Source organism: Eleutherodactylus coqui, chromosome 11 (genome assembly GCF_035609145.1).
Source record: "Eleutherodactylus coqui strain aEleCoq1 chromosome 11, aEleCoq1.hap1, whole genome shotgun sequence".
Taxonomy (NCBI): Eukaryota; Metazoa; Chordata; class Amphibia; order Anura; family Eleutherodactylidae; genus Eleutherodactylus; species Eleutherodactylus coqui.
Genome location: NC_089847.1, coordinates 11,868,449 through 12,012,261, shown reverse-complemented (window position 1 = coordinate 12,012,261; position 143,813 = coordinate 11,868,449). Strand labels below are relative to the sequence as shown.

Here is a 143,813-nt window from a genome sequence, read left to right as displayed (position 1 = left end):
AGTCCCATGTGGATGAGATTTCTAAGACATCTCATCCACATGGCTGGCTTATCCTGGGATCAGCAGCCGCAGGCGGACGTGCCGCGGCGAAATTCCGGACGGAATTTCCATGGCAAATCTGCCCTGTGTGAACCCAGCCCTAAGGTGCTTTCACATGTAGCAGAAAAGTCTACAAAACCCGCATGTCTGAGGCCTGTGTCACACGAACGGATTTGCGCAGCACCAGGATCGAGCGCATGTCTGTGAGGCCCTATTGAAATTAATGGGGGCGTTATACCGCGGCACTTTGAATGCCGTGGTCATTGCTACAAATGCATCTGTAAGAGAGCCCTTAGGGAGCGGGAAGACTAGAATAGCCTCAGCGATATTGATTGTGTAGTATCTGCAAGTCATTCACAGGTATACATTATTCTAAACTCTCAGAACTGCTGCAATTCCTCGTGGGGTCTCATCAGAGGACCCCTGGTCCAACCAGAAATCATTCCCCCATTAGTCCTTCTCCACCAGCTTGACGGGAAGGGGTCAGCAATTCATGCTGCTTGCGCCAAATTCTGACCTCCCATCAGCACGGGGCAACAGAAATCTGGATCCATCTGATCAGGAGATGTTTTTCCGCTGCTCAGTGATACAAGTTTTGTCCTCTTTTGCCCCCCTGGAGTCTCATCTTTCTGTTTCTCTTAGACACAATGGCACTGGGACTGGTCGTCTGCTGTTATAGCCCATCCGTGTAAGGAACGTCGAGTTGTGGGCTTGGACACGTTAGTTGGAGCACCAATGTTGTATTCAGCTGACTGTGCAGCCTGTTGGTCAGAACGATTCCTGACATCCTCCTCCGACCCCTTTCAGTGATGATTTCTTTCTGTTCACATGATCCGCTTTCACTGGAGGATTTTTCTCAATCACGCCATTCTCAGTATATTCTGCACATCGTTACATGAGAGAACCCAACGCGGTTGGCAGTGCGGCCCGGCTAATCTAGTACTGATGACGGCTCCTAGTTGGAGGTCACTCGGATCTCTGGATTTTCCATCTAATGTGGATTCACACTGAAACTGATCCGCGGAAAACTTGTCACGTGACTTTATTCTGCGTTTCTCAGCGCCAATTGTGAGAGAGGGCTGGGGCTGTAATAAAGGGGCCACTCAGTGTATATTTGTCACTTATATATACATATAGAACAAGAGTTAGATGGGAGCACCACGCTGAATCTGTGCCCCGGTGAAATAAAGCCTCGTCTCCTAATCACAGCTCTTCTTGGCCACAGGTCAGGTAATTCCCAATTGTTTTTTCCCCCTCTTTTTGGGGTCCGCTGAGGACATGAATGCTAATCTCTTTCCCATGAAGCGTCTGTGTTGTCACTTCTGCAGACCTCTGAGCTCTGGAATAAATCATAAAGCCTCTATACATAGCCTCACGTTCCTCATCCCCACCCACCGCTGAGCTATTTTTTGCTGCTGAAGCGGTAAGTAATAAGAAATTTATCGCTGAACACGATCAAAACACAGAATGGCGTCACCTGTCACAGCCGCTGCGCCGGCACGTGAGCGAATGTATAATTACCCATTATATTATACAACCCCAATTCTAAAAAAGTTGAGTCGCTGTATGGAAAAGTAAAGAAAAAAAGAATGCAGTGATTTGTAAATCTCATCTAACTATATTTTATTCACAATAGAACACATTAAAAGAACTCATTTAGAAATTGATGGCAGCCACACATCTCAAAAACGTTGGGACCGGGGTAACAAAAGGCTGGAAAAGTAAGTAGTACTAATGAAATACAGCTGGAGGGTCAATTTCCTACTAAGTCACATGACTGTGTATAAAAAGAGCATGTTAGAGAGGCCGAGTCTCTCAGAAGCAAAGATGGTCACCAATCTGGGAAAAACTGTGGAACAATTTTGGAAAGGTGTTCCACAACGTAAAGTTGTGAAGACTTTGAATATCCCACCATCTACAGTACAGAATATCATCAGAAGAGTCAGAGAATCTGGAGAAAATCATGAGACGAGAGACAAGGCCGACGGTCAATATTTGATGCTGGAGATCTACAGGCCCTCAGGCGTCACTGCATTAAATACAGGCATGATTCTGTAATGCCAATCACTTCCAGAAATCATTGTCTGTGAACACAGTTCTCCCTGCGATCCATAAATACAAGTTTAAGCTGTATCATGCAAAGAAGAAGCCACATATCAACACAACCCAGAAACACCGGCGTCTTCTCTGAGCCAAAGATCATTTAAAATGGACTGCATTCATCACAACAGCATGGCTGCACAGAAAAAGTCTGGGGCTGAACTGGCCGCCTGCAGCCCGGAGCTTTCACTAATAGAGAACATTTTGCGCATTAAGAAACAATCCCGCAAAGAAGACCGTGGACTGCTGAGCAGCTGGAATCCTACCGTATATACCGGCGTATAAGACGACTTTTGAACCCCGAAAAATCTGCTCTGCAGTCGGGGGTCGTCTTATGCGCCGGTAATACAAAAAAAAAAAAAGTGTAAAAAAAAAAAATTCATTACTCACCTCCCCCGGCGTCCTGTCGCGCTCCGGCAGGATGTCGCTCGCTCCTCGTCCCCGGCGCAGCATTGCTTTCTGAATGCGGGGCTTGAAATCCCCGCTTCCAGAAAGCTAGTACACACGCCGGCAGCCATGACAGCATTGAATGGCTGTGATTGGCTGAAGGCGCACGTGTTAGCAATCACACCCATTCAATGATGTCATTGAATAGTGTGATTGGCTGAAGCCACGTGTGTTTTAGCCAATCACAGCCATTCAATGATGTCATGGCTGACGGCGTGTGTATTAGCTTTCTGGAAGCGGGGATTTCAAGCCCCGCATTCAGAAAGCAATGCTGCGCCGGGGACGAGGAGCGAGCGACATCCTGCCGGAGCGCGACAGAACGCCGGGGGAGGTGAGTAATGATTTTTTTTTTTTCTCCACTGTAATACCGGCGTATAAGGTGACAGTTGGGGGGTCGTCTTATACGCCCCGTCGCCTTATACGCCGGTATATACGGTACATCAGACAAGAATGGGACAACATGCTTCTCCCAAAACTCCAGCAGTTGGTCTCCTCACCAGATATTTACAGACTGTTGTAAAAGAAGAGGGGATGCTACACAACGGTAGACACGGCTCCAGCCAGCTTTTGTGAGATGTGTTGCTGCCATCAATTTCTAAATCAGTCAAATTTTTAGATGAAATGGAACAATGTCTCCCCTCCCCCCTCCGATATGTTCTACTGTGAATAGAAGGACACGTGTCTATACTACGTATTTGCACAGGAAACTGGATGCTATGAAGCAAACCAGAAACAAACATTTTGAGAGTCATTGGATGCTCTGTAGGTTCCACCATGCTTAAAGGGGTGGACATGAAGGTCCTCATTTCCATGGAGGAGCAGAAGCCTTCTTTTTTTCATTGCTTTCTCTTGCCATGTAATGTCTCTGAAAATCTTTAGCAAGTTCCGAGTCCTAGCAAGGCCATGTGCAACCCACACATTGTTTTATATGCATAGTCCGACACTCTTCCTGACACTTTCTGTTGGAGTTAGCTTTCATTTTTTTCCCTGTACTTTTAGGAGTTGTGAATGTATTGAATAACCTTTTATGCAGTAGTGTTGTGTGCATAATATCTACACCCTGTGCATAGCAAGAAATATCGGAGTAAAAGATGCATTTCAGTTAAAATTTACTAACAGGGTCCCAGACGCTGATCATGCCGCTTTGTCATAATCAACCTTTATAATGCTTTACTAAGAGAGAAGTATCACACATGCTGTAGACTGTGAATTGTTGACTGTGGTGGAAGCCAAAGTATAAAACCTCATGCATTGTAACAATGTAACAGAATATCCTGGAAACATCACCTGAGTGTTTCTCATTGTTCTCTTCTCTAATGCATCAATAAATAATGAGGTATACCTGATTGATAAGGCTACGATACCCCAAGAGTATCACTGAAATTAAGTTGTGAAGATCAGTTGGAGGACCGCAAGGGACCAGTTCCGGAGGTAATACACCTCCTAGCCGTGGAGTGATGCCGCTGCCCGCACAAAGTGTTCCTATGAGTATTACAACATTCTTCTGTTTCTGTGGTAGACGCGGCCCCGTAAGAATTTTACATCTCTGTAGTGATTTTCCGTGTTTATATTGTCATTTTTAACCCATTCCCGCTCCAGGGCGTAAGTTTACGTCCTGGGAGCGGGGTACTTCCCGCAAGAGGGCGTAAACTTACGTCCTGGGGATAGCGCAAGATCACATATGATCCTGCGCTATCCCGCAGCGGGAGCCGGCTGTCAGTCACAGATGGTGTCCCGCTGTTAACCCCTTCCTTGCCGCGATCTATGTAGATGTTATCGCGAGAGCCCGGCATGTCGCCATGGCAACAGGACGTCAGACACTGGCGTCTGACACTGGCGTCCTGTGTTGCCAGTGCATGAGATCGCTGTATAAGCGATAAGGCATGGCAGGGCGGTAGCTCGTCTCGCAAAAAATAAGCCCTCATAGAGCTCCATACATCAAAAAATAAAAAAGTTACAGGACTTTGAATGCAGCGTTTTGGAAAAAATAAAGATTTCCAAAAAAAACGTTTTTTATTGCAGAAAAGTGGAAAAACCTAAAAAAAAAAGTAGGAATTTTGGTATCGTTGTAACCGTACCGACCCGCAGAAAAAATGGATCTTCTCATTTATGCTGCATGATTAACGCTGTAAAAAAAAAATCTATGGCAGAATTGATGCGTTTTCTCTCCCTGCTATCAAAAAAAAAAATAAAAAAGTTTTACAATATAATCAATGTACCCAAAAATGACGCCGATAAAAACTACAGTTAGCTAGCGACTGTGGTCCAATCAGAGTACGAACCATTTATTACCACCCTCTGCTTTCTATCGTTGAGCCAATTTTTTACCCACTTACACACGTTTTCGCCCAGTCCGAGCTGCCTCATTTTGTATATTAGCCTATTATGTGGCACGGTGTCAAAGGCTTTAGAGAAGTCCAGATATACAAGATCAATAGATTCTCCCTGGTCCAGCTTAGAGCTTACTTCATCGTAGAAACTGATCAGATTTGTCTGACATGAGCGACCCTTCATGAATCCATGCTGGTGAGGAGTTATTCCCTTAATCTCCTTGAGGTACTCATCGATGGCGTCTCTCAGAATCCCCTCGAAAATTTTTCCCGTTACTGAAGTGAGACTTACTGGCCTGTAGTTACCAGGCTCACTTTTGGTCCAGGCGGGACCATTGTGTACCTTCATGTGTCCTATAAATTACCACAGAATCCCAAATTTTACAAACAAATGCAAACTTTATTTTGTCTTTTGATAAAAAAGTTTGGTTAAGTTTAGCTATTGTAAATTGTCAACTTTTGGGGCAGTAATCCTACAGCGGTCCCGTTGTGAGCCTCTGTATGTTTACTGACAATACAGACAAGCTAACACATGGTTGCTGCAGGCTGTTATGTTGCTTTCGTACAGGGTGAGCCCATTTTGCACTCCACACTGTATAAAAGCAATAGTGCCCATGCAAACAGTAGGGCGGCAGTAACGAGACTCTGGTTTGCGTGGTGTTCAATTTGGTATTGCTGTGGATTACACACTTATTCCATATCAAAGCGCTGGGAAATCCACACAGGCATTACAATAGATCTACTGCCGCAGATATAGTCAGCAGCAAACAAAAAATGACAAGTTGTGAATCCACACAAATTTTGCCCCGCTTTTTCCTGCACAGCGTGGATGACAGTTCAACTAATCTCATTCCCCGGGCTTGTACTGCAGATTTTCCGTGTGGAATCCGCAGCCTTTAGGAAGATACCCTAAAAAGAAACCAAAAACACATCTTCCAAAGTCAACTGATCACTAGGTGGCGCTCTTCGGATGTGATTTATGGCTTGTATATCATTTTCATGGGCCAAGCCCATCACATGGCAGCTAATCAGCATCCTCTAATTGTCACCACGATGTTATTAATGTGTCACTCTCGATTTTTCAGAAGCTGCAGATATTTCCTCGGGATCACGGCAGGCAAAAACTCAGCAGAAAAAAGTTCTAAATTGGATTGTAAACCATCTTTGCCTTGTCAAAGTGAATATTGACATACTGGCAGAAAGCAATGGAATTAATGGGTGTTCTGGACCACTGGAGCCCGGGCTGGTCCAAGAAGGATGATGTACTTACGATAAAGAACCCGTGCCCAAGCTGAAATATCTGTCACCGGGGGTCTCTGTCCAGCAGAATCCCATCATGACTCTTTAATGTGCCGGACAACAACTTGAGTGCCAAGTTGTGACTCAGTGTAGATCACGAAATGAATAGTAATACAAGTAAAGGAGCTAAATTACAGCAATTTTTGCTTTAGTGGAACTGTCATCAAAAAGTATCAAAAAAGCAGTGCATCAAGTCAATACGGAGGACAGCCAATGTGGCCACCATGACAACTCCAATGGGAAGGTCTCCTGATTCATCAATCTGAGTGGTTATGCAGTAACCTATCACTTGCCTACTTTGGCTCTATTCACACGGGTGCGTTTTAGATCCAACTTCTAGCCTCTTTTATGGACAGAACTCGGGCTCATTAACACCGACACGGCTTTTCAGTCCAGCAATTTTTTTTCCAAGGACGAATGTCCTATTCTGGTCCGATTCAAGGACGAGAGTAGGACCTGCAATATCCAGACTCCTGATGGGGTGTCCATCCACTGTCCAGGACTTCAGGCACATCTCACACGCGGTCTTAGGGTTCTTCCCCGCTGGCCATAGACTTCCCTGCGATGCAAGAGTGGGTGAAAATGTATGATAATGAAACCAATGGTTTCATTCACATTCGCAATGTGTTCACTCAAGCCTCGAAGCGATAAAAAAAAACCTGCAGCAGCGTCGGCCCCATTAAAATCAATAGGAAAAGATCGTGAAGCAGCCTAGGAAACCTCCATAGAGAGGAGGGAGGGGCGGAGCAACAGGGGATCTCTTACACATCTCACCATATTTGGAGAGATAGGGGGCGGGGCTGGAGAGCTTTTCCAGGGATTCCCTGAGAGCGGGGAGTGGGGCTAAAGGGGTTATCATAGTGATCCCTCTCTAGCCAAGTGAGGGGGGCGGGGCTAGCGGGATACACCTTCTAGCCCTACCCTCACTCTTACCTAAAGAAGAATCACTAGAACGCCTCTAGCCCACTCTCTCTCAAGTTCCACCCCCTCACCACTTGTTCTCGGGGAAGCCCCGGGAAAGCCCCACAGCCCCACCCCCTATCTCTCCAAATATGGGGGAATATGTAAGAGATTCCCTGTAGCTCCCCTCTGTCCTCTCTATGGGGGATTCCTAGGCTGCTTCGCGATCTTATCCTATTGATTTCAATGGGGCCAGCGCTGCTGCCGCCGGCCCCATTGAGTACAATGGGCGATATCACAGATTTTTCTAATCGCTGCGAGGCTTAAGTGAACACATCGCGAATGAGAATGAAACCACTGGAAATCATTGGTTCCATAATCATGCGTTTTCACTCCCTCTCGCATTGCAGGGAAGTCTATGGCCAGTGGGGAAGAGGCCTTACTGTTACATACAGCCTGTAGGGATCAAATCAGTTTAACAGCATCTGCAGACGGTTGTTGTACGGGGATGCTGAGGGTTGTAGTCTCGCAGTCACTGGTTTCCGGACACGACTACACGGCGTTTCTCAGACAGGGCTGAAGGCAAAGAGTTCTGTGTGCAACGTGTAAGTTTTCCGCCAGACGTGAACAAACTACCTAGCATGGAATTAAAGTTGAATGACGTGACCTCAGCCATTTATATACGTGCAGACAGCATAATAGAGCGTCGTGACCGGAGAAACGCGTCATCCGCTGCCGAGCTTTCATAAAATAAAGTGCTTTACTTCTGACAGAAATGCTTAACTGCCGCATTAGGAGGTCAGGAAAATATCTAACGTGATTCCCATAAATAGAGAACATTGCACGGATTAAAGTGGTCCTGTCATTCCCTTCACTGCTATACTGTCAGCCGGTGCAATGATGGGCAGCTGGTCATGGCTGCTGTGGAACTACAAGTGATAACAATCCCTTCCCAACAGCCCCTAATGGGCCTCATCATCCTAACTTTCATGAAAAAAGAGGCATCAAGTCCATGTTGAGAAGGGGTGTGTCTTCCTATAGCAGGATTGTGTCTTCCTTGAGCAGGGGTGTGCCTTCCTTGAGCAGGGGTGTGTCTTCCTTGAGCAGGGGTGTGTCTTCCTTGAGCAGGGATGTGCCTTCCTAGAGCAATGATGTGAAAGATGAAGATATAGGAATGCGCCACAAGGTATTGGCTTGAGAAAGGTGTTTTGCAAACACCGAAACGCGTTGCCGTTTGCTCTTCTGATTATCTGCGGACCAGTTTATTAAAAAGAACCTTGGATTACATCCTGGGGACCGGTTCGTTATTAACCTTTCGCTTGGAGTGGACACTTCAAGGAGGGGGCTTCTGGACATCCCATACCCCCCTCCTACCCAGTAAGTGTCTCTTCCTTTATTTTGGCATCCTAGATTTACAGCTTTCACATAATATTGTGCAGCGCAGTGATGTATTTTTCTAATAGACCTTCATCTAGAGCAGGGATGTGTCTTCCTAGAGCAGGGGTGTGTTTCCTTATAGCAGGGGTGTGTCTTGTTAGAGAAGGGATGTGTCTTCCTTGAGCAGGGGTGCGTCTTCCTAGAGCATGGGGTGTGTCTTCCTTTAGCAGGGGGGTGTCTTACTAGAGCAGGGGTGTGTCTTCCTTGAGCAGGGGTGTGTCTTCATAGGAAATGGTATGTCTTTCTTGGGCAAAGATGGAAGGGAATAAGCAATACCTTAGAATTGGATCCCTTTGAAATATAACTTTTATTAAATAACACAAAGATTGCACATAGAAACGACAATATCTAAAAGCCCAGTATATGCTGCAGACATATATAGGCCTCCTTCACACGAGCGAATGCGCTTATTTCCATAAATAAATTTTCACCACGATTGACTCCCAATCACAATTGGCGTATTTAAAGCTATTCACACGGGACGCTGCTGCGTTATGTAGAAAAACACGCTGAAGCGATGACAAGCAACGATCGGAATAAAATGTGCGGACTGACAATATCTAATTAAGGCAAGCTGCTATCTTTCCCCCGCGTTGTCCGCAGGGTAACTCCCTCCCCCTCTCTTTTTTCCAGCTGCCATAGAAGTCTATGGGATTTTGCTGCATAACATCACGCGGTGTGTAAAAAAGACGGACGAAAAGATCGAGTCGGTCCTAATTTTTCTCGCAGAAAAATTTTGTCCAGAAAAAAATTTTTTCTGAATGAAGCGAATGAAATCCAACGCATCGCGTGGTCACGTTTTAGCACTGCGAAGTGGGCGCCATCACGGGCTACTGTGCGTGTATCCGCGCATTCTGCTGTTGTTTTCTGCACTGCTGCGTCTTTTCACATAGGGGCAGCACACACCCTGCTGTGATTGAACCGGCTGTGCAGCCAAATTCGCCCTCGGTGTTATTGATTAACACTGCAAAATTGCGCAATTCGCTGCATGACTTAGTGTGGAGAGGGTGTGCAAATAGTCCCTTGGGTGCGCAAATGTATACAAAAATAGAGCATGCCACATATATTTTCGCACACGGCAAAATGGAGCGCAAAACCGCAGAACGCTGAACTCAATGGGTTCCATTCCCTACTTTTTGCGTGAGCGATTTTGCGCACAAAATCACCTATTCGTAGAGTCCCTAAATAAATGGGGGGGGGGGGGTTTCTCGGCTGCATAACCGGACAAAGTGAAACCACTGATTTCAATGGTTTCATTTTTCATCAGCAGTATTCTCACACGTTAATACCGCGTGCGAGAAAGTTAGGGCAGGACCTTAACTTACCGCTTTTTTTTTTTCAAACTTGAGCCCAATAGTGCAGAGTTTCGATAGTTCGGGAAAAAAAACCCAAAACCCTGGTCCATGTGCTACTACGCTCAGTAGCGGCAAGCAGAGTTGCGCATATGCCCATCCGTTTAAGTCCTAAGAGTGAAGATGAGGAGATTCCAAAGACTTCGTATACCAGCATGGCCAGCAGCTAACGGATTAAGGCCCCCTTCATACGAGCGTAAGCACATTTGCGCGCGCCTGAGCGCACAGCGGCGTACTTTACTATACTTTTTGTGCCCGCAAGGTATGTTACTCTGCGCACGGCAAACAAAGACTAATCGGTCTCAGGAATTGCAGAAGTGTTCTTTTTATTGCGCAATGACGCAGTGTGTCACGCATGGCTTAGCGTACTGTGCGTGCATTTACGTATGCCCACTGACTTCCATGGTGATTTTGGGTGCACGAATGTGCAGAAAAATAAAGTATGATTTGGCGTTTTTTTGGCGCGTCATAAATGCACAAGAAAAATACGTGCATGCAAACTAACCGATGGAAATCAATGGGTTAAATTCTCTGCGTATTGCCCGCGCAAATTTTGCCTAGGCAAGTACTCTTCTGTTAGGGCTTTTACCCACTGGCGTTTTTTTTTAATGCTGCGATATCGCAACTTTTTTTTTTCAATGGGACTTTCTAATGTTAAAATTGCTTCGCACAAAAATCGCAAGTTTGTGCTTTTGGGATTTTTGTGCGATTTTGACATTAGAAAGTCGCATTTTAAAAAAACGCAGCGATATCGCAGCATTAAAAAAAACTGCTAGTGGGTAAAAGCCCTTAAGGGGGCCTAAGACTAAGGATAGAAGCACACAGAAAAAAATTGGTTCAGTACATCGGACAGCACACAGAAGGATGTTCCATGCGGGTTGTGCCTTAGGATCTCGCCCGTGTGCAGGTACCCTCAGAGAATCCACATCTTCGGTACATAATTGCATCAGAATGGCATACAAGTCCACAGAGTTACAAATCATCTCTTCTACTGTTGTTCCTGAGTACATGTCAGTGTTCACTGCAGTTCTGCATTCTATTCGAGAACCAGCACATGGGGTTGTGGGTCCTCTTGGAATCTTTTACGTTTGCCATATCTGAATGGCAGCGCCCCCACCGCATCGTGTAATGGGATATTAATGGACTCTACATGCTTAGGTCTTTCCGGCTTTCTTATCTGAACTCGTTAATGTAAAGTGGTGACTGTCGGACAAAAGAGCGAGTATGTTAATAATCTGCCTCCTTATAATGGCTCTTGGCTACTTGCACACGGGCTGTTTTTCTGTTTGATTTTCGGACTGAGTATCAGACAGAGACAGCCACCATTAGTTTGAATGTGTGTACACTCAGGCTTCTTGTACTTTGACAGTCCGAGTAAAAAGAAAAATCGCAGCATGTCCTGTTCTTGTTCGTTCTCAGCAAGAGTAACCAAGTAATCCTGTAGATATGATACCTTTTAATGGCTAACCAAAATACATGATGTAATAGCGAGCTTCTGAACCAACGCAGGGTTCTTCTTCAGGTTTAAATGAAATAGATCAAAAGAGGCATGCATATATACACACATGCTTATGACAAGGCACAGACATGATGTGATTAATTTACACTTAAAAGAATAGTGCAACAGAAATACAAACATCTTTAAATAGTCACTGATGAAGATGTGAAGGTTTTATGGTCCATGAATTAGTGTTAGGGGGTCACCAGGCCAAGGTGTTATCTGTGCTATAGATGTCTCATACTTCTCAGTCATGCAAGAACCCTCTTGAACAATATAATCCTCTGTTGAATGTGTCAAAAGTTGTTATAAATTTATATTCCCAAATTCTTCTGTGGTTTTGTGATTTGAAACCCCCCTTCAATATCAAAACTTTCATATCTCCTATGTTGTGTCCATGACCAGAGAAATGCTCAGCCGCGGGTAATTCTGTCTTTCTCTGTTTAATTGTGTGGTGATGAGATCTCATCCTCGCTTTCAGTTATTGTTCTGTTTCCCCAACATAAAGGCCCCCAACAGGACATTCACTGCCCCGGATCAGGTACACAACATTGGTCGTGGAACATGTGAATGTCCCCGGGATCTTATAGTCCTGCTGTGTGTTGGGGATCCGTATCCTGCCCGCAGTCAGTACATGTCAGCAGGTCTTACAGCTCCTTACATTACAGGGATAAGTTCCTTTTTGTGTGTCGGAGGACAATGCACACCTGATTATAAAGTTCCTCAAATTAGGAGGTTGCCTGTAACACAGAAGGGAATGGTTCGGGAATATGGTGGTCCGGCGGTCATCCTTGTGTAGGTATGATGGAGTTCCTTTACGGTTTTCCTCAGTATCTCTAGTTCCGGATTGTAGGTCACTACTAGAGGTACATGATTGTTTCTTTCTCTGTGTACCGCAGTGGTTGATTCCTGGGTATCCTGGTGGCTCTGGTGATTTGGTCATCCATTGAGGTGGGATGGTGGGCCTGATTTATAAATGTCCTTTTAAGATGGTATAGATGGTCCTCTCTGCCTGTTGGGTTGGAGCAGACCCAATTGTATCAGGACCATAAGATCCCGGGGACATTCACAGAAGGTTCATGCATGACTGGGAAGTATGAGACATCTATAATACAGATAACACTGCTGACCTGGTGACCACCTAACACTAATTCAGGGACCATAAAACCTTCACATCTTCATCAGTGACTATTTAAAGATGTTTGTATTTCTGTGGTAGTATTCTTTTAAGTGCAAATTAATCACATCCATGTCTGTGCCTTGTCATAAGTGTGTGTATATAAATATGCATGCCTCTTCGAATCTATTTCATTTAATCCTGAGGAGGAACTCTGAGTAGGTTGGAAAGCTCGCTATAACATCATGTATTTTTGTTAGCCATTAAAATGTATCATATCTACAAGATTACGTGGTTTCTCCTGCTAGTAACAATCATGTTTTGCTCTACTGGCAACACTGGACCAAACTTTTTTCACTATTCAGCACTGAGAAGAGGAGAAGCGGCTCTCTGAAGACCAGGAGGAGCTATGTATATGGATTTCAGGCGGGCTCTTTTAGTACTGGAGCTACTGTGGGGGCCACTGTTACTACTGGGGCTACTGTGGGGGATATTATTACTACTGAGGGCTACTGCTGGGGCCACTGTGGGGGACATTATTACTGCTGGGGCCACTGTGGGGGATATTATTACTGCTGGGGCCACTGTGGGGGATATTATTACTGCTGAGGGCTACTGTGGGGGACATTATTACTGCTGGGGCCACTGTGGGGGTCAGTATTACTACTGGGGCTACTGTGGGGGATATTATTACTACTGAGGGCTACTGTGGGGGACATTATTACTGCTGGGGCCACTGTGGGGGTCAGTATTACTACTGGGGCTACTGTGGGGGATATTATTACTACTGAGGGCTACTGTGGGGGACACTGTGGGGGCCATTATTACTGCTGGGGCCACTGTGGGGGCCACTATTACTAGCACTCTGCAGGTGGCAGCACACCTCTAGATGACACGGGGGATTTTATACGCGGCGAACGTGCTGCAGAATGTCCACAGCGAAGGTTTCCGCAGCATTTCCACATCCAAAAACAGCCGTAATCTGTACCATTGCTGCGGATTGACTGGAAATGAGCCACAAATCCGCATCTGATGTCATACTATGCGGCGCTCCCCCTCACCTCCTCCGTAGGCTTCCCGCTGTCAGCGCTCCCTGGCTTCCAGATCCCAGCGACCTGTAGTGACCGCACCGCTGCGAACCGGACGCTGGGGAGCGCTGACATGATAAGCCACACCCCTTTGTTTTTCCGTTGACCGTTATGGTTTTGCGACAAAGGCGGTAACTATAAACAACAGGCACTGTGGGTATAATGTTCTAGCCACCTCTGCTTGCTGTCAGTGAGTGGGAACAACAGGTCACCCGCAGGGCACACAGTACTGCCGGCCTCCTCACTCGGGAACTTCCCACTACAATCGCCCCCATCAGCATTTCTCAGTGATTCCCTTTTCTCTGAACTGTTTGTTTCCATTGCACGCCCTACACTACAGAGGAACTCGGTCTCCATGGAAACCGGATGACGTATAAGGTCTGCGCCGGCCCGCTGACGTCACACGCCAGGAGCCGGAAGTGAGTGCGGAGCGGCTGCCCACGTGACTCGCAGACATGACCCGTAAGTTTCTGCTACGAGACGGTTATTTATGAGGCTGCAGTAACGGGGGTCTCGGTGTGTGGGCTGGGGGGACCTTGTAGGGATTATAACTCCCAACATCTCGGGGCTTTGCCTGCTGAGGCTTGTACTGGATGTAGCGGCCCCTTTAAGGCGCCATTGTTACATACCTGGTGCATGAAAACTGCAATAATATGTAGCTAAAGAGAGAAACCTCTGCTTCCATGCACTGCTGGGAGTTGTAGTTCTCCTGGGAAAGCTTGTAGTGCAGGAGATAGGACTCCTGGGAGTTGTACTTGCATTATGCTGGGACCTGTAGTTCTGCAGTCTCTTTCACTATTTATGGGGTAATTGAGGAGGCACCCCCAAAGCCCCGTGTACGACTTTTGCGCATGTAATCACACCCTTAGGCTGGCCGCACACGAGCGGCTATTAACTCCCGATTCCACGCTCGACGGCCGCGCGGAGGATCCGCAGCAAATGCCGCTCGAAACGTACTACGGAAAACCGCTTCTTCCTTAACCCTCGCGGAAACGAATTGCGATTTCTACGAATGGAGGAAGAATGGCAGTATTTTCTATTCTGCTGCGGACTTCGCTCGGACGGCTTCCATTTAAGTCAATGGAAGCCGTCCGACCCACAGCCAATCCGCAATTGACATGGCAGATAGGACGCGGATGCCCATATCGTTGCCAAGCGATGGCGCGGGAAAAACAGATATTTACAAAAAAAATATCTGTACTGCGCGTGACTGATGGCGAGCGTCTGCGGGCATCCGTGTTACAGAAGAGACAAAGGGACGCATGATTTTTTTTTAATGCGCCTAAAAAAAAATCGGAGCGCAATAGATAGAACATAAACGCGTTAATTCAACGCAGAAATTTCTTTTGCGCCAAAAGATGGGCAAAACGATGGCGGTGCCATACACTAGGCGAAAAGAAAAATAAATGTGCGCCGTCCCACATGTCGGGCAGTAAACACATGAGGGTGCGCGCTGGACGACGCGAGTTGCGCCAAAGAACTTTTTAACTTGTTCATATGAGTAAACCTACTGTAAAGAAGCGGACTAGGACAGCTGGATCCACTATTGCTATCTGTTATCAGCCATTTAATGACAGCGAGATCCCAACTGTGGTTCTTGTAGCTCGCATGGCTCGCCCTGTGACATCAGCTGCTCTGCTTCTACCACTCCTGCCCACGTCATGCGCCGCTCTTGCCTGCACGTAGGGGGCGCTGTTATCCTTGTCTGTAAGTGAGGGGTCTGCTGTGACTGGAAGGATGGAACAATAATCTTGTCTTCTTCTCCCCCTCCAGATATTGTATACAAGAAGATCCCTTATAAAGAGTCGTCGGAGATGGGGCTGGCGGTGAGACAGAGCATCTTATATCATCCTTATCAACTCTGAGGAAGCTGGGATGTGTGGGGGTCCGTCATCTGGGACCCCTGATCATCAGCTATAGGGACCATTCATTGTTTACATTACAGGTTGTATGTACTCAGAACATTCACTTCAATGGGACCGGCCTGCAGTACTCAGAACGGCCACTGAGACATGTGGGGTGCTAAGTGCGAGCAGGATCCCACTTGGACGAGCACGGAGATCCCGGGGGGCAGTTTCTACAACCCGGATAAATAACTACCAGCCATTGGGTAGAGGTGGGGAGGCAGGGGTATTGTGGGGTTTTTTTTCCCCACACACTCCTTTCAGGGACTTAACCTGCTCACTTCTTCTACAATATACAGCAGTACTTCAGTATTGCAGTATGTTGTAATTTTCACGCTCCCATATTAAAGGGGTTGTCCCGCGGCAGCAAGTGGGTCTATACACTTCTGTATGGCCATATTAATGCACTTTGTAATGTACATTGTGCATTAATTATGAGCCATACAGAAGTTATCAAAAGTTTTTCACTTACCTGCTCCGTTGCTGGCGTCCTCGTCTCCATCGGCCTCCGATGGCCAAATTAGCCGCGCTTGCGCAGTCCGGGTCTTCTGCTTTCTTCAATGGAGCCTCTCGTGCAGGATGCCGGCTCCGTGTAGCTCCGCCCCGTCACGTGCCGATTCCAGCCAATCAGGAGGCTGGAATCGGCAATGGACCGCACAGAAGAGCTGCGGTCCACGGAGGAAGAAGATCCCGGCGGCCATCTTCACCGGTAAGTATAGAAGTCACCGGAGCGCGGGGATTCAGGTAAGCGCTGTGCTGTTTTTTTTTTTAAGTCCCTGCATCGGGGTTGTCTCGTGCCGAACGGGGGGGGGGTTGAAAAAACAAAAAACACGTTTCGGCGCGGGACAACCCCTTTAAGCCCTGCCGTAGTCAGGGATTCATAGGGTGGACTATATGTTAGCCAGGAAGCCTTCACTAGCCCCAGCGTTATCACGGCAACAATCGGCAGGACTCATTGTGAGTGGAGGGACCCCCACACCCCCATTTCTCTCTTATATCAAGCTGATATCTTATATGGTGTGATCAGGATTTAAAGTGCAAGTAAGCTGTCAAACAGCCATGTTTGGAGCTTCAAACAGCCGCTGTATGCAGCTTACTCGGCTCCCGATCGCGGCTCGTACCCAACCCGCACCCCTTTATATTAAACGAAAAGAAAATGTCTCCGTTTTGTCCCTGGGTGATATGTCTGCCGCTCACGTAAGAGTCCCGCCGAACTCTTCTAGACCCCTACATGGCGCGTCCGCCTTGTTACTCTCCATCACAGCTCACTCTCGCCTATTGCTGTAGGATTAGAACAGCCGGTCAGGGTTACAGGAGAGCTGAATGATGATTCGGGTGGCCACGTTTGTCGCCCAGATAACCGTTATATGATATGTGGACGGATTATAGCGCAGATTCCTCGAACAAAGCGATGATCGATCCTTCATTCTTGCAGTTGAAAAGTGTCCAGAGATCGGAGGCGTTCATGAACACCTTTTTCGAGCGCTGCATCCAGAGCAAAAAGTTGTCAAGCGCAGGGGAGTTCCTGGACAAGAAGGCGCTGGTGATGGGGTTCGACCTTCCCAAGAGGAAGCGGAAGAAACACAAGGCGAAGGGTTTCACAGCCAAGAAACGAAGGGAGCTGAAACTCTTCAAGCTTAACCCAGATCTGCAAAGGTGGAGTGTGTGAGTGTGTGAGTGTGTGAGTGTGTGAGTGTGTGAGTGTGTGAGTGTGTGAGTGTGTCCTGTGCCAGGGTTGTTGCATCACCATGCCCGCTGACTACGATCCGCTGCCCTCCTCCCATACAGGTATGACACGTCCCTCCCGCTGCATGAGCTCTGGAAGCAATATATCCGGGACCTGTGCCAAGGACTACGACCAGATGCGTGAGTATGGCGCAGGAAATGCCAGCCCCGAGCTTGTTGTCCTAACTTTCCCCGACTCCTGACTGGCCAGTCTAGCGACGTCGTCGTACATTTCTACCTCTGTCCTTGTTGTAGACCTTGTGTCGGCCGTGTTCTTCTCACCTCCATTATTAATTTTGCTGCTTTAGGCAACCGCAAATGATCCAGAACAAAATGCTGAAGGCGGATCTGCATGGAGCGTTGGTTACAGGTGAGCCTGAACACGCCATTGTCATGTGTGATACCGCAGAGCTGCTGTATCTAAAGGCCCTCATACACATTATTCAAAAGCCGTCCAAAGCGGGTATGTAGGGCTCTCCTCCGACAGTTTGGGGCTGTTAACTCTTTAAATGCCATTCAATTCTGACAGCGTATAGCCCCCCCCCCCCCCCCCCCCCCCCCCCGTGATGAGATCCAGGGCTGTCTGGCAGATTGCTGTCCCTGTGGGGTGGCTTGATAGAATGCCTGCCTGATGGCAGTATGATGTTAATGCTATGGCATTGCATCATACTGCAGGAATGATCAAGGCGTCGTAAGTTGTTGTCCCCTCCTTGCCACATTTATAATATAATCCAAATCCTAAACCAAAGATTCATATTTGGTATCACCGCGTCCATTCTATCAAAGTAATGCATTATTTACCCCGGACAATGAACATCGTCGGGGGGGATGGGCGGGGTGGAATAACAGAAGAAATGCGCTTCTTTTGTCACCCGTTCACCTAGAAAAATGCAATAAAAAGCGATCAAAAAGTTTAATGTATTCCAAAATGGTACCAACGCAAACTACAGGACGTTCCGCAAAAGGAGAGCACTCGCACAACTAAGTCGGCGGAAAAATAAAAGTTATTGCGCACAGAAAATGGCGGCAGAAAACAACTTAAAAAAATTAAATGTCTTTGAAAAAATGTAAGTACGGCTAAAAAAAAACAAAACGATATGTTTAGTATGGGGGATACCGAGCAGCAGACCCCCACAGCCACTAATCGACTATTGCTATAGGTAGTCCTTTCTATAAGTCCTGGACGGCGGCTGGGTGCACCAAAGTGTTGATGTGAAATCAAGTAGAAAAATGTTGCCCCAACACCGTTCAGGCCGGGATCGTGGCTCAGCTATCGGTGTGCGATGCAGGGCTTACAGGGTCAACCTTTACTTGCATAGTAAGCAAGGCAAATGTCTGACATAACGGCGGCGTGTGATGTCGCTTGCAGCGATGTCTCAGGCTGCAGCATGAATCTTTACACAAGCCGGTACGGATGTCACAAGGTGTTTGCCTGAAGACTTCTATCGTAAAAACATGTATAGTTAGTAGTATTATGTATGGAGAGACGTTTGCCCCGTACCGGCGCCTGTGAGCGGCACAGAGAACCTGGAATCAAAGCAGAAAAATTATGTTTGGGCAAATCTTGCACTGCAGTACCCGGGTAATACCCGCGCTCCGGGGAGTACGAGCCGTAGATCTCCAAGAACCCCTGTAATGCCAAAGCCATTAAATGATGGGGAGTAACTGTGTACAAAGAGGTGGCATCAGCTGTAATCCACATGAACCCACTCAGTGCTCGGTATCCTGTATGTATCCCGGTAATGAGGGAATCAAGGGTTAGAGCAGACCGGCAACCCACTGACCCTACACCCGCCGGGAAGGAGAATGAACCCATCTGTTTGTGGGCTGCCGGTCTGCTCTAACCCTTGATTCCCAAGCATGTACTAAGGGCACCAGCTGAAGTGCCGTGGCAGGGTGGGTTAATTCAGTGGGCCAGTAGAAGTACACTTTGTTATTCCCTGTAGGGGACATAAACTTCAGATCGTTTGATCACTTAAACAATATAATGCAATACCCTGTTATTGCGTAATACTATATCTTAACATCTAAAGATACGCCATAGGTACGTACATCTTTAACAGGCAAACAATCCTGGCAGCCTATTTGATATCCAGAAGTCAACCCCATGATCTTACCGCAGTGCAGCCATTCAGGACGCTTCAATTCTGATCAGGATATTTAAATGCTGCTGTCGGAACAGACAGCGCTGCTTACATGGTTAACCGCTCTAATCATGGCTGTCGTGGGCAGGTGTCGGCTGTCAGACAGCCAATACCCCCATGTACAGTGGAGGTTCAGCTCCCAAGCCCGTTCCCTGCATGGCCTGTGCCGTGGACCGCTATTTACGTCCCAACTTCGTGCAGTATGTGCTTTTAGGGTGTAAATAGTCCTATAGGTGTCACGAAGGGGTTAAGGTTACACCCTGTACGATATGCCCTTAATGACCCGTTCTCAGAATGCGGCAGTGTTTCCTCTTGTTGTGAGGAGGTGGAGGTACAGACCGTCCTTCCCACCTCGTTATTCTCTGTGCCGGTAAATCTGTTGTGTCGGTGAGTTCTCAGGAAGGCTACATGAAGGGGTGACTTCTTATTACATGTATGTTCCTCCGTTACAGCGCAGTCTCCTGTCTTGGGAAAGAGGAAGTAACAAACCAGTTGAGGAAGTAGCCGGCCATCCAACCTCACAAGACTATTTTTGGCGGTTGGTTTGGTGTATAGGTCATACATGAGGTGGTGGTTATTTTACCTCCTCTGAGTCATCTAAGACGGCCACTTCAAGACGTATGGGGTGTGGGAAAGCCGTATCCTGTAAGGCTGTCTGGGGACACCTCGGCTGGCCTGCCAGATAAGATACATCGTCTATATATCTGCGCCGCTCTCTTGTGTTCCCGACCGTGCTGCAGCCTGAAAGTAATGCCACTGCATATGTCTAACATGTCATTGGGAAGTGTATTGCCTACAGTGGAAGGCTGACTTACTTTTGTTAAAGGGGTTGTCAAAGTTGTACCCTCTCTGTTCGACCCCCTTCCCCATGTACTAACACCAATTGTCTATACTCTCCTCTTCCCACTGTGACCGTGCTCGGCCCACCCACTCCGATCTCTGTTGATGGCTGCACTCCCACCCGGTTTACGGGACGTCACAGGGGTTGCAGCCAATAACGGAGCTCAGCAAGCATGGCGACGGAGCAGTCACAGGAGCGGGGAGATGCGAGTATGACTGTTTTAGTGGAAGGGATTGTCCAGAGATGGCACAACTCGGACAACCCCTTTAAATGTATGTAAGCCTGTCCTGTTAAACTGATGTATCTAAACCTTTCACATGTGATACGCCTCAGCACTACATTCCCCATCATTTTATGCCTGGCGGTAGTAGAGTCAGAAGTCGCTTTGGATCCGTCAGTCTTTGTTCCTTTTTCTGTCCACAGTGTTTAAGTCGAAATGTCCGTCGTATGTCGGACTCACCGGAATCGTCCTGCAAGAATCGAAACACGTCCTTAAAATCATCACCAAAGACGATAAGTTAAAAGGTATGAAGACTATAAATGGAAAATTCCCAGTGACCATCGAATGTTCGCCCCTGGCATGCTGTCTAAGGGGGGGGGGGGGGGGGGGGTCTGGTCTGAAGTCTGTATAGGTAAGGGGGGTCTGGTTGGTGCCCTGCATAGAAGGGGAAGGTCTGTGTAGAGGAGTGGGAAGGGCTCGGGCCTGGGGCCTATCTTGTCTTTTTGTGTGAAGGGGTCTGTATAAAAAGGGTCCCGTTTATGATTCAAATACTGCAGGTTAGTGGGTTGGCCTAAGTTTTAATGGGCAGGGCATAAGGAAACAATGTTCCCTTTTTCGGAATGTCCTTGATGTCTCATCTCAAAGTTGGCTGGTATGTTTCTTATGCAGCCAAGTGGTCCCGGCAATCATTTGGGGTCTTGACTTCAGTACTCTGAACCAATGATACCTGGTGCAATAACGTGTTTGAAAATACGTGTCCCCCCCCCCCCCCCCCCCTTCCTTCACTAATTACAACCCCCTGTAGACTGAATGATGGCCACGGTGCGTATAACCCCCAATGTTACAGTTCCCATAGATTGCGGTTTTTCGGGTTCTACTTCATTACTAGGAGTCTCTTTAAACCCTCTCACTATTGAAAATTGATATTCGCCCATTAAATCAGCGGCGTTTTATCCGCGGCCGGAGTAAGAGGCTACGATAATGTTACCTTGAAGACAACCGCAGCCGAGACGTTTCTCACAATGATCGCTGCAATATCTCCGAAGACACTTTAACTGGGGTCTCGTTTCCCATCTCCTAATTTACGGGCCGCTCGCTGCTACCTTTTTTTCTTTCCCTTCTGCCTGACAGTTGTTCCCAAGTTGAACTGCGTCTTCAGCGTGGAAATTGACGGATTTATCTCCTACATCTACGGGAGCAAGCTGCAGATGAGAGCCAGCGAGCGATCCGCCAAGAAGTTCAAAGCAAAAGGAAGCATAGACTTGTAACGGCGTCATAAACACAAGGTGGCGCACTTCTCGTATTTGCAAACCGGTTTCACTTTCTCCTTTTTTTTTCTCTCTCGTTATCTTTTATTTTTAGATAATTTCTTTCTTTTTTTTTCTTGTGGCTTTTCTTTTTACTCATATACTACTTTTTGTTACCTTTTTTCCTGTACATATATTCTATTTCTATTCATTTAGCGTTTATAGGGCTATTTCAGACGATCGTATATCGGCTCGGTTTTCACGCCGAGCCGATATACGGTGTCCTTGTCTGCAGGGGGAGGAGGATGGAAGAGCCAGGAGCAGGAACTGAGCTCCCGCCCCCCTCTCTGCCCCTCTCCACTATTTGCAATAGGAGGGGGTGAGATGGGGGCGGAGGTAAGTACCAGCGCTTAGCTCCGCCCCGTCCTGCTCCTCCCATTGCAAATAGGGGCGGGGAAGGGGCGGGAGCTCAGTTCCTGCTCCTGGCTCTTCCATCCTTCTCCCACCTGTAGACAAGGACACCGTATATCTGCTCTGAGTGAAAACCGAGCCGATATACAGTCGTCTACATAAGCCCTTAGATATATATATTTTTTTAAATTTCTATATAACTTTATATTTAGCATTTTGCCCCGTAGAATAAGTTTGGCGCTATACGTATAAAGATGATTTTATTTTACAATTTTTATTTTTTTTCTTTTTTGTACATATATTCTGTTTCTATTCACTTTGCATAAATATATTATATATATATTTTTTTTTTATTTCCTATATATTTTTAGTTTTCTATATAACTTATATTTTGGAATAAGTTGGTGCTATACAAATAAAGAGGAGTGTGGTGTTTTTTGTTTGTTTTTTTTGTTTTTTTTCCTCACTTTAATAATTTTTTCTATTTATGATATTTGTGTGTTTTTGTTAATCTAACTTTTTTTTTACTTTTTATCGTCTGTTTATCTTAACATAGATGCACAGAAAACTCCCGGCTGGAATCTCGCCGAGCCGTAGACGAGGGTAATATAGTAGATATTGCGGCTTCTGGATGCGTTTCAAGGGCTGCTGGAATTGAGTAATGATTGAACTCTCGTATAACTAATAACTCCCCCGAAAGTAAACCATTTTTATTTCCTCGGAGATGACACATAATATCCTGTGCCATTAAACCGCCGCCTTGCTTTACGATGTCCTAAAATGGTTGGAATGTAAGAATTTTCAGTCTTCCTAATAAGATGGCAAAGAGCGAAAATTTAAAGGGCTGCAGCTCGTCGTCTGCTAATGAGAGGAACAAGGAGGGGGTGGATCTGGGGAAGCAATTAACGACCGCCGGAGATTTAGTGCCGCATGAATGAAATTAAACATTAACAGGAGAAGATCGGAGGAGGTTTTTTTTTTTCTCGAGCTTTGAGTGAGGGGTTTTTTTTGTTTTTTTTGTTTTTTTCTTCCTGTGAATATGTATAAAAAAATATTTAATAAATGACTTATTGGATTTTCTAAAAAAAAAAAAAAAAAATTTTATCTGCAGTATGTGATTATGACGGGTTTTCCTCGGCAGCCCCAATAATTACTTATTTCTGCAGAACAGGGGAGGTTGTGTCTGAAATGATGCAATAGATGCATTCTGCATAGCTCATCGTATATTACCGCCACTCCTGCTCCCTGGTACTCGGCGACTGTTACATGTTTTGTAAGCCCTCTCTGACAGTCCTAGTGATTACCGTGATATGTCTGCTGTCTGTATCGGTGCAGGAGTTTTTGAGAAACTTTATCAGTAGCAGCACACAGAGGATTACAATAAGTAGTCCTAGAGAACAGGGCAGATCCAGACATGGGACTCGCGGCATGGAGGCCTCGTGGAAACTCAGGCTTTTGAAGTAGACGTCTCACATGGCTCTGTAAGCGATAAATCTGGTGACCGGGCGGCAACGGAAGTCTTAACAGGTAATGGGGGACACTGTGGGTGTCAGTGGCTGTACATGTAATGGGGGCCGTAAGACCAAATGTCCTTCAGCCAAGAGCCTGGAAATGGTTGCTTTTTTTTTTTGACAGAGTGTATCTCTCACTGATGATCAAACATAATAAGTATGTAATAAATAGAGATGAGCGAACCTACTCGCTTCGAGTAATTACTTGATCGAGCACCGCGATTTTCGAGTACTTCCGTACTCAAGTGAAAAGATGCAGGGGGGAGGTGTGTGGGGGGGGGGGGGGGTAGCAGCGGGGAACAGGGGGGAGACCTCCCCTCCCCCTTCCCCCACGGCGCCCCCGACTCTTTTCGCCCGAGTACGGAAGTACTCGAAAATCACGGCGCTCGGGCGAAAAAGGGGCGTGGCCGAGTACGCTCGCTCATCTCTAGTAATAAACCAAATCTTCAAATTGTATTTTGAGTGAATACCAAATCCTATATGTTAAGTACGCACTCCTTTTTAGAGGGTCAATCAATTCTCACTCCCAGCAAAAGTGAGACACTAATGAGATATCCGACTATGATAATAGTCGTATGACGGCAAAGTCCGTCCTCAATAAGTGACCACATCACATCGGATATGTCTCAGCATATGAGCCACCCGTACCAAGGGCAATCAATCAATAATTGGCAGCTATATAGCTCTGTTCTATTAGGACAGAGCCTGGGATCTGTGACCATTAATTTGCTACAGTGCCTGATCTGAAGTAGTCCAGGACACACCCCTTGTCTCATCATTGGTTCAGGCTCCTGAGGGTGGGAGGGGGCTGTCCTATCTCAGACTACTGATTGGACACTGTTGCTGAGGGCGGTTTTACATCTGCATCAGCACCTCCAGCCGGAGGTCCCGTCGCAGATCCGGCTGCAAAAACTGGAAGAAGAGGTGCTGCATGTAGTCCCAGATCACAGCTCTGTCCTAACAGAGCCCAGCTACAAAGCAGCCAATCGGAGAGATCGGGGCTCCTTCACAATGGCGGTCGCAGTATCACCGTGACAAAATCATGTTTTGGTTCATGCAATGCCTGAGCAGCAGCGAAAATTGGAAGTTTGCGCATTGCGATGTGATAACAGCGAGGCTCCACAGGGCAACCCAGGCGATTAGGAAACAAAGCGCAAAAAGATGGGGCAGGCAGCAATGTCTAAATCTGGCAGCATCACATGACGGGAAACATGGCAGTTGGGAATGGGGGTCATTGAAAAGCATGGGGATCATAATTCTGCGTGTTCTCGCGCATCGCACCATTTTACAGAAATAGTTTAGCTTTCATGTTTTTTTATGGAGAGGCGGGGGTTAATCTAAAGTGATACGATGGATACATTTTATGTAGTTTATTGTAATGTAACTGTTGTTTAGTCTTACTTCAGAAAGACAATCCCAGACTAGCCCCAACCATAGTCTCATCGGTACTGCATCTAGCTGCTGCTCGCCGTCTGTACTCAGACCAGCGACAGAGGAAGAAGTCTCCAGATTGCTCTCCTCTGCTCGCCCCACCACCTGCGCTAGCGACCCTCTCCCCTACTGTCTCCATCAGCTGATTACTCGGTCCAGGTCCCTCCCGCTGCTCTCCACAGCTCCAACGCGCTTCCCACAGCCCTGGGCCATTAAAGGGGTTGTCCCGCGGCAGCAAGTGGGGTATACACTTCTGTATGGCCATATTAATGCACTTTGTAATGTACATTGTGCATTAATTATGAGCCATACAGAAGTTATCAAAAGTTTTTCACTTACCTGTTCCGTTGCTGGCGTCCTCGTCTCCATGGTTGCCGTCTAATTTTCACCGTCTAATGGCCAAATTAGCCGCGCTTGCGCAGTCCGGGTCTTCTGCTGTCTTCAATGGGGCCACTCGTGCAGAAGGCCGGCTCCGTGTAGCTCCGCCCCGTCACGTGCCGATTCCAGCCAATCAGGAGGCTGGAATCGGCAATGGACCGCACAGAAGCCCTGCGGTCCACAGAGAGAGAGGATCCCGGCGGCCATCTTCAGCAGGTGAGTATGAAGACGCCGGACCGCCGGGATTCGGGTAAGTACTACCCGGTTTGTTTTTTTAACCCCTGCATCGGGGTTGTTTCGCGCCGAAGGGGGTTAAAAAAAAACAAAAAAAAACCTGTTTCGGCGCGGGACAACCCCTTTAATACAACATCACTTCCTGGTTACGGGGTTCATAAATCCCACCTCCAGAAAGCGATGGCTGTGATTGGCTGAGCAGCAGTCTAAGAACCAATCAATGCAGCACTGGATGAACCAATATAATGGCTGTGATTGGTTCATCCAGCTCTGGATTAATTGCCTGCAGCGGTCGAAGAACCAATCACAGCCGTTGCTTCTTGAAGGTGGGATTTATGAACCCCATAACCAGGAAGTGATGTTGTACAAGCAGCCCAGGATTGCGGGAACCATGACAAACCTCTAGAGAGCAGCAGGAGGGACCTGGACCAAGCCTGCTAGGTAATGTTGTTTTTTTTTTTTTTTTTTGTGTAGTGTAACTAGGGCTTATTTTTGGGGTAGGGCTTATATTTCAAGCCTCCCCAGAAATTATGCCAGGGCTTATTTTCAGGGTCTTATCTTTGGTGAAATGGGGTACATGTAACCATGGTTTTTGTACTTTTGTCTTTCTCTATCCCCCTGTTTTTGTAAGCTCTGTGGAATATGTTGGCGCTATACAAAGATTATTATTAGTTTATTAATGTACTGGTATAGTTTACTGTATCTTAATGTAACCATGACTCCCACATACGTTAATGGGAGGTACGGAAACGGTGTAGCCTGGTCACACTTGGTTGTTTCTGCCCTCTTGTCATACAGCAGTGTTCCCCATATACTGTACTAACGAAGTAAATAAAGTCCTTCAGTTAATCAAGTTGTTAAAAATTCAGTTCAGCTCTTTTTGGGAAAGCTGGGTGGGCAAATACTATGGCCAGCACTGCACATAACACAGCTTTCCCCAACTCAGGATCTGCCTTTTGTAGACTGCATTATGAGGTTAACGTGCATTCAAATATTCCTGTGTCCTGCCAGCGTGCGGAGGAAGAACACCCCATTATTGTGCTGCTGTGGGACGCTAGTGCTCTGATACGGCCCCCCACAGGGGAAGGTCTGGGTGCTGCACCATGTTATAGAGCAGGTGGAGTCTATAGGGTGGAGCCTTCCTTGTGAGTTATAGCTGTCAATCATTCTCTGACTCCGCCCCCTGAACATTCACTGACTCCGCCCAGAGTTAGTAGGGATCTGCTATATCCATCTCCTGTGCTGCAGATGGCGTGTAATGTAGCAGGTTTATTCCAGGACCTCCACACGTGATTGGTGTGCCATATAGTAGTAATTGGACCAACGTTCTCAGGACTAGTGGCCGTCCCAGTGGTCTAAACCTCAAGGGGCTCACTATGACTATGCAGGTTTTACCAGGAGGCCACTTTACACAAGTAACACAATGGAAATCCATAGGACCCTTGTAGACTATCACTATAGGTGTTGGTGCTGCCATTGGTTTTGGGTATGAGCAGGAACACAACCGATCCATCGCTTGTCCACCATTATTATGGGCTCCAGCCACAGGGGAGAATGAGAGAACCTCCACTTGTGGTTTTAGGATTACATGACCCTATCTCTGCTACAGTAGTAGAAAGAATTGTGCTTTCTCAGCTTTTCTGACCACAAGTAAGGAAGGAAGCACAAGACTTACCACAGGCAGTCCTGGAACCTGCAGGCAATCGGCACGCTAACTTTCTACTATTGATTCACAAACTGGTATGAAGAAACCTGTCGCCATCCAAGGAGGATTCTGATTACTTGCAAGATTTACATTATTGCTTCTATATTCTTAAAGGGCCACTGACCTCAATGCAGCTGAGCTGCAGTACCAGACATAGCCCATGGACGGGTGTGGCGCTGTTTCTAGAAGAAAGCAGACATGTTTTTCCAATCTTGGACAACCCCTTTAACTCCCTGTGGATATCAGACATATATGTACATAAGAGCCCACTCTATATACAGGACAGTTGGCTGTCTTTGACACCTAACACACAGCTTCCTCCCCCCACCCATGTCAGGAGATTGCTGTTCTGGTGTCATGGAAGCCAGGAGCCTTGTGAAAGCCCCCAGGGCTCCCATGAATGTTTGCCTATTAAGATGTTCCTATGACACATCTTAATAGAATGCCTAACAAAATATACTGTAGTATAATGCAATACTATGGTATTGCAGCATATTGTATAAGTGATCAAACAATCGCAAGTTCAAATCCCCTATGTAGTGTTCAAACGAGAAATTGTTCAGTCATTCACATTCGCTGTATATGTGAATAAGAGCTACTGAATGATCCGTATATAAACCGAATGATTAGTAAACGAGCCGAATACGAGTGAACAACGCATGAAAAGTGAACGATTTGTAATTGGATGCGTTTCGACTGAACGATTATCACTAATTTGAACGAATTTTGAACGATAACCGTTCCGTGTAAAAGGGCCTTTACATCCGTTGACGTGACTAACCAAAAAAAAATCCCTCATATACAAATACAGCAAAGAAAGTCATGGAGGGAGTGGACCAGTTTATAACCACTGACGCCTTCTCCTTTCCAGGCTACATAGCACTCATTGAGCGCTATGTACTGAAGAGTGAAAGCGGAACTGCTACTTCCGCTATGCAACCTGGTGATCACGTGACCGCGGGGTGCCCTGACACAGCAGAGCTGCAGGGTCCTGGTGGACCCTGATCAGCTCTGATAATGACTACTGTCTCTATAGGGGGATGTTTCCCCTATAACTGGGGCACCTGTGCATGCGGCTCCTATGGACGCCCCGACTATAGTGGAAAAGTATGAAATTCAAAAAAAAGAAATATAATATGAATGACCCCACGGGGCTTATATGACGTCATGGGGGACAAAGATGATAAAAAATATATATATATATATATACACACACACACACAAAAAAATGATCCAACGCTGTAATCAGAGACTAGGCAAATTATATATTAAAACCTCCGAAGCAAAATGAGGAACCCCGATCCGTACTTTTATTTTAGTGTAAATATACTAATTTTAAAAATAAACAACTCCAAATAATAAGAAAAAAAACAGCGATTTTTTTAGCTTTTACCCCTAATAAAAACAGGGCAGTAAAACCCCCACAGGGGTAATATCCCTAAAACAGCCTGGTCCTTAAGGGGTTAAAGGCCTAAAAACGGACATATCAAAGTCATGTCAGCAAATGTTGTGTTTGGGCTCTTGAGTGAGAGTTTTTCTATTTCATGGAGGTATATAAGTTCGTGCACGCGGCGGCGCGGCGTTCATGTCAGCGATTTGTAAGTAATTTATAACACTTTTCTAAGAATTTGAGGTAAAAGCTAAATGGCGCAGGTTACACAACCGGAGGGGCGTTATTAATGGCTTTATTAGAGCACGGAATCGCAGTTCAGAGTGCAGAACGCAGACTTTACCTTCCAGCTTCAGTAGTATTACACTGATGTCATTACTGTGTGTGCCCACTAGAGGGCAGCAGAGATATAACTCATAGACAAATAGGTCTGCGCTCGTCCTGGGAGCTCACAACCACTAGGCTGCATTCACACAGGTGATGTTTGACACGATTTTCCATCCTATTGCGGCACGGACAGAACTCTCACGTGAAAAGAAGCCATTTATTTCTATCTGTGTGTTTTGAAGTCTACGGCGTGGCGTAAAAACGCAGCAAATATGCAGTTGCGTGCGGATTCGGTGCGCTTTAACATATGTTGGCAAGAGACAGTGGTGAAAAAAAACAGTGACCTCAATCGTAATTCTTGCGCTATATTTGCATGCATGAAAAAACGTATACGCAACAAATCTGCGTATATACGTGCAGTAAATGCGCCGCGTATTTCACGACCAATATTGCATCCGCCCGCGTGAATGAGCCGTAATTAGCTTTATTTTATATAGCGCTAACCTGTTCTGGGACGTTGTACAACAAACATGAACGGCAGCGAGACCGAGGTTAAATGCGCAAGAACGTTTATAAAGCGTGCGAGTTGCGCCTGCAAAAAACGGACGGGCACAGCTTTTATAATGGTAAAAACGCATCACACGAAAATCGCAAGTTTGTGCGTTGTGGTGCGATAAAACGAAGACTCCATAGGGAAACGTGGGCGATTAAAAAAAATTTTAAAAATCCAAAATCACAGAAAGACATTTTTTTTTCTCGCAACATCGTAGGAGTTAAAACATCACAAATGTGAAGGAAACCATTGAAAAGCGTGAAAACCATTAAATCACATGATTTTCTTTCCCGTGTGAACCCAGCCTTAATGTTCCATGCCGTTGTGTCAGTCTTCACTGTCATTTTGGCATTCTATTTATATACGAGAAAGTGCAGGATGGCAGCAGATATCGGCTCAGCTTGGACAGGCGAAGAGGAAGACGATAACCGGGAAGATATTAATCTGTCGCCACCGATAGAATCGGGTGACAACTAAATGTGGCCCCCAGCAGATGACACTGTAGGGCCCCGCGCCCCCGGCTGTATGTTCTGCGTTCTTGGAAGTTACATAAGATGGAAGTGATGCGGCGGCGCGGGGTACTGACTCACACTGCACCTTGTAATACCGCGATTTCTTCATGCACGCTATTTCCACCACGGACATCGCGTTAGCGAGAAGTAAAGTGGAAGAAGCGATCCCCCTGTGACCGATCCCGGAGGGAATATAATAGGTCGCGGCTCCTTTAAGAATACATTTTTCTCTTTCTTTCTCTCCAGCTGTTGAGACGTTTCTTGCTACTTTGGTGTAAAGGAAAAGTAACATTGTATCATAATGCAGATAAGCAGGGGGGGGGGGGGGGGACAAGGCCGGGCACTGCCATACAGCAGCCGAGTATGGTAGCCAGCAGGGGGTAGACCTACGTTTCCATTACAAGGCTGGGCATGCCAGAAGAAGGGAGGTCCGTTCTGGAGACCCTCTCACATTTCTCAATGCATTTGTGGGCAATTGGGTAAAACCTGGAAATCTACGCAAATACATACAGAGCATAAGATTGGAGTGTAATACTTGTTTTTTCCTGCAGGGGTCAGGCATTTATTGTGAAAAACATGGCTGTTTACTTCTAAACATAGCGCCACCCTTATCCATAAGGTTCTGTGTGGTATTGCAGCTCAGCTCCTTTGACGTGAATGGGAGCTAAGCTGCAAAACCGGACGTAAGCCACGGACAAGCGTGGTGCTGTGTTTGGAAAAAGCAGCCATGTTTTTTTAAAAGTGAACAAAGGGTTTTCCGGGACTACGCTATTGATGACCTATCCTCGAGACAGGTCATCAATATTTAATCAGTGAGGGTCCGCCGCTGGGGATCTTTGCCAATCAGCTGATTGAAGTGACATCAGCAGTCCAGTGAGTGCCACTGTAATTTCACTCCATACCAGTCATAGCGCCATACGTTGTATAGTGGCTGTGCCTGGTATTGCAGAACAGTCCTATTCATTTGACTGGGACTGAGCTGCACTTAGGTCATGTGACTGATGAACATGATATCAGTGGCCTGAGAAGTGGCTGCGGCATTCACCCAAGCACCGCGGCCTGTTCGATCAGCTGAGCATCGGACCGCCACTGATCAACTACTGATGACCTATCAATAATAGCGCATTCCTTTTTTCTTTTTATGCAGCCACTGACTTTAACCCTTTCCAATCCACTGTCTGACATCTGAAGACATTCTGATTGAAGGCTGTACAGCTCCGATGTCGGAAGATGTCCGTCAGGGTATTCTTACTGTACATTACTGTCTGCTCTGTTGTCGGGGGCCTCTCCAGCATGTCCCATACCGCAGTACTGGCTCTAGCCAGCAGATGGCGCCATTGTAAAATGGCAGAAAGAGAAAGCCCCCTAGGAAACCCTGAATCCAAAATTGGATTGCAAAGGGTTAATGGGTGATTGTAGTGATGAAAATAGGTCAGTGTAAAAGAAAGCCTAGTGTGTCTTATTCTAGTCCTAGAATGCCAGCAGAAATAGCATATATTGCCATACTGAACTACTACACCCTATAGTGGAAGCGATCAAGCAACTGCAAGTTCAAGTCCCCTGTGGGGACTGAAAAACACATTGAAATTAAGGTTTTCATTATTAGAAAAAAATAAAGGAAATTAAAAGTTCAACTGCCCCCCCCCCCTATTCATAATATAAAAATCAAAACAAAACCGTATTTGCTACCGCTGTATCTGTTGAAGTCCGATCTATGAGAATGATGCATTATTTAGCCTGTGTAGTGAGCGCCAGCAGAGGGAAAAAGTGCACAACGCCAGAATTGTGGGGGGCGTTTCGGGTCACCCTGTGTCCAATAAGAAGAAAAGTTTTAAAAAAGTGATCAAAAACTTCTATGAGCTCTCCTATGGAGACTAAAAGAAACGGTAACAAATTAGAGAAAATAAAAGTTAGAAAAAAAAAACTTTCCCCATAATAATAAAAAAAATAAAAACACACATTTGGTATCGCTTAAAAATGTTAAATAACACATTATTTGTCTGCAAAGTGAACGTCATCAAAAACAAGAGCGCCTGAGGTCCGAATTGCAAGAAAAAAATGTAATAAAAAGTGATCAAAAAGTCATATAAACTCCAAAATGGCACCACTAGAAACTAGAGATGAGCGAGCATTGCCCTTAGCGAGTACCCGCCCGCTTGAGAGAAAAAGTTCGGGTGCCGGCGCGGGGGAGCGGTGAGTTGCGACAGTCAGCAGGGGGGAGCGGGGGGGGAGAGAGGGAGAGAGAGATCTCCCCTCCGTTCCTCCCTGCTCTCCCCCGCAGCTCCGTGCCCGCTGCCGGCACCCGAACCTTTTCTCTCAAGCAGGCAGGTACTCGCTAAGGGCAATGCTCGCTCGAGCAATTGCCCTTAGCGTGTATGCTCGCTCATCACTACTGGAAACTACAGGACATCCTGCAAAAAACGAGCCGCGCAGAACTACGTAGATGGAAAATAAAAAAGTTATGGCGGTCAGAAGATGGCGAGAGAAAAAAAAAATGTTTTCAAAGATATTAAAATTTTTTTAAGTAGTACAGCAAAAAAACCTCTCGTTTGGTATCGTAGTATTCGTGCTGACACAAAATAAAGTTATCCCGTCATTTTGCGGCAGTGTGCACGCCATAAGAAAACGTACCACGGCAAAAATGGCGCAATTGTTTGTTTTTTTTCCATTGCACTCCGCTTAGAAATCTTTGAAAGTTTTTCAGTCCTTTATACGGTACATTAAATAGTAGCGCTGAAAAACACAACTCGTCCCGCAAAAAACAACCCGCCAGACGGCGACGGCGATGGAGAAATAAAGGAGTTACGATTTTTTGAAAGTGGAGAGGAAGAAACGGAAAAAAAAAAAAAAAGGGGGCCGCGTCAAGACTGAGGCGGAACGTGAGACTCATAAAACAGGTTCACGATCAGGACTGGAGGTGGGTGCTCAGCTCTGTGCTGGGGGCGGGGTGGAAGAAACTGTATGCAAGCATGGGGCGGCATTAACCAGAGGCGAGGTTATAAAGGGCCGGGGACTACAGTGCACTGCAGCAGGATATACAGACCTCGGGAAAGACTTCAGTAGGGGCCACTGCACCGTGCAGCTGGTGTGACGGGTCCCAGTACAGCCGCCCCCAGAGCAGAACTCCGCTGACAGTAAGTGCCATGACTTTATTTCTCTTTCTGAAACTTTCTAAAAGTTCTAAACAAGAGAAACTGTAAAACTTCTGGCAAGTACCCTACATAGTTAACATGTCCGAACACGCTGAGAGTTGTAGTCCCACAACAGCTGGAGAGCTACAGGTCGTCAGCCACAATGTGTGGAGTAGTCAGGTTGAAATACTAAGTGATAACTGTAGATGAGATACATTAGTACACGGGGAGAGCTGCATCGTGGAGAAACTGTCCGTACCGATGTGCGTTTCTATTCCAGTGATTGCGGGGTTAACTGTAACCATCTAAGACCACTGGGAAAGGGGCGCCGGACTCACGGGGAACAAGTCCGAAGTCAATGTGTATGGGGGCAGTTTTTGAAACAATTTCTATTAGTGCGCTTTCACACGGATGTAATTTGGCTGCATTACGGACCCCGACCTGCTGCTTAACCCCTTTATGACCAGCCGTGCCTTTAAGAGTACCCAAACTTTTTTTTTTATTTTAAAGGAACAGCATAGATTATTGTACGCACTTCGCTAGATATGTATCAGCCTGTTCTGCACAGTTTTCTTAAAAAAATAAACTCTTCTCATTGCCATTCAAGGAAGACGGGGCTGAGAAATACGTCTTTACTAGCTATATAATGGGCATAACAGTAGAGGGCGCTACATCCAGAAGTGTCTGCAGAACAGATGCAAACACAAGTGTTCTGGTGTGTATAACAGGGTATGAAGAAGACTGTTATATATACTTTATTTTCTATAACGCTGTACTCCTACTTTGTCCCTCCACCCCCTGTGTGCGGTATACCGTCCTCCTCGCTCTTATGCCGCCGCCATCCGCAGGTGCTGTGAAGGGAAGCCGTTCTATGCTGCAGACAGCTTCTTCCCTTCACAGCGCACTCGCTTCCCACTGGACCCGCTGCTCTGACAGCAACTATATGTTACAACCCAAATTGTCTGGTTTACAAAACCCATTTTTGATACCTTATTAGGGACTTGTGGATGAATATGAGGGTCCCATTTTAGGACCCTCATATTTAACTACAGTGAAGAGCAACTTCAAAGAACATCTTAGTACACCCAGCACCTCTGAGTAATACATGGATAGCCCATTGATTTCACGATGTAATGCTTTAATTCCCCTGTGGGGGTGCTGCAGGGTAATTGAGGACTTGCCATCAGATTACCCCAATGATCAAAGCTGATCTCTGCAGCAGGACGCGCTGTGACCCGATTATTGTTGGGGACCCAAAGTAAACAATCACTCCAGTCCTTGTAGACATTGTATAATCTCAGTATGTATGACCGGCCATAATAGTGCCAGACTGCACTGTAGGAGAGATCTATCAGGGTGTTATCAGACAAGCCATCGGCATGATCGCCAATCTGTGAGACACATGATTGTCAGAATAGCCGCAGCGCCCCCTATGGGAGCCAGGGATTTCTAGATTGCTATTACTGTTTCTGATTAAATTCTCCACCATGAAAGTTTTTCTTTCTTTTTCATTGTTCTCCTTTTATGGGAAAGATTCTTGTCATTGCTATAGATACACTGCATCTGAAAACTCATCGGGGGAAAGTTCAGAAATTTCAAAATGGGAGGAGTTATAAGGATTTACCAAGAAGTTGCTGTAAAGATAGATAGATAGATAGATAAGAGATAGATATATAAGAGATAGATAGATAGATAGATAGATATGAGATAGATAGATAGATAGATAGATAGATATGAGATAGATAGATATGAGATAGATAGATAGATAGATAGATAGATATGAGATAGATAGATATGAGATAGATAGATATGAGATAGATAGATAGATAGATAGATAGATAGATATGAGATAGATAGATTAGATATGTGATAGATAGATATGAGATAGATAGATAGATAGATAGATAGATAGATAGATAGATAGATAGATAGATAGATAGGAGATAGATAGATAGATTGACTAATGTTTATTTGCCAAAAAGCTTATTTGAATCTCTTGATATGAGATAGGGGTTTTCCAGTTGTAAACTATTGATGGCCTATCCTCAAGATAGGTCATTAATAGTAAATTTGCAGTGTTTCCCCACTCAGGACCCCTGCCAATCAGCTGTTCATCAGACCAGTGTGCAATGTTACAATTCATGTGAATGGCCTGTAATACCAAGCCTGGCCACCGTCATAGGAACAGAGCTGTCTGTTTCATGCAGAAATCAGCCCAGTTTATGTGTATGGGCTTGATGAACAGCTGATCATTGGGGCTCCCCAATAAGTGACCTCTGCAGATATACTGAGGATAGGCTATCCATAATGTACAACTGGACAACCTCTTTAAAGGGAATCTGTCAGCTGGAATACGCTTTCCAAACTGCAGTCATCATGTTATAGAGCAGGAGGAGCCGAGCAGACTGATATATAGTTTTATGAGGGAAGATTCAGTAAAACTTGTATTTATTCATTTATACCCCTGCACATTCTGAGCAGAACAGTCCAATGGGCGGAGCTATCAGCGGGGCTGTATTGACAGGAGGTGCTGCCGTAGGCACAGAGTCTGAATGCGCCCTGTATAAAGCTGAGTTCACATTGCGTTTTACTGAGCGCCTATCCCGCAGCCCCATCTGAGTCACCACAGACGGGAATCAAACAGAACCGGGAGGAGCCACAGATGTTAATTAGTCAAACAAGATCCAGACATGTTTCCATTCTTTTGCCTTTATTTCTGGAAGACAGAATAGATAGTCGGCCACATTATGTCCTCCCGAAATAGCTTCATTGAAGTCTTTGGTCTCCGTTTGATTCATTGAAGTCTGCAGTTCCTTTGGGGAATCCATCTGAATAAAATTTTCTGTGATTCAGATGGGAGAGGAAGTCACAGAACCGTGAATCACTCAGCGCTGGGGAGCCGTGAATCACACAGCGCCGAGGAGCCGTACTCACTCAGCGCCGAGGAGCCGTACTCACTCAGTGCTGGGGAGCCGTAATCACGCAGCGCCGGGGAGCCGTACTCACTCAGTGCCGGGGAGCCGTACTCACTCAGTGCTGGGGAGCCGTACTCACTCAGTGCCGGGGAGCCGTACTCACTCAGTGCCGGGGAGCCGTACTCACTCAGTGCTGGGGAGCCGTACTCACTCAGTGCCGGGGAGCCGTACTCACTCAGTGCCGGGGAGCCGTACTCACTCAGTGCCGGGGAGCCGTAATCACGCAGCGCCGGGGAGCCGTAATCACGCAGCGCCGGGGAGCCGTAATCATACTCCGGGGAGTAGACCTCAACCAGATTCTGAAAATGTGCATGAAGTGGCGGATCTTATGTTCTGCCCATTTATATACCGTATACCCCGATGATATTTGATAAATCCCTTCCCTAGAAGGAGTGTGTATGTATGTGTGTGTGTATATATACTCATTGTCAGTAACCTCCCTCCCCTAGAAGTTGTCGGATGCATGAAACTTTCTCTGTGATTGTAACATTGATATAAGTAAGTGATTATAATATCAGGGCAAAAGGAGAATTTATTGTGGAGAACGGACCCCTTGTAGGGAGCTCTAGTACCCTGTTGTACCGCCTCTAGCGTGGATACAAGATGTGATACGGGCGGGCATGGAGGCTCTAGTACCCTGTTGTACCGCCTCTAGCTTGGATACAAGATTTCATATGGGCGGGCATGGAGGCTCTAGTACCTTGTTGTACCGCCTCTAGCTTGGATACAAGATGTGATACAAGGGCATGAAGGCTCTAGTACCCTGTTGTACTACCTCTAGCTTGGATACAAGATGTGATACGGGCAGGCATGGAGGCTCTAGTACCCTGTTGTACCGCCTCTAGTCTGTATACAAGATGTGGTACAGGTGGGCATGGAGGCTCTAGTACCCTGTTGTACCGCCTCTAGCGTGGATACAAGATGTGATACGGGTGGGCATGGAGGCTCTAGTACCCTGTTGTACCACCTCTAGCTTGGATACAAGATGTGATACGGGGGGCATGGAGGCTCTAGTACCCTGTTGTACTGCCCCTAGCTTGGATACAAGATGTGATACGGGGGGCATGGAGGTTCTAGTACCCTGTTGTACTGCCCCTAGCTTGGATACAAGATGTGGTACTGGTGGGCATGGAGGCTCTAGTACCCTGTTGTACTGCCTCTAGTTTGGACACAAGATGTGATATCGGACGATCAGACGCTCCTCCCTACTGGTGGTCTGTAGGGGGCGTCCTGAGCCCGGTCACCTTGTGTGTCCTCACACATCCACTGGTCCCAACACCTCCTAACAGTCTGGTCAGATGCTCTTCTCTACTGGTGGTCTGTAGGGGGCGTCCTGAGCCCGGTCACCTTGTGTGTCCTCACACATCTACTGGTCCCAACACCTCCTAACAGTCTGGTCAGATGCTCTTCTCTACTAATGGTCTGTAGGGGTTGTCCTGAGCCCGGTCACCTTGTGTGCCCTCACACATCCACTGGTCCCAACACCTCCTAACAGTCTGGTCAGATGCTCTTCTCTACTGGTGGTCTGTAGGGGGCGTCCTGAGCCCGGTCACCTTGTGTGTCCTCACACATCTACGGGTCCCAACACCTCCTAACAGTCTGGTCAGACGCTCCTCTCTACTGGTGGTCTGTTGGGGGGTCCTGAGCCTGGGTGCCTTGTGTTCCCTCACACATCCACTGGTCCTAACACCTTCTAACAGTCTGGTCAGACGCTCCTCTCTACTGGTGGTCTGCCGGACGTCCTGAGCCCGGTCACCTTGTTCGCCCCCATCCACTGGTCCCAACACCCCCTAACAGTCTGGTCAGATGCTCTTCTCTACTAGTGGTCTGTAGGGGGCATCCTGAGCCCGGTCACCTTGTGTGCCCTCACACATCCACTGATCCCAACACCTCCTAACAGTCTGGTCAGTACGGCCAGTGGGGGACAATTCATTGCTATAACCATCCAGCTTCTCACATCCCAATAATGCGCCCCTCTCTGGTAACGAGGTGAAATCTCTTCTCTCCATCGTAGAGGCGTCTCGTGGCCAACAAGCTCTACACAAGAAGAAGAGGTCACTACACACAAGGAGCCTCCGAGAGCCTCTTATAGGCCAAGGGGGAACCACTGTTAGGGCCTCCGGTGACAAGACCGTCCATCTAATTGCCACAACTCTCATCATTTACACATCTGCCTGAGATGGAACCGCATGCCGGGTATTGCAGAATGACCACTTCTTCTGGGGGCGGAGTGTTTCTGTACAGACTGTACAATATAGAAGATAGATATAGACGTGAGATCTGCAGGCAGGTAGATACAATACAGCAGGTCCAGATATATGATAGATAACACAGGCTCCAGCGCCCCCCCCCCCCCCCCCCCCCCCCCGCAGCCATTAGCGCTCTAGTATGTATCTTATGTATTTGGGACGCCACAGAAGAGTCATACAGAATCCGTGCGGATGGATTTGGACTCTATTATTCTCCCTCCTCTTGCAGGGTGAAGGGGTTAAATCCTTGGCCTGGAAAGATTTCTATTTCTATGGAACAAGTGGGGGGGGGGGGGGGGCGCTCCCGAAAAAGAAAAATCATTTTCTTGTTTACTTTAGCGGTCAGGCAGCGTTCCCAGAGCGGGGAGGAATGTCTGCATTATGGGAAGATGGGACGGGGATCGCTGATGTGGCAGGGGGGCAGGTCTGAGCTGGTCGGAGTGGGGGGCCGATGTGCAGGAATACAGGGAGACCCAACAGACCCGGCATCTGCCGCTGGGGGACAAGTCCGAAGCCCCCCATACATAGTCGATGGCTGGCTGGTCCGACAATAATATAATGTATATAACCAGCTGGAGATTCACCTACCTGTATCACACATGGTTGGCTTAGATACACCAGATAAGGAGACTGTATCACACATGGTTGGCTTAGATATGCCAGATAAGGAGACTGTATCACACATGGTTGGCTTAGATATTCCAGATAAGGAGATTGTATCACACATAGTTGGCTTAGATACGCCATATAAGCAGACTGTATCACACATGGTTGGCTTAGATGCATCTGATAGGAAGACTGTATCACACATGGTTAGCTTAGATATACCAGATAAGGAGACTGTATCACACATGGTTGGCTTAGATATGCCAGATAAGAAGACTGTATCACACATGGTTGGCTTAGATACACCAGATAAGGAGACTGTATCACACATGGTTGGCTTAGATACAGCAGATAAGGAGACTGTATCACACATGGTTGGCTTAGATACACCAGATAAGGAGACTGTATCACACATGGTTGGCTTAGATATGCCAGATAAGAAGACTGTATCACACATGGTTGGCTTAGATACACCAGATAAGAAGACTGTATCACACATGGTTGGCTTAGATACACCAGATAAGGAGACTGTATCACACATGGTTGGCTTAGATATGCCAGATAAGGAGACTGTATCACACATGGTTGGCTTAGATACGCCATATAAGCAGACTGTATCACACATGGTTGGCTTAGATGCGTCTGATAGGAAGACTGTATCACACATGGTTGGCTTAGATATGCCAGATAAGAAGACTGTATCACACATGGTTGGCTTAGATACACCAGATAAGGAGACTGTATCACACATGGTTGGCTTAGATACAGCAGATAAGGAGACTGTATCACACATGGTTGGCTTAGATACACCAGATAAGGAGACTGTATCACACATGGTTGGCTTAGATATGCCAGATAAGAAGACTGTATCACACATGGTTGGCTTAGATACACCAGATAAGGAGACTGTATCACACATGGTTGGCTTAGATACACCAGATAAGGAGACTGTATCACACATGGTTGGCTTAGATATGCCAGATAAGGAGACTGTATCACACATGGTTGGCTTAGATACGCCATATAAGCAGACTGTATCACACATGGTTGGCTTAGATGCGTCTGATAGGAAGACTGTATCACACATGGTTGGCTTAGATGCGTCTGATAGGAAGACTGTATCACACATGGTTGGCTTAGATACACCAGATAAGCAGACTGTATCACACATGATCAGCTTAGATACGCCAGATAAGCAGACTGTATCACACATGATCAGCTTAGATACGCCAGATAAGCAGACTGTATCACACATGATCAGCTTAGATACGCCAGATAAGCAGACTGTATCACACATGATCAGCTTAGATACGCCAGATAAGCAGACTGTATCACACATGATCAGCTTAGATACGCCAGCTCAGCAAGTGACAGGCTTAGGGTAAAGCATGTGATTTCTGTGTGCTGCGTGACGCCCAATAATCTCACGTGAAAAGAACCCAATATTTTAAATGGGTTAATTTACATGCGCAATTTTCTCTTTCACTTTTAGAAAAATCGCACCGTGTCCAGTTTTTGGACATTTCTGTTCAGAAATCGCCCGTTATTTCTTATGGGAAGCGAAAAAAAACTCTCATGGCGCTCTCGTGTAAATGCGTTTTTTCTATTTTTACGGCTCCTGCAGTCTGGCAATTTTGCGATCGTTTTCACGGGCAAAAAATGTCAGAAGCTCCTCCCTCACATTCAGTGTTTTTGCTCTATATTTGGACTTGTGCGTAAATATATACGTGACCAGCTCTATTCTTCTGCGCACCCAAGGCACCTTAGGAATCATGGAGGGGGCACAGATGCGTACCCGGATCGCACTAAATCGCACACTGAACTGCATGATTTCGCGGTGTTGATCGATAACACCGAGGACTAACCAGGCCGCCCAGCCGGGTCAATCACGGATGTGAACGGGCCGGCGGTGTAGAGAGGCTCAGTAAAATGCGCGGATGTGCGAATTACGTTTAATGCGCTGCGTATTTAGGTTCGTATGAATGATAAGCCCTCAGGCCGGCTCACAGAGTGCAGAATCCACGGTCGGCGTCCGCACGGAGGATCCACAGCCAAACACAGGCATTGAAAAGCAGGTAAATTCGCATTTTCAATGACACTCGCGGATGCGAATTGCGTATTCAGCAAGTGGAGGAAAAATCGCAGCTTGCTCTATTTTGCCGCGGATTCCGCGCAGACGGCCGCCATTGAAGTCAAAACAAAACTATTGATTTCAATGGTTTTGTTTTCACTACGTGGATGTTATAACTAATGGGGGGACGTCAACTACATGTACACTGAGAGGCTGATAACAGCGAGGATATAGGTGAAGGCTAATATTTGTGGTCCCGCTGCTCGCGCACATTTCCTCCCCGGCGTCTCTAGCGCTGGGGTTAACCGCCCGCAGCGGCCGTCTGACACTTCGCACTTCCTTACAGAAACTCTTCTGGCTTTCAGTTACTTTTCTGCACGTTTTGCAATACAGATAGATGTTTAACTCTTTCCATGCCAGGGGCCCTTCGCACGGGCGTGTTTTTTTTGTTCGCTTTCCATCCGTATTCTTTATGGACGTGATACGGACGGCACACAGCGCCGCTGATTTGCATCGGTCTGTTCAGATGAGCGTTTTTCGCACACCGATCGTTTACAGGCCAAAATAGAGCAAGTTGCGTATTTTCGACAGCGATGAAAATTTGCGCAGAAAATCGGACAATGTGAGTGCAGCCAATGAAACCTTCTGTGCGCAAAAGCGCTTTTTTGAAGTTGGCCTAAAGTCTACGGTATCACGTGAAAACGCGGCAAATACGCAATTGCTCACACATTCAGTGCGCTTTTCACGGACCAAAATTGCATACGCCCGTGCGAATGACCCCTCGGAGTCCGATGCCTGTGATATTAGATGGAATGCATCACAGGAGATGGTGTTTCGTATGTCTGCTTTTGCTCTCTGTTATCAGCCATTTCAGGCAGGGAAGACGTTGCTTGTTGTGTTTTATTCAATGGGATGAGGAAGTCCCGAATCCCCCCGACCCCCATGATCGCTCCTGGAGAACCTCCGTCAGCATTTTTTTGCATAGATGTGACATCATCGCCTTTACTGCTCCTCATCCCCTTTAATGACCTGTTGCTGCTGCCAGACCGCTCGCTGTACGTCGCCTGTATATACAGTTGGGTCATGGGGAAACTATTTTCACAACTTTACCGCAGCGCTACATAATGGGATCTTTCCATCTGGATATCCGCAGAGTATTATTATTGGATGTATTGGGTCCGTGTATACAGGGGCCCCATAGCAAAAGCCGAAGTGCCTCCCCTCTCCATGCTGGTACTGATCCATGCCATCACACCCCTACATGCCCAGACAGGGCCTTACCATCTCATAGAGGGCAGCTTGACCCTCTGACCCAATGGACACCCCTTTGTGCTACACATTTCCTTGTGGATGAGGTGTTAGTCACAGGTTAAACAGGAGGAATACCAATGATCTAATGATAATAGCAGTAGATATAGAGAGCTCAAGTATGCCCCCATACACAGTGCCGGCCGTAGGTTAGATGGCACCCTGTGCACCAGAACTAAGCTCATAACATAAAAACAGCACCAGAATCAAGCTCAGTGCATAGATATGATACCAGAACTGAGCACAGTACATAAATACAGCACAAATAACAAAGCTCAGTACTTACAACACCGGAACCAAGTTCAGTACATAAATACAGCGCCAGAATCAAGCTTAGTACATAAATACAGCACCAGTAACAAGCTCAGTACATAAATAAAACACCAGAACTAAGCTTAGTACATGAACACAACACCAGAACCAAGTGCAGTGCATAAATCCAGCACCAGAACCAAGCTTAGTGCATAAATATAGCACCAGTAACAAGCTCAATGCATAGATATAATACCGGAATCAAGCTCAGTATATAAATACAACACCAGAACTTAGTACAGCGCATAAATACTCCACAAATAACTAAGCTCAGTACATGAATACAATACCACAACCAAGCTTAGTGCATAAATACAACACCAGAACCAAGCTTAGTGCATAAATACAACACCAGAACTAAGCTTAGTGCATAAATACAACACCAGAACCAAGCGCAGTGTATAATTATAGCACCAGAAACAAGCTCAGTACATAAATACAATAGCAGAACTAAGCGATTCTGTTGTGGGGGCACCTTGGAACATCAAAAGAAGGAGACAGAGCTGGGAGGAGGATGATTCATGTAGCTCCATAAGACACTGCTGCATGGAGGAAGGAGATCATCTGGCTGGAGAGACCTAAGGAGGGCGATCACGCCCAGTCTAGATCTGCATGGTGCTCCCACTACAATCTGGTGGCCGGTGCCCTGTGCGACCACTCAGATCGCCAGTAGCTAAGACCAGCTGTACTTAAACATGAGCTTTCTAAAACTGTGCTTGTCTTATATTCAGTATGGACCATCTTAGCGGGTCTTCAAAATCTTTCCTTCTACATCCACAGCCTTTCTTCTACATCCACAGCCTTTCCGGTTCAGTGGATGACCATACAACATCATCAATGCAGATTTATGACATTCAGTGTCTACCAAGTGTTAGGCCACAACCCCGATGGGCAAGGCGATGGATAATTGTCACTTATCAGATATTGCTTTGCAAAAACCATGACTGAATAGAATATGACAATATCACACAATGAGCCCCTGTTAAACTATGTCTGTATTTTTTTAGGTATTCCAGGCAACATGGTGGATCACCTTGCATACACCGAGATCAACAGCCAAAGGATAGCAGCTGTGGAAACATGTTTTGGTGCTGCAGGCCAACCCCTCACTCTGCCGGGAAGAGTCCTTGTCGGAGAAGGTATATTGACCAAAGAGTGTCGGAAAAAACCCAAGCCAAGGGTCTTCTTTCTCTTCAGCGATATCCTTGTCTATGGAACCATTGTGATTAATAAAGTGAAATACAGTTGCCAGCACATCATTCCCTTAGAAGATGTGACCACCGAGAATCTTCCCAACAGTGGAGACATGAAGAACCGGTGGATGCTGAAGACCTCCAAGAAATCTTTTGTGGTCTGTGCTGCTTCTTTTACTGAACGGGAGGAGTGGATCAGTCACATCAAGGAATGTTCCAATAGGCTCTTGGCAAAGACTGGAAGACGACCATCAACCAAACACGCAGCGCCGTGGATACCAGACAAAGCCACCGATATCTGCATGAGATGCACCAAAACTAAATTCACCACCATAACACGTAGGCACCATTGTCGCAACTGCGGATTTGTTGTATGTCATGATTGTTCCCAGCAGAGGTTCATTATCCCATCCTTATCTTCTAAGCCCTTAAGAGTCTGTACTCTGTGTCATCGAAAGCTGGTGGCCGACAAAATAGCCGAGAAGAATGAAAAAAGGAGAGCTGAAGAGATGCAAAGGCAAATGCCAAATTACGAGGCTTCAAGTGATGAAGACAGTGATGAAGAAAGGAACAATGAGATTATTTCCAGTGAAGACTTCTACTCTTCTTCGTGGTCGGCGTTCCATGCCTGAGTTTTGACGTTCTCTAAATGTCCTTCACTTAGTGACACAATGTAGGATTAAAAGACATTCATTTATGACTTCATACCGATGGTTTCCCAGAATGAGGATGTGATATAACTGGTTGACAACCTGAAGACATCTCAAGGAGTTTTAAGCCGTCAAAGACATTAGAGACTTCTGCTAGCTTTCCCCGATCTTGGTGTCTTTCCAACCAATTCACTGGAGAAGCACAACCAGTTAGGACAGATCTAGGTGCACTATTGCCTGATGTCTGGTGGTCCAACTCATCAGAAGATACCTGACTGACCATACAGTCTTGAGGAGGACTTGCTTCAAAGACTTGTGGGTCCAAAACCTTGCCTTTTAAAACTAAATGGTTCAATTAATGTTTAATCAGGACAGAACTGGGTCAAAATAGCCAAATGTTCCAAGCTGCTGAACTGAGGTTTGTGGGGCATGAAAAGCGTTGGGTACATTCTGCCTGCCATCGTCATTGGCCATAGTGGCAAGTTTTCTTTAGACATTCCCAGTAGCCACCATTATGCTGTTTTCTAGGCTCATTGGTGGCCTGTGCTGCCAATCCAAGTAGTCTACACTTGGATATTCTGTAGTTTTTGATAACACTAAATTTGTTCTCCTTGATAAAAACTGTCATAAAATTGTAATCTAGCAAAAAATGGCATTTTGTAGAAGTTATTTGCTGATGTATTAACTCCCGTAACTATCTAACTGTGCAGAGTTGTATCCGTACTGGTGCAGTATAACACTTTATGGACCAAGTCACTAAATAAATGAGTGCTTAGAAATGTTTAGGCAACTATCTGAGATGGGTCACACCAACCAAGTGTTGGCACTGCATGAGGTCCATGTATACCTGAAGGGCAGGTAGAGTCTCACGGAGCAAGCTGGCATAGAAGGTCATTTTGTATTCTTGCTTTGGTCCTCCTCTTTCAGGTCAATGGTTAATACTGGTCACACCACATTCACATGTAAGACTCTAGCACAGACCCAGCATGAAATCCCGGATGCAATAGCGCAGCATGCTGAGCTATTTCTTTCGGAAAAATGATGGAGGGCCTGTTATCAGGTCTCTCACATGGTGTAAGCTGGTCTGTTTTGTCTGAGGTCGGCCTACTTACGATTCAATACTCTTGAACTCCAGTGTCCTGATCTTTTACCTGGTCGCACAGTTCTGTGCTCTCACTGGACCCTGGTGTTCTTTCAGGTGGCCCAGATACAGCGTCCCCATTAGCCCTTAGTTCTTTCAGTGGTAACTGTTTCTCCATGGTGCCATCTTTCTTAGACACTGGCAGAACATTCTCTGCTCTCTCTGTCTGTCTCGCAGTTTACTGCAGTATTGACAAACAGTCCCTGTGCCGCCATGCTCGCTGCTCCTCACAGCATCACACACTGGGTTTCAATGCAGAGCATCATGCCCTGCAACGTCCTGCTCGACCTGCTCTATAGTCTGCTGGCCCACTCTGTTGGCAAAGACCACCACCACGTTCCTTTGTAGGCCTTACTTGCTGCTCCCACTAGACGGTGCTGCTGCACAGATTCTCAGTTGCCTCTCTCAAGCTGCACTGACTTCTCTATGGTAAGATGGCCACAATGATATTACCCAGGAGTGTAAGATTATTACCCACAACCCAACACTTTTTCAAGCCTTCTGGTCCATTCCAGTGGGGGCCAAGCGGAACTTTCCTCCCTTTACTCCAGTTCTGCCAATCAGCCTTCTTCTGGGTGGTGACGTGCTAGCCACATCACTGCCAGTATCACCAAGGGTGCACAACCTCCTCCTGGCAGCTCCTATCAAAAATGGTGCCCTTCCACACTCCTACCCACCCCGGCTGTGTCACTGGGCCGGCAGTGGTGTTCTGCACTCAGCCAATCTCTGTTCTACCAGCTCTAACCTTGCTTTCCCTCCTCGGGGGAGTGTCCCAGACAGGAGAGGGCAGGGCTTAGCACCACTGCCATGTGGCAGCGGCTGTCAGCTGCTGTGCTTAAGGAGGAAAGCGAGCAGTGCCTCTTCTTTACAATGGGTTGGATCAGTTCGGGCAGGGATGCCTGTTTCCTGTTCCCACAATGAAGCAGAAAAACATAAACCCGAACGCAGATGTAAATGTGGCCTAATCAGAAACAAAACGTGACGCTCCTGGTTCCTAATGCCAAATATGTAGCAGGAACCCCCAGCTATCACATCATTTATAGTATTAGTCTCCTCATATAGCACGGAGGACGTTTTGGGCTCCCCTAGGTTACAGGTGTGACTACACCCTCTGCACCCCATGCAGTTACACCCTTGCGGATAATTTGTAAGCCTCAGCTGTATATTAGATCCAATGGAAACCTTCATGTTTGAGACATTTTGCAGCCTATCGGTGGTGGATGATGCTTATAACACTAAGAACTGTACTGTAATATAATATGATATGCCCTGATGTCTGCTATGTGTAATGTATTAACTTATACAGTCTGGTATAAATAAAATGGGAAATAAATGCTACATGGAGTGTGACTCGATTAATTGGAGGGAAATAAATGGTGGGGAGAAGGTCATTACTGGAAGCAGAAGGTCGTCAATCCTCACACTTGTCTTCTTGGCGTTCCTTACGTCAGGACTTCTCAAACATTTTATTCATGACTTCACTAGCTAAACCATGGTGACATCTAGGCCTCACTTGCAGCCAACATCCATGCCAAAAGAGGAACACGTTGTACCGCACTGCCCTAACTATCAGCATCTCCAGTCACTTTCTTCACACTCCTGCCCCAAGAAGTGACTTCCTGTGCCGATCCAGGAGGAAGCCATCTGTGATAGATTGCTTGCGGCTTTTCTTATTATCTGTTGCACCTCATTTTGAAGATAGAGCAGCCAATGGACAATCAGATGACAATGACAGCAGGAGAAGAGTGTGCTGGTCTTGTAGGAAAGGACCTGGTATTTGAAGCACTTTCAGGTAATTTTATATATTTTAGTGACCTGAGTCAACCTTGAGGCAGCTACCTGAACCATGCAGGGTCAATATGCGAGACAGAGACATCTTTGGCCTCCATTTCACAGAATATCCTGCTGGAAATGCCTCTTGGAAGCCACCATGAGAGGAACACATGTGGCTGCAGGATGTCCTGAATATATCGCTGAGCTGTCATTGTCCCTCCTACCACTACTAGGGGGTCTGACTCTTGTATGTGATGGCCCCCAGACCATAACACCAGCAAGGGGCAGTGTACCGCTCCACAGCAAAGGCAGGATTGAGGCGCTCACCTCGAGGTCTCCATACACGAACACGGCCGTCGTCAGCACCCAAACTAAACCTGGATCCATCGCTGAAGACAACCCGATGCAGGTTCATCGTTCAGGACACCACTGCAAATAGAGGTGACGGTGAATGTCAAAGGCCGTACATGTAATGTGCTGTGAGACCAAATATCCATCAGCCAAGTGCCTGGAAATGGTTCTAACAGATACAGGGGTGTAACGACACATCCACTGGTCTCAACACCCCCTGATAGTCTGGTCAGACGCTCCTCTCTACTGGTGGTCTGTAGGGGGCATCCTGAGCCCGGTCACCTTGTGTGCCATCACACATCCACTGGTCCCAACATCACCTAACAGTCTGGTCAGACGCTCCTCTCTACTGGTGGTCTGTCGGGGGCATCCTGAGCCCGGTCACCTTGTGTGCCCTCACACATCCACTGGTCCCAACATCACCTAACAGTCTGGTCAGATGCTCCTCTTTACTGGTGGTCTGTCGGGGGGTGCTGAGCCCGGTCACCTTGTGTGCTCTCACACATCCACTGGTCCCAACACCCCCTAACAGTCTGGTCAGACGCTCCCCTCTACTGGTGGTCTGTAGGGGGTATCCTGAGCCTGGTCACCTTTGTGTGCCCTCACACATCCACTGGTGCCAACACCTCTTTACAGTCTGGTCAGACGCTCCTCTCTACTGGTGGTCTGTAGGGGGCATCCTGAGCCTGGTCACCTTGTGTGCCCTCACACATCCACTGGTCCCAACACCCCCTAACAATTTGGTCAGACGCTCCTCTCTACTGGTGGTCTGTCGGAGGTCCTGAGCCCGGTCACCTTTGTGTGCCCTCACACATCCACTGGTGCCAACACCTCTTTACAGTCTGGTCAGACGCTCCTCTCTATTGGTGATCTGTAGGGAGCATCCTGAGCCCGGTCACCTTCTGTGCCCCACATCCACTGGTCCCAACACCTCGTATCAGTCTGGTCAGAACGGTCATTGGGGGACAATTCATCAACACAACCATCCAGCTTCTCACATCCCAATAATTCGCCCCCCTCTGGTAACGGGGTGAAATCTCTTCTCTGCGTTGTAGAGGCGTCTAGTGGTCTACAAGCTCTACAAGTGGAAGAAGAGGTCACTACACACAAGAAGCTTCCGAGAGCCTCTTATAGGACAAAGAAGGAACTACTTTTAGGGTCTCAGGTGTCAAGACCATTCGTATAATCACCACAACTCTCAGCGTTTCCAGATCTACCTGAGATGGAACTGCAGGACGGGGTCTGCAGCAAAACAACAACTTTTTCTAGTTGATGGATCATTGTTGACAGACTGTATTTGGGGACATGAGTGCTGATCTTGTAGGTTTCACTAATCTCTCCATTCATGTGATGTTAGGACAGCGCTGCACATGACAAGGACGATCTGTAGGCACATACTGACACGTCCCAGCCCCTATATGATGTACATTGTGCTCCTTGGATGGCTTCATTGTTCCTGTTTTCAATAGAGTAAAAACTAAATCAAAAGTCAAATATTTCTTAGAAATGACTCAGCCGGTTAACCCTTCACAGTCTGCAAATAGACTTCATATTCACACGTTAGTGTACAACCATGCAGGATATGTGTGTGATATATAACCCGCAGATAACTAGAATAATGTACAAACGGGAAAGAGAAATGGAAAATATTGGCTTCGCTGTCAGTAAATCAGTGGTGCACATGCATTTAGGCGTTGGCGGCTTGCATTGAATCTTCTGTTACTTTCTTCCATCGGGGATGGCATAGTCCGGGAACGCCATGTAATTCCTTCATGATGTGTGGACGTAATTGAGTGCAGATCATGGGATGCATCCAGTATCTTCCATTTATGGTTACATTTCTCTCTTGGGCAACTTCCTGCAGTCTTTTCACAAAGGTCTTTTTTGGTTTTATTTCACAATGTTTGCAACATTGTATCCTCGGACCCCCGCTGCCTGTGGAATTCATTCACAAAATGAGGACATCAGATAAAACTGATATACGATGATACGTCTACATGACCGGCAGTGACCCAGAAGGCGGTATGTAAGGGGGTGAAAGTTGTTACTGTTTTTACGTTAAATCAATGCTGCTTTTATTATTATGGTACTGTATCTTTAAAAGGGGGCATGCCGAAGGAACCTGCGTGAGCGGGATAAAGGCAGGAAGTGGAGAAGCGCCTAGGTTGTAAACGGGCGCGGTATAGGAGTCTCTCCTACTGTGTGGCATTGATCGGCCGCAATAGTCTTGTGGACTGAACCCTCCCGGGATGATTCTGGACATTTGGGCCATGGAAACATTTCCTTCAAGTTTTCCAGTAGAACGGACCATAATACAAATGACTGTTGTACAACTCCGGTTCCTCCGCTCCTCTTTTCTTACGGCCCATTACAACGGATAAAGAAAGATCATTGACGTCGGCTATTATAAATTAAACTGTTCAGGTTCTCCAGCAATGGCAACGCCTCCCAAGTTCATTCCTCACCCGCGACTCCTCCGATGCTTGTTGAGCAGTCAAGCCCGTTTTAAAACCCACCTTACACCTGTACAGGTGTGGCCGCAACCAGGCCATGAGTCTTTGATGGAGCAGTTGCTAACCCAAGGGGACTTCAATCTCCCTAACTGAGCTCGGTCAAGCTCTGCCCCTTGCTGACTCCGCCTCATATCACCTGGGCTGGTACCAACTCAGTCAACTGAAGAAGGGCTGAGAACGTAACCTGCAACCCCCCAACAGGGATATTAGACAGAGAGGACCACAAAGACACAATCCCGCATCAGGTTGTCATTGATGTCCCACTCACAGGAGAAACATGAAGTTCCCGGACCCCCATTACAAAATTTCATCAGGTCCCCCACTTACCATGTGCTATTTAGAAGGCTGTTTTCATACATCCGTTTGGGACACTATTTTGCATCAATATTTGTAAGCCATAATGAGGAGTGGGTCCAAATATAGAAGAGGTGCAAATATTTCCATGATGCTTTCTGTTGGTTCCACATCTGGTTTTGGCTTACAAATACTGCCATGTGAAAGTGGTCTAAAGCTGGTGGGGGGCTTTTGAGTATCCTCAAGCACGAGGGTTCGGGTGTAATTGCTATCTTTGCACCCCTTATAGTTACTCCAATGGCCCCAATGCTGGAATCCCATCATGATCAGCTGGTACCGTTGGGGTGCGGCTCGGCAGTGTTTATTAATGGCCTCTATGTGATGCAACACCATTGTTTTGTATTTTAACAGGGCCAGGGTCAGCTGGACTTGCACCTATGGAGGGCATAGGGCTCCCATGACTGAGTCGTGTGATTCCATCTTAGTGACCCTCCCCATACCTGCAGTTATGGCACTCAAGTCCTTTTCCACTTGCTTGAACCGAAACCAGTGCTGTCCTCGCTGGCGACCGGACCTGTATATCTAGCCGATAGGCCTGGAGGTGCATCCATGCTGATGGTGCAATCAAACCATTTATTAACCGGACGGCTCAAAAGTTAATGGAGTCTCTTTAGTCTGGAGGCAGCAGGTGACCCAAAGATGAAGACCAGAAGTTTCTCTCTAGCTGGACAGTTCTCCAATCTTTTTCGGATGCTTCACTGGTCTTAGCTGCAAATTGGTTTGGTAGCCTTGGAGACAACAAGTATGGAGTTGCCTCCTTCTACCCAACAGACAGACGGAGTTCACTCCAACACTTCTTCACTCGACGACCTGCAATGCCCAACTGTGCCACTAAGATGATGCCAACACAACTTCCGCTTCCAGCTCTTGTCTCTGGGCCACCTGCGAAAATTCCTTAACACTCTTAAAGCAATCTTCCGGTATCTGTCCCAGGACCATAAGGGGCGCGGTTATATATTACCTGCCCTTGTTCTTCTCTGCCACCCTTCTGATCCATCGGTTCTCAGTCCTGCTATTGGTCATCCAAGATGGCCGTCGCAGTCTTTATACCACCTAATCTCCTAATGTGCATTGATAGTGTTAACTATTAATGCAGTATAACTGCTGTCTGATTGGCCAGTGCTACTCACATGAGCATCACTGGCCAATCAGAAAGCAGTGCACAGTGCTTATTAGGTAGTTAGAAAATTGCAGCAGCCATATTGGATGACCGATAACACGATCGGGAACCAGGGGATCGGTAAATGGCAGAGAAGAACAACTGAAGATGCTATCCCCCCTTCCTTTATGTCTCAAAACTAGAGGGTTGCTTTAAAGAGACAGATACACAATAAAAAAATTCTTTAGGAACAGAACCCCCTTGGACCATGTTCACACTAGGGAGATTTGTCACAGATTTTCCATGCGGACCCCCCACACAGAAAATCCACAGCATTTACAGTAGCAGCAAAGCGGATGAGCTTTTGAAAATGGAAAAATCCGCACTCAACCCTACAGAAATTGACATGCGGTGCGGAATTTAAATAGCCAGAATGTTAAAATTATTGCCGTTTACACTACGTAATCCACGTCTTTTCAATTCCGCACCAAAACCCGTGTTAAAAACCACATCAAAATTTAGTTTTCATCTGCTGCGTAATTTGCCCTGTATGAACATGCCCTTACATTCATGTGGCCATAGTATGGAGAGGTGTCCTAGCCTGACCATGGGTCAACTGACCCAAGCCCAGAGCCTCATAGGGATCAATGGCCAGTTCTGGTCAGTACACCCGCAGTCAGGCCAGGGCACGCATCCACATTATAGGCGCCTATGTAGTGGTCCAGTACATCATCCTGCTCCCCTCCATAAATGTCATACATGTTTGTCCTATGTAGATGCACTGTGCAAAGCTTGTCCTGTCATATCCATGTGTGTGTTGCTCAGCTGCGGCGCTTGAGAGGTTAACTGTAATAAAATCATTGCCTGCATGTAGATGTATCAGTTTGTCATGCCATGTGGTGTGAGTGAAGGTATATATAGAAGTGCATGAGAGCGGGAAAAGGTCTTCAATCTGTGTCCAGAGGGCTTCTATCTTGTCTTCCTGAGACAGTGCCAACACAGAGATGCATGGAAACACCTTCAGCTTCCATGTAGGTGAAGATGGAGGAAAAGGAGTGATATCCTGTAGTGAGTGAAGTCTGGATGTGAGTGGAGTGAGTCCCACCATCAAAGAGAGAGAGAGCAATCTAAACTAGTTCTGTATAGAGGAACCCATCGCATAGGTACAAATTCAGACGTCAGGTTTTTCCTGTGTGGCCGTCCAAAGTCAGGATCACTGCACAGAGGTACTTCACTGAGACACACCCACGCCCTGCCGTGCAGGATGTTATTACTAAGTCTTTTTGCTTTGAATAACTGTCTGCTGGAGTGTCTGTGGAGTGACCCCTACCCCCCTTCATCCTCTGGAGTGCTCCCAGTCCAGGAGCGGTAATGTACAGATAACGTGGACTGTAGGACTGGATTCATCCTGTGTATCCTCCCTGACCTTTGAGCTCTAGTCTACTTGCACTTAATAGAATTGTACCTGCATTGCTTTGAATACCTGTGTTGTAAAAGTTTTATTCTTCAAGGCCCTAATCGTTCCTGGGGACCCGAGGTACGATACACAAGTCTCTGTGTTCTTTTCTCCGCCACGTAGCATACCGGTGTGTGGGAACGGTGGCGTCACGAGTGATAACTACTATTACCTCCATCAATACATTTATTGGCATTCCCTACCATAGGGGTGTCGAAGGTGGCCTGCAATCCTGCTCAGGCCTGGGCTACGTGTCATCCCTCTGGGACTAGAGCCTGGTAAGTGCCACCATGACAAGTCAACACTTATCCCTCCCAGCTCTGCACAGTAGTCAAGTGTCCGGGGTCATCCCTCTGGGGTGTTGCACCTACATGCCTTTGTAATACGCTGGTGTGACACAGAGGGCTCATATTCGGAGATTGAAAGGCGACTCTATCCTCCAGGTATGGAAATCATATAATCCACACGCCGGCTGCTGGAGGAATGTTGCAAGGCGACTCCATGAAACGCCGTGGGTGACAAATATTTGTCTCTTCATGTTCCCTACAATAGATTGCACTGTCCCTGAGATCTGTGGGATGTCTACTGAGTCTATATCATATGTAGCAGAGCTGAGGCCGTCAGTTAACGTTTTGTCACCCGGACTACACGACAACTTTATATACACATCATGGAGCTACTTCAGAAGTTGTGCAAGAGCCGTCGGCGCAGGGATGGGCTGTAATCTTGTGACACTCGCCCCACGTCACTGTAACCTGACATACCCTACAGAGAGCGTGCAGCCACACTGCGGGAATAGCTGACTTTTCCCATTCACTTCTATTGGAGGGCGACGTAAAGGGGAGCTCCCATCTTGTAAAGTGATTGCCTATTGCTAGGACACTCCATAACTTTATGGTCATCGGGTATCCGACCTCTGGGATTCCCACCAATCTACTGTTTTGCAGTGACGGGAAGAGGGGATCACAGGGCGCCCCGTTTCGGAATTGGTGGATTCTCCTATGGATAAGTGCTAAAAGTCAACCTTGGTACAACCCCCTTTAACCTCTTTGTGACATGGCGTATTTTGGCCCGAAGGACGAAACTATTTTTTTTCCCGGGGGGGGGGGGGGGGGGGGGGGGTGCTTATCCCCACTTTTCAAAAGCCATAACTTTTTTCATTTTTCCCTCGACATGGGCTTGTTTTTTATGTGCAGAGCTGTAGTTTTTATTGGTATCGCTTTTGGATACATGTGATGTGTTGAAAAACTTTTATTCATTTTTTTTGGCGAGCCGGGAGAAAAAAACATCAATTCTGCTATTGCTTTTTGTATTTTATGACATCACGCAGCATAAATAACACAATAAATTAATTATTGCATATTGGTATGATTGTGAAAATATCAAAATTATGTATTTTTTAGGTTTTTCCACTCTTGCACGATAAAAACCCTTATTTCGCTGCATTCATAGTTCCTTGTCGTGTTTGTCATTTTCCCACGTACGGAGCTCTATGAGGGGTTGTTTTTTGCGTGATGAGCTGTAATTAGTACCATTTTGGAGTCTATGTGACTTTTTTGAGCACTTTAATTGCCTCTTTTCAGGAGGTGGAATGAACAAATAAAGTATTTCTGCTCAGTTTTTAGATTTTTCTTTTACCGTGTTTGCTGTGCAGGATAAAAAGTGTGTTTAATGTATTTTTTAACAAATATGAAAAACTGCGCATAAAAGGGTTTTTCTATTACTATGTTTTGTTTCTTTTTTTACAATTTTTTTCATGTCCCCATAGAGGACTTAAAATTGTGAACTTATGATTGCTGTGATAATACACTGCAGTACATCTGTACTGCAATGTATTATCACTGATAATAGCGGTCATAGGCCATGGCAGACCAGGACACCATTGTCTGCTGTCCAGTTGCCAAGGCAAGCAATCGGGCCTAAGCGATTACATTACTGAGAGCCAATGACATCACAAAGGGCATGCAAGGGGTTAACAGCGGGTTTCTGGCTCCCACTGCGGATGGTACAGGCTCAGGACGTAAACTTATGATCTAGGGGGGGAAATGCTTCCCATACAGGATGTAAGTTTACGTCCTGGGGGAGGGGTTAATAGTGCCATAGTCACCTTGGTCACATGATGCAGCTACAGTGCCAACACACAGCATTATGGGGGACGTTCATAAATGTTTCTATGACAATTTCTGGTGTTACAAAAGTCACAACACTTTTCACAAGGCTCGCTTTTGCAAAAATGTTGTGCCTTATGGTGGTCTGCACCTCTGCCAGCAGCTTTCCTAAAAAGGCGTACATTTCTGTCTGGGCGCACAAGGGGGCCGAGATTCATCTGACATGAAGAATTGTGTGGCTCTCGTGTGCCAGTGAAAGTAATATTAAGAATAGCGTTTGAAATGCCGGTCTTAATATATGTCCCCCTATATGTCTGTGTGATATTTCTACATCATTACTTTGAGGCCTCTTCCACGCGGGCGTTAATGTTGTCACCGCTACAAAATCACAGCGATATCGCAGCTGTGTTCCCGCGATTTTTTAGTGACAGCGATGCGTTTTCCTGTGAAAAATCACATATCACATCGCTGCTGCATGCAATAAAATTGCATGATAAACTTGCACGATTTTAATACAAAAAGGTTAAGCCCTGCCCCTAAAATAAGCCCTAGCTGCATTCCCTGGGGAAAAAAAGGGAATACTTAGCTAGCATGTGTAGCGGACTGGGTAAGCTCTTTGGGCAGAGAAAGATGGCGGGGTAAACTCTTCCTTGGTCACGGGTGGCTCTATCATCTTCTCCCTCACAATCCCCAAATCACGGTTGGTCCAGCCACACGCAGCACCTGGTATAGTAACGGGGCTAGATCAATTTATTACCTGTCTGTCTTCGTGACGCCAGTGCCTCTTTGAAATGAACAAAATAAATAACAAAGTCCACAATCAAGGAAATAGTTTCAAACCGGAGGCACACAGTTTTCTTTTACTTAAACAGTCATTAAGCTTAACAATGCAAACACTCCTTCTCCTTAATTCTTCCCTCAACAAGTTTGTATCCAGAAGTCGCTTTTCTCTTTAAATATCCACAGTCTCAGTTATCTGTCGGACCCTTACCGGGGGGCTCCCATTACTTGTTTGACACGTATCACATAAGTCAATTTTTTGTCTGTTCAGTCACTTTCATAACGCTAATTACTCAGTTACTTTTGGGGTGCTTACTGCGATGGTAGATGAACAGAACAACCATGCGCTCGCCACCGTCGGCTTCAGGAGAACAAGATCTGGTCCTCACACTCTCTAAAGGAAAAGCATTCCATAGCGGCGGGAGTAAGCCTGGGACTTGGCACGGGTAAGCTTCAGCTCTCCTGTCTCCTCCTCAAACGGTCTCCCTATAGGATCATATCTCCACACACGGTCTTAAGCAACCTTCACTGCTGCTCAGTCGCATTACCCCTCTTCCTCTCTCCCTCTCCGACTACCACTCTACTCTGGCTCCTCCCCCAGGAACTCCTGACTCACCACTCACAGGTCACATGCTCAGCAGGGTAGGGAGACAGATCACACATTCAACAAAAATTGAATCCACACAACACAGTCAAACACGAATACAATACACAAAAAAGACAAAACATCACAGAGAGACACTACAACTCTGGGCCACTACAGTTCCCCCCTACTTAAAAAAAGCCACCCCAAAGTCCCCTGAAAACAGAGGGATCACATCCAGAGCAAGGATTCTTCTGTGTACTACCCCATTATTGGCTCCTGACCTCTCAGTAAAGGAAGCATTTACTGATTCCAGTAAAGAAAATGACGAGGCCCACAAAAATCACTAATCCAGACTAGAGAGGGCATAGCAGAATTACCACACTTTTCCCCTTTTGGTTGTGACAAAGCATACAACCCATCCCAACAGGACTTACCAAGGCTCTCGCTTCCGGTGTCAGACCCTAGCAAAAGCGTTAGCTGTGTTATTAAGTGAGGACTGGTCAGTACCTTTTATAAAATCGCTGCTAAGCCGAGCGGAACAGCATACGCTATGGGGCCCATACATTATTCTTCTCCCCAAAGCCTTTAACAAATTACACACACTGAAGCTGACACGCAGAAAGAAAAAGGGTATTTGGTTAGGCAAAATATGGGTGAGAGTAGAATGTCCTTCCCTTCCCACTGGTTCGTACTGGGTAGCGGGACCATTACTTTTTGCTCCCTATGAAACTCCAAAGTACTACGCTTGTAGAAATAAATGGGAATGTGCTCTTGAGATAATGATCTCTTACTGAGACACAAGCAGACACTGACATCCTTGCAATTACTCAAGGCAAACAGAGAAGTAGTCTGTTTTTGGTGCATGGCAGATGCGACACAATATGGGGGACCTTTGTTCACCTTTGGTCGCTCACTCAGGAACACAAACAAGAAATTCTCATCCCCAGGGTGGCAGTATGAGCATACAATTCCTGACTAAGCAATAAATGGAGGCCGCCTCACCATCCCTGTATCAGACATGTCCTCCCACCTACTTTTTCCTCAGCACTGGCAGGCTTTTGCTGGTTGGAAACTTAGGCGGGCATTTCTGACAAAGAAGGGTTGGGAGCCATTTCATGAATATTTGCAGCGGACAGGGTCACTTCTTTGGGCAGAGAAAGATGGCGGGGTAAACTCTTCCTTGGTCACGGGTGGCTCTATCATCTTCTCCCTCACAGCCCCCAAATCACGGTTGGCTAAACCGCACGCAGGACCCGGTATAATAACGGTGCTGGATCAATTTATTACCTTTTTGTCTTTGTGACGCCAGTGCCCCTTTGAGGTGAACAAAATAAATAACAAAGTCCCCAATCAAGGAAATAGTTTAAACTTGAGGCACACAGTTTTCATTTACTTAAAAGGTCAAATGCAAATTGTCTTCATTACACGATATTAAACAGTCTTAAGCATAACAATGCAATCATTCCTCCTTAATTCTTCCCTCAACAAGTTGGTATCCAGAACTCACTTTCCCCTTTGAATATTCAGTCTGTTATCTCTCAGACCTGTAGTGCGCGTGGGCGGGGCGGGGGGGGGGCTGTTACTTGATTGACACGAATCACATGCACTCCATTTTTCTCTGTTCACTCACTCTCATAACTATAATTACTCAGTTCCTTTTGGGGTGCTTACTGCAGTGGTAGATGAACAGCACAACCATGCGCTCGCCACCGTTGGCTCCAGGAGAACAAGATCTGCTGCTCATCGTACTCTCATGTCATTCAATGAATGGCTGCTATTGGTTCATCGAGCACCAGCTCTGATTGGCATTGGCAGCACTCGTGAACCAATCAGAGCAATCGCTAGCTGGAGGCGGGGTATTCAACTCTGACACCAACAAGAGATGCTCCATTGGCATTGAGGACTGCGCGGAAGCCTGCCAGAGTGCTGCAGCCCAGTGGGAGGGTTTCGAACAGCGCTGAATTCCTGTACATAGGGGGCAGTATTATAGTAGTTACATTCCTGTACATAGGGAGCAGTATTATAGTAGTTATATTCTTGTACATAGGGGGCAGTATTATAGTAGTTATATTCTTGCACATAGGAGGCAGTATTATAGTAGTTATATTATTGTACATAGGAGCAGTATTATAGTAGTTATATTCTTGTACATAGGGAGCAGTATTATAGTAGTTATATTGTTGTACATAGGAGCACTATTATAGTAGTTATATTATTGTACATAGGGGGCAGTATTATAGTAGTTATATTCTTGTACATAGGGAGCAGTATTATAGTAGTTATAATCTTACACATAGAGGGCAGTATTATTAGTAGTTATATTCTTGTACATAGGGGGCAGTATTATAGTAGTTATATTCTTGCACATAGGAGGCAGTATTATAGTAGTTATATTCTTGTACATAGGGGGCAGTATTATAGTAGTTATATTCTTGTACATAGGAGCAGTATTATAGTAGTTATAATCTTACACATAGAGGGCAGTATTATTAGTAGTTATATTCTTGTACATAGGGGGCAGTATTATAGTAGTTATATTCTTGCACATAGGAGGCAGTATTATAGTAGTTATATTCTTGTACATAGGGGGCAGTATTATAGTAGTTATATTCTTGTACATAGGGGGCAGTATTATAGTAGTTATAATCTTACATATAGAGGGCAGTATTATTAGTAGTTATATTCTTGTACATAGGAGGCAGTATTATAGTAGTTATATTCTTGTACATAGGGGCAGTATTATAGTAGTTATTTTCTTGTACATAGGAGGCAGTAGTATAGTAGTTATATTCTTGTACATAGGAGGCAGTATTATAGTAGTTCTATTCTTGTACATAGGGGGCAGTATTATAGTAGTTATATTCTTGTACATAGGAGCAGTATTATAGTAGTTATAATCTTACACATAGAGGGCAGTATTATTAGTAGTTATATTCTTGTACATAGGAGGCAGTATTATAGTAGTTATATTCTTGTACATATGAGGCAGTATTATAGTATTTCTATTTTTGTACATAGGAGGCAGTATTATAGTAGTTATATTCTTGTACATAGGGGGCAGTATTATAGTATTTATATTCTTGTACATAGGAGGCAGTATTATAGTAGTTATATTCTTGTACATAGGGGGCAGTATTATAGTAGTTATATTCTTGTACATAGGGGACAGTATTATAGTAGTTATAATCTTACACATAGAGGGCAGTATTATTAGTAGTTATATTCTTGTACATAGGAGGCAGTATTATAGTAGTTATATTCTTGTACATAGGGGCAGTATTATAGTAGTTATTTTCTTGTACATAGGAGGCAGTATTATAGTAGTTATATTCTTGTACATAGGAGGCAGTATTATAGTAGTTCTATTCTTGTACATAGGGGGCAGTATTATAGTAGTTATATTCTTGTACATAGGAGCAGTATTATAGTAGTTATAATCTTACACATAGAGGGCAGTATTATTAGTAGTTATATTCTTGTACATAGGAGGCAGTATTATAGTAGTTATATTCTTGTACATAGGGGGCAGTATTATAGTAGTTATATTCTTGTACATAGGAGGCAGTATTATAGTAGTTATAATCTTACATATAGAGGGCAGTATTATTAGTAGTTATATTCTTGTACATAGGAGGCAGTATTATAGTAGTTATATTCTTGTACATAGGGGCAGTATTATAGTAGTTATATTCTTGTACATAGGAGGCAGTATTATAGTAGTTATATTCTTGTACATAGGGGTCAGTATTATAGTAGTTCTATTCTTGTACATAGGGGGCAGTATTATAGTAGTTATATTCTTGTACATAGGAGCAGTATTATAGTAGTTATAATCTTACACATAGAGGGCAGTATTATTAGTAGTTATATTCTTGTACATAGGAGGCAGTATTATAGTAGTTATATTCTTGTACATATGAGGCAGTATTATAGTAGTTATAATCTTACACATAGAGGGCAGTATTATTAGTAGTTATATTCTTGTACATAGGAGGCAGTATTATAGTAGTTATATTCTTGTACATATGAGGCAGTATTATAGTATTTATATTCTTGTACATAGGAGGCAGTATTATACTAGTTATATTCTTGTACATAGGGGGCAGTATTATAGTAGTTATTTTCTTGTACACAGGGGCAGTGTTATAGTAGTTATTTTCTTGTACATATGAGGCAGTATTATAGTATTTATATTCTTGTACATAGGAGGCAGTATTATAGTAGTTATATTCTTGTACATAGGGGGCAGTATTATACTAGTTATATTCTTGTACATAGTGGTAGTATTATAGTAGTTATATTTTTGTACATAGGATGCAGTATTATAGTAGTTATATCCTTGTACATAGGGGACAGTATTATAGTAGTTATATTCTTGTACATAGGAGGCAGTATTATAGTAGTTATAATCTTACACATAGAGGGCAGTATTATAGTAGTTATATTCTTGTACATAGGGGCAGTATTATAGTAGTTATATTCTTGCACATAGGAGGCAGTATTATAGTATTTATATTCTTGTACATAGGAGCAGTATTATAGTAGTTATATTGTTGTATATAGGGGGCAGTATTATAGTAGTTATATCCTTGTACATAGGGGGCAGTATTATAGTAGTTATATTCTTGTACATAGGAGGCAGTATTATAGTATTTATATTCTTGTACATAGGAGCAGTATTATAGTAGTTATATTGTTGTATGTAGGGGGCAGTATTATAGTAGTTATATTCTTGTTCATAGGGGGCAGTATTATAGTAGTTATATTACTGTACATAGGAATCAGTATTATAGTGATATATTCTTGTACATAGGGGACAGTATTATAGTAGTTATATTCTTGCACAAAGGAGGCAGTATTATAGTAGTTATAATCTTACACATAGAGGGCAGTATTATAGTAGTTATATTCTTGTACATAGGGGCAGTATTATAGTAGTTATATTCTTGCACATAGGAGGCAGTATTATAGTATTTATATTCTTGTACATAGGAGCAGTATTATAGTAGTTATATTGTTGTATATAGGGGGCAGTATTATAGTAGTTATATCCTTGTACATAGGGGGCAGTATTATAGTAGTTATATTCTTGTACATAGGAGGCAGTATTATAGTATTTATATTCTTGTACATAGGAGCAGTATTATAGTAGTTATATTGTTGTATGTAGGGGGCAGTATTATAGTAGTTATATTCTTGTACATAGGGGGCAGTATTATAATAGTTATATTCTTGTACATAGGAGGCAGTATTATAGTAGTTATATTCTTGTACACAGCGAGCAATATTTTAGTAGTTATATTGTTGTAATAGGTGGCAGTATTATAGTAGTTATAGTTTTGATCGGCAGCTGAGTAAGTTGTTTTGCTTTGCAGAGAATTGGCTGGAATTACAAGTATCACAAGATCTGCTCTGTGAAACAGATTTTCGCTGGTTCGGCTTAGGCTCTGCGCCAGGTCACCGTCATCCTGAGAATTGAGGGTAAAAAATAACACAAACAGCACAACATATTACAGCCGGCACAGGATTTTCCAGATGAATCCTACAGAGGATTGTATGGATTAGTGCGAGATGTTAACCCTACTTTCCAGAGCTTTAATCATGAAGAATCAAAAAATTGGGTTCACACTCGAGCTATAGTATAGAAACACTAGTGAAGAGCATAGTGGGGCAGCGGAAGAGTTATTGTGGCTGCAGAGTTGGTTGCAGTAGGACAGCAGTATTGTAAGCAGCATGTGATAGTTGTGGCCCCTGGTACAGGCTTGACACTCGGGCTCAGTATGAGGGTTAAAATTCTAAGTGCAACACCAATCGGCCCCACCACACTTGCCCCGTTGCCGGCCGTAAGAAGAGACACCACACACAGGAGTCTGGTCTAGCTCCTCACACGGGAGAAAAAACTGCGCCCTTTATTACAGATTACATGAGATCTTATACCCTCTGCCCTCTCACCACTAGGGGGTGATGGGCTCATAATCATATATGGGCAGTCCGGATTTCCGCCTTAGACAGTGAGGCGCCTCTGGCTTATACAGAAAATCACGTATTTAATTAACTCCAGTGCAAAGAATTACCCACACAATTCTAAGAAGTCCGGCCTAAGACAGTGAAAATTATGTACATTTGAACATCTTGATATCTTGTTTCTGGGCTTCTGGGAAATCGGCCAAGTACATGCGTCCTTGCGTCTGGTTCGGTATCTTCTCTGAATTTCTAGAACATCTTCTTGCAAAGCCTTGCAAAACCTTGGGATATCTGATTTAAGGCGACGTATTAAGTTTTTTTCATTTGGAATTGAATAAAACTTGCATATAGGTATAAAAGCATAAAAAACACATATGGCAATATATATATATACCCTCACAAACCCCCCTAAAAAACTTAATATGGAGATCGAGCATCAGACCTTGCACTCTTCCTCGGTCGTCTCTCCCTTGCGTCAGGGTTTCTCCACTGCCCGTAAGTCCCTACTCCTAAAAGGGAGGGATCCCTACCTCACCTCAGAAGGAGGCCATGGATTCCCTGGGCTTATTTCCGGGCATCCATACCCTCTATCTGTACAAGTTAACACCCCACAGGGTGTGCCCTCGCCGGAACCTAAGGTCTTCTGCACTTTCCCTAGGCAAATGGGAAGTCCACTGACAGTCCATCTTATGAGACTGAGGCTGACACAGTACTAGTCCATCTCTCCATTCTTCTGGTAACATACGTGGTTGCCATTATCGGAACTGGCTCTTCATCTTTTTCAAACAAGGGAAATTTTGGTCACATTATCCAGTCCCTTACTCATATTCTTTTTGATCAAAGGGAAAATACACATACAAGAAATTACATACCCCACCTCTTTCTGCTAAAACCATATCCACGGCCACTCTATTTTGGAACGCCATGGATGCAGTAGGCCCTAACTGGTCCGCTAACCCTTTCAAAGCATCTTTGGTGTAGTTTACAAACCTCTGCTGATTGTAAAAGATATAATTCATCCAATCTACATTATTATTAACAGTGACAATAGCAAATAAGGACTCAAAACCTGCTTTAACCTGATCTCTAGAATTAAATTAGTCTGGCACCCCCCTTGGCACTCCTATTGTATCTATGTGTACATGTGGATCAAAGTTACCACCTGGAGTGTCAATGTCTCTCCTAGCACGATGCGGTGTTGGATTCTCACCCTCAGTGTAGGCTTATTGCACATTTCATTATATTAATTTGTTCTGAAACAGGGGGCTAGTGTACAGTAGTCAAAGGTGTGTGTTAGAGGAATTGTACCAAATTATAGCATGTAAAGGATATACAGGATCATTAGTTTTTTCAGTGCGAAGTGTGGATCCAAGTGGGTTTTCCTTCGAGCTTGACTGCAGTTGGGTGAACAACATCTGGTAAGGACATTCAAACCGGGTTTGTCTCTCAAACTTTTTCACATAGACCCTGTCACCTGGTTTCAGATTGTGACACTCATCTGTAGGACCTGAGATAAAAGCAGAGACTACAGAATGCATTACTAACAATTCCTTGGAGAGGCCTATGACAAAATTAACAAGAAAATCATTCCCCAAACTCAACTACTGTGGCATGTATCCTCCTGGAAAAAAGAAACTAATGGAAAACACTCAATTCAAAATTTTACCTTCTTCATTGCCTTTTGTATCTACTTTCCCACTACTCCGCGGATGGTAGGGTGTGTGAAAAGCCTGGAATATACCCAAAACAGACATGATGTATTGCATTATTTCATCTGTGACATTTGTACCTTTGTTTGACTCAATCACTTCCGGTACCCCATATCTGCGGATTATCTCATTCATGAGCTTCTGTGCGGTTACCTGCTTATTTACTTTGGTAACAGAGTAGGTCTCCAACCTGAAAAACATTAACATCAACAACAACAAGCACATTTTCATGCTTCCCAACAAGTAGGAGCTGAATGTAGCCAATTTGCAATCCCTGAAATGGGTAGAGTGGTCTAGGCAAGTGTGATGTGGCAAATTTACTTCTGCCCTGTTGCTTTACGGCAAAGATCATGCAAAACTGGACAAATGATGCAGCAGCTACAGAAAACCAAGGAGCCACCCGTCCTTGTTCAAGCGTCGACATCATTACTGCTTCGAGAGGTGTGTCTTTCCGTGCGTCAGCTGGGCCATCATGGGGCACAGGGACTATGGTAAGCAAGTTCTGTTGACTGTTCACCATACGCCGTCCCTTTTTAGTCCATTTGTAGTTTTAGTCAAAGTTCAAAGCTATAATCAAAGTCCAAGATTTTTATCAAAGTCCAAGTTGTTATCAAAGTCCAAGATTTTTATCAAAGTAGTCAAAGTCCAAAATTATCAAATTCTTCTTTTCTTCTTTCTTCCACGGCTTGAGGGCCGCTGCTTTTGCTGTGTGGCCTGTGATGGCGTTGCCTCTTGCTTCTCTGGTGTAGGAATTGGTGTGAGCTTTCCACTTTGTCAGGTAGAAGTAGGGTCTCCATGAGACTGCACCATTGCATAATTCTTAATTGGCTGTCCTGCTGTGGTAAAAAACTGTCTGGCCTTCCATTTTGGGCCTTAATCATGAGCTATGCCAAATGCATACCGGGAGTCAGTGTAAATGTTTGCCGTCTTACCTGTGGCCACTCCACACGCCTCCGTGAGTGCTTTTAATTCCGCTTCTTGTACTGCGACATGCGGAGATATTCTGCTTTTTAGGACATCTTGTTGTGTAACCACCGTATATCCAGTGTGGAGTCGTCAATCACCCTGGGTACCATCTATAAAAAACAACTCAAAATATGCATTATTAACAAGGGCTTTCAGTAACTTTTTTTAAACTTAAATTTTCTTGTTGCATCACTGCTAGACAATCAGGCTGGTATTTTATTTCAAAAAGATTAGATTTTTGTTGCAAAAAATTTAAAAAAATTTAAAAAATGGCTTGCAAAAATTTTTAAAAAATGGCTGATTTGCAATACCTAAAATGGCTGATTTGCAATACCTAGATCACCTATGCCTTCTCCTCCCCCCCTTTGAAACAGGGTACGCAATTGGAACAAGAGCACCCGGTTTCAAGGTAGTATAACATTGTAAAAAGATTTGATGGATGCAGATAAGGCCTGTAAGATGTTAGCACCAATAGCAGAAACATGAGTTACACCGGGGAAGAATAACCTACAAAACATCTACTAATATTTGAAATGTGAGATCCCTTTAAGTGAATTCATTATTAGTCTGTTCCTGCCTGCAATTTCTTATCAAAATCTGAGACAGGAGAAAAAAAAACAAAACAAAAAAACTAGCTGCTCAAAATTCTCCCCCCTCCCTTGTGCAGGAGGGATGAAACATTATTACGTACTATTACATCATCTAGCTCCACCCCTTCGATATTGGCACATTGCGTCCGTCTTCTCAACTTAATTTCAGCTTAACCGTCTACACGTCCACATCTCAACCAAGCAAAGTCCCATGCATGGGGTAGGACTTTTACCCCCAGTCAATTTCCACATCACACATTCCACCACAGCCCAAACACGGGTCACCAACTCTCATCCATCCATGCTCTCAAGTCTGCTCCGTCACCCCCCTTTAAAGGTGTACCAGTACATACAGATGCACGGACAAAAAAAGTTTGACAAACATACATACATCAGCTGAAAAACACCGAGGTGAGTGCTATTATTTTATAAATTACATGATTCTATTGAGATGAGATTGTGAATGAGCGCTATTTATGACAAATTATGTGAAAAAGTTTGCTGAGTGACTGAAATATTCTATATTTCTTATCTACTGAAGCTATTATATGCTGTATTAAACGCTGGAGTGTTTTAGAATCTGTGACCCTGAATTTGGAGTGAATTCTGAAAGCCCCCACCCTTTTTTAAAACAAATCTCTTATCTCTCCGCGAATATGAGACACAAACTGAAATAAGTTTTAGAACGTATCTATTGAAAAAACATTTGAACTCCTAATTAACACATATGCTGGGACCTTGCAACATTCATTTTCAACCCCTGTATAAGTAAGAATATAACTTAGAAATTACTATATTTCCCTGCCTACTAAGACAGTATAACTAATTAAATTCATTTCAATTCATTGCAAGCAAGCCAAGATATTAACCAAGGATGTTATTACATTTTCTCTCTCGCTGTTATCTTCCTGACCTTGGAGACTGAACACAAGCTCACAGCTATATGTCAACAGACTCTTCTCCCCTTCAGCTAACTATTTGCACTTACAGTATATATATATATATACACATATATATCCACCTAGTATGGATTATACATATTATCTATTATCTATCTTGTATTATACACATTTTCATCTCTCTTTACCAACAAATCACGTGCATTGTAACTTACTTATCGACTTTCTTGCTCCTTCAGCACTTTTCTCCCCTACCTAACTGCCAATATAACCTTCAATAGACACTCTCCTGACGCCCTCTTGATCACTTACTGTACTTTTCAACATTTCACTTACGGACACTTTCTTAAACAAATAATGTGTACATACTTAACTTACTCTGACTGTCTCTCTCTCTCCTTCTAGCAAACCTTGGTCTTCCAAGGCACCTCTCGGTCCTAAAGACCTCCTCCCAGACACCATTTTGTAATCTGCCGTGCGGGTCGGTGTCACACATTTTCATTAGAATTTTCTTACAGTTTACAAATTCATCCACACGGCGGCAGCCCTTGAGGGGCTCTGTCTTCTTTAATAAGATCTTACGCATATTACAACAACAACAATAAAAATAATAACACGCTCCATAGAGTGAATCCCTCTTAATTCCAAATTGTCAGCCCCTTATATACCGGCAAAACAACCGAGGACATCTTCTTCCATGGAACCAGCCCCATAAAAATGCATCTCTCTGAAATCAAATCGTTAGCCCCATATATAAGGCAAAACAACCGAGAGTCCCTATTTCTATGAGACTTCTCATAGAGTGCGTCTCCTCCTCAGCTAAACCATTAACTAACTAAACTAAACCCGAGGGTCCCTTCTTCTATGAGACAAAATAAAAAGTAAGAGAAAAAAATTCTGCAGATACAACAAACAATCTCCACTATCGCTAAAACGCTACGGACTTCAACAACAAATAGACTACAGACTAGTTTCTGGGTGAGCCATTGGTGCGCATATCACGGTCAGTGGTCCATGACGGCAAACCCGGAGCCCACACGAGTTACCGTGTAGAACTCTTAACCCAACCCGTCCGGTCACAAACCACAGATAGTCAGTCCTGCTGCAAGACTCTCAGCGTAAAACACAACATAAATATATGTTTGTCTTACCTGGAGTTCTAAGTGAGTTGATCAGGCTCGGTTTGCAGTAGGACGGTTTCTCTGTGACGTGGATCCGGGTGAATTGCGCTGTAAGCTCCGATTTTACCGCCCCAGTTGGTTGCGCCATTTATGAGGGTTAAAATTCTAAGTGCAACACCAATCGGCCCCACCCCACTTGCCCCGTTGCCGGCCGTAAGAAGAGACACCACACACAGGAGTCTGGTCTAGCTCCTCACACGGGAGAAAAAACTGCGCCCTTTATTACAGATTACATGAGATCTTATACCCTCTGCCCTCTCACCACTAGGGGGTGATGGGCTCATAATCATATATGGGCAGTCCGGATTTCCGCCTTAGACAGTGAGGCGCCTCTGGCTTATACAGAAAATCACGTATTTAATTAACTCCAGTGCAAAGAATTACCCACACAATTCTAAGAAGTCCGGCCTAAGACAGTGAAAATTATGTACATTTGAACATCTTGATATCTTGTTTCTGGGCTTCTGGGAAATCGGCCAAGTACATGCGTCCTTGCGTCTGGTTCGGTATCTTCTCTGAATTTCTAGAACATCTTCTTGCAAAGCCTTGCAAAACCTTGGGATATCTGATTTAAGGCGACGTATTAAGTTTTTTTCATTTGGAATTGAATAAAACTTGCATATAGGTATAAAAGCATAAAAAACACATATGGCAATATATATATATACCCTCACATCAGGATCTTAAAGCTTTGCCTCTTTTTCCTTCCTGCCTAAATCATGTAAAGTTATGGATAAAACAAGGTCCATTCTACTTCAACCCCTTTACCATTGCTTTTTACTTCAGAATTAAGGACGTCTTGCAGAATTGTTGTTGCGGTTTTCTAACATACAGGAGAGGTAATTCCGTAAGTCTGCATTCTGCAGTTAAAAACGACGCAAAATCCACACTAATTGAGAAGATCCACATCCGCCTCATTGCGTCTTATGTGAATGGTTTCTTAGGAAGCAGACCACACTCCACATGGCAGTCGATGTTGGCAGTTGCAGGCAACCTACTCTACCTTGCAGTTAAAGGATCTTTGTCCTAACGCCCAGGACCTTTGGAAGGCTGCTGCTCGGGAAAAGACAATTTTTGGTCACAATAGATTAGAGAAGCCTCCCTGTCGTACACCTGTATATTATGGAGACGCTCTGGAGAGGAGCGAAGACATTTTGTATCGTCTATATATCTCTTCGCTGTTCCAAGTGCTATGATTGAAGGATGCATGGTGGTTGCCATACATGGCCCAGTTTATTGATTTTCCCTAAAATAAAAGGCGTTCGAAAGAAACTACAGTAGTAAAAGGTGTGAAAGTCTTTATTCTGATGAAGAACACATCCAAAGGAGAACAAAAGTACAGGTCGCCATCATCAGTAGGAGGTCTCCTGCGAAATTGTTTTCTTTGGTTATTCTTTGGACAGTTGCTATGACCCATTGGAGAGGATCAGCAGACCACGCTGCTTAGGCTCGTTACAGAGAGGACGATCTTATTGGTTTGCCTCTCTATAAAGATCTTTGGCTTCTGCAGTGTGGTGCGGTTGATAGCTGTGACATATCTCCTACCCACAATTCCTTGTTCTAGTTTCAAGTACCTAGTGGTAGACTAGTTTGTCCAGTCACTGTGTTTTGCTTCTTTGTTCTCTAGTCCAGTCTTATCTCATCTGCCCAGAGTGTCTTGCTCCTTGGTTTTCTAGTCGAGTCTTGCCTTCTCTGTCCAGTCAGTGTGTGTTGCTCCTTTGTTCCTAGTCCAATCTTGATGAAGCTAAAATCCTAGGACTTTGGTGCAACCTGTTGGTAATCGGCTGTTGTTAGGAATGCCAACCTTAGTACATTTCCCTAAATGTGTCTTGCATCTTCGTTTTCTAGCCCACTTTGCATTTCCTAGTTTGTGGTTTGCCTGATCTCTCCTTGCTTGTTTCTGTCTACCTTGGGTCATTCCAGCATTTGCTTCTTTATCCTCTTGTCCGGGTCCTAGCACTCTTCTGTTCCCAGGTATAGTGTTTTGGACAGGCTCATCCATAGGGACAATGTAGGGCTGATTAGGGACAGAGGAGTCTGGTATTGAGGGACAGTGTCATGGAAAAATAAGGAAGAGATCTTGGGAGAGCCAGTGTTAGAGTCTTGTTGATCCTTCAATTACATACCATCTATTCCAGTCTCCATTGCCAGTTTCACTAAATTCATCCTCTTCCTCATCATCCGGTTATCATCGTCATCTGCTCCCTGCCATCTAATGACGAGTCCCTAGTTGCATTCATGTTTTCAGTGTGTTGATATGTGTTTCCTATCTATATTTCTTGCAATGTCCAGTCGCTACACTAAGTCCTCCGGGTATCTGAGTAGTAGAAGATACCATTAGTAAAAGTGCAGCTGTGGTCTGCCATTTAGCATCCAGCTTGCGTCATAACGTTGGGATGGAGTAGTATGGATGACTCCACAGACCACTTTGCTGTATCACTGATATTACCATCCAATTTGTATGGGGGTCTCCATATATGGATGATCTTATTGTTTTCCCTCTTACTAAGTCATGCCAGAAGGTATACGGATCCATAGGGATTAACAGGTCATTCAATAGGGGACGAGAACCATAAAATAAAGTGAAATTAAACAACAAAACAAATAAAAATGTGTGGAGAAAAATCTAAATAATCGCAAATTTTATTTTGACTCCAGATGTCTCGTCTTGAAATGTGGTTTCATCTTTTATCTAAGAAGATTCCCAAGGCGACCATTCTGTTTCACTGTACGATTTGATGAATCGCTTTTTAAAACTTCAAAAACTTTTGTTTTTTCTTTTCCGGCAGCTAGAGTGTTAACGATAAAAATGCTAATTTCCAATAAAAAGAAAAGCAAATAAAACAAGAAATACAAAAAAAAAAAATCAGGAGAATTCGCCCCCATCTGCTGCCTTCCACCGAGACCCAAGCTCATAAATGACAGAGAAACAGATGGTTGCGTTTTATAAACAGCGTGTGGACTTTCCCGAGGATGGCGGCTGTGCTGCGGTTGGCGATTTCTTGCCCGTTTCCAAGGCGATGACTGTTCCTCACAATGAGCTCCAGCACTGAACAGCTGGACAGGTATTTAGGAGCTGTCTGCAACCAGCGCCAGAGCTTACATCCAGCACTGCGGATCTCTCCGGGCAGATGCTTAGTACACCGAAGATGCTGGGAATGATAAATGTTATCAAATTGTAATTTTGTGGGGTTTTTTTAATGTTGGCCCCGAAAGAAGAAACTTTACATTACATCATGGAGTTTTGTGCAAATGATTCATCCCTGTATTTAGGGGTGCAGATGGAGAATAGGAGCCATGAAAAAAAAAGCAGAATCAGTAATAGAAAGAGGAGTGGTGTCATCGCGCCTCTCCTATCAGCTACTGGAGTGTAAAGCGGGGGCGGGACAGTCTGAGACCAGTCCTCTGGAATATAGCCAATGAAAATTGGTAATGGTTCCTTTAACGCAGTTTGTAACAGCAATCACTAGTGACCTACAACACAAATAGGCCTGACCTCTACTCAACAGGAAACAAAACAAGACATTCTCCCTTCCATGTTGGCTGAGGAAGGGGTATAGTGCCTCGAAACGTGTTACTTTGCTGGACTTAATACAGAGGAGTCCTATTACTTGTTTTGACCTTGATCATTGCCTAGATTTACTCAGGTTACGCCGGATCCTAGTCCTTTCTTTGATTCTCATAGACCCTTGATCATAGACCATAATGGATATTGCAACTCCGCTCCATTCACTTGAATAGTGCAATCCTAGATACAGCCTACGGAGAAAAGTGGCGCCGTTTCTAGAAGACAAGATAGCTAGGATCAGTGCTTTTTGGGTTTCGATCAGGATTTTTGATAGCAAGAATACAAAGCTAATATGTTGAGATCAAAAATACCCGATTGACGCCTTCATTGAGATCTCCAGGCTTTGTCCGGCTTAGGCCTCATTCCCATCACCGTTTTGAATTTCATTTTGAACGGATCCATTTTTTTTTTTTATGGCACAGATGGCAAAACGAATTCAAAATTAGACAAATGGAAACCAGGGTTTCCTTCTTAGAAAGGATACGGAAGATTGATCCACTTAACAAACCGGCAGCTTGTTTCTGTTTATATCGGATCCATTTGGCATTCTTTCGTCTTTCTTCCCATCTGCGTATCCTTCTCTTAAAAACGGATTTGGTAAATAGACATCAAAAGTGGAACCAACCTGCAAAGTTCAGTTCCATCACTCATTGACTATAATGCAAAAAAAAAAAAAAGGAAATGTCGCTTCCATTCAATTTGTTTTTTTTTTGCAAAAAACAATGGCGCTGCAGTCTGTACTACTCCAAAACGAAATCAAATAGAACAGAGACAAATTGAGCGGAACGGAAGCGCTTCGGTTCCTACGTGAATCAATGGGCACTTAAATGGAAACGTTGTTTCCTGTTTGGCTAATCCTCGAAACGCACAGCTAAACAGAAAGCAAAAGTGCGGATGTGAGCGAGGCCTTAGATGTCAAATGAGATAATGAAACGCGTCACGTAAAAAAAAAACTGATTTAAATCATTTTTATTTGAAGAACCACAAACAGAATAAATATAAATCTACATACTGATTCGAATCAAATAACAGAAACCTTATAAATCATTTGGAGTAGAGAATAAAATTATATTTAATCACACAGCAAATAAGGCCGCTTGTGGTGTCATATAATAACACAGAGCCGCTACTTCAGTCCAGTCAAAAAAAACTAAAACAAAACATCCAAAACAGTTCTTCTAATCTACTTCGATGACCTGGAATTTCCAATTTGCTTCATTACCAGCAATTATCAATCAAGGGGCTGACCACACGGACTTCTCTTCCATCCGATTCGCATATATGGACCTCAGAAGGGTTTTCGGCCTGACAACTGGTCTCTGGACCCAATCTAAGAGAATCATACACACGTATCATGGTCCGAGTTCGGGTCCGGAGACTCTCAGTCGGATCGGGACACACTTCTGCACTCCCTACATGAAAAGAATGGAAGAAAAGCCAGTGTAGTCAGCCCCTAATAGTGATGTCTGGTTTAAAAAACCTATTTTTATACCTCCTTTAAGGGAATTCTAGGGTCATAGAAAAAAAGGATCCCTCATTGCGGACTCTAAACAGAGCATCTCTGACTTGTGCATTGACTTCAATTAGTTGTGTAATACACCATCCCCCCTGTGGGGGCACTGCAGAGAAACTGAACACTTGCTTCCAGTTACCTGCACAGACTGATCACTAGGGGTCCCATCAGTAGGGCATCCTGTGATCAGCTTATTGTCAAGGAACCCTTCTGTTAAAAAGAATATTTCGAAGTAGACGACACTCTTAATGCTCTGATTGTCTGGATGTGAACTATAATGGAGGAGTATAAATCTGCTGACAGGTTGCCACATTCGCGTGTCCGGGACAAATATGAATGCGCTCCTGTTTAAAGAAGAACTCTAGTAAAAAATGTTACTCCAGTCACACAAAAAAACAAAAAACACACTTTGACGGTAAACATGGATTAATCGGTATTGGCATTCTTCTTTAAGGTTCCTTTCTTTTGCCTTCTTTCCTGCCTGTTGAGTCACATTACGTTACGGTGACCCCATTGCTTTACTGTTGTATATATAGGAGCGAGGGGGTTACCATCAGTCTGCTTGACCCATTCCCTGAGGCCTATAAATGGCGGTGGACTCAATGCCAAGAGGGAACAAGCCTGGGGTAGAGAAGATGAAGAAGGTCCAAACATGGCCGCCAATGAAGAAATTCATAAGATGACACTAAGAATAAGGGCTGCAAGAATCACTGAAAGGACACAGTCTTGGACTTATGGGGCTAAAAAATGTCTGCGAAGTACTTCTTTAAGTCCAATATCCATGGCAATGTACAGAAAACAAAGGCAACTCCATAGGTAAAGGCCTTATTCAGACGTCCGTATGTCCCTTCTATGTGTAGCCTTCGAGTCACATCGGTCAGTTTTCACATGAACCGATGGTCGGTCCATGCGTAAAAAAAAAAAAAATTACTGCCCATATAGATCGGACCGCACACAGACGGCCATCTGTAAATGTGTGATGTGAGTCGCGTCCAAAGTTCTCAGATGCAACTCATACGGCCATCTGAATGTGGTCTAAGAAAAACATTCAGCTAGTTATAATGTAGCACCAGGACAAAACATTATAATGCGCCTGTCTCTTCTAGAACAAATCTTCAGCTCCTAGGGGGAGGGGTTTCAAGTTGGGACCGCCCCTGCTTATCTTTAGGTTTACCTATGTTCTGTAAAGGCATTTAGAATAATTTGTCTGAAAGTATGTAATATATGATGTGAAGGCCAGAAAATAAAGAAAATATAATACAGGTGAGCAACGACTTCCAATGAGGTAGCACTAATGGTCCTTAGTAATGAGGAAGAGCTGGGAGGAGCCTCGCAAAAATGTTTATGGGGCTGCAGGTCAGAATGTGGGTGAATTAGCAGCATGATGTACGATTTAAAGGGGCTCTACAAAGGCATATTAAGGGAGACCATCTTTGGATCCCATGACAATTAGGCAAAAACGTGCATTTAATTTTATATAGGGGGGGGGGGCAGTGACATGTGGAGCTATTACTCCCAGCATGCAGCCATCAAGGCATGCTGGGTGTTATCATTTCTCCAACTATTGCAGAGCCCCGGGTTATAGGCTGAAGGTATGAGATAACAGTCGGTGCAAATTCTCATGTCATAACGCGTTTCACGACTAGCTGCAATCGTTGTGCTTGTATGAAGGTGGATGATGGGAAGAAAACTGTCAGTGTCATAAAAATACAAGAAATAAAATTCCTTTAATCCGGAATCCAATAATCCATCAAATCTGACAAGTTATCACAGAACTGCAAGATACATCGAAATACAACATCAACCCGTCTGAAGGAAGTTATCAGTATTTTCTGATAATCCAGAACATTTCATAATGTTAAAAGGCCTCATTAATTCCGGATTAAAGGAATTTCCCCTGTTCTAGGCCGCTCCTGTTTGTTTTCTTCACAGCAATCACAGCTAATACACATATTGAATACTATAGTGATTCCTAATAAGGCTTCCTAAGACCAAATCATGAGGGTAAGGGCAAAACCGCATCAGCAGCCGCAAGTGGTACATCGCGCCAAATGTCTTAAAACGCGTGGGAGGGTCTTATCTATCCACTAGGCACAAAGGATAAATGTCACTTGGCATTCCAGGTTTGCATTTGCCGCTATTAGAGCGATTACATAGGTCCGTTTCTAAGGACGCCACGGCTGCGCAATTTCATATCTTGCGTGTCCAAAGTCATCGTCAATCCTCCGACTAACACGAGGTCAGCGATTTCAATCATCTCCAGCAATAAATGATTTTTTTTCCTATTTCAGTCAGTTGCATCGGCTATTTTGCGCTACGCACAGCGCCCCTTGTGGCAGATTGCAAAATGGCACCGTACAATTATATCAGTCAGTCTTCATAGTCATTGCCCTAAAATATCCCTGCGCCCGTCAGCCGAGCGGTAACGTGACCGCAGCTGCTGGTATATTTTAGTCTCCGTACTGGATCTCTGCTTTCAGTTCCTGCGTCACGTAACTAATGAGCGCTGCTGCCACCCGCTGTTGGAGAGCGGCATTGCCCGTGACAAGCATGATGAGGTGCGACGCATCCGTCCAGTCCAGATTTCTGATGATGGCGAAGATCTGTTCGCACAGTTTGTGCTGCTGCACGGGCGGAAGCTCCATCAGGATCTGAGGGATAGGCTTGAACTGGTCACTTGCCATCCAGGCTCCTAGGACGCCCCCTAGAGCACCACCTGAAAAACACAACATCAGGGGGTAACGGGTCATTAAAGGAGAATCTACACATGTGTGACAACATACAGATGCCATTACAGCTCATGGCGGACTCAGAACCGGCTGATCGGCCAATCAGGAGTTCGGAAAAGTTCGGAAATGTCTGCCATGATAAGACTCTGACCGGACAGTCATGCAACGGCCTTAGTACTGGAGGACATCATGGCAGTCAGCCTCAAGACGTTAAATCTTGTATATTACCCACGGCTATTCCTGGGGGTCCTCCTAGTAGACCCCCCACGAAGGCTCCGGCACCGGCAGCCACGGCTCCCCTGGCGGAATGCTTCACTGCGGCCTTCATCTTCTGCTCCGTCGACAAGTGGCACAAAAGGCGCATGATGTCGTCCACGTGAAGCGGCATGTCCAGGCCTGCAACAGAAACATAATGGCCGCCGTAAGAGTAGAAACGGTCAGGAGGAAAACGTTTTCGTTTTTTTCCCCCGCAGTGATGCCATTCATTACAATGGGGCTGACGGGAGCCGAGCGGCACCCGTTGGGGTATCGGGCCGTAAGTGGAGCGCTAGAGTGTTGGCGCAAACAGTATTCCCATTCAGTCTCCCCCTGACTGCAGGGGGTGCAGTAACCTCACAGTGGGGAGGAGGGGGACACGGGACCCCCATTCTTGAGATTGGCGGGGGGGTCTCAGCTGTGTCCGGGCCTGGCCTGTGATCGCGATACTGCACTGTAGAACCAAAGTACTGCAATGTATTATTATAGCCATCAGAGCTGTTATGGTTAAGGTACCCTACAGGGACATAAAAAATAAGAAAAAACTTTTTTGCATTCTTTCCTGATTTATTTTACACATATTTGGTATCATCGTATCCGTAATGACCGGTACAATAAATTGAACATGATATTTATCCTAAATGGCAAAAACCGTAACAAAAAAACAAACGCAAAATGCTTATTTGGTAATTTTGCCTCCCAAAAACGCAATAGAAGTGATCAAAAAAGCCATATCTACCCCAAAATTGTACCAAGAAAAACTACAGCTCGCCACGCGAAAAAACAAGCATATGGAACGGAGATGCGCCGAATACCTGAAGAGATGCACCCCTCTTCGTATATTAGGCGCATCGAGCTCCAAGGGAAAGGTGAATTGTAGGATCTCTTCCCAGCACTCATTTTGCTACGACTGCGGATAACGCGCGCCTCAGTATTACGGTAGCACTTTGAGAGTTTCCCGCATGTGAATGGCGGGCGGTCTGGTGGGCGTACCACGTTGTCTTTGCTAGCGGCTTGTCTAAGTCTCTCGCTTCCTCTGATGTAGTAGGCGCTATCCACGCACTACTGCATCGTTCGCGCTTGTACCGGTAGCCAGACTCACAGTGCAGGCGCAAAACTTCACGGCGGTTCGCGGAGGACGCCTACTACGTCATCTACATCAGAGGAGGTGGGAGGGCGGGCTATGGGGCACAACATGCAGCTAGTAGAGATGGTCCGGACCGCCGCGTCTCATTACACGCGGCGCGCTTTAGCCACAGTCATAGAAAAACAAGTGCTGGAAAGAGACCCGACATTATGGAAGCGCTGTTAATGGTTTATGGCGCTACACACTGATGACAGGAGTCCTTTAAGGCCGCCATTCGAAATGCCAGTTTTAAGAGATTCCCCCTATAGGTTTGTAGGGGTCTATGTATTATAGGGCCCGAGGGCCACTTACAGGCCTGCATTGAAAAGTAGTCTTCTAGGGGGCGGTCTTCTCAAAGAAGAGAGCCAGTATATATACCATATGGTGAAACTGAACATCTGTCACAGGAAAGCTGGTCTATATATAACGGGGGTCTTCTCAGAGCTTTCACTATATACACAGTTCTGATAGCTGAGGCCCTAACAGTAATGGTGTCTCTGTTGCCCCTAGCAACCAATCACAGCTCAGCTTTCATTTTTCCAGGGCACTTTCAGAAATGAAAGCTGAGCTGTGATTGGTTGCTAGGGGCAACAGAGACACCATTACTGTTTTGATAAATGAGGCCTAAAGTACACTCAGTAAAACAACAAACTGGCCCCAGAAGAAGTTGTCATTTTACTGCAAGACACGTCCTGCGGCTCCATCTCAGACAGATCTGTAAATGATGAGAGTTGTGGTGATTAGATGGACGGTCTTGTCACCTGAAGTCCTAACAGTGGTTCCCCCTTGGCCTATAAGAGGCTCTCGGAGGCTCCTTGTGTGCAGTGACCTCTTCTTCCGCTTGTGTAGAGCTTGTTTACCACTAGACGCCTCTACGACGCAGAGAAGAGATTTCACCCCGTTACCAGAGGGGGCGCATTATTGGGATGTGAGAAGCTGGATGGTCGTATCCATGAATTGTCCCCGACGGCCGTTCTGACCAGACTGTTAGGGGGTGTTGGGACCAGTGGATGTGTGAGGGCACACAAGGTGACCGGGCTCAGGACGCCCCCTACAGACCACCAGTAGAGAGGATCCTCTGACCAGACTGTTAGGGGGTGTTGGGACCTGTAGATGTGTGAGGGCACACAAGGTGACCGGGCTCAGGACGCCCCCTACAGACCACCAGTAGAGAGGATCCTCTGACCAGACTGTTAGGGGGTGTTGGGACCTGTAGATGTGTGAGGGCACACAAGGTGACCGGGCTCAGGACGCCCCCTACAGACCACCAGTAGAGAGGAGCATCTGACCGGAGTGTTAGGAGGTGTTGGGACCAGTGGATGGGGGCACACAAGGTGACCGGGCTCAGGACGCCCCCTACAGACCACCAGTAGAGATGAGTGTCTGACCAGACTGTTAGGAGGTGTTGGGACCAGTAGATGTGTGAGGGCACACAAGGTGACCAGGCTCAGGATGCCCCCGACAGACCACCAGTGGAGAGGGAGAGGAGTGTATGATCGCCCGACAAGCTCCAGCAGCTCCAACTGTTTCACTGTCTGTCCTCAAGAGACAGGGGGCGCCATCGTTACACCCCTGTGTCTGTCGGAACCATTTCCAGACACTTGGCTGAAGGACATTTGGTCTCATGGCCCCCATTACATGTACGGCCTCTGACAGCCACCGTTTGCTGTGATGTCAGGAACGATAAAACTGGACGCTGCGGAAGGGAACCGGGTGTCTTGAGTGATGAATCCAGGTTTAGTTTGGACGCTGACGATTGCCGTGTTCGTGTCTGGAGACCTCGGGGTGGGCGCCTTAATCCTGTTTTTGCAGTGTAGCAGCACACTGCCCCCTGCTGGTGTGATGGTCCCGGGGGTCATCACATACGACTGTCGGTCCCCCTAGTAGTGGTACGAGAACAGGAGGACAGCAGTCCGCTGACCTCAACGGAGGCAATCTGCCGGAATCTGCCCTAAAATCGAGTGTGCCGCCATTTTTCGTCCGCTCGCAGATTAATCAATTCACGAGTGTAAAAATTGGAAAATACATGTCTTTCGATTCCCGTCTTTTACTGCGAGCGTGAAATCCGGAATTCAAATCCGTTCTTGTGAGACCGGCGGCGGTGTTATTTCCCGGCTCTGTGGGGCTCATATTTAACGGGAGGCGTTATAGTTGTCATTGGCACCAGTTGGAGCTACATGTGACTGCTTGATTTTTGGGGAGGCGAACAGAAGTAAAAATAGCGGTTCTGGCGTTCGTTCACCGCGTGCGATAAATGAAATATTTCCCTGCCTCGGTCGTTACTGTGGAAGGGACATAAGAATGGCGTAAAACACAGGATTCTCTCTGCGCCGTCAGAAGTCACGAAGCAGCCAGTCAGCAGGGGAGAGTAAACTTACTTGGATTCTCCCGGAGGCGCTGGAGATTATATTATATACACCATGTGATAATAAAGCCGGGGGCGTCCCGGAGCGCCCCTCGCTGGTCTCTTCTCCCCTGCATCAGTATATAGTTAGGCACACTGGACTGAGGAGGCTGCGATCCCCCAAGAGTGCGACTCCTCCAACATCTCGGACGCGGTCAGACCGATTATGTGCGGCTTTTAAAGAATTTCTTTGGTATTTTATCGACTTAAAAAGGGTTTTTGTGGTACAAAAATGTGGATTTTTTTTTTACCTTAAAGGGTTTTTCCAAGAAGAATCGCATTGATGACCCGCGGTATCCTAAAGGTGGGTCATTGAAAGTTGGTCGGCTGGGGTCGGTTTCTCAGGACCCGACCAATCAGCGGATTGTCCACCAGCTGACAGCGCCGTAATGACACAGGGGTCGGAGGTGGAATCACAGCGAGCCGTGCCTGCAGTTACCAGCGCCGGCCACTACCCAGAGGTCGGAGGAGCAGAGACCTCCGCTGCTTCCACTCTGACCTCTGTGTATTTGCAGCGCTGTCAGCGGGCGCACAATCAGCGGATCGGTCGGGGCCTGAGGTTACGTCATCAATAGTATTCTTCCCCTTTAATTTCACATGGGCGGTCTGATATCGCGCCCAGGAGGGCGTTACTTCCCCTCGGAAGTGAGGCGTTTTCGTGTCAAAAGCGTCTGCGCCGCCGTCAGGGCGGCAGTAATCCTCCGCAGCGGCAGACGATCGGCAAGAGTTTCCCACTGTTTTTGATGCGAAGCCTGGCATCACACTGGCGTGCGCCTCGTATGCGGTGCGTTTTTTTCCCCTGACGCCATTGAAAACAATGGGCGAGATGTTGTGAGGGAACGCCCACAGATAGGACACGCCGCGGTTTTTTTCCTGCACCGCGATACGGGAAAAAAGAAGAGAAAAGAGAAAAAAAAAACGCCTGTGGGGCTAACACGCGTCTACAAGGCACAGATCTCGCTCTATTCCCTCAGCCGCCTGAGAGAGGCGCCGCAGTGAACTTTCTTTGAAGAAAGTTTGGTCCCGAGTTTGACGCTACTTTTAAATCCCTGAAGGTTACATGAAGACGTGACGTCGATCCCCAGGATAGTACACTGCAGTACTTGTGTACTGCATTCTACTATGCCTACCACAGCAGCCTATTAGACTCTGCTGGAGGCGGGGCCTAATAGTCACATGGCAAACATGGAGGCCTTTGTCAGGCTTAAGGCTGCCATAGGAAGCTATTGGTGCTTTGTGATCGCACTGCAGGCGCCGATTGGAGCCCTTCCCCCAGTCATCTGCTTACATGCTGCAGTTGCTATTGGTTATGGCACATTAGGGGTTAACCTGCCATGATCTGAGGTTTCTCTGTTCCGGGCTGTTAGAGCAGGAGCCCCGCTGTCAGTAGTCCGCTGAGCCACCGCCTTAACAAGATGCATGTGCAGGTTTACAGCCCATTAGGGAGGTCAGTAAAAAGGGGTCATTGAGGTCACTAAGGGGTTAAAAAAGACCTGTATATACTCTGCTAGGGAATTCTGACTCCGTGCTGGGGGTCTTCTGGTCCGGACCCTCATTTCCAGAGCTGAGGACAAATACGTAGAGCGCCTCTCACCCTCTGGAGGACTCAACATGGACAACCCATTGGTTATAATGGGCCCCGTGTAATCCTCTATTCCCCCTGCGGGGGCGCTGCTGGAGAACTGAACAGTTGCTGACGGGTCCCCTGGCTGTCGGAGGCCGGGCTGCGGATCAACGATTAACTTCTTCTTCTTCTCCCCTGTAGCCGCATCCATAGCAGCCCCGGTTACAGGGAAACATCCCCTGCAGGGACAGTAGTCACTGACTGATCGAGGTCTCTTAGGACCCTGCAGCTCTGCTGTGTCGGGGGATCCGGTGGTCATGTGATCGCTGGCTCACGGAGTGGAAGAAACCCTTCCGCTTTCACTTCTCAGTACACGGCGCTTACTGAAAGGAGAAGGGATGAGGGGCCATAAACCGCTTCTCTCTTCTCCTCGGGTCCGCGGCTGTTCTGGCTGATTGCAGCAGCGGAGGCGTTAATTCTGCGCCGTATTTCTATTGTCAGCCCGGATTAAACCCCAGCACCCCGCGCCGTGTACTGACCGCTCTTGGTCCTTAAGGGGTTAAGGGAACCTTCTAGATAAAGGATTGTGCAAAACTGGCAAAACCCCCGAAAACCTACTCGCTCGCCTTTACGGCCGCGTACACAAGGGGTGGGGGTGGGGGACAATCCCTTTAAGAAAGGGGCGGCGGTCATGGATGACAAGCAGAATGGCCGTGACTCACCGCGATGAGCGGCAGATAAGGGCGAGACGCTTATCTCTGTCACTACACTAATCGGAGGAGCGGCGGTACGTGATGACACGGGGGCGCAGGTCATGTGATACCTAATATGTATCGGGGCGTACTGGCTGCCCCTCCCCCCCCCATTCCTCCAGCGCCATTTATTACGGACGGGCTAGATATTCCTGTCCTTGAAGCGTCACCCCAGCGGCTGTGGAACTACAAGTCCCAGCACCCCCGCCATCACAGCCTCCAAACACCAACATGAATTAGTTTGCGTCTCGTTCGCCATTCGCTTTACACAGGCGTAATAATAATCGGTCTCTCGTCGCCGCGTGTGAACAGCGTCCGGCCGGCGGAGGCGAACGATACACGGACGCAGCTGCGAACGATTTTTCTGCACATGTGAACGATTGCCGCCCCGAGAAGGCCTGGCTGCTCCCATGTCCCTTCCCGGCCGCCAGGTGGCACTACAAGCCCCAGCACGCCCCGTCTGCAGGAGGTCAGCACTCACCGGCTCTCTGCTAGCGCTTTGTAGCTGATGACAGAAGACTCTCGGCCATGTGACATCTCCAGGGGGCGGGGCTACCACTCAGCGACATTCTATTGGTTAGAAAGCCAAGGGGCGTGATATCCAAACGTCACTTGTTTCTTAAACGGAAGTGACGTCACGTCTGTCACTTTGGCCGGCGAGCTTGGGGTTTTCCCTCACGGTGCTGTCTTGTCGCCGATATTGGGCTTCTGCGCCCGGCCGCACTGCTGACCGCTGACCCCAGGTTATAGGAAGGTGATAGAGAAGGAAAGGAGATCTGTGATTGGATGGTCTCAGTCACGTGACTCCTGCGTGCTAGGACTTTGGTAGCCGGCGCCGCCCGCGTAAAAATTTCTGACTTTATTAGGCGAGGCACAGTGCCCTCCAGTGGTAATATGATGTAATGACAGCTACTAATAATGTATGGTTGTGAGTAACATCTGCCTGCTGTTCTACCTTGCAGCCAGCAGTGATGAAGAAGTCCCCAGGATCCTCCACAGCCGGGTACATCCATTTGCCTGATGTGAAGATGGAGCAGCGCGTCCAATGACGACCCTCCTTGTACTATTGTAGACAGGCAGCATCTTCGAAAGAGCTCGCCAGACATTTACAGGATGAATGGAGGGAAATACCAGCCGAAGCGTATCAGACATTAGTAGAAAGTATCCCCGAAGAGTATCTGATGTCATGAGGGCCCAAGGAGCCGCACAAACGCCGCTCTCACGCATGAACAATTCGCTTGGCTTTCGGTCGCAGCTTGTTTCAGCGCGCCCGCCATTGTGATGGGTGATGAGGGGCGCTCTAAAATCACAGCGCTGGAAAGTGCCGTTCAGCGCCGCCACCGATCGCGTGTCTGCGAGGCCCCATTGACTTCATGGGAGCATTAGACCGCGATTACCACCCGCTGACTCCATGTCTGAACGAGCCGATGAGGTCAGAGGTCATTCGCTGCCCGTTTACAGCGGCACAAACTTGGTTGCCTCGTTCAAGCATGAAATCCTATTCGCTGTATAAGTGGGAGGGGCTGAAAGAGCCTGCGTAACACGAACGATAGTCGTTCGCCATCGGCCGTGTTCCCCCGGGGCGCTGATCGCTCACTTTTACTCGTTTGAACCATTTTTTGACCGCTAATCGCTCCGTGTAAAACGTCCTTCCCGCCGCAGCGTATCGCGCATCCCCTTTGACTTCTATGGGGATCTTTGGCGCATGCTGTATCTTTTTTGCGCTGCCAATATCCGTGTGTGTGAACGCGCCCGTAGAGATCGCTGGGTCCTGTTCACCGCATATTGCGGGCGCAAATTCTGTGAAGCCAGCCTTCGGCCGCCGGCACACGGGCGGATCTGCATTGCTGAATCCAGAGCGGGCGTCCGCATGCAGATTCCGCAGAAATACCGCCCAGAGCATGCCATGGAGAAGCGTTTTTTTCCGGCCCGCGAGCGCAAATCAATTACGATTTTCCGCTCGGGGAGGGGGGGGGGGATTGCAGCAAACTCTGTTTTTAGGCAGATTTCACGCGGACGGCCTCCATTAAAGTCAATGAACGCCGTCCGTCCCGCAGTCATGATTGCTGTAGGGTTGTGGCATCATCTGTAATGCGCATGTGCACTAGAATATGAAGAATCCGGCCAGGTACGCGGAGGTCATGCGGAATCCGCCCGGCCGTGTGCAGGCAGCCTCAGTCTTATACTTACCTCCCCGCGTTCCCCTGGTGTCAGCGCTGCTGCTAAGTAGTGCGCCTGTCGCAACGTCAGAACAGCCGAATGGGACGGAGATGCCTTTGGGCCGCGTGGCTAACGTGACGTCGCCGGCATGAAAAGAGGCCGCGGTGCGGTAGACGCACTTCTATCCTTTGGATCTGTCATATCGGTCTATGATGGGATCCGTTATTTCCTCCCTACAGCTACATGTGAACCGGTATCCCGCACCGCGGACTCTGGGGCCCAGAAGAGCTGGAGGGAACCGGCGCAGCGGAGGGAGAAGAGCCGGGTTGGCATCACCCACACAAAAGTTAAAGATGTGCAGCAGTGACACCCAGTGGAAGCAGGGTGGAATGACAGCGGACTATATTCTTCATTACTGAAGTGTGCTGTAATATAATATACCAGTCCAAGCCGCAATACAGAGCTGCTTGCAGTGTACTGCATTATCACACCTGCCAGCCATACAGTATGACACAATGATTAATACTGATACTTCTGAAGTTCATCTGTGCACCCCATTACAATGATGAGCGCAGCTCTGGAGTATAATACAGGATGTAACTCAGGATCAGTACAGGATAAGTAATGTATGTACACAGTGACTCCACCAGCAGAATAGTGAGTGCAGCTCTGGAGTATAATACAGGATGTAACTCAGGATCAGTACAGGATAAGTAATGTATGTACACAGTAACTCCACCAGCAGAATAGTGAATGCAGCTCTGGAGTATAATACAGGATGTAACTCAGGATCAGTACAGGATAAGTAATGTATGTACACAGTGACTCCACCAGCAGAATAGTGAGTGCAGCTCTGGAGTATAATACAGGATATAACTCAGGATCAGTACAGGATAAGTAATGTATGTACACAGTGACTCCACCAGCAGAATAGTGAGTGCAGCTCTGGGGTATAATACAGGACGTAACTCAGGGTCAGTACAGGATAAGTAATGTATGTACATAGTGACTCCACCAGCAGAATAGTGAGTGCAGCTCTGGAGTATAATACAGGATGTAACTCAGGATCAGTACAGGATAAGTCATGTATGTACACAGTGACTCCACCAGCAGAATAGTGAGTGCAGCTCTGGGGTATAATGCAGGATGTAACTCAGGGTCAGTACAGGATAAGTAATGTATGTACACAGTGACTCCACCAGCAGAATAGTGAGTGCATCTCTGGAGAAGGTTGGGTGTGTGAGAGCTCTGCAGGATCCAGGGTGTGGTCACTAGTTGGAGAAAAACCTACCCAGCAAAGGCTGCAGGTGCTGGGCTTGCTCCAGCCATGGAGTCCCAGACCTCCTCCCTCTGGCCTCGGTCGGGGGGAGGGAGGACTGCACCCCAGGAGGGGAGAACACCTGGTCGGAGTGGCAGCAATGTCACCCTGACTCCCCTGGAGGAGCCCAAGAGGACCCGCAGCCAGAGGAAGAGAGTGGAGGACCATGCGGCAAAACAACGTTTGCAGGCAAGTTGGGCTGATCGCAAGGAGGGCGAGTCTGTAACGGATGTGGCATCACGCATTGCCAAGTATATGAAGGACTTTGGGCATGTCGGGAGGCAGCTGAATAAATATAAGCAGGAGCTGCACGTTGCCCGCTATGATGCGGAGCGGGCCAGATCCCGCACCAGGAAGTTAGCCATGTCAAGGCAGATTGAAGCCTGTGAGGAGGCCATTGAGTTTTATGCAGAGGAGAGGGAAAGGATTCTGCAAAGAAGTGGGCCTTTCAGAGAAAAACTGTTAAACGACGAAAGGTTTAGGAAAATGGCGTCTGTGAGCAGTTGCGGCATTAAAGAGCGCTCTGCCAGGAGCTCAAGCAGCAGCACAGGCGAATCAGACAGTGCTGAGGATGGGCGAGCTGGGTGCTCTGGTGAGCAGCAATCGTCGCTGCCAGGTGGGACTACTGGGCCCAGCATCCCAGCTGAACAGGTCAGCCTGCCCCCCACGTCAGGCGAATCTGACCAGGAGGACACCGACGACAGCTGCAGCAGCAGTGGAGAGGGGGCGCTGATAATGCGGCAGATACAGCTGCAGGAGTCCCCAGAGAGGCTACAATCCTGCTACTTTGGAAAGGATTTGCCCCCAGAAACCTCAAGCAAAAAGAGGAGGAAAAAGGAAAAAACGTATATTCAAGAAAAGTTCGTTTATGTCACCAAGCACTCTGGTTTGGCTGAAAAGTCAGACCAGGGTGGTAACCCTGAGCTCCTAGTCCCGGGCTCTATGGTGGGTCCGGTGCAGGGGACTGGGGAAGAGAGGGTTAATGCGGCCCAAAACTCCAAGCCCACTTGTGCTAGTAGTGGGAATGGAGGAGTAAAGGAGGTGGAGAAGAGCGTTCGGAAAGCGAAGAGTCGCGGCCAGTCCAGAGGTGCTGGCGCTGTTGGTCACGTCCCAGTGGGAGGGGGGCGTGATCCGGCGCCAGGTCCCACCGGTGGTGGCTTAGCTGTCCCCCCTGTGTCACTAAAGCGCCTTTCTGGTGCAGAGGGGGCGCAGGGGGTGGTGGCTGGGTCTGCCGATCCTCCCACACATGGTAAACATCCTTCTGCTGCTGGAAGGAAAGCTGGGGGAACTGCAAATCCAAGAGTGGCTAAGGTGGGCGGAGCTACAGCCACCAATGTCAAAAGAAATGTTGAAGTACATCTTCAGCCACCCACCAAAGGTGCCATGGACTTGCCCTCAGGGCATAAAGAGAAAACTAAGAGTAAAGGTAACATGGGTCCTGGTCCAGCAGCTAATGGAGAAGTGAGTGCGGTAATGGATGCGGCTGTTGGTACCCCTGCTGCCCCTGTTCCTGCTGCCCCTGTTCCTGCAGGAACAGGTGTCCCCGATTCCCTGGCTGGTATGCCACCTTTTGTACGGGAGGGTGGGGCTTTGGAGGGTAGTCAGGGGGTGGGTCAGGATCCAGTCGCCCCTCCAGCGGCGACAACATCTGGTAGAAGTTATGCCAGTGTCGCCGCTGGAGGGAGGGGGGATGCGTCCTCCTCGTCTTTGGGCTCTGGGGACGGCGTTTTGCAACAGCGCCTCCTGGAGGCCTTGAGGAGGGGGGAGAGCTCGATGAATGTAGGGGGCAGAGTTGTGGATTTGTCTCTCTGGGTGGAGAGACATGGTCTTGGTGCCTTCCGAGAACAAAGGGGGGAGACCGTCTGGTCCCTGCCGACAACCGGGCAGGACATTGGCCGTAGGAATGTGGCTCGTCTTCAGTGGAGAGGCAATGACGCGTGCCCATCCAGGAGTAAGGTGGTGGAGCTTCTGCTGAAGATGGGTTTCAGGGCAAATGACATCTATGCCCTGATCCATCCTTATGGCACGTCTGAGTTCGACATCAGCTTTGCTCGCCCGGAGGGCCTGGAGCTCTTCTGGGGGAATTATGAGCTGATGAAGGACGAGCCCGGCTGGCGCGGTTTCGCTGCACAAGTGGTAACCCGCCAGACTGGAGTCAAGAGAGTGACCGTTTTGACTCGTAACGAGTCCCTCTCTTGTTATGATATCATGACTTGGATAAGTCGGTATGGAGAGGTGGTGGATATGCCCAATAAGAACCGGGACGAACACGGCATCTGGTCCGGAGCCTGGACGTTTATGGTGAAACTTAAGCGTTCAGGGAATTCGGTGGCCCACATACCATCCGCGGCCTTCCTTGGCAGGGATCGTATCTTGGCCTTCTACCAGGGGCAGCCGAAGCTCTGTCACAAGTGCGGCGACCCCACACATTTGAGTGCAGCCTGTAACGTCATCAAGTGCGCTCTGTGTGGCGAGGTAGGTCATCTTGCGGCATCTTGTACAGAGATTAGGTGTCACCTGTGTGGTGACCTCGGTCACCCATTCAGTCGCTGTCCACGCTCTTTTGCCAATGCGGTCAGGGCCCCAGCGGAGGAGAGCCGTGAGGTTGCTTCTGCAGGGGAGGGGACCAGCAGAGGCGATGGAGCCCAGGAGCCAAGGAAGAACAAACATGCTGGGGCAGCCAAGCTAAGGCGCCAAGAGAAGCGCGGAAGGGGCAGGGAGCTGGTGGAAACCCAGGTGGCAGGTGGGTCAATGCTGGCCCCTGCTCCGGACGCAAATCATGTGGCTGAGGCTCCAGGGGACAGGGAGCTGGATGAGGAGGTCAGGAGGATCCAAAGGGAAGAGGATGCCACTTATTCAGATTCTTCCCACTATGAAAGTGTGGGTGAGGGCAAGGATGAGTGGCAAAAGAAAAAGCGCAAGCAGGGCTCCAAGAAAATGAAAAAAAGGGAAGGGAAATCTTCCCCTGCAACGGGCCAGGTGCAGGAAGGCAATCCAAACTCTCCTCTTGTTGGGCTCTCCAACAGGTACCAAGCTCTCTCGTCCTCGGAGGAAGAGATGCCTAGGACAAGCGTGGGGCCTACAGGGGGTGCTGAGCCTTCCTCTTATGGGGGTTTGGTGACCTCCAGGGGGAGGGCTGGCCCAGAGCCCAGTGGCAAGGAGGACGAGGTCGAGGAGCCCCTTGCCATGGACCTTTCAGTGTCCAAGAAACGTGGCAAGGGGTCATCCTCAGACCCGGATGAGAAGGGGGGTGGGAAGAAGAAAGCCATCTAACTCAATCACCAATGATGGCGGCACCCGCTCCGTTGACGCTGGCATCCATTAATGTTGCCAGCATTAAATCTGATATGGCTAGATTTGCGGCCTTTGATTTTCTCGGCCGCGTTGAAGCTGACATTTTGTTTTTGCAAGAGACCAGGCTGCCAAATTTGGCAGCTGTGCATAAGGCAAGGAGGGAATGGAGGTCTGGTCCATCTTACTGGTCTCTTGCGGCCGAGCCATATAGCGGAGTGGCGGTACTTTTTACCGCAGCGGTTGAATGCCGACGGGTTATCGAGTTAGAAATAGGGAGGTGCCTGATCTTAGATGTCCTCATGAAGGGACAAGAACTTCGGCTAATCAACATCTACGGTCCCCAAACCAAGCGGGACCGCAAAGATCTCTTTATGAGGATCAAGCCGTACCTTTTTACCAGTCGGCAGGTGATCTTTGGGGGTGACTTTAACGCAGTCACGAGGACCCGTGACAGGGGAGGCTCCCTAGGCAAGCTGACTTATGATAGCGTCGCGCTTAATAGCATAGCTAGCGAAGCTCGCCTGGTGGATGTCCACATCCGGCACACCCCAGGCCACGCGGGTTTCACCTATTATAGAGGCGAGTGCAGGTCTAGAATAGATAGGTTTTATTTGAAGGAGGAAGCCATCTCTTCACCAGTTTCTGTTGTTGAGGTGGAATTCTCCGACCACTGTCTGATTTTGTTTTCCCTGAATGTTGCAGAGACCCCCCGGATGGGTAGAGGCTTATGGAGGCTGAATTCATCACTCCTGGAGGAAGCAGAGATAAGACAGTCCTTTGAGGATTTTCTGCAGAGCCAGGTACCATTACTGGATCTTTGTAGCAGTAAGTCAGAGTGGTGGGAGATATTCAAGATCAGGGCTGCGAGGTTCTTCCGCCAGCTCTCTAGCCTCAGGAGCCTGAGTAAGTACCGTCTTTATCAGGGCCTGAGGAGGAAACTCGAACATCTCATCTCGACTGGAGGTAGCCGCGAGGAGATCTCCAGAGTGAAGTCTTTGCTCAAAGGCTGCCAGTATAATAGGCACGCATCTTTGGTTTTTGAGAGGGACTTCGGGAAGTACCACTCACCTGACCCTTACAGAAACTGCAAGATGTCAGTGAATCGTAAAGTTGTCACTGGACTGATCGACGGTACGGGATCTCTGAACAGGTCCAGATCAGGGATTCTGGAAGTCATCAGATCCTTCTACTCGCACCTTTTGAGGAAGAGGGATCTAGATCGAGATGTGATGTCGGCTTTCCTGGCTGAAGCTGTTCCTGAGCCAGGGGATGACATCTTCCTTAATGTTTTGACAGAGGAGATCAACATAGAGGAAGTTAAACTGGCGATTGATGGGCTTGCGCTCAAAAAATCGCCAGGACCGGATGGCTTAACATCTGAGTACTATAAGACCTTTAAGGACCTCTTGAGTCCCCTCTTGACTGAGGTTTTCAATGAGTGTCTTTCCTCGGACACTCTCCCAAAGTCAATGAGGAGGTCGGCTTTGATCCTTCTGTCAAAGGGTAAAGACTCGAGCCGTATTGAGAACTGGCGTCCCATAGCGCTTCTCAATACGGACAGGAAGGTTCTGGCAAAAGTGCTGTTTAATCGGCTGGTCAAGTTTGCACCCCGGCTCCTCTCGGGCGCCCAGCATTGCTCTGTTCCAGGCCGTAGCACCTTTAGTGCTGTTCTAGGTGTCCGGGAGGCAGTGGAGCAGGGTAGGGCTGGTCACTGGGAGGGGTACCTGCTGTCCTTGGATCAGGCCAAAGCGTTTGATCGGGTTAATCATGAGTACCTCTGGTCTGTTCTTCTGAGATATGGCCTGCCAGTGGGGTTTGTCAATTGGCTCAAGACATTGTACGCGGGGGCTGAGACTTTCCCGCTAGTGAACGGTTGGGTCGGCCACCCATTTGAGGTTGGGTCTGGCGTCCGTCAGGGTTGTCCTCTGAGCCCCTTGCTGTACGTGTTTGCCATTGATCCTTTCCTTAGGATGATTGATGGTGGGCCTATGGCGGGGGTCGGGATGGATCGGGCGGTGCCGGAAGCCGCCCTCAGGGTGGCAGCGTACGCTGATGACGTCACCGTCTTTGTGTCCTCGAGGGGGGAGGCAGAGTACGTGATGGCAGAGGTGGATCGCTACTCGGAAGCATCCGGGTCCGGCATCAACTGGGATAAGTGCGAAAGTCTCTGGTTAGGAAGGGGAGATCCTACATTTAGTCTCCCGGACACCCTTCCAGTGCCCCAGGACTCGGCTAAAGTTCTCGGCATCAAATTCGGCCGGGGAGATTACCCCATGCAAAATTGGGTGGTCAGGCTCGATGGTGCCACTCAGAAGGTGGCCCAGTGGAAGGGTTGGTCTTTGACCCTTCGGGAAAGGGTTAACCTGATCAAAACATACCTGCTCCCTTTATTCATCTACCTGGGCAGCGTATGCATTTTGCCAGAACCTCTCTGGACCCGGGTCTACAACCTGTTCTTCCTAATGTTGTGGGGGAACAGGTTGAACCTAATTAGGAGAGATGTCACATATCGCACGAGGAGACTAGGGGGGTTATCTATGGTCAACCCCGTGGTGTTTCTCGTAAACACCTTTGTTAAGATCAATATAGGCAACCTCTGGCAAGAGAGGGCTCCTCCGTGGGTATTCTCCTGTTGGGGATGGCTTCGGCCTTTCTTCCAGGAATGGGAGACAGGAGGGCGAGTGAAGGATCTTCGCACGCCGCACGGGCATCTTCCGGCTTACGCTACCGTGGTTCTGAAGATGATACGTCGGTGGGGTCTGGGGATGTGGGAGATCAGAACTCTGTCGAGGAAACTCCTCGATAAGAGGGTTCTGTTGACCCATTTCCAGAAGCCCCTGGCGCTCAAGGACTGCCCAAGTCGGGACCTGGAGGGAGGGTTACGTTTATTGAATTCTGACAGGATCCCCTTGAAGTTTTGGGACTTGACTTGGCGCTGTTTCCACGGGAGACTGTATGTAAGGGGCAACTTGAAGAGCAGGCCACTGGTGGATAGGGGTTGCCCCCGCCAGGAGTGCAGCAACGTACTGGAAAGCATGGAGCATTTCCTGCTTCAGTGTCCCTTTAATACAGAGGTGTACAAACGGGTGGGAGCCTCCATTGGTTGGCCCAGGTTGGCACGCCTCTCGTATGCGGAATGGGTCTATGGGGCATTCGGGGACCTTGGTGGCAGGGACCGGTGCACTTTATTCTTAGTCAGCCTAGTGGTCAGGTTTCACATTTGGAACGCACGGTGTTTAGTTTCGACGGAAGAGAAAATCCTCCCCGTGGATGAGGTGAATAGGAACATCCTGGGTGACCTGGTGAAGGTGCGTTCTCTGGATTATGAGAGGTTGGGCACGACTAAGGCCTCTCTCCTATGGAGAGGGTTTGTATTTCGTTAGGGACAGTCTTCTTATTGTTAGGGTCTTTGTAGGGACAGAATAGGGAGAGGTAGGGACAGTTTCTCTGAGGGTAAGTTTTAGGGAAGGAGTAGGGACATTGTAGGGACAGATTAACTATAGGGATAGTTTTTCTCTTTTTGGTCGGTGCCCGGCTTATCATATCCAGTCCTTGTGGAGGGCTGAGTGTGACACTAGTAGAGTCTTTGTTTTCGGTCAAAGATAAAGTATGTACGGCTGCAGGTAACTGAACCTTAGGCTTTCGGGTATTAATATGTAGTGTTGGTTTGTAGTTATGTAATGTGAGAGGTTATATGTTTTGTTTTGTATATAGGGCTAGGGGTTATAGATAGGTTGGGTGGGGGTTTACTGGGGGGAGGGGGGGGGGGATTTATGCCTCAGCCGTAGCTTGACACGTCCCGGACAATGAACACTGGGCACGGACTGTTGGTGCGGGCGTGGCCCTCAGGCTGCGGCGGGCAGGGTGTGTGTATGCGGTGCAGCTCGGCTCGTCCTGGACATAGACATTGAGCACGGACTTGGGATGCAGGCGTGGCTCCCGTGGCTGCACCGTAGGGGGTTGTTTGGGGTGTGTGGTGGTTTGGTCTGGATATAGGGTTAGTTTAGGATTATGTAAGGTTTTATTCTTTAGGTGGCGGGCATTAAAAAAAAAAAAAAAAAAAAAAAAAAAAATTTAAAAATAAAAATGTAAAAAAAAAAAAAAAAAATTTGCAAGGAAAAAAAAAAAAAAGGAATTGGGTTGTTCCTATTGCTATTACTTTTGTTATGGTTGTTTACAATATTGTTATTATATAATTGCTTCAGTTATTAGTCGTTTTCTTTCTTCTTTTTTGGGATTTCCGGCTGGATCCTGTGAGTTAGGGATGTTTTCTCACGTGTGTATATTGTTATATGTAGTATGTAGCGTATATGTATTGGTGAGGATGAGTGAGTGTAGTTTGGAGTGCAGGTTGGTGTAGTGTGCTGTGTGTATTGTTTGGACCAGATGGACCTTTTTCTTTTGTCCTGCAGTAAGGCAAAGTACGGATAACACAAGTGATAATTTGTTTTGTTTTGGTTTTATGTTTATGCCAAGTGAGCGATATTTATGTTCTGTTTATTGTTATGTTTTTCACTTTTATAATAAAAAGATCTACAGGATGTAACTCAGGATCAGTACAGGATAAGTAATGTATGTACACAGTGACTCCACCAGCAGAATAGTGAGTGCAGCTCTGGAGTATAATACAGGATGTAACTCAGGAGCAGTACAGGATAAGTAATGTATGTACACAGTGACTCCAGCAGCAGAATAGCGAGTGCAGCTCTGGAGTATAATACAGGATATAACCCAGGAGCAGTACAGGATAAGTAATGTATGTACACAGTGACTCCACCAGCAGAATAGTGAGTGCAGCTCTGGGGTATAATACAGGATGTAACTCAGGATCAGTACAGGATAAGTAATGTATGTACACAGTGACTCCACCAGCAGAATAGTGAGTGCAGCTCTGGAGTTTAATACAGAATGTAACTCAGGATCAGTACAGGATAAGTAATGTATGTATACAGTGACTCCACCAGCAGAATAGTGAATGCAGCTCTGGAGGATAATACAGGATGTAACTCAGGATCAGTACAGGATACGTAATGTATGTATACAGTGACTCCACCAGCAGAATAGTGAGTGCACCTCTGCAGTATATTACAGGATGTAACTCAGGATCAGTTTGGGATAAGTAATGTATCTACACAGTGACTCCACCAGCAGAATAGTGAGTGCAGCTCTGGAGTATAATACAGGATGTAACTCAGGATCAGTTTGGGATAAGTAATGTATGTACACAGTGACTCCAGCAGCAAAATAGTAGAATAGCAGAGTATTCACGGCCGGCCATAGCCAAGTGCAACCCTTGTGGTCACAAAGGGCTTTGCTTTCTAGCTTGTAGTGGCAATTGGCCACCTAAGGCCTCATGTCCACGGGGAAAATCAGGCCCGCTACGGATTCTCCATGGAGAATCCGCAGCGGGTTCCTCCTGCCCCGCGGACATGAGCGCTGAAAATGAGAATAAACTTACCCGAAACAGACTGGGCAGGTCTTCTCTTCTTCATGGCCAGATCTTCTTTCTTCGGCCGGCGGATGTGCTCGGCATGCCGGCTGCGTACCGTGCGCATGCGTCGGCCACATCCGCCGGCCCGAAGAAAGAAGATCCGGCTGTGAAGAAGAGAAGACGTGCCCGGTCCGCTGCGGGTAAGTTATTCTGATTTTAGGTCTCCCGCGGATCTGGACGGCTTCCATAGGCTTCAATAGAAGCCTGCGGGAGCCGTCCCCGTGGGAGACCCGCACGAAAATGGAGCATGTCACGTTTTTTTTCATGCTCCATTTTTTTTTAAATTCACTTTTATTGACCATCTGCGGGTATTTATCTACCCGCGGGTGGTCAATGCATCCCTATGGGGTGCGGATCCGCATGCGGGTGATCCGCTGCGGATTTTAAGTCATATTTTGCCCGTGGACATGAGGCCTTAGATCTACCTGGCCAGATGATCTTCCTTCATATAGAAGCATCTTGTTGAGCTACATGAATCATCCTCCTCCTGGCTCTGTCTCCTTCCCTCTGATGTTTTAAGGCACCGCTATCAGCCCATTGCTGCTCCTCCAATATAGTCACTTAGTTCTGCTGCTGTATTTGTGTTATGAACCTGGTCCTGTATTTATGTATTGAGCTTGGTTCTAGTGCTGTACTTATGTACTGAGGTTGGTGCTGGTGCTGTATTTATGTACCATGCTTAGTTCTGGTCTTGTACATATGCACTTAGGTCGGTTCTAATGCTGTCTTTATGTAATGAGGTCAGTTCTGGTCCTGTATTTATGTATTGAGCTTGGTTCTAGTGCTGTACTTATGTACTGAGGTTGGTGCTGGTGCTGTCTTTATGTAATGAGGTCAGTTCTGGTCCTGTATTTATGTATTGAGCTTGGTTCTAGTGCTGTACTTATGTACTGAGGTTGGTGCTGGTGCTGTCTTTATGTAATGAGGTCAGTTCTGGTCCTGTATTTATGTATTGAGCTTGGTTCTGGTACAGTGTTTACTCTCTTAGCTGTTCTGGCTAATGCACTTCAGTGCCGGAAGCCTCCAGAGTCTTCTCTCTGCTTTATCAGGTTGTGCGAGTCTCGGCTGGCACAGGTGGGCAGTGCGGCGTTGGGCATTTTATCATTGGTTCCCTACAGATGTGCAGCGGAGCTTCCCACGTGGTTTATATGCTGCCCTCTTCCTACGTTCTGCCCAAGCAGGAAGCAAGCTGACGGCCGACCAGTATAATATATATATATATATATATAGCATTTTTCTTTTATGATTCAGAGTGTGCACCAAAAAAATTCTGCACAGCTACCATCTACTCTAAGGCGGCACTAGGAATATTGTCCTGCCCCTTTTAACCCTTTCAAATCCACTGTGTGACTTCTAAAGACATTCTGATTGAAGCCTGTACAGCTCCGATGTCGGAAGACGTCCGGCAGGGTATTCTTACTGTATATTACTGGCCGCTCTGTTGTCGGGGGCCTCTCCAGCATGTCCCATACTGCAATACTGGCTCTAGCCAGCAGATGGCGGCATTTTATAATGGCAGAAAGAGAAAGCCCCCTAGGAAACCCTGGATCCAAAATTGAACTGCAAAGGGTTAATATAACTGTCCGATTTGTGTTGTAAAGTCGCGCCCGTTTCGATGTGACCGCAGTCCGTATTACCAGGGGGCGGAGCCACCGTCGTCACTTTGTATCCAAAGACAGAAGAAAAACGAAAAAAATTCACCTTCATTTCAAGCAAAATATATTAAGAACTTCGGATCCGTTTGGAGGTAGAAAGAAATGTGCGGAGCGTTCACGGCGCCACTTTATAATACTGCCACACGGGGGGCTCATTACCCGGACCACCACCCCTATAGTGTTATATTGCCTTGTACAATGAATCCAGCCACTAGGGGGCGGTAATAACAGACTGTCCGCCATCAGTCTCGCAGCTTATGGATCTTTTCCATGAAGGCCACGACTTTCTCATAATCCACGTTATTTCTCCAGTCGCCGCGATGTTTGAAGTAGGAGCCGACGATAAAGGCGCTGGCATCCCCGTACTTCTCCACATTATCCAGCGTCACCCCTGATCCGATGAGGACGGGAATCTGGACGGAGCGCCGGACCGCTAGAAGGGAACGGAGGGGTTAATAACGGATATCAGAACACAAGAGCCAATAAAGGCGCAAAGGATTCTCCGACTGACGTGACAGCGGTTAAAGCGACTGAGGCGCGACAAAGATCACAGCAGCCCCGCAATCTAATGGAACTCAATACTGTTACGTTGCGACTTGCAGGTTGTTGCAGCCACAATCACCGGATGCAAGAAATACAGCAAGGTTTGATTTTTTGCGATCTGTGCGTTGCGGTTACGGCGGCGCCATTGCATTGAGTTCCGAGAGAGGAGCCGATGATAAGGGGGTAAGGTGATCCCAGTCATGGCCAAAGTCACCGTGTAACCCGGCCGAAGTATTAAAAGTTTCTGCAACTTTCTACATAGTTTTCTCAATTTTCACAATCTCTGATTGCTGTCAGTGAATAGGAACATTCTGAGGAGGAAAACCCTTCCTGGCCCAATACTTCTCACAGTCTAGAGCAACACAAATCTCCTTCCTGCTCTGTTAGTTTGTTACAATGTATCAGTGCAGACAACATGTATCAATCCCGAGTCCAGGCCGTTTAGCTCTCTGAATGCAATTGTAACAAACCCTCAGCTGTGAGAAGTAGGAGGTCTGTGTAGGTGATGTAAAACAATCCCCGCTCTTTGTACTCCACCTTGCAGTTCTCTTGGGTCTGCTTCTTGTCCTGTGGCGACTCCGGTCAATATGACGCCATCTGCCAAGAAGAACTCCGCCGCCTTCGCCGTCTCCGATATAGAAACATCGGCCGTTACTGCATGGGAGCTGCGGAGATCGACATCTAAGCAGTCATCCAAGCTCAGCTTTACTCAACCTCTAACTAATATACTTTGTTTCATTTCAGCACCATTTCTAAGATTTCTGCTTGCAGTCAGTGAATGGAAACATTCTCCTTTACATCCAGAGGCTGAAAACCCATCCTAAGGCCGGACTAACGCGACCGTATGTTTACTGCGTAATACGTGAGCGAATGAGCCAACGATTAGCGAACCGTCTAACCGCACCTTTACTTTAAAGGGTCACCACAAAAATAATTAATCCCTTCCCCATAGATTAGGTGATTGTGCGGGGTCCGACTGTTGGGACCCCTGCGATCACGAGAACCCAGCTGTGGTGCGCATGCATGACTACTGCTCCATTCACTTCTATGGGGCTGACGGAGATAGTCGAGAGACCCCCATAATGCATCCAGGGGTGGTCACAAGTGCTGATCGTAGTTCCAGGACCTTGTGACCAGCACTGCATTCACTGTGGGGGTCCCTGTTACTAGAACTATCCATAGAAGAGAATAGAGGGTGGTCTCATATACGCATTACAGCTGCCCGTTCTCCTGATCACGGGGGTCCCAGCAGAACCCCGCACCCTGGATAAATCGTTTACTCTGTGGATAGGAAATAAATAATTTTTGTGAGCTAATCCCTTTAATTCTTCTCACAGCTGAGGGTTTGTTACACTTGCATGCAGTCTGACAGTCTGTTACAATGTATCAGTGCAGGTAGCAAGTATCTGGAGTCCAGGCAGTTAAAGGGGTTGTACCATAAGTGACTTTTATCACCTATCCATAGGATAGGGGATGCCTGATCAGTAGGCTCTCACTGTTGAGACCTCCACTAATCCGGAGAACAGGGGTCCCACGTCCGCCTCTCCCCCTCAATGCAGACATAATGCCCCACAAAGAGAATGTTTCCACTCAGTGCCAGCAAGCAGGGATCTTGAAAATGTCTAGGAATAGAAACCCCTGATGACATCTCATGGCCGCTCACACTGACCTGTGCTTCTTCTTAATGTCAGCAAAGATCTGGATGTGTTCTGCGCCGATAGTCTTGCGGTACCTCAGCAGATCGCCGGCGCAGGCGTTCACCAGGCCTTCATCAGCCACATGAGAAAAGACAAAGCCCTCGGCTCGTATGAAGTCCAGACCTGTGAAACAGCGGGGGTCAGGGGTCCGGCGTCCACAACACCTCTGCTAGAGCTCACGGCTGCGGACCACCAACTTGGTCATTCTGTATAACCTCTTCATTAACTAGATGATATTTCCCCAGAATACTCCTTTAAGACCCCCCCCCCCCCCATCCTCTACCCAATATTAATCGATCACTGTGAAGCTAAGCAGATGTGCTATGCAGGAGTCTGGGAAAGCTGGGTGACAACTAACCTGGCCACCACTACAAACCTCACAGGGGCTGACACCCAGCTTTCCTTACCTTCTGCATCCACTGGCTGATACCTACACATGACTGCGCCACTCAGAGCTCAAGAGTCATTGGAGAGCCACACGTTACCCGCTGATCCGCACCTGCTGCCAGTGCCACCGCCAGAGCTTGTTGATTGGCACAAGCGAGAACCTGAATCCCCAGAGGGAGATGTGGGCACGTCTGCCTGACAGCAGCACATATGGAGGCCATGGATGCTGTGACCTCTGGTCCAACGTGAAGGGTGTAAGGGACGTCATTCATGTTCTCCACCACCAGGCCATCCTGACAAGAGAAAAGCGTGGGGATCAGCGGCTCCTCAAACAATCCAAAGTGCAGGTCACTAGCAGCCCAATGTCACCGCTGCGGCACCGAGGGTCAGCAAACAGATAACGTCCGCGACTAGCAGAGGAGGGACATTTACTGCTACGGGGTGCTGAAAATGGAGCGCTGAAAAAAGTGAGGTTTCAGCCTATTTTGGTGCGATCTGTTGACAATCTATAGTATGTAACAGTCAATATAAGGGGGGGGGGGGGGTATATGTGGCCGCTATTCCGACCCTCTGCTCTGAACACTTGGAGAAAGGATGTAGAAGACCGGAAGGATCTGGTGTGACCTGTTGGGAGGAAGCAGTTTAACGGAGAGTAAAGACAGTAAAACAATACTTCATTCCAAACCAGGAGGTGAACACGTTTCACGGCACGCAGACCTCTTCATCAGATGCATATATATGGTTCACAAAGGTCTAATGTGCTCACCCGCTGGCCACTGATGGTCATAAGGTTGTTGTGTATCAGATCCTATAGATGTGTATGTGCGTCCCGTGTCTGATGAAGAGGTCCGCGTGCCTCGAAACGCGTTATACCTGCTGCTTTGGAATAAAGTATCATTTTAGCGATATCTTATCATTGGAATTACATGAGAGACGCCCTGTATAAGGCCTCATGCCCACGGCACACAGCGGAAGACCTGCATGCCAGTGCAGAAATTATTTTTAAATGCTTGCTGGCGATCACGGGTGCAATTTTTTTTTTCCTGAATGGATACACAGCGAATCATCTGCGTGAAAAAAATCCGCAACCCGACCTCCCAGCCTTTTCCCCGACCTCCCAGCCTTTTCCCCCACCTCCCAGCCTTTTCCCCCACCTCCCAGCCTTTTCCCCCACCTCCCAGCCTTTTCCCCACCTCCCAGCCTTTTCCCCACCTCCCAGCCTTTTCCCCGACCTCCCAGCCTTTTCCACGACCTCCCAGCCTTTTCCACGACCTCCCAGCCTTTTCCACGACCTCCCAGCCTTTTCCCCATCTCCCAGCCTTTTCCCCACCTCCCAGCCTTTTCCCCCACCTCCCAGCCTTTTCCCCCACCTCCCAGCCTTTTCCCCCACCTCCCAGCCTTTTCCCCCACCTCCCAGCCTTTTCCCCCACCTCCCAGCCTTTTCCCCCACCTCCCAGCCTTTTCCCCCACCTCCCAGCCTTTTCCCCCACCTCCCAGCCTTTTCCCCCACCTCCCAGCCTTTTCCCCCACCTCCCAGCCTTTTCCCCCACCTCCCAGCCTTTTCCCCCACCTCCCAGCCTTTTCCCCCACCTCCCAGCCTTTTCCCCCACCTCCCAGCCTTTTCCCCCACCTCCCAGCCTTTTCCCCCACCTCCCAGCCTTTTCCCCACCTCCCAGCCTTCTCCCCACCTCCCAGCCTTCTCCCCACCTCCCAGCCTTTTCCCCGACCTCCCAGCCTTTCCCCCACCTCCCAGCCTTTCCCCCACCTCCCAGCCTTTTCCCCACCTCCCAGCCTTTTCCCCACCTCCCTAATTGATTTTAACCTTCAAATCCGCAGTGCATCCGTGATTGTATTTGCGGATGTACTGCGGATCGTCCGCACCCATTGACTTCTATTGAGCCCGTCCGCACCAAATCCGCACTGAAATGGAGCGCGCTGCGATTTGTTTTCCGCACCAAACGGTCTGCAAATCAAGTCTACTGCTTAAATTCAGCTGCGGATGCCAAGGCTTCTCTATGGCCACTATGAATCGCCGATCTTCCCCAAATCAGATCCGCCCGTGGACATTTTGGGCCTAAATTTGGATTCCCAACGCAACTAATTTCTGCCATCTTTTCCCTATATTCAGAGCCCACAGCAAGAGTGCGGGTCAATGCCACTTTATCAAAACCCTTCATGATCAAAAACAGCACTAGGCACGGCCGCCCGCTTCCCTTCACCCATTTTTGTACTCCAAAAAATAAGGCAGTGCCCGGACATAAGTGGCCTAAAAGCCGGAGAGGTTGCACGCACCGCAGCAGCCTCTGCAGACGATCTCTTAATGCTGATAACAAACCCCAATACAGCACTCCCTGCAATCCTAGCAATTTTTGAAAATTTTTGGAAAATTCTCAAATTTTAAAACAAATTACGATAAGTCTGAAACCTGAAATATTTCTGTCCCTGAAGATTCGATAGCGATCATAAAATGAGAGTCTCCTTTCACATACTGGTATCAAATATTTGGGTATCACACTGAAGGCCCATTTACACGCAACGATTAACGCTCAAAATCTGTTCAAACGCCCGCAAATGATTGATAATCGTTTCGTGTAAACGCTGCCATCGTGCACTTTGATCTGAAGGATGATTTTAAGGTGAACTTAAAATCCATCGTTCAGCCACACAAAGATAAAGTATCTCTCAACAGATCGCATGCTATGTTCTCCGCGGGAGCTGGGAGATTACATTGTATTCTGCTGGCAGCCCCAGTGAGAACAATGCAGCTGTGTACAGAGCCCTGCCCATATGCAGGGTTCTGCAAACCATTCCAGGAGGCCCTTTTACATGCAAATAAAGATGATAAAGTGTTAATGGATATTAGTGTCCATTAACACTTTATGCAAAACAAAATTTTATCATTGCATGTAAATGGGGCCTTAAACTTCACTACACTCCACTTTTAAACAAAATACAAAACCAACTGCGGAGCTTACCAATAGCAGTACCCAAACACTTTTTAAAACCCTCTTTAACCAATATATCTGGAACCACCAAGAATAGCCGATTCCTATTTAATCCAAAAGATACCACAAGGAGGATTTAGCTTTCCTAGCATTCACCACTACTATCAAGCGAATCACCCTGCCAGATGGCTCTCGTTAGTAGACAACTCAGTAGAAACCCCCTCAGTAAACATAGAAAGGTCGCTCCTGGCACCCGATCACCAGGATCCACTCTGGTTTAATGCACCCGTTAACCCTTTCCAATCCATTGTCTGACGTCTGAAGACATTATGATTTAAGGCTGTATAGTTCTGATGTTAGATGACGCCCATCAGGGTTCTCTTACTGTATATTGCCAGCCTCTCTGCTGTCGGACCCTATCCAATGTGTCACCTCATGCAGTACTGGCTTTAGCCAGCAGATAGCGCCGTTGTATAATAGCAGAAAAAGAGTAAGCCCCCTAGGAAAACCAGGATACAAATTGGATTGGAAAGGGTTAAAGGTTATAAATGCGTCCTTAGCCCTATAACCCATGACACAATCATGACCCATCAGGGAATTCACAAGGCAATACCAGACCCACACAAACCTCCCCCAATGACCCCGGCTCCTCCAATACCCTTAATAAACCCTTAAAAACACCTAAAATTTGGAATAATTTTAAATCCTTCCCACTTTATAACATGCTTAGGCCTCCTGTCCGCCGGAGTATTTGAATTGCGTTCCCCGTGGCGCTGCTATGAAAAGCGCAGCCCCCCCCCCCCCCCCCCCCCCCGCCCACAAGCACAGAATCATAGCGTTTCTCCGTTCACGGCCGGCAATTCGCAGATAGGCTGACCGCGGAGATCCGTCTGCAGGCTCCTGAGCGGCGACTCCCGCGACTGTTCTCTGCCGCGAGATACCGCAACGCCCATGGACAGGCAGCCTTAACGATATAAAAAAAGTATAATCAGCACCCCTGACTAATTAGAGACTTTCGTATAAAAACGGGAGAGGTGAGTGCCGCGATGGTCCCTGCAGGGGCTACGAGAATTCTAGTAGCGGTATCCGACCCGGACGTCTGCAGGCGGCCTAAGGGTGCATTCACACGACCATATATCGGCCGATATACGGCGTCTCTCTCTGCAGGGGGAGGAGCCTGCAAGAGTCGGGAGCAGGAACTGAGCTCCCACCCCCTCTCTGCCTCCTCTCCACCCCCTGCACTATTTTCAATGAGAGGAGGCGGAACGGGGATGGGGCTAAGTTCAGGGAATTAGCTCCGCCCCCATCCCACCTCTCCTCATTGAAAATAGTGCAGGGGGTGGAGAGGAGGCAGAGAGGGGGCGGGGACTGGGCATGAAAACAGAGCTGATATACAGTCATGTGAATACACCCTTAGGCCTCCTTCCCACGAACGGATTTCCGCCGCGTAATTCGCGGTTGCCCGCAGCTATTAGGTTCTATTGAACCTAATAGCCCAGGGCTCACAGTGCAGAATTCCGCACCGTGAATTCACCCGTCCTCACCCGCGGCATGCTCTATTTGCCGCGGGTGTACACGTGGACGGCTTCCATTGCAGTCAATGGAAGCTGTCTGTTCACGCTATCTCCCGCTGTAACACAAAATATGGGGTCTCCTGGGATGCGCCATGACGGGCTCCGCCGTGGACTTTCGTGGCAGAGCCCGTCACGGCCGTGTGCAGCCGCCCTAATCTGTTACGCTATTATTTTTTATACTACAATTTATTTGTTTAGGTTTTGATTTCTGTTTATCAACAATATTAATATTGCAGGAAAGTCTAAACAATACGAATATATTCCCAATAATTACATGTATGACTCCTGATCGGACCGGCGTGTCCCATGTATGTGGCCTCCTCCAGGTCTTTCATCCTGACGGTTTGTAATCTCAGCTCTACAGTCTGGACTCTCCCTTGAGCTGCTCCTGCCAGAGTCTACCTCCTGCCCTGTTTCCCTGAAAATAAGACATACCCTGAAAATAAGACATAGCATGATTTTCCAGAATTTTTGAGGATGCAAAATGATTTTTCAGGCTTTTTGAGGATGCTTGAAATATAAGCCCTACTCCAAGATTAAGCCCTGCTAATAGTTAATTAAAAAAAGTCAATTTAAATAGTACCCAGGCAGCTATACATGTAAAAAAGCTAAACCTTTCTGAACAAAAATTAATATAAGACACTGTCTTATTTTCAGGGAAACACAGTACCAGAGTCTACCTCCTGCCAGAGTCTTCTCTACTTCCTTTCACTGTGATCTGCAGTGCTAACGGTCCACCAGCGCACTAGGCTGGCAGCACCTCTTTACTGCCCTTTTAGAGGGGGGATTCCTGCAATTGGGGCCCTTTTTTTCAGATTTCACCCATCCACATTGTTTCCTGCATCTCCTAGTGTATTTTGCATGCATTTGCGCATTCCCATTGACTTCTATGGGGACTTTTGGTGCACAAATGCGCAGGAAAATAAAGCACATAGATGAACGAACTGATTGTAATTAATGAGTTCTATTCACTGCATTAATGAGTTCTATTCACTGCACAAGTAAATAAGCCCGTGCCTTAGGAGAAAACTTGCTCGCCTGGATGGAGAGAGGAATGAGAGGAGTGGGCCGGTGGGGGACATATGAGAGCCATATGTAAACGTATCACCTGTGTGAACACAACCTGCATGACAAGAGACACTTTAACCCTTACAATCCCAGCCTTCCTGTAGATCTCGGCTTCCTTACAAGCCTCCTCCAGAATCTGGGCCACGGTTAGAGAGCGGCGAGGTGTGCCTAGTAATCCCAGAGAAAAGAAACATTACCATGAAACTAATAACAACATCATTCCATACAAATCCAGCCCCCCGCCCACCTGGTAGGGCTTTCAGATGCACCATCCCGATGACAATGGACCGCAGCCTTCCAAAGAGTTGCAAAAACTTCATTGTCTGAGAATAAAAACCACATCCAAAAAGTCAGAGGCGCCCGTGTCCAGGGGGTATTTACAGAGGAACACGTGATTAACCTTCACTGCAGCTCACAGGGCAGAATGTTCACATAGTAACAAGTCCCAGAGACCAAAACATCAAGACATCCATTAATAAACCTCGCTGGACACCTTATACACTGATTGTCAAAACCGACCCCCCCCACCCCCCCCAAGGAGTTGTCAAAGGGAATGAAACCTTCTGTGTGTGACACCGATATGTATCTATCACATAAGGGATATCAGAGCAAAAGGGACATTTATTGCAAAAACCTGATCTCTTGTGGGGAAGCTCTAGTACCCTGTTGTACCGCCTCTAGCTTGGATACAAGATGTGATACGGGTGGGCATGGAGGCTCTAGTACCCTGTTGTACCGCCTCTAGCTTGGATATGAAATGTGATACCACCAGGCATGAAAGCTCTAGTACCCTGCTGTACCGCCTCTAGCTTGGATACAAGATGTGATACGGGCAGGCATGGAGGCTCTAGTACCCTATTGAGCAGCCTCTATCTTGAAAACAAGATGTGATGCAGGTAGGCATGGTGGCCTTAGTACCCTGTTCGGGCCTACTCTAGCTTGGATACAAGATGTGATACAGGTGGACATGGAGGCTCTAGTGCCCTGTTCGGGCCTATTATAGCTTGGATACAAGATGTGATACAGGTGGACATGGAGGCTCTAGTACCCTGTTCGGGCCTATTATAGCTTGGATACAAAATGTGATACAGGTGGACATGGAGGCTCTAGTACCCTGTTCGGGCCTATTATAGCTTGGATACAAAATGTGATGCAGGTGGACATGGAGGCTCTAGTACCCTGTTCGAGCCTACTCTAGCTTGGATACAAGATGTGATACAGGTGGACATGGAGGCTCTAGTGCCCTGTTCGGGCCTACTCTAGCTTGGATACAAAATGTGATGCAGGTGGACATGGAGGCTCTAGTACCCTGTTCGAGCCTACTCTAGCTTGGATACAAAATGTGATACAGGTGGACATGGAGGCTCTAGTACCCTGTTCGGGCCTACTCTAGCTTGGATACAAGATGTGATACAGGTGGACATGGAGGCTCTAGTACCCTGTTCGGGCCTACTATAGCTTGGATACAAAATGTGATACAGGTGGACATGGAGGCTCTAGTACCCTGTTCGGGCCTACTCTAGCTTGGATACAAGATGTGATACAGGTGGACATGGAGGCTCTAGTAACCTGTTCGGGCCTACTCTAGCTTGGATACAAGATGTGATACAGGTGGACATGGAGGCTCTAGTAACCTGTTCGGGCCTATCATAGCTTGGATACAAAATGTGATACAGGTGGACAGGGAGGCTCTAGTACCCTGTTCGGGCCTGCTCTAGCTTGGATACAAGATGTGATACAGGTGGACATGGAGGCTCTAGTGCCCTGTTCGGGCCTACTCTAGCTTGGATACAAGATGTGATACAGGTGGACATGGAGGCTCTAGTACCCTGTTCAGGCCTACTCTAGCTTAGATACAAGATGTGATACAGGTGGACATGGAGGCTCTAGTACCCTGTTCGGGCCTATTATAGCTTGGATACAAAATGTGATGCAGGTGGACATGGAGGCTCTAGTGCCCTGTTCGAGCCTACCCTAGCTTGGATACAAGATGTGATACAGGTGGACATGGAGGCTCTAGTACCCTGTTCGGGCCTATTATAGCTTGGATACAAAATGTGATGCAGGTGGACATGGAGGCTCTAGTGCCCTGTTCGGGCCTATTATAGCTTGGATACAAAATGTGATGCAGGTGGACATGGAGGCTCTAGTACCCTGTTCGAGCCTACTCTAGCTTGGATACAAGATGTGATACAGGTGGACACAGAGGCTCTAGTACCCTGTTCGGGCCTACTCTAGCTTGGATACAAGATATGATACAGGTGGACATGGAGGCTCTAGTACCCTGTTCGGGCCTACTCTAGCTTGGATACAAGATGTGATACAGGTGGACATGGAGGCTCTAGTACCCTGTTTGGGCCTACTCTAGCTTGGATACAAGATGTGATACAGGTGGACATGGAGGCTCTAGTACCCTGTTTGGGCCTACTCTAGCTTGGATACAAGATATGATACAGGTGGACATGGAGGCTCTAGTACCCTGTTTGGGCCTACTCTAGCTTGGATACAAGATGTGATACAGGTGGACATGGAGGCCTTAGTACCCTGTTCGGGCCTACTCTAGCTTGGATACAAGATGTGATACAGGTGGACATGGAGGCTCTAGTACCCTGTTGTACTGCCTCTAGCTTGGATACAAGATGTGATACAGGTGGAGATGGAGGCTCTAGTACCCTGTTCGGGCCTACTCTAGCTTGGATACAAGATGTGATACAGGTGGACATGGAGGCTCTAGTACCCTGTTCGGGCCTACTATAGCTTGGATACAAAATGTGATACAGGTGGACATGGAGGCTCTAGTGCCCTGTTCGAGCCTACCCTAGCTTGGATACAAGATGTGATACAGGTGGACATGGAGGCTCTAGTACCCTGTTCGGGCCTACTCTAGCTTGGATACAAGATGTGATACAGGTGGACATGGAGGCTCTAGTAACCTGTTCGGGCCTACTCTAGCTTGGATACAAGATGTGATACAGGTGGACATGGAGGCTCTAGTAACCTGTTCGGGCCTATCATAGCTTGGATACAAAATGTGATACAGGTGGACAGGGAGGCTCTAGTACCCTGTTCGGGCCTGCTCTAGCTTGGATACAAGATGTGATACAGGTGGACATGGAGGCTCTAGTGCCCTGTTTGGGCCTACTCTAGCTTGGATACAAGATGTGATACAGGTGGACATGGAGGCTCTAGTGCCCTGTTCAGGCCTACTCTAGCTTAGATACAAGATGTGATACAGGTGGACATGGAGGCTCTAGTACCCTGTTCGGGCCTATTATAGCTTGGATACAAAATGTGATGCAGGTGGACATGGAGGCTCTAGTGCCCTGTTCAGGCCTATTATAGCTTGGATACAAAATGTGATGCAGGTGGACATGGAGGCTCTAGTGCCCTGTTCGAGCCTACCCTAGCTTGGATACAAGATGTGATACAGGTGGACATGGAGGCTCTAGTACCCTGTTCGGGCCTATTATAGCTTGGATACAAAATGTGATGCAGGTGGACATGGAGGCTCTAGTGCCCTGTTCGGGCCTATTATAGCTTGGATACAAAATGTGATGCAGGTGGACATGGAGGCTCTAGTACCCTGTTCGAGCCTACCCTAGCTTGGATACAAGATGTGATATGAGTGGACACAGAGGCTCTAGTACCCTGTTCGGGCCTACTCTAGCTTGGATACAAGATGTGATACAGGTGGACATGGAGGCTCTAGTACCCTGTTTGGGCCTACTCTAGCTTGGATACAAGATGTGATACAGGTGGACATAGAGGCTCTAGTACCCTGTTTGGGCCTACTCTAGCTTGGATACAAGATGTGATATGAGTGGACACAGAGGCTCTAGTACCCTGTTCGGGCCTACTCTAGCTTGGATACAAGATGTGATACAGGTGGACATGGAGGCTCTAGTACCCTGTTTGGGCCTACTCTAGCTTGGATACAAGATATGATACAGGTGGACATGGAGGCTCTAGTACCCTGTTTGGGCCTACTCTAGCTTGGATACAAGATGGGATACAGGTGGACATGGAGGCTCTAGTACCCTGTTGTACTGCCTCTAGCTTGGATACAAGATGTGATACAGGTGGAGATGGAGGCTCTAGTACCCTGTTCGGGCCTACTCTAGCTTGGATACAAGATGTGATACAGGTGGACATGGAGGCTCTAGTACCCTGTTCGGGCCTACTATAGCTTGGATACAAAATGTGATACAGGTGGACATGGAGGCTCTAGTACCCTGTTCGGGCCTACTCTAGCTTGGATAGAAGATGTGATACAGGTGGACATGGAGGCTCTAGTAACCTGTTCGGGCCTACTCTAGCTTGGATACAAGATGTGATACATGTGGACATGGAGGCTCTAGTAACCTGTTCGGGCCTATCATAGCTTGGATACAAAATGTGATACAGGTGGACATGGAGGCTCTAGTACCCTGTTCGGGCCTACTCTAGCTTGGATAGAAGATGTGATACAGGTGGACATGGAGGCTCTAGTAACCTGTTCGGGCCTATCATAGCTTGGATACAAAATGTGATACAGGTGGACATGGAGGCTCTAGTACCCTGTTCGGGCCTACTCTAGCTTGGATACAAGATGTGATACAGGTGGACACGGAGGCTCTAGTAACCTGTTCGGGCCTATCATAGCTTGGATACAAAATGTGATACAGGTGGACAGGGAGGCTCTAGTACCCTGTTCGGGCCTGCTCTAGCTTGGATACAAGATGTGATACAGGTGGACATGGAGGCTCTAGTGCCCTGTTTGGGCCTACTCTAGCTTGGATACAAGATGTGATACAGGTGGACATGGAGGCTCTAGTGCCCTGTTCGGGCCTACTCTAGCTTGGATACAAGATGTGATACAGGTGGACATGGAGGCTCTAGTAACCTGTTCGGGCCTACTGTAGCTTGGATACAAGATGTAATACAGGTGGACATGGAGGATCTAGTACCCTGTTCGGGCCTACTGTAGCTTGGATACAAGATGTAATACAGGTGGACATGGAGGCTCTAGTACCCTGTTTGGGCCTACTCTAGCTTGGATACAAGATGTGATACAGGTGGACATGGAGGCTCTAGTACCCTGTTTGGGCCTACTCTAGCTTGGATACAAGATATGATACAGGTGGACATGGAGGCTCTAGTACCCTGTTTGGGCCTACTCTAGCTTGGATACAAGATGGGATACAGGTGGACATGGAGGCCTTAGTACCCTGTTCGGGCCTACTCTAGCTTGGATACAAGATGTGATACAGGTGGACATGGAGGCTCTAGTACCCTGTTGTACTGCCTCTAGCTTGGATACAAGATGTGATACAGGTGGAGATGGAGGCTCTAGTACCCTGTTCGGGCCTACTCTAGCTTGGATACAAGATGTGATACAGGTGGACATGGAGGCTCTAGTACCCTGTTCGGGCCTACTATAGCTTGGATACAAAATGTGATACAGGTGGACATGGAGGCTCTAGTACCCTGTTCGGGCCTACTCTAGCTTGGATACAAGATGTGATACAGGTGGACATGGAGGCTCTAGTAACCTGTTCGGGCCTACTCTAGCTTGGATACAAGATGTGATACAGGTGGACATGGAGGCTCTAGTAACCTGTTCGGGCCTATCATAGCTTGGATACAAAATGTGATACAGGTGGACAGGGAGGCTCTAGTACCCTGTTCGGGCCTGCTCTAGCTTGGATACAAGATGTGATACAGGTGGACATGGAGGCTCTAGTGCCCTGTTCGGGCCTACTCTAGCTTGGATACAAGATGTGATACAGGTGGACATGGAGGCTCTAGTACCCTGTTCAGGCCTACTCTAGCTTAGATACAAGATGTGATACAGGTGGACATGGAGGCTCTAGTACCCTGTTCGGGCCTATTATAGCTTGGATACAAAATGTGATGCAGGTGGACATGGAGGCTCTAGTGCCCTGTTCGAGCCTACCCTAGCTTGGATACAAGATGTGATACAGGTGGACATGGAGGCTCTAGTACCCTGTTCGGGCCTATTATAGCTTGGATACAAAATGTGATGCAGGTGGACATGGAGGCTCTAGTGCCCTGTTCGGGCCTATTATAGCTTGGATACAAAATGTGATGCAGGTGGACATGGAGGCTCTAGTGCCCTGTTCGAGCCTACCCTAGCTTGGATACAAGATGTGATATGAGTGGACACAGAGGCTCTAGTACCCTGTTCGGGCCTACTCTAGCTTGGATACAAGATGTGATACAGGTGGACATGGAGGCTCTAGTACCCTGTTTGGGCCTACTCTAGCTTGGATACAAGATGTGATACAGGTGGACATGGAGGCTCTAGTACCCTGTTTGGGCCTACTCTAGCTTGGATACAAGATGTGATATGAGTGGACACAGAGGCTCTAGTACCCTGTTCGGGCCTACTCTAGCTTGGATACAAGATATGATACAGGTGGACATAGAGGCTCTAGTACCCCGTTTGGGCCTACTCTAGCTTGGATAGAAGATGTGATACAGGTGGACATGGAGGCTCTAGTACCCTGTTTGGGCCTACTCTAGCTTGGATACAAGATGTGATACAGGTGGACATGGAGGCTCTAGTACCCTGTTTGGGCCTACTCTAGCTTGGATACAAGATATGATACAGGTGGACATGGAGGCTCTAGTACCCTGTTTGGGCCTACTCTAGCTTGGATACAAGATGGGATACAGGTGGACATGGAGGCCTTAGTACCCTGTTCGGGCCTACTCTAGCTTGGATACAAGATGTGATACAGGTGGACATGGAGGCTCTAGTACCCTGTTGTACCGCCTCTAGCTTGGATACAAGATGTGATACAGGTGGAGATGGAGGCTCTAGTACCCTGTTCGGGCCTACTCTAGCTTGGATACAAGATGTGATACAGGTGGACATGGAGGCTCTAGTACCCTGTTCGGGCCTACTATAGCTTGGATACAAAATGTGATACAGGTGGACATGGAGGCTCTAGTACCCTGTTCGGGCCTACTCTAGCTTGGATAGAAGATGTGATACAGGTGGACATGGAGGCTCTAGTAACCTGTTCGGGCCTACTCTAGCTTGGATACAAGATGTGATACATGTGGACATGGAGGCTCTAGTAACCTGTTCGGGCCTATCATAGCTTGGATACAAAATGTGATACAGGTGGACATGGAGGCTCTAGTACCCTGTTCGGGCCTACTCTAGCTTGGATACAAGATGTGATACAGGTGGACACGGAGGCTCTAGTAACCTGTTCGGGCCTATCATAGCTTGGATACAAAATGTGATACAGGTGGACAGGGAGGCTCTAGTACCCTGTTCGGGCCTGCTCTAGCTTGGATACAAGATGTGATACAGGTGGACATGGAGGCTCTAGTGCCCTGTTTGGGCCTACTCTAGCTTGGATACAAGATGTGATACAGGTGGACATGGAGGCTCTAGTGCCCTGTTCGGGCCTACTCTAGCTTGGATACAAGATGTGATACAGGTGGACATGGAGGCTCTAGTAACCTGTTCGGGCCTACTGTAGCTTGGATACAAGATGTAATACAGGTGGACATGGAGGATCTAGTACCCTGTTCGGGCCTACTGTAGCTTGGATACAAGATGTAATACAGGTGGACATGGAGGCTCTAGTACCCTGTTCGGGCCTACTCTAGCTTGGATACAAGATGTGATACAGGTGGACAGGGAGGCTCTAGTACCCTGTTCGGGCCTGCTCTAGCTTGGATACAAGATGTGATACAGGTGGACATGGAGGCTCTAGTACCCTGTTTGGGCCTACTCTAGCTTGGATACAAGATGTGATACAGGTGGACATGGACATGTCACTCGTACCATTACTAGAGGTGACTGACTGTCGTATATACGAACACAATCACTTGCTGACTGGAGTTTGAGCGCGCCGGAGACCTTTTCCGGCCGCCGGCCTCCTTTCAGTGTAAAAAGACAATCATTCATAGAGGACGCAGGTTGGCTGCTCCGAACCTCATCAATCTTAAAAACAAGGGTGCATAGTCCCTCATTCCTGGCAGAATCTATTGCAGGTATAGAAATTGCTAAGCTTGGTCACTCATCTGCCATACACTATAAAGGGGGTGACAAAAGACTTTGGAAATGGTGGCCAGGCACCCTTAGGACTAGTGGAAGTCCCAGTAGGCATCTGCTCTACATCTCTTCTTCCTCCATAGACATAACAGTCATATTGGCTGTAGCTAAAGTTGAGCTATTTATGTGTCTTATCAGCTATTTCTGGCCAGCCAGGAACAGCTTAGTACTACCACCCCCACCAGGCACCGCCGCTCTGTAGGCCCCTAGTCTCCATATTATTATCATTCAATGAGGCTGATCCACAACTATTGCACCACAATCAGATCACATCAGAGGAGTGTAAACCATTTTTAAACACACCCATAGACTTGAATGTACAACTATTGCTACAAAATAGGACAAGCTGTGATTGTTTTTATATGTAACATCAGTCCATTTAAACAATGCAAGTCTGAATCCACAAATTTAATTCAATGGATATGTGAGCTAACTGCACCCAGTCAGTAAACAGTAGGTGTGAGTGGGCTGAGCTCAAAATGTAGGACTTTTGCTCCATATAGATTAAGGTCTTGATGTCCTGCAGTAATTTAAGGCATTTGTATCACAATTAACTGTCATGGGTCCCCTGTTCTCAGGATCGGTGAGGCTCCCAGAGATGAAACCCCCCCACCAGTGAGGAGGAGAGGGCCACATGGGTCCCCCGTTCTCAGCATCAATAGGATCTAAGCAATGAGAGGAAAACATGGGTCTCCCATTCTCAGGATCAGTGGGGGTATGAGCAGGGAGAAGGAGAGGAGCACATGGGTCCCCCAATTCACAGGATAAGTGGGTGTCTCAATGGTGAAGAGGAGAGGGGCACATGGATCCCCCATTCTCAGGATCAGTGGGGTCTCAAGAATGAGGAGGAGAGGGCCACATGGGTCTCCCATTCTTAGGATTGGTGGAGGTCTCAGAGGTGATCAGGAGAAAGGACACATAGGTCTCCCATTCTCAGGATGGGTGGGGGTCTCAGCGGTAAAGAGGAGAGTGGCACATGGGTCCCTTATTGTCAGGATTGGTGGGGTCTCAGCATTGAGGAGAAGGGTACATGGGACCCTATTGTCAGGATTAATAGGGTCTCAGGGTGAGGAGAGGGGCACGTGGATCCCCTGTTCTCATGATTGGTGGCATCTCAGCGGTAAAACCCTCACGGATTAGTTCTGTAATTTCTATCCTATGGATAGGTGATCATTATCCCATGTATAGGTGATAAAAGTTAATTCTGGTACAGCCGGTTTAATTGCGGATTTCATTAAGTGGATCGAGTGAAATCATGCAGATAAATCAGCAGAAAATACGCAATAAAATCCTGTGCGAATTTAAATGTGGATTTTAGTGTGGATTTTTGGTACGGAATTACCGCCCGAATAGTCTACTGTATGTGAAAGTAGCCTCAAGCACCCGGGCCAGTGAGCGACCGCACCCGCTATACCTTTACAATTACGCCCTGAAAGCATACAGAGATCTTTTTCTCTTTCGGAGCCAGAGGTGTAACTATAGGCTGGGTTCACACGGGGCGGATTTCTCAGAAATCTCGTCTACATGGGATGGCAAATCCGCCGCGGCAAAGCCAGCAGAAGCCGCCGCTGCGGCGCGGATTAGCCGGCCGCAGCATGTTCATTTTTTTCCTTCCTCCACGGCGGCCGCGCTCTCCTTTATGGGAGCACCAGCTGCAGCCGAAGAGCGAGCGGTCAGGCCTCTTCAAAACCCGCGGCAAAGAACCGCAGGTTTTAAAGCAGCACTTCTCCCAGCGGAAATCTCGCGATTTTTCCCTCCGGCCAGACCGTGAGATTTCCGCCGGGATTCCGCTGTGTGTGAACCCAGGCTGAGGGGTGCAGAGGATGTGATTCCACCAGAGCCCAGAGTTTCAGGGGCCCAATAGGTTCCTGTATTATAAATGAAGTATTATATTTTGGGGCCCGGTTGCAGATTTGTCATCGGGGCCCGAAGCTTCTAGTTACACCTCTGTTCAGACCCATAAATCCAAAAGAAAAAATAAATGTGTGCTTGTTTTACTGGATGTCACATTATGGAGCGTGAATATGAAGGAAAAGGGCAATCAAATGTGCCAAAAAGGGAATAAAACATTACAAAAACTGGAAGAACAGACAGGACGAGTCCTAGAAGGGAGGAGAAGATTGTAGCAGGAGAGGAAGTTACAATGTATCAAGTTGTAGAACTCAGTGACGTCACGGCGCTTCCTGCAGCCCCGGCGAAGTTCTGCGCGCACATACAATGATACATAGCTAATAGTATAATAACAGAGCCTCACCCCAATACTCCGGGACCCCCGACAGCTGTGTGTTTACATTCAGCTCCGACCCCCACGTGTTCAGGCCACTTCCAGGTTTCTGGCTCCGCCCTGGGCGCCAGTCCCTCCCTCCGATCCCCGGCTGCAGTGTTTATAACGGGGGCAGGGGATAGACTGGGAATATTACAGAGAGGGCTGCAGGAGTCACCGGACAAGTCTGAGAGCCCCAACTAGTCATCATCGCAGGATTGCTGCCCCCTTCACAAAAGTTTTTATTCCACGTTTGGACTGCTGATCCCCAAGTTCTGGCGCCTTTTTAAGGATTTTGCATTTTTTTCCTGCACCTTGAAGCTGATTCCTGGATTCTCTTGCCCTGACTTTCCCTGCCCCATGTGACCGATGATGGGGTCCCATTAGTAGTAGCCCCCCCAACTCTATCAGGGGATCCTCACTATCTCCTGGCCTGTAGCAGGCATGCAGCTCTTGCATACTTCATGAAGCCTTCTGCACTTTCTGCTTTCCCTCCCATATTTATGTAGTGCACATTACTTTATTCCTAATTTTTTTACATTGCACCCCTATTTTTGCCCTCCATATTTAATCCTCCGTATTATAACTTCTATTTATGTTATAGCCCTCTTTTGACTAGCACTTTTTTTTAACTGGCTTTGTACTCAATCCCACCACCAAAGAACAATATCTGGGGACCCTCTATTCTGCATCTGCACCCCGACATCTCTGGTAAGTTCTTGCAACACGTTTTATCCTAGTTTTAGCAATTGTCGGGTATGGCTGAGTATGCATTATATTTTGGGAGGTTTCCTTTAATGTATTTGTAGAAGTGGGGTGGAGGGAAGACGGGAATGCTCTTTGTATGGTGGTGTTAGGGGTACCTCCTTGTTTTTTGGGGGGTCTTTTAATCTTTTATGTTGCAGCCTGTTCACTATGCAGAAGGCTGCTCCAGGATCCCACGCTGTAGGCCTCATCGGGCCTATAGGGGTTAATGTTTGGTTCCCATCTATGGGGGTAGATGTGAGGGCAGTATATGGGGGTAGTTAGCAGGGGGTGGTCGAGGGTCTCCTAGGCTGGGGGGCAGTTAAAAGCACGCCTACCCCACCCTTCCATATATACTCTACAACCATTTTTCTCTTGCCTCACATTGTCGGGGGCTATATGAGGGACAGATATATTGGATCGGGTGAAGGATTGCTCGGAGGTTCTTGCTCCACAGCCCAGAAGGCTCTTATGCACCTTCCCTCCTCCCTCTTCCAGGCGCCAAAGCTTCAGTGGGGGCTGGGAGTCCCTTCCCTGCATTGCCCAAACGTGAGTTCACTCTGCTCTCTTCTTTAATTTCAGTTGCAAATCCTCCTAATTCCACTTCTGGCACCCTGATTTGCCCATTATGAGGTAAGTACAGACCCCATTATGCCTAGTTGCCCAGTGCCATCCTTACCCCTGGTCATGCACCCCTCCCCCTCCCTCTCCATCTGTTCCAGCAATAATCATATTTTATTTCTTATATTAATTTCAGCAGTTGTATAAAAGAAAACCATACAAAAGGCCAGGAGAGAGCGCAGCACTGCAGGAAGAGGAAGGCAGATGTGGCCATTGTAAGTGCATACAAAGAGCCATGTGTGGTGTGTGGGGGACTGCTGCCTATTGCTCTCATCATTCATTTTTCTCCCTTTGCAGTTTTTGCAGGACCCAGATGATAACTTGGCAGTGGAGCTGATGGAGATGACCAAGAAGAAGCAATATGGACAGCAGGTGAGTCTCTCTGATACTTTGTAGCTTTTTTCACAACTTTGTTTATAAATAGAAGTTTGTTTGTTTACTCTTCAAATTCCAGTATAAAAACAAAAGTGTCTGCTGTGATAGCATTGTATGTAAATGGGCCCTGGCAGACCCTTGGAGATTGTGCTAATTAGGCCTTCACCTATGGAGCTTTCTTAGGTATTGCTAGTGCTTGTGATTAGATAATGACTACTTGAAACAAGTTGGTTGCAGACAAGCTTATTATCCTACATGGGGACTTGATTATCAGATTGTATGATCAGTAGACCTGGTGTGTTAATATTAAGCTAATCTCATACTGTAATAAGGCCTCTGATTAACTTGTCATGCGCCCAAACCCCTCTTTGGCGCAACACTCATTGCCCACCTGTATGTGATAGGTGATACCAGCTGACCTCCATAGTATCAGCACTGCTCAGAACACCATGCTACTTGGCCTCTGCTGAGCAGACTTTGAGCCATAGCTCCTCCCAGGCCATTATCACTTTACTTCAAAAGTGACATTTTAGGAGGTTTCCATCTCTACACTTCAGAAACCTTCTCTCTAACTGCTTTTACAAACTGAATCTGTGGTCTGCTACATGGAGCCCCTTTTCCTAGTGAGGCCTTATAGTCTGAATTGGAGAATTCTGCACATGCAGCTCAGAACATGGGAGGTAGTCTAGTGATGGGGTTACTCAGGATATGTCCGTAGATTAAGAGTCCAACAAGAAGCTCTTCACTGGTTGCCTGTTCTAGAACGATTTCCTTCTATATACCAAGCGTGAGTATTGTCCTGCATTGAGCGTGCTACCGCACTGTCATCCTGCATATCTGATGGTGATGGGAAGCAGAAGGATAACTGCATGTAAAGATACTTAATTTATAATTCTCATTTCAGGATAAATATGGTAATAAGTCATGGAAAAGCCACTGCAATCTCATCCCTACACCTGAGAAGGAGGCAGAGACTCCAGATGTTGCACCTTATCCTCCACTTGCCTGCCTGACCTTTCGCTCTTCTACGTTTTCACCTCTTCCACAGCTCAGGTATGTACCTGTTTAAAGGGATGGAGACGCTTGTCCAAGGACTGTACAGGAGAGTCTTCTGATCTTGCGCCTGCTTTTCAGATTATGGTCCCACATAGAGGTGGGCAAGGTGTTCAGATTAACTGGCTGTATGACTTTGCAGTTGTACCCATAAGCCCATTAAAGGGATATTCCCATCTTAGCAAATTATCCCTTATCCACAAGGGATACCAGGAGATCTGGTGGTTCAAAAATTATGCCCAGTAAGTTCCAAAACTGACAGCAGTGGCAAGTCACTTCAATGGGACCACCAAACATGACTGAGTTCAAGGGGTCTCATTGAAGTGAATAATGCGGTGGTGTGCATGTATGACCACTGCTGTTAAACTTCAGGATGGTAGGGGCAACTTTCTGAGTTGGAGAATCTTCTTAAAAACCTGGCCTGTTGCATGCAACTTCTTCTGGATGGGACTAGCTCCACATATTGTCCATCTTCTGGTAATGTATCGCTGTAATGTAACTGGTTTCTGCATTCAGCTGTAGAGAAAGGTAGTCTGTTGCTCCCTGTTATCAGCTTCAGGCTGGGGAGGGACTGACTGTGTGGCTCTTTTATGGAATAAGTAAAGGGAAGCCCAAAAGGCTCCCCCTGATCACTCCTACAGCTGTTATGTCCTCTACATTCCCAGATATGGTTTCTGGCTGCTCCCCTTATAATGCTGCAGTATTATAGGGTCTCCACTCTAGTTGTGAGGGGTTTTTAGGACTCCCATGTTTCAGTTTTTGCTTTCGAGAAATGAAACCTTCATTTCTGGCCGCTCTCAGTCACTATGGGAACTTTCTGGGCTTTGCTTCAAAACTTGTAAAGTAAGTATGAAAGACTGGCACAAGATAGAAGTGGCTTTAGAGTCCAGACTTTAATTGCGCCACGCATGCCTGGAGATCCCTGCGATTGTGACTGCTTTGTTCTGATCTTTCTGTCCTATTTTTCAGCTGGGCCAACCAGGATGATGTGTGGAGGAACATGCTGCGCAAAGACATAACCTACCTGAGGGACAAAAACGCCTTCCAAAGGCATCCAGAGCTACAGGAGAACATGAGGTCCATCCTGCTGGACTGGCTAATGGAGGTTGGTAGCATCTTTAGTAGAATTTCTTGATGTGTCTCAAATGCTGATGGTTGTTGACTTGTGCCACGGAAGGCTAGAAGCAAGTGAATGTGGTGCTGTCAACCCATCAGCGTGTGTGTGTGTGTGTGTGTGTGTGTGTGTTGTTCTGATTGTGTGTGTGTGTGTGTTGTTCTGATTGTGTGTGTGTGTGTGTTGTTCTGATTGTGTGTGTGTGTGTGTGTGTGTGTTGTTCTGATTGTGTGTGTGTTGTTCTGATTGTGTGTGCGTTGTTCTGATTGTGTGTGCGTGTGTTGTTCTGATTGTGTGTGCGTGTGTTGTTCTGATTGTGTGTGCGTGTGTTGTTCTGATTGTGTGTGCGTGTGTTGTTCTGATTGTGTGTGCGTGCGTTGTTCTGATTGTGCAAGATGGCAGCATAGCCACACCAGAGTACAGGCAGACTGCCTATCACTGCAACATATAGGGGTGGGTACTGGTGTATCTTGTCTCCACCACAAAATGGGTGGAGACCTAAGATTGTGCGGTGGGAGGTATAGGGTATACCCACAGCTGCTGATTGGCTGGGCTGTGCAATACCCTCCTTTCTCAGCTTCAAGTGACTTCCCAGCCGGCATCCCTGCAATGGACCCAGCTGAAATTGTCTTACCACCGGCCTCCCTGAAATATGGCATGCTGTACCCGCATCCCAGAAGGCGACCCCCGCTATGTCTTAGCACAGTTGTCTGAGGAGAAAGGCAGCAACTGGGAGCACAATGTGCCAGGGGGATCGTGGGCATCTGGAGAGGAGAATGACAGCGCAGCCAGAAAGAAGCAGGGAGGGGAGGACAGCGCTGTGGGGAGTACAGCTCCGTCACATGGCACAGCACGGAGGAGAGTGACTGCAGGGGGTGGAGGAGCAGAGCAATAGCGGGGACACCAGAGCTGATGGCCAGCTGACAACGGCTGACAGTCACAGCGGCCTAGGGAGCACAGGAGGGGGTTTGTAATGGGAGACTCGTGGCAGCAGGGTGACGCGGGGTCGGCATGGCAGATGGGAGGTGAGACACTGACAGCAGCGTCTTCAGCATGGGAGATGGGAGCGCTGTTGGTGTCAAGAAGCCCTCCCCTACTAAGCCAACCCATGTCTCCAACCATTCTTATGGTGGAGACAAGATACACCAGAACCATAGGGGTGCATGTGTGACTTTGTATTGTTCCCACACCTTTAAGGGGGGTACAAGAAAAATTCTGCGGAGGGTGGCATCTAACCTAAGGCTGGCTTCTATAAAGCAAGATTAACTTTGGAATCACCAGACCACCACCAACAACTAGCTTCAGCCAAGGTGGACTTTCAAACCTGCCACTGAATGCATTGAGATCTGCTAAGTAGTCCTCCCATTCTATGCTTAGAATGGGAGGACTACTTTGTGTGTCCTGTAGCCCACTCAATGCACTTAGTGGTGGGTTTGAGCACTAAAAATGGGGACCAGTAGGGAAGTTGTGTATGAAACATGCATCCTGAGACTCAGCTGGTCAGCTCTGCCTTGTATGGCTCAAATTGGATGATTACTTTCCTTTAAGCTTCTGAAGCCTTGGCAGTCATAGGAAGGAGCCACTTGTAACGTCTTGCCTCACCTTGCCTTTTGAATTAGCAGTTCTGGTGTCTTATAGCTGATTCTTGTTCTTCCAGGTTTGTGAAGTTTATAAGCTGCACAGAGAAACTTTCTATCTGGCTCAGGATTTCTTCGACCGGTTTATGGCAACAGAAGAAAATGTAGTGAAGACCCGGCTACAACTCATCGGCATCAGTTCCTTATTCATCGCTGCCAAACTGGAGGTGGGTAACCTTCCATGTCCCTTTTTTTTTTTTTTTTTTTTTTTGTCACCTGTTATGTCAGACTTTGGGAATCTCTTGTAAGATTAGGTGTTTCCACATAACTTACTGTCTAGGTTAACCTCAAGATGGGGGTTATGAGCCTGAATTAAATACACTAGCCCCCAAAATTAAGACACCTGAGCAAGAATCTGCAGTAGTTTTCATATGTTAATACTTTGTGGGGCCCTAATTGATACTTTTCTACTAACATCTGATACACTTCAGCTAGTATCTCCCTCCATCCATCCTGAAAACATCTGATTTGTCACAAAGATGGACACTGTCTATATTTCCTGACCCGACATTCTAGTTTGTCACAAAGATGTTCTGGCTGGGACTCTGTGCAGCCAGTCCAATTATGGAGCATCCATATCCTCAAATCTGTGTAAAACAGTTGGATTTGTGACAAGGCGTGTTGTCTTGTTGGAAGCATGGCCGATCATTCCCGAAGCACTGTCACATTGTTGGCTGCACATTGTCTAGAAAGTCAAGGTACATGTCTATGGTTCTTGTCACTACAACTAACTGACACGTCACATTGCACATCCCCAGACCATAATGGAACCTCTGCTGGTACAACACTCAGGCTGAAGGGGTTCCCCAGATGTTAACCACACCAAGGTACCCCCATCTGATGTGTAGATGGAGTAGCATGATTTGTGACTCCATAGGACATTCTTCTATTGCTCAACTGTCCAAGGACTACATTATCCTCGCAGCACTATAGAAGGGCCAATGCAGCGTCTTTGAGAACTTTCCAGACATTTGCAGGATTAATGGAGGGTAATGACAGCTGAAGTGTCCCAGTCTAGTAACTATCCACATAGTATCTGTCATCCGGGCCAAAGCACGCCCCGTTAAGTATTATCATATGGATATAAATGCTAGTGATGCTTGCTCAATTACTCTTAGTAGGACAATGTAGGGTCCTGCAGGATTAGAGGGGTTTTCCACAGATGTTGCTTACTGACTCAGGTAACCTCAAGGTGGTTTGAGTCTGGATTGAGCACCTTCTTTTGTACTGGGTGATCTTCTCAGCAAGATCCCCTGATTGCACTGGCCTTGTGTCTGACACGAAGCTTCATTTCGGTAAACTAATTTGTGCCTTCTCATTCTAGGAGATCTACCCTCCCAAGCTCCATCAGTTCGCTTACATTACAGACGGTGCTTGCACAGAGGATGAGATCCTGAGTATGGAACTGCTAATCATGAAGGTAAGGGGTTCTGGGGCGATGTGACATTACTATATAGAAGCCTAACTGTAGCCGTTTATCAATGACAGGATCTAGGAGTAATCCGTTAACTCTTCACTCTCCTCAGGCACTTAAGTGGCGTTTGGCACCCATGACTTTGGTCTCTTGGCTGAACGTCTTCTTACAAGTCGCATACAGTAGAGACTTGCAACACTTCCTGCTTACCCAGTACCCTCAGCAGACCTACATACAGCTAGTAGAGGTAAGACGGGCTCCTCTGTGGTATGGGGGTGTTGTATCATAGTGTTGGCCATCTACTAACTGTCCGCTCTTGTTCTAGCTTCTAGACTTGTGTATCCTGGATGTCGGGTGTCTGGAATATTCCTACAGCGTCCTGGCTGCTTCTGCGCTCTATCACTTCTGCAATGCTGAACTTGTGACAAGGGTGACAGGTATGTGTGCGGGCTGCTACAACCTGGACTGGACCTCATGTCACTGACTTGGGGGGTGGTTTAATTGAGGTCCTATCTCCGGGACCCGACTGGTGCTGAGAATAGTCTGCAGGGCTGATTCAGCACTGCAGCCCTTCTGCTCGTCATGCTGGGAGCTTCTCTGTGTAGGGGAGAGATTGGTGGTCCCAAGAGACTGGACCCCTGATCCCGTGACAGCATATTCTGGAGATGGCCATACCCCTCTAAGGGGTATCTCTGGCATTTACGAATGATGACCTCTTGATGGCCTATCCTAAAAGTTGATTGACAGAATTCTGCCTCTTGGGATCACTGCCAATCAGGGGGGCAAGCGTTATTGGTGCTGGAAGTAAGGGATGCCTCCTATGACCCTTCCAGCTGTGACTACTCATGGCGATGTCTGGCTGCTGCAGTGATGGTGAGCCAGATGATTGGAAGAGATCCAGAGCAATGGACCCCTATCCAACTATTGCTGCCCTATTAGGATGGGTTATCCATAGTAAATGCCCAAAATACCCCTTAACTGCTGGGTTTTCTTCTGGAATTGAGTCAAGGCTGCGTAAAACTCCTGCTTGCTGTCAGTGAAAGGGAACACCTCCTAGAAGTTGAAAGTACACACCTAATGACCCCAGCTGAGTGCTTGGTACAGATGTATCTTGTTCAGCCTCTTCCAACTGGTAGATTCTACCTCCACCGATGCACTGTAGCAAACTATCAGCAGAAGAGAACTATGCTGCAGACTTAGTTTATGGTGGCTCTAGACCAGACACCTTTTATTTTTTTTAGGGGGGGGGGGGGGGGGGCGCATTACCAAACAAAATGGTTCTATTTGCTGTCAGCAAGCAGATGGGAAAAGACACAATGTATCAGGAAGTTGCAGAAGTTTTACTTAAGATGATTAGGTTTTTGCTTTACTCTTCACCCCTTCACCTTTTTCCTTTCCTGCTCTCCTTTCAGGCTATGAATGGACGGATCTTGAGGCCTGTATAGAATACGTGGTACCGTATGCAATGATGATAAAAGGCGCAAAGAGGCAATCAAAATTAAAGTTTTTCAAGGGGGTGGACCTTGAAGACATGCACAACATCCAGACGCACACGGGCTGCTTGGATCTGCTGGTGAGTGGCTTTCCTTATCTGTATGGAGCGCTTATCTCCCGTTAAGCATTATTCCCATAGTGGTTTGTCAGGACGCTGGGTGACTAAGGGTGTGGGGGGCTGTCAGTGCTGCAGAGAACACAGGAGGACCTCCAGTGGGGAAGCAATGGCTGCCATGTTTCAGATCATGAAGTTGCCTACATGTGCATACCAAACATGATATGTGGCAGATGACTAGTATGTGATTCTGGGGTCACAGCAGTGGAAGTGAATCCCTGGTACACTTGGATTTGAAAATAGAACTACTGTTGAGCTGGAACCTTCAAATGATCCAAGATCCCTCCCATCTCTGAAGGAAAATCGCAGTCAGCAAGTCTGGAGGATGTGTATTGGAGAGGCAGGGAGACAATATAATGCAGTACTATGGTATTGCATTAAACAGTTTGTCATAAAGGGGTTAATAGAATTTTATTCTTTCAGGAAAAGATTCAAGCGCAAGAGGAAAAATTGAAGGCGAAGGACAGAGGAACTCCAGTCCCTACCGGCGTCCTGACTCCTCCCCTGAGTGACAAGAAAGAGGACTGGGGACCCTAAACGACCCTACTCTGTGCTGGACTGTAACTCGCAGGGCTGCCAGTGTGTTGGACATGCTGGCATTTTATGCTTTTATGAACTTCCTGAGGGGGGCGCTGTCCCGGTGGAGCTCCATATACGTCATCCATTGCTACTTTTTATCTTACAATGAATTTTTACAAATGGCTGGAGAGGCCCAAGTGTGTTATTTGCTGCTATGGAAAATGCTGCTGGATGCCGAGGAAAGTGATGACTGTGGGAGGGGCGACTACTCCGGGACTCCTGCTGGGTGTCAGGTTTACCTTCAGTGCAATCTGTACCTTCTTATGATCTGTAGACATGCTGCTATATCTTATATCTGAATAAAGAAGCCGTCTGAGATGGCGAGCATTTTTAAAGAATTTGTAAGCACTTTTTTTCATGGTTTACCCTATCTTCTCCAGTCGCATCCAAAGCTGCACTCGCAATTCTTGTTCAGATCTCCCCAATTCTAAACCCCCCATAATTAACAGATGAGTTTGTTCTGTCAGAATGAAAAAAAGCCCCAGATGTCCTACAATACAGAGAATGTTCAATGCACACGCTGGACTAGTACAGGGCAGCGGATGAGAAGTGCCCAATGGATTCCATCCTGCAGGCTTCAGAGCTGAAATCTGCCAGCATTTATTTTGCAGTTTATTGATTTGCATGGAAAATTATATGTTGCATAGGAAAAAGTCGGCCAGTTATAGAAGCTCTGACTACAAGCTTACAAACTGCTTCCAGCTCTGGAGTATAATACAGGATGTAACTCAGGATCAGTACGGGATAAGTAATGTATGTACACAGTGACTCTGCCAGCAGAATACTGAGTGCAGCTCTGGAGTATAATACAGGATGTTGTAACTCAGGATCAGTACAGGATAAGTAATGTATGTACATAGTGACTCCACCAGCAGAATAGTGAGTGCAGCTCTGGAGTATAATACAGGATGGAACTCAGGATCAGTAATGTATGTACACAGACTCCACCAGCAGAGTAGTGAGTGCAGCTCTGGAGTATAACTCAGGATCAGTACAGGATAATTCCATGAAGGGTATTGTATCAGTACATTAGGCACCACACTTTGTATACCATTTTTGTGCAAAACAACTTAAACTCTCTTGTGCCGCCTCATTTTTGCAGTCGCTCTGTCCTATCCTGTCAACTAAAACCTTTTAAGCTGGAAAATTAAGCCTTAACACGGCCCAGCCTTTAACCATCATGGCTGCACACGGCAGAGTGTGAAAGGAGAACGGCTTCTACCTCTTCAATGCCTGCTGCGGATTCTGCAGTAAAAATCCAGTTGTGTGAAGCATGCATTTATATTATTTTAATTTTCTTTGTATTGCCATCTATCGCCATTTTGGGCTGAGCTGCAGTACCGGCCACGGCCTGTAGGGAGATGTGGTGTGGTCTTTGCAAGGCAGCCATGTCTTGTTCCAATCCTTTTCATACAGACAAAAGTTTAGTGTGCTGCGAGATGCACAAAACTCTTGCGACTATGAACTCCATTCTTTTGAATGCCGTCGTATACATGAGCGATGGTGAGGGAAGAAAAAACGTTGGAGGTTTATCTCCTCGTTTTCTCAGATCACCTCCAACCATTGTTCTCAATAGGACAGTAAATCACATCATGTGACTGGTTCCCATTGGTAAACTCTTGCCGATCCTCTATCGCACCAGAGGATCGCTCCTTCAGAAGTAATGGGAGGCGTTTGCCAGAAACACCCCTGACATCCCTGATAAAACCCGGGTTTCTCAGCCTGACATCGCGCTCGTCTGTAGGTGGCCTCATGGTATTCAATAACCTGAACTGGATGTGTTCCTGAAGCCACGTCCGCAGCAGGGGCGCCAGTGAGCCTACAGATCTGCCATGAAATGTGGGATGAAGAAGTTGTGCATGCAGGACTTCATACGGGACAAATGCTGAATCGGTCCAGGGACCACCCAGTATAGGCGATGGGGTCCGTATGAGACCAATCCATTCAGTTATGGGAGGAAGAGAACAAAATCCTCAGGATGATCGGGTAAAACTGAATCCCTGGAGCAGATGTGAATTTGGCCTATGAAGGTCCATATGGGGGAGGTGTCGGGTCAGTTTTTTTTTTTTTAAACTCCTGTTGTCTTAATGGAGTTCTTAATCGTCTGCTGAGATAATTAACAATGTGACTCGCACGCCGCGCCTTCCGACAGGTTGATTTGGTTTTGTAGGTGAAAACCCCCATTAACCTTTAGGCTGAGATGTGACAAAATGCAGATTTATGTGACCTGCGAAATGAGGAAACCGTTTAATTTATAAAGCCTCATGTGCAGCGATGGCGGCCGCTTACACACGGCGAGTGATGGGAACCGTGACGGCAGAGGATGCAGTGATGTGGCGGCACTCCAGGACTTACACTGTCTGTTAGACTCCGGGATAGACCTGCTTTTACAAATTGACACATTTTGTTACATTGTATCTGTTTATGTTCATTAGAAATGGCAGCAGCTTCCCCTGACCTGTGGCTACATCTTATGGCCGGCCAGGACCCCCAGATCGGCCGCCCGTATTATGGCCGGCCAGGACCCCCAGATCGGTCGCCCGTATTATGGCCGGCCAGGACCCCCAGATCGGTCGCCCGTATTATGGCCGGCCAGGACCCCCAGAATGGTAGCCCGTATTATGGCCGGCCAGGACCCCCAGATCGGTCGCCCGTATTATGGCCGGCCAGGACACCCAGATCGGTCGCCTGTATTATGGCCGGCCAGGACACCCAGAATGGTCGCCCGTATTATGGCCGGCCAGGACCCCCAGATCGGTCGCCCGTATTATGGCCGGCCAGGACCCCCAGATCGGTCGCCTGTATTATGGCCGGCCAGGACCCCCAGATCGGTCGCCCGTATTATGGTCGCCCAGGACCCCCAGATCGGTCGCCCGTATTATGGCCGGCCAGGACCCCCAGATTGGTCACCCGTATTCTGGCCGGCCAGGACCCCCAGATCAGTCGCCCGTATTCTGGCCGGCCAGGACCCCCAGAATGGTCGCTGTCAATGACAAATCTGCAGCGGTTTTGAAGAAAAAAATAAAAGCTGTGGATTCTAAACCTGCTACCTGTCTGTTTTAGGCCTCCTTCACACGGGCTACAAATCGCATCTATAAGGAGTCCATGCTTTCCTATGGGTGATGTTTGTAGCATGCGACAACCCAACACACATCTTGTGAGTCCGGCGATATGCCCGCGACTCGTGAGCTTTTGTAGCCTGTGTTTCCCTATGGAGCCTTCCTCTCTGCAACTTTGTATAAAAAAACTCCCGTCAAAGCCCTGGCTGTAGAAAAATAAAAACCCAGTATCCTCCCCCTTTAGCAGCGCTGCCTGGCACTGTTTCTCTTCAGCCAATCACAGGCAGCGCTTCCAGGAGGCGGGGACTTTTTAATTTCTGGCCAGAAGAGAGGAAGAGTTCCAGGGTCAGCGCTTCTAGGGGATGTGTACTTTTTTTTTTGTCCTGCAGCTAGGGCATATTTTTGGGGTAGGGCTTATATTTCTAGTACAGCAAAAAATATAAAAATTTGGTATCTTAGTAATCGCTGACCCACAGAATAAAGTTGTCCTTTTTGCTGTACATCGTAGAAACAAGACTCACGCAAAGATGCCGGAATTACGTTTTTTTCCCATTTCACTCCGCTTTGGAATTTTAAAGCTTTTTCAGTACATTAAAGAGACACTCACCATCTTTCTGCACCCCCTCTGATGGCAGCACAAGGTGGTGCCTGTCACACTGATATGTCTGTGCAGCAGTATCTGAGAAACGTGCCTCTTACCAGTAACAGCACCTGCACAGAGGATTGCTAAAAGTAGTCCTGGATATTCATGAGCTGCAGGCTGGCTATACCCCCCCCCCCCCCTCCTCCTGTCACTGATTGACTGCTGTCTGTCTATTACTGTGCATAGAAAGAGAGCTGCCAATCATTGGGCGGGGTGGGTGTGGCTAGCCTGCAGCTCATGAATAGGCAGGACTAGTTCTGGGTCTGACTGCTACTAATAAAATGCAAGTTTCTCCAAAACTCCTGCACAGATCCACACAGCAGACATATCACTGAAATCTGGTGCATAAACATGGTGACAGGGTCTCTTTAAATAGCAACATTGAAAAATACAACTCATCACACAAACAAGCTCCAGACAGCTAAGTGGATGGATAAATAAAAAAAAGTTAGGATTTTCTGAAAGTGGGGAGGATCTACCTGCTTCATGAACGAAATCCCAGAACTGCAGTGAATACTGACACATGGGCAGAGCAGGAGGGCGGAGCCTCCGCATAATGGAATATACGTCATTCAGAGTCCGTGAAAGCTGGTAGGCGGAAGCGCGGGGGCCCCATTAACATGTGTCTACCTGAAATCACCAAGGCCGTCCTCCAAAGAAGCAGTTCACCTTCTGATTTCCATGAGTGTGGAAATATAGCTGGATAAGAATGGCACAGAGGCCGCCCACACTTACGGTTCTCGTGGAGACAGCGGAGATCTGAGCTCCACGCAACGCAAGGAAGATGCTGAATTGTAAATGCTTGTTATATTACATGTGGGGGCAAGAAAGAGGAATGCAGAGAGGGTGAAAAGAAGAACCCTCATACACAATATACAGCTGTCTACCAACACCCCCACACTAAATGAAGAGGGGAGAAAGCAACTGCCAGACTGCTAAGCCTGCCACCTGATACCAATAACCTCCAGACACCTCTGTCCTATTCCGTCCCCCCCAGATCTCTCCATCCCCATCTCCTCTAGCCCAATCTGTCCCCTCCAGCCCCCTCTGTCCCTTCCAGACTCCTCTCTCCCCCTCCAGACCTCTCCACCCTCCCCTGATATCCCTCCTCCTCTATCCCAATCTGTCCCCTCAAGACCTCTCATCATCTCCAGCCATCTCAATCCTTTCCAGACACCTCCCCTCCAGAGACCACTGTCCCATTTTGTCCCCGCACTTCAGATTTCTGCAGATCCCTCCATCCCCTCCTCCTCTATCCCAATCTATCCCCTCCTTCCCTTCCATCCCCCTCCAGACCCCTCTATCCCTTTCCAGACCTCTCCACCCACCAGATCTTTCAATCCCCTCCTCCTCTATCCTAATCTGTCCCCAAAGCCTTTCCATTCCCCTCCGCCCTCTCCAGACCGCTCTGGCAGCAGCTTATCTCCCTGAGAACAAAAGGATCAGGCTGCTGGAGTCCAACTACCTAGTCCTTATCTCCCCCAACATGTGCAGCCAGGGAGGAGCCGCCATATACAGTCATGATCAGCTGGACCCCCGGAATCATGTTTGTGACCCCCTGAGAGAACAGCAGTGACGTCAGCGGCTCCAGAATGTCATCATTTACCATCAAAAACATCATCTTTATATGTTAATAAAAACAAATACATTTTTTTTTATCAGCGTCTTTACTTTTAAAGGGCCGGTAACTGTAAAGAGACCAGTAATAACAGCAGCGTTATAGGAGGAGCGCCGACAGCAGGCGTGGGATGGGAATGTCTGCAGGCTCTGGAGGTATGAGACATAGAGAACTGCTGATAACAGGGAACAATAGCTCTTACTGACCACATCCCAGCCTTATACTATGGATGCAGTCATACAGTCACAGCAAATCACGCCCGGGACCGATTACCTATGAAAATGACCCCCCACCCAGCGCACTTTACTGCTGAAATACTCTGCGCTGCTGTAGACTGATCACTTTCATGCGGCCCCCTCCTCACACCCCGACACTGCCCCCTGCAGCCCCCTCCTCACATCCCGACACTGCCCCCCCCGTCCGCTGCAGCCCCCTCCTCACATCCCGACACTGCCCCCGTCCCCTGCAGCCCCCTCCTCACATCCCGACACTGCCCCCCCGTCCCCTACAGCTCCTTCCTCACATCCCGACACTGCCCCCCTGCAGCCCCCTCCTTACATCCCGACATCCCCCTGCAGCACCCTCCTCACATCCCGACACTGCCCCCCCCCATCCCCTGCAGCCCCCTCCTCACATCCCGACACTGCCCCCGTCCCCTGCAGCCCCCTCCTCACATCCCGACACTGCCCCCCGTCCCCTGCAGCCCCCTCCTCACATCCCGACACTGCCCCCCATCCCCAGCAGCCCCCTCCTCACATCCCGACACTGCTCCCCGTACCCTGCAGCCCCCTCCTCACATCTCGACATTGCCCCCCTGCAGCCCCCTCCTCAGACCCCGACACTGCCTGCCGTCCCCTTCAGCCCCCTCCTCACATCCCGACACTGCCCCCCGTCCACTGCAGCTCCCTCCTCACATCCCGACACTGCCCCCCTGCAGCCCCCTCCTCACATCCTGACATCCCCCTGCAGCCCCCTCATCACATCCCAACACTGCCCCCCTGTCCCCTGCAGCCCCCTCCTCACATCCTGACATCCCCCTGCAGCCCCCTCCTCACATCCCGACACTGCCCCCCGTCCCCTGCAGCCCCTCCTCACATCCCGACACTGCCCCCGTCCCCTGCAGCCCCCTCCTCACATCTCGACACTGCCCCCGTCCCCTGCAGCCCCCTCCTCACATCTCGACACTGCCCCCCTGCAGCCCCCTCCTCAGACCCCGACACTGCCCCCCGTCCCCTTCAGCCCCCTCCTCACATCCCGACACTGCCCCCCGTCCCCTGCAGCCCCCTCCTCACATCCTGACACTGCCTCCTGTCACCTGCAGCCCCCTCGTCACATCCCGACACTGCCTCCCGTCCCCTGCAGCCCCCTCCTCACATCCTGACACTGACCCCCCTGTCCACTGCAGCTCTCTCCTCACATCCCGACATCCCCCTGCAGTCCCCTCCTCACATCCCGACACTGCCCCCTCCTTACATCCCGACATCCCCCCCCTGCAGCCCCCTCCTCACATCCGGACACTGCCCCCTGCAGTCCCCTCCTCACATCCCGACACTGCCCCCCTGCAGCCCCCTCCTCACATCCTGACATCCGCCTGAAGCCCCCTCCTCACATCCCAACACTGCTCCCCTGTCCCCTGCAGCCCCCTCCTTACATCCCGACACTGCCCCCCGTCCCCTGCAGCCCCCTCCTCACATCCCGACACTGCCCCCTGTCCCCTGCAGCCTCCTCCTCACATCCCGACACTGCCCCGTCCCCTGCAGCCCCCTCCTCACATCCCGACACTGCCTCCTGTCCCCTGCAGCCCCCTCCTTACATGCCGACGTCCCCCCCTGCAGCCCCCTCCTCACATCCCGACACTGACCCCCCTGTCCACTGCAGCTCCCTCCTCACATTCCGACATCCCCCTGCAGTCTCCTCCTCACATCCCGACACTGCCCCCGTCCCCTGCAGCCCCCTCCTCACATCCCGACACTGCCCCCTGTCCCCTGCAGCCCCCTCCTCACATCCCTACACTGCCTCCTGTCCCCTGCAGCCCCCTCCTTACATCCTGACACCCCCCCCCCCGCAGCCCCCTCCTCACATCCGGACACTGCCCCCTGCAGTCCCCTCCTCACATCCTGACATCCGCCTGCAGCCCCCTCCTCACATCCCAACACTGCTCCCCTGTCCCCTGCAGCCCCCTCCTTACATCCCGACACTGCCCCCCGTCCCCTGCAGCCCCCTCCTCACATCCCGACACTGCCCCCTGTCCCCTGCAGCCTCCTCCTCACATCCCGACACTGCCCCTAGTCCCCTGCAGCCCCCTCCTCACATCCCGACACTGCCCCCCGTCCCCTGCAGCCCCCTCCTCACATCCCGACACTGCCCCCCGTCCCCTGCAGCCCCCTCCTCACATCCCGACACTGCCCCCCATCCCCAGCAGCCCCCTCCTCACATCCCGACACTGCTCCCCGTACCCTGCAGCCCCCTCCTCACATCTCGACATTGCCCCCCTGCAGCCCCCTCCTCAGACCCCGTCACTGCCTGCCGTCCCCTTCAGCCCCCTCCTCACATCCCGACACTGCCCCCCGTCCACTGCAGCTCCCTCCTCACATCCCGACACTGCCCCCCTGCAGCCCCCTCCTCACATCCTGACATCCGCCTGCAGCCCCCTCCTCACATCCCAACACTGCTCCCCTGTCCCCTGCAGCCCCCTCCTTACATCCCGACACTGCCCCCCGTCCCCTGCAGCCCCCTCCTCACATCCCGACACTGCTCCCCTGTCCCCTGCAGCCCCCTCCTTACATCCCGACACTGCCCCCCGTCCCCTGCAGCCCCCTCCTCACATCCCGACACTGCCCCCTGTCCCCTGCAGCCTCCTCCTCACATCCCGACACTGCCCCGTCCCCTGCAGCCCCCTCCTCACATCCCGACACTGCCTCCCATCCCCTGCAGCCCCCTCCTCACATCCCAACACTGCCCCCCGTCCCCTGCAGCCCCCTCCTCACATCCCAACACTGCCCCCCGTCCCCTGCAGCCCCCTCCTCACATCCCTACACTGCCCCTAGTCCCCTGCAGCCCCCTCCTCACATCCCGACACTGCCCCTAGTCCCCTGCAGCCCCCTCCTCACATCCCTACACTGCCCCTAGTCCCCTGCAGCCCCCTCCTCACATCCCGACACTGCCTCCTGTCCCCTGCAGCCCCCTCGTCACATCCCAACACTGCCTCCCGTCCCCTGCAGCCCCCTCCTCACATCCTGACACTGACCCCCCTGTCCACTGCAGCTCCCTCCTCACATCCCGACATCCCCCTGCAGTCCCCTCCTCACACCCCGACACTGCACCCTCCTTACATCCCGACATCCCCCCCCCTGCAGCCCCCTCCTCACATCCGGACACTGCCCCCTGCAGTCCCCTCCTCACATCCCGACACTGCCCCCCTGCAGCCCCCTCCTCACATCCTGACATCCGCCTGAAGCCCCCTCCTCACATCCCAACACTGCTCCTCTGTCCCCTGCAGCCCCCTCCTTACATCCCGACACTGCCCCCCGTCCCCTGCAGCCCCCTCCTCACATCCCGACACTGCCCCCTGTCCCCTGCAGCCTCCTCCTCACATCCCGACACTGCCCCGTCCCCTGCAGCCCCCTCCTCACATCCCGACACTGCCTCCCATCCCCTGCAACCCCCTCCTCACATCCCAACACTGCCCCCCGTCCCCTGCAGCCCCCTCCTCACATCCCTACACTGCCCCTAGTCCCCTGCAGCCCCCTCCTCACATCCCGACACTGCCTCCCATCCCCTGCAGCCCCCTCCTCACATCCCAACACTGCCTCCCGTCCCCTGCAGCCCCCTCCTAACATCCTAACACTGACCCCCCTGTCCACTGCAGCTCCCTCCTCACATCCCGACATCCCCCTGCAGTCCCCTCCTCACATCCCGACATCCCCCTGCAGTCCCCTCCTCACATCCCGACACTGCCCCCTCCTTACATCCCGACATCCCCCCCCTGCAGCCCCCTCCTCACATCCGGACACTGCCCCCTGCAGTCCCCTCCTCACATCCCGACACTGCCCCCCTGCAGCCCCCTCCTCACATCCTGACATCCGCCTGAAGCCCCCTCCTCACATCCCAACACTGCCTCCTGTCCCCTGCAGCCCCCTCCTTACATCCCGACACTGCCCCCCGTCCCCTGCAGCCCCCTCCTCACATCCCGACACTGCCCCCTGTCCCCTGCAGCCTCCTCCTCACATCCCGACACTGCCTCCCATCCCCTGCAGCCCCCTCCTCACATCCCAACACTGCCCCCCGTCCCCTGCAGCCCCCTCCTCACATCCCGACACTGCCTCCCATCCCCTGCAGCCCCCTCCTCACATCCCAACACTGCCCCTAGTCCCCTGCAGCCCCCTCCTCACATCCCTACACTGCCCCTAGTCCCCTGCAGCCCCCTCCTCACATCCCGACACTGCCTCCTGTCCCCTGCAGCCCCCTCCTCACATCCCGACACTGCCTCCCATCCCCTGCAGCCCCCTCCTCACATCCCAACACTGCCTCCCGTCCCCTGCAGCCCCCTCCTCACATCCTGACACTGACCCCCCTGTCCACTGCAGCTCCCTCCTCACATCCCGACATCCCCCTGCAGTCCCCTCCTCACATCCCGACACTGCTCCCCCCCGTCCCCCTTCTCACCAACAGCACCAGTGGAGATAAGAGTGATCTTGTGGGGTCTTGTGTCTCCCCCCTCCACAGCCAGGGATAAGTATGTGACCCCCGGCATCGGCAGACCTCCACTTCTCTACATTCGTATTTGCATAACTGAGTGCGGCCACAAATCCGCCTCTATAGACTTTGTTTCCCCGGAGACGGCGCCCATTATGGGAGCAGCTGTCGCCGGGAGGGTCGTACAATGAGTGCCGGCGACTGGTGTCCAGCAGGTGCCATCCACCTTCAAAGGGGCGCACAAAGCGGCTGCCCACTCCTCGCTAATCACTGCCCTGCAGTACAAAGAGGAGACGCTGCCCGGCGCCGCTGATCCTCCAGGAGGAAGCTTCTTCATCAGCAATGTGCTTATAGAGCGCTGGCCCTTTAAATATAGAAGTCTTGGAGGCGTCCTCTGGGAAAGCTGGGTGACAACCACTAGAGCCCTCATAGCCCCGTCACCCAGCTTTCCCAGCGACTCCCCTCGCTCTCTGGTGAGAACGCCTGCAGGGTTGTCAGACTGGTTGTCACTCGGCTTTCCCAGAAGCGGACAACTGGTATGTAATGGGTTAACTGTCAAGGTCTGCGTCCTTGTAGCAGGAGAATGAATTACAGATGGACCTTGTGGTATGTGGCGCCCCTTTAGGATTGGAGTAATAACAGCGGCCTTTAATTCAGGTCATCCCAAAAATGTCACATTCTCCTGCTGATGCCCTCCTGCCTACTGATGTCCTCCTCCCTACTGATGCCCTTCTCCCTGATGATGCCATCCTGCCCACTGATGTCCTCCTCCCTACTGATGTCTTCCTCCCTACTGATGTCCTCCTCCCTGATGATGCCATCCTGTCTGCTGATGCCCTCCTGCCTACTGATGCCCTCCTGCCTACTGATGTCCTCCTGCCTACTGATGTCCTCCTGCCTACTGATGCCCTCCTGTCTACTAATGTCGTCCTGCTTACTGATGCTCTACTCCCTACTGATGTCGTCCTGCCTACTGATGCCCTCCTGCATACTGATATACTCCCACCTGACATCCTCCTGCTTCCTGATGCAATGCTGTCTATTTATATCCCCCTGTTAACCATTGTCCACCTCCCTACTGATGTCCTTCTGCCTACTGATATCCTCCTACTTACTGATATCCTCCTACCAGATCCTCATTGTACTTATTGACATCCTCCTGCTTCCTGGTGTACTGCTGTCTATTGATGTCCTCCTTGTACTTACTGGTATCCTCCTGCCTATTGCTGTGCTTATCCTTAATCTACTTACTGATGGCCTCCTGCTCACCGATGGCCTCCTGCTCACCGATGGCCTCCTGCTTAGTGATGGTCTCCTGCTTAGTGATGGTCTCCTGCTTACTGATGGTCTCCTGCTCAGTAAGGGGGGGGGAATAAAGTTGCACGACTCAAATCCCCCAACAGACACCTGACACTCCAGCGGCGCCGCCCTGATGCCACATGTGGGGTGGAGACATTAAAAGTTTTTACCCCAAGTTAGGAGACAATGATATTAGACGGAGTGTCCAGCAGGGGGCATATGTTCTACAGGACGCATAGGGCTTAATGGATGCTGTGCACTTGATTTACTGCAACCAATCAGCTCCAAGAATTCTCCATGCCGCACAGACCGCCACCAGCTATCAGATTATAGCATAATTATATTTTTATAGCTCCACCCATTAAATATTTATAGCTCCGCCCCATTATATACACTGCAAGGAGCAATCAGCTTCCCCATTATTTATAATATCCTCCTTAATTACTATTAAAGGGCTTGTCCACTGTGTGAACATTTCACGGAAGCAGCTTCAATCACTCCACCATCATCTTCACAGTCGTCTCCACCACTGAAATCTACCTGAAATTGCCGAAACCCGTGAATAAAACACGATCGGTGACCGGCAGCTGCCCTGACGTCACTCACCAGCCAGCACTGACGCTTCTGCACGCTGTCAAACTTTCCCGCCTTCTGATTGGCTGATAAGACTTTCCCAGCCTCTTGATTGGCTGACTCACTTCCGCATTCTGTGATTGACAGCTTTTCCTCCACCGCCGGCTAGACGCGTCAGCACGTGGTGAGCAGCACGTGCTTCTATTTACTCACGTGACCTCACTGACAGCTGCTGACAGCGTGGACCCGCAGACACGCCCTCTTCTTGCTACGTCATTAGGGGGGGAGTGGTCGCGCCGCTCATTCGCTGGAGTCTGAGGAAACCTTGTGGTTTGTGTGGCGCCTAGTCAGAAAGTGGCGCGGGCGGGCATTTTTAAATGTACAAAGCGGATGGAAGCGCGGCTGCGTCTTCTCTTCTGTGCCCAGAGGTGTGAAGGGGGCGCTCAAGTGTCCCTGCACAAAACAAGCCCCCGCTGTGTGCGCTGAGAGAAGGTTTTCCAGTCAAAGTGCGTTTTGACCTGTAAAGCGGCGCAGTATGGCGCCATATTGCTTAACCCTTTAGTGACCGCCTTTTTTATGGATCTCACGAATGGACTGCAAACCTGCGCATACATCTTGGTGGCTCGGCTGACAGCCAGGCTCCTGCTCGAACTGCTGGGAACAGAGACACCGCAGATCCTGGCTGTTTAACCCCTTACATGCCACGACCAATAGTAACTGCCGCCTGTAAGCAGATGGCGGGGGGGAGGGGCTCACATGGTAGCAGGACATCTAACAAATGCCTTCATGTCTGCCATTGGCACTGTAGACTGCACTACAAGTACTGCGGTGTATTATCGTCACATCTTCCTGTAACCTTCAGCAACTCAGAAAAAATATTGTCAGAAAAGGTCAATAAAGTTTAAAAAATATATACATTTTTTTCCCCAACAAAAACCCTTTAAAATGCATAAAATACCCCAAAAATTAAAATAGTGACACGTCATAGGGTTAACCGCAATCGTAACGACCCAAACAATGAAAGTATTTCGTTATTTATCTCCAGCGCCATAAAAAGAAGTGTAAAACATGACGCCAGAAATGCACTTTTTTTTTTGTTCGCCTCCCAAAAAACGTAATAAAAAACAATCCTAAAGTCCCGTGTAGCTGAAGGTGGCGCCAATAAAAACTACAACTCCTCCTGCATAACACAAGCCCCGCAGCGCCCGCCGCCGGGAATGTGACGTTCTCAGCAGGCGCCGATGCCGAGTCGGTGCTTTTCTTTAAAAACTTGTTTTTATTGTGGAAAGGTATAAAAAACAACAGAATCTCTACAAACTCGGTGCGGCAGGAAGCGTGCCGACGGACAAGAACGTGATCAGGTTATGGTCACCGAATCGCGAGCGCTGGGAAAACAACGCAAAAACAAGGGCGGGGCATCTGGACGTTTTAGCCATCTTCCCCCAAAAATATATAATAAAAGTCCTACATGACATCATACTGTGCAGGGACCGGGCAGGCTTCTATCAAGCCTGTCCGGTCAGACCGCGGGACGCTATGCGGTCACTAGGCAGCCAGGGACCTTCTGAAAGGCCCAAGGGCTGCCTATGCAGAGCGCCTATCAAGCCGTGCGCTTGATGGGCACTCTGCATAGCTGGGGCTTTTCATAAGGCCCCCGGCTGCCTAGCAACCGCGCAGCGTCCCGCAAGCTTATCGCGGGACACTGTACGGGCCCCCTGTAAGAAACAGCCGACGCCAGCAGTTCCAACGAGCCGAACATTCTTGCGGAATGACCGCACAGAAAAAACGCGAGAATTCCGTGGATAAGCGCAACTTCAAAACTCGTGGCCTGTAGCCGTGGATTTTGGAGCGGCTTCGCCGCCTGCATTCCGCTGTGGCCATGTCTCCCTATAGAGAGGAGAGCGGCCACTGCAGAAACTGAGAAAGGATTGACATGCCGCGCCTTTGATTTCCACGCCGCATGTCAATTTCAGCGTGGCTTGGCCGCAACAGATCGGCCGCAGGAGATTTCTGCAAATCTCATCCACTTTGCTGGCTGATCCCGGGATTAAAAACGCGGGCGGAATTTCCGTGCAGACAGTCCGCACAGGTATTCCGCGGTAATTCCGCCCTGTGTGACCCGGCCTAATGTTGTGGCCCACTTTTTTCTTTTAGACAGTTTTGATAAACGAAGCCCGGGGTTCTTGGCTCACCAGGACTCTTACCTGAGTTTCCTGACTCGGCTCCAGGCGCTCTCTGGTCAAACACATAAGCCTCTGAATGGATGTACCGTACTTCCCCAAAAATAAGCCCTACCCCGGGGTATAACTGTTGTGACACTGCACATGTGCGACCACTGGTCCATTCAGTCTCCTCCTCACTGCAGGGGGAAGAGGAGGGGGGTAGTGCAGTAAGTCCACAGAGAGGAGGGGTAACATAGGATGCCAGTTCTCAGGATTGGTGGGGGTCTCTGCAGTAAGACCCCCACAGATCAGACTTACCATCTATCCCATGGATAGGTACACGATCCTATTACTGGTTCACCAGTTGTCCTTCCTTGGCCCACTTTTGGCAAGTATCTGCCCTTCTGCTGATGCTGACTAGTCATCTAGACCAGGGGTCCCCAACTCCAGTCCTCAGGGACCACCAACAGGTCATGTTTTCAGGATATCCTATAGTAAGAACACCTGTGGCAATGTCTGAGGACTGACAATAATTACATCACCTGTGCAACACTGGGGAAATCCTGAAGACCTGACCTGTTGGGGGGCCCTGAGGACTGGAGGTGGGGAACACTGATCTAGACGTAACCATTTGGCCCTTGTCACAGTCACTCAGATCCTTATACTCCTCCATCTCTTCGACTTCCAAAACATCAACTTCCAGAACCAGCTGATCACTTGCTGCCTAATATAAAGTATTGGGACCCCCAGCAGTCCTGTGCGGTCAGGTGATAGGTGTCATGGATGACGGGGTTGGCCAACTCAGTTTCCACGAGCCAAAACACAACTAACAACTTTGGGTTATGGATCAATTAAAGCATTCAAGGAGAACTAGTAAAGTTTAAGGCTTTATTCTAATAATGGTTAGCAGAGCTTAGATAAATATATACTAAAGGATGGCCGCCATGTTTGATATCATGAATTTACCTACTCATGGATACCAAACATGATATGTGACAGATGATTAGCTTCACAGGTATAGGATTCTGTGGGTTCCGGGAGTCGCACAGCAGCAGGAATGAACGCACTGTGTCTGGGGTACACTCACGATTCAAAAATATAACCACTGTTGGACTGGGACCTTCGGATGACCCATAATTCCCATTATAATTTCCTCCTGTGATTAATAACAGTAACGCTTCTTAATGCCTCAAGGTCTAGTTTTGTGCATCAGCACCCGATGGGAGACAATTGTGAGGGGGACATAAACAAGAGTTTCCTTGCTGGCCCTGGAAAGAGCAAGGAACATCAAATATCCTACTGGTAAAGCTGTGAAGGGTAGTGGAATGATGACCTCGGCTTGCCAAAAAATACACTTAACCACCTGCCTAGATCCACTTAACTTTCCCCAGACCTGAATGGTGGCATTTTGACATGGAAAGATGTGTAACGATCTACCAGTATCATTACATCACAAAGGGGATATGAAAATTGGATGTGTGAGCATTAGGTATAAAGAAGAGGATCACACAGGATATCCCAGTACAGAAACCAGCAGATGTCAACAGGTGTAGAGCTGACAATGGGGTCTAGTGGTGGGATGTCACCAGGTGTAGAGCAGAAAACGGGCTCTGCTGGGGGGATGTCACCAGGTGTAGAGCTGAAAACGGGGTCTGGTGGTGGGATGTCACTAGGTGTAGAGCTGACAACGGGGTCTAGTGGTGGGATGTCACCAGGTGTAGAGCTGACAACAGGGTCTGGTGGTGGGATGTCACCAGGTGTAGAGCTGAGAATGGGGTCTGGTGGTGGGAATGTCACCAGGTGTAGAGCTGAAAACATGGTCTGGTGGTGGGATGTCACCAGGTGTAGAGCTGACAGCAGGGTCTGGTGGTGGGATGTCACCAGGTTTAATGCTGACAATGTAGTCTGGTGGAGGATGTCACCAGGTGGAGAGCTAACAACGGGGTCTGGTGGTGGGATGTCACCAGGTGTAGAGCTGACAACGGGGTCTGGTGGTGGGATGTCACCAGGTGTAGAGCTGACAACGGGGTCTGGTGGTGGGATGTCACCAGGTGTAGAGCTAACAATGGGGTCTGGTGGGGAGATGTCACCGGGTGTACAGCTGACAACAGGGTCTGCTGGGGGAATGTCACCAGGTGTAGAGCTAACAACGGGGTCTGGTGGGGAGATGTCACTGGGTGTAAAGCTGACAACGGGGTCTGGTGGTGGGATGTCACCAGGTGTAGAGCTGACGATGGGGTCTGGTGGTGGGATGATACCAGGTGTAGAGCTGACAACGGGGTCTGGTGGGGGATGTAACCATGTGTAGAGCTACCAATGGGGTCAGGTGACACCTGTAGTCCCCGTTTGCATCATATGCAGACCCCCTCTCCCCTTTCCTTTTACAGGTGCGGCCTCCAGACGTCTGATGTCTTTTGTGTGTGTCAGGTGGGTGATGCCTGACACTGTTCCCTGTATGTCAGTATAGTGTCTGACTCTTTCCCCTTGGTGTGAGGACATTTGCAATAGCAATGGTTTATTTGTATGCATGTGAGTTCTGAGTGGGATTTCTGTGTTGGGTTTCTCTGTCACTTTAGGGTTTTGTGTTTATGCATGATGTGTGGTGCGTGTCTGTGCAGGTGGCCGGATATGTGTGTGAACAGTCCTTTTCTATCTTGTGTGCAAGTCCCTGGGGTGTTGGTGTGAACAGCGACATGTTCAGGGTCTGTGTAGGTTTCCAGACATCAGGAGTGAACAGTCCTGTTCTGTGAGTTGGTGTGAGCTGCGTCCTGTCCTGTTGTGGATTGTTTGCCATTCAAGGATAGGTAGGTCCCTAGGTTTCAATGCAGGGTTGCCTTTATCGGGACGATTGCCCTGCTTGCAGGCAGGTTTTTACGTGGTGGTTGTCCCGTTAGAGTAGGGATATGTTATGTCTGCCCATGAGATCAGTATGCAGTTAACCTTCGTGTTCGGTGTGCATTGTGTGTGTGCTTATGGCATCTGTGTGAACGCTGCCCTGTTTTTGTGCTGAGGCTTGATGCGCAAATGTAACAGAAGCTTTGGAGAAGTCGACTTGGCAAGAGATATCATCCGCAAGGAAAGTGTTGCCATTAAAGTGTCAAACAAACGTTATTTTATGGAGTATGGGTACAATTTCATAGAGCTCAATTTTAGAACTATCCCATGAGCACCCCTACCTGATTCATGGCCTGGCCACCTTCCACACACAAAACTTTGTGTATTATGTGATGAAATTTGCTACCTGAGGGGACCTGCATGATATTATGCGTAACAACCATCATCTTGATCACCCCACAATACAATTCATCATATCAGAAGTGATCTGTGGCACACAGTTCCTGCACACGAAAGGCATCATACACCGGGACCTGAAGCCAGGAAACATCCTTCTGTCTGCAGATGGCCATGTCCAAATAACCAACTTTGGTCTTGCTGCAATGGATGCGAATGAAAGGACCCAAGAATGGTATGTAGGTACATTTCAGTATATGGCTCCAGAAATGGTGTAGCGCAGGAATATAGACAAGGGGTACATTATTTTTCCATAGTTGTAATACTGTATAAGATTTACACATCTAAGAGCCCTTTTTCTGGACAAACCGTCAAAGCAGTTAAGCTTGTCATCCTCCACCATAATCCACACTACCCAAAGTCACTGCCTCCTGACACTCTGAACATCTTACTAGGGCTGCTGCATAAAGATCAGCACCATCGGCTAGGAGTAAAAGAAAACATGCAGAAACATCCATATTTTTCCAACATCAATTGGGCAGATGTAGAAGCCAGGAGAGTCATACCACCACCAATCATGACAGCAGCTTCTGTTGACCAGAATATGAACCAAACTCTGGACTATGCAGAAAAACAGAACAAAGTAAGATCTAAAAACCAGAAGATCTTCAAAGAATTCAGCTAGTATGTCCGGAGTGGTCTCATCAGTATCATCCTGGTGGCACCATTGAGACCAAATCTTGGATTGCCAAATTGTTTGCCAGGAGGCCATTCAAGAAGAAAGCAAACTAAGTGGTCAACAAACAAAGCTGGTGGATGACCAACTCAAACCAGCAGAGCTAATGACATCCATCCATATTTTCAATCTATGAATTCCTACTGCTTTCCACATGAATTCCTACTGCTTTCCACAACCTACCTAACATCATGTAGAGCTTCCTTTAAAAGGCAGCCCTGCCACCACTAAAACCACAGTATGGTCCAATGCCGACCGATACAGACTATCAAGAGATATAGACGTTACCATGACAGGTAAGTAGAAAGTGAAGATAAATCACTGCCCTCAGGTTTTCATGCCAACTGAGAAGGCAAATAACAGATTTGTCATATAGATGTTCATTTGACATTAGGAAGAACTTGTCTCATGATTTCCTTGTTTTTAGAAGACTCTGCTTATTCCAAAGTCACCATCACAGCCGGTAACCTCCATGAACTCTTCATAACATTATTCCACTGCCCCCAAAACATGCTGCCCCGGACAGGCGCTAAGCTGCAAACACTACAACCATGTGGTGGACACTTTTCCTTCAGTAAGGCCGCCTGCAGACGAGCGGGTCGGATCCGGCAGCGAGAATTCTCGCCGCGGGACCCGACCCGAGAGCCTGCAGTGACGAGCGCGTACTCTCCCGCGCCTGGCGGCCCCAGCTCTTTCATGAGCCGGCTGCGGCGCAGCCGGTGCATGCGCAGACCGGAGCCGCCGGCCGGGTGAGTGCGTGCCCCGCACAAAAATAGGACATGCCGCGGTTTGTTTGCCGCGCGAGATTTCGAGCGGCCAAACCGCGGCCGTCTGCATAGGAGTGCGTATTGTAATGCACTCCTATGCAAACTTTCAGCGGCGGAAATCCCGCGGGAAATCCTGCCGCGGGATTTCCGCCCGTGTGCAGGCGGCCTTACATCATCCACCAGGTCTTGCCCGGTCTTCCCGTGGTATCTGACAGGATGGACCCAGCAAATCAAATGGACATAGTTTATCATTTCATTAATCTCTTGCACATTACTTGAATATTTGAACGTTACTAAACACTTGCAGTAGTAATGCGATACATTTTCTATAAAAATAATATTTGTAAAGCATTTTTTAAAATTATGCAACGAGATGTATTAACTTTTCAGTCCTTTAGGGGCTTAATGGAGGAAACAGAACAGAGTCTCTGACAAAGTTCAGGAAAGGTAATGTTGGGAGTCCATTAGCACCAAGTTACGTACGTGTAAGGCACGGTGGGCTCCTCTATCTCCGACTCGGTGCTAAACCCTGTAGGAGTCGAGTTGGTGATCCAAGATTCAAGTCCCGTGGACGAGCACAGGGAAGGACTCCTACTCAAGAAGGCCTTTGCTGCAGAGTCCTCAGTGTCCTTTGGTTCTGCTGCCAGCTCAGAACAGTCCATGTCTAACTGCCACCGTGATGACAAAACACCCACTGATCTTTCAATGTCCTCATTCAGTACTTGAGGCAAAGAAAGAGGTTGCCGCAAATTGGCCAACCAGTCCTAAGGGGAAGCATACCGCTGTTGGGTTCCTTCAGGCACATGAGGGCTGTTAAGAATCCATCCCCAGGGTATTGCACTGGAAACAACATAAGGTGGTCCTGGGAAGCGATCTCTTTGGTCATCCACGAAGATGAAATTAAAGTAGGAGTCTCTGTATTCCCGTACGAAGTGTGTGGGTAACAGACTCCGGACCTCCTTGTTCTCTCTGTGGATTAGTATCCAAGGGGGGTACCGGCTCTCCACATAGCCATCTCCAGCACGGTAGCGCGTAAATCTCCACAGACGCTCCCTCGCAGGTGGTGTAGAAGAAGAAGGAGAAGTAGAATCAGCAAGAGGGGTAGAAGCAGTAGGGGCACCCTCTGAAGGCGAAGAAACAAGTGCTGGTAAAACAAGTCCTTGGAACTCTGACTCATTGCCCCAATAAAAGCAGGGTCTTGATAGCGAGTATCCAGCAGGGAGTCCAATGAGAACTTGGGTTGACATCTCGCCTGGGGGAGTGCTCACCCTGGTCTGAAAAGAAGGATCAAGTGGCTCACTCACCAACTGTGGCGACTCCTCCGCTGGGCGGTCTTCTGTACTGGGCTGCTGTTGTGTGGCAGGAGCGACCCCCCCCCCCTACTTTTTCCTCACAA

At 47.9% G+C, this 143,813-nt stretch overlaps 5 protein-coding genes across 9 annotated transcripts; 3 read left to right on the top strand and 2 right to left on the bottom strand.

Moving 5' to 3' along the window:
- The first annotated feature begins 13,998 nt into the window (after positions 1–13,998).
- Positions 13,999–22,867, top strand: POP4 (POP4 homolog, ribonuclease P/MRP subunit). 2 transcript variants are annotated; one of them, XM_066582506.1, is made up of 8 exons: positions 13,999–14,069; positions 15,381–15,433; positions 16,947–17,167; positions 17,300–17,377; positions 17,545–17,606; positions 20,645–20,746; positions 21,573–21,727; positions 22,664–22,867. In XM_066582506.1, the coding sequence occupies exons 1-7, from the start codon at positions 14,063–14,065 to the stop codon at positions 21,707–21,709; spliced, it is 660 nt and encodes a 219-aa protein (XP_066438603.1). In that variant the 5' UTR covers positions 13,999–14,062; the 3' UTR covers positions 21,710–21,727; positions 22,664–22,867. The 2 variants fall into 2 exon arrangements, with proteins under 2 accessions (XP_066438603.1, XP_066438602.1); XM_066582505.1 differs by having other exon boundaries at positions 22,656–22,867.
- A 10,308-nt stretch (positions 22,868–33,175) lies between these two features.
- Positions 33,176–47,114, top strand: PLEKHF1 (pleckstrin homology and FYVE domain containing 1). The gene is made up of 2 exons (XM_066582473.1): positions 33,176–33,274; positions 43,800–47,114. Exon 2 carries the CDS (start codon positions 43,814–43,816, stop codon positions 44,615–44,617), a length of 804 nt encoding a protein of 267 aa, XP_066438570.1. The 5' UTR covers positions 33,176–33,274; positions 43,800–43,813; the 3' UTR covers positions 44,618–47,114.
- Positions 47,115–72,615: 25,501 nt separating this feature from the next.
- Positions 72,616–82,650, bottom strand: C11H19orf12 (chromosome 11 C19orf12 homolog). Of its 2 annotated transcripts, none has more exons than XM_066582303.1 (3): positions 82,498–82,650; positions 76,144–76,311; positions 72,616–75,902 (listed from the first exon to the last, which is right to left on the bottom strand). In XM_066582303.1, the coding sequence occupies exons 2-3, from the start codon at positions 76,301–76,303 to the stop codon at positions 75,637–75,639; spliced, it is 426 nt and encodes a 141-aa protein (XP_066438400.1). In that variant the 5' UTR covers positions 76,304–76,311; positions 82,498–82,650; the 3' UTR covers positions 72,616–75,636. The 2 variants fall into 2 exon arrangements, with proteins under 2 accessions (XP_066438400.1, XP_066438399.1); XM_066582302.1 differs by having other exon boundaries at positions 76,148–76,311.
- A 13,331-nt stretch (positions 82,651–95,981) lies between these two features.
- On the bottom strand, positions 95,982–114,568 carry LOC136582777 (uncharacterized protein F13E9.13, mitochondrial-like). Of its 2 annotated transcripts, XM_066584016.1 has the most exons (7): positions 114,480–114,568; positions 104,396–104,471; positions 104,234–104,316; positions 98,674–98,854; positions 98,147–98,297; positions 97,015–97,142; positions 95,982–96,367 (listed from the first exon to the last, which is right to left on the bottom strand). In XM_066584016.1, exons 2-7 carry the CDS (start codon positions 104,466–104,468, stop codon positions 96,177–96,179), a joined length of 807 nt encoding a protein of 268 aa, XP_066440113.1. In that variant the 5' UTR covers positions 104,469–104,471; positions 114,480–114,568; the 3' UTR covers positions 95,982–96,176. The 2 variants fall into 2 exon arrangements, with proteins under 2 accessions (XP_066440113.1, XP_066440114.1); XM_066584017.1 differs by lacking the exon at positions 104,396–104,471 and having other exon boundaries at positions 114,480–114,565.
- Positions 114,426–123,972, top strand: CCNE1 (cyclin E1). 2 transcript variants are annotated; one of them, XM_066584015.1, is made up of 12 exons: positions 114,426–115,199; positions 115,815–115,865; positions 115,993–116,068; positions 116,151–116,225; positions 117,133–117,281; positions 118,251–118,386; positions 120,053–120,199; positions 121,357–121,452; positions 121,559–121,693; positions 121,772–121,883; positions 122,859–123,019; positions 123,479–123,972. In XM_066584015.1, the coding sequence occupies exons 2-12, from the start codon at positions 115,861–115,863 to the stop codon at positions 123,590–123,592; spliced, it is 1,206 nt and encodes a 401-aa protein (XP_066440112.1). In that variant the 5' UTR covers positions 114,426–115,199; positions 115,815–115,860; the 3' UTR covers positions 123,593–123,972. The 2 variants fall into 2 exon arrangements, with proteins under 2 accessions (XP_066440112.1, XP_066440111.1); XM_066584014.1 differs by having other exon boundaries at positions 114,427–115,199; positions 115,990–116,068.
- Positions 123,973–143,813: the final 19,841 nt, after the last annotated feature.

Excerpts from the sequence above, each read along its gene's own strand:
- PLEKHF1 (XM_066582473.1), top strand. The coding sequence starts at position 43,814 with ATGGTGGATCACCTTGCATACACCGAGATCAACAGCCAAAGGATAGCA.
- CCNE1 (XM_066584014.1), top strand. Across the intron at positions 116,226-117,132 it reads AGAAGCAATATGGACAGCAG|GATAAATATGGTAATAAGTC; the intron begins GTGAGTCTCTCT and ends TTCTCATTTCAG. Across the intron at positions 120,200-121,356 it reads TCATCGCTGCCAAACTGGAG|GAGATCTACCCTCCCAAGCT; the intron begins GTGGGTAACCTT and ends TTCTCATTCTAG.
- C11H19orf12 (XM_066582302.1), bottom strand. The coding sequence starts at position 82,553 with ATGTCACATGGCCGAGAGTCTTCTGTCATCAGCTACAAAGCGCTAGCA. Across the intron at positions 76,312-82,497 it reads AAAGCGCTAGCAGAGAGCCG|GCCTGGACATGCCGCTTCAC; the intron begins GTGAGTGCTGAC and ends TTTCTGTTGCAG. Across the intron at positions 75,903-76,147 it reads GAGGACCCCCAGGAATAGCC|GTGGTGCTCTAGGGGGCGTC; the intron begins GTGGGTAATATA and ends TGTGTTTTTCAG.
- POP4 (XM_066582506.1), top strand. Across the intron at positions 15,434-16,946 it reads CGTCGGAGATGGGGCTGGCG|TTGAAAAGTGTCCAGAGATC; the intron begins GTGAGACAGAGC and ends TCATTCTTGCAG. Across the intron at positions 17,168-17,299 it reads CTTAACCCAGATCTGCAAAG|GTATGACACGTCCCTCCCGC; the intron begins GTGGAGTGTGTG and ends CCTCCCATACAG.
- LOC136582777 (XM_066584016.1), bottom strand. The coding sequence starts at position 104,468 with ATGAAGTTTTTGCAACTCTTTGGAAGGCTGCGGTCCATTGTCATCGGG. Across the intron at positions 104,317-104,395 it reads GCATCTGAAAGCCCTACCAG|GCACACCTCGCCGCTCTCTA; the intron begins GTGGGCGGGGGG and ends TGGGATTACTAG. Across the intron at positions 97,143-98,146 it reads GACATTAAGAAGAAGCACAG|CTCCCATGCAGTAACGGCCG; the intron begins GTCAGTGTGAGC and ends CGATCTCCGCAG.